The 105,815-nt window shown below is 33.7% G+C and overlaps 12 protein-coding genes, 5 non-coding genes and 1 pseudogene across 19 annotated transcripts; 5 read left to right on the plus strand and 13 right to left on the minus strand.

Annotated features, from left to right (window-relative positions):
- Positions 1-4,277: 4,277 nt before the first annotated feature.
- Positions 4,278-9,772, plus strand: LOC128194744 (LRR receptor-like serine/threonine-protein kinase IOS1). Its single transcript, XM_052870757.1, has 9 exons — positions 4,278-4,345; positions 7,303-7,374; positions 7,456-7,524; positions 7,675-7,841; positions 7,935-8,182; positions 8,269-8,395; positions 8,557-8,625; positions 8,698-8,887; positions 8,995-9,772. Exons 1-9 carry the CDS (start codon positions 4,278-4,280, stop codon positions 9,401-9,403), a joined length of 1,419 nt encoding a protein of 472 aa, XP_052726717.1. The 3' UTR covers positions 9,404-9,772.
- A 13,892-nt stretch (positions 9,773-23,664) lies between these two features.
- Positions 23,665-28,154, plus strand: LOC108332944 (LRR receptor-like serine/threonine-protein kinase IOS1; annotated as a pseudogene).
- A 798-nt stretch (positions 28,155-28,952) lies between these two features.
- On the minus strand, positions 28,953-29,066 carry LOC128194850 (U5 spliceosomal RNA). The gene has a single exon (XR_008246299.1). It is a non-coding gene; the product is annotated as a U5 spliceosomal RNA (small nuclear RNA).
- A 7,039-nt stretch (positions 29,067-36,105) lies between these two features.
- On the plus strand, positions 36,106-40,679 carry LOC108333566 (LRR receptor-like serine/threonine-protein kinase IOS1). Its single transcript, XM_017569031.2, has 13 exons — positions 36,106-36,187; positions 36,296-36,833; positions 36,903-37,399; positions 37,504-37,642; positions 38,211-38,282; positions 38,440-38,511; positions 38,593-38,661; positions 38,812-38,972; positions 39,053-39,309; positions 39,396-39,522; positions 39,684-39,752; positions 39,825-40,014; positions 40,122-40,679. The coding sequence occupies exons 1-13, from the start codon at positions 36,106-36,108 to the stop codon at positions 40,528-40,530; spliced, it is 2,682 nt and encodes an 893-aa protein (XP_017424520.1). The 3' UTR covers positions 40,531-40,679.
- Positions 40,680-41,536: 857 nt separating this feature from the next.
- LOC128194849 (U5 spliceosomal RNA) lies at positions 41,537-41,651 on the minus strand. Its single transcript, XR_008246298.1, has one exon. It is a non-coding gene; the product is annotated as a U5 spliceosomal RNA (small nuclear RNA).
- A 695-nt stretch (positions 41,652-42,346) lies between these two features.
- LOC128194857 (U4 spliceosomal RNA) lies at positions 42,347-42,496 on the minus strand. Its single transcript, XR_008246306.1, has one exon. It is a non-coding gene; the product is annotated as a U4 spliceosomal RNA (small nuclear RNA).
- A 2,300-nt stretch (positions 42,497-44,796) lies between these two features.
- On the plus strand, positions 44,797-49,576 carry LOC108333531 (LRR receptor-like serine/threonine-protein kinase IOS1). The gene is made up of 13 exons (XM_052871119.1): positions 44,797-45,054; positions 45,140-45,671; positions 45,751-46,226; positions 46,349-46,487; positions 46,577-46,648; positions 46,980-47,051; positions 47,141-47,221; positions 47,545-47,711; positions 47,804-48,051; positions 48,138-48,264; positions 48,411-48,479; positions 48,571-48,760; positions 48,850-49,576. Exons 1-13 carry the CDS (start codon positions 44,973-44,975, stop codon positions 49,253-49,255), a joined length of 2,661 nt encoding a protein of 886 aa, XP_052727079.1. The 5' UTR covers positions 44,797-44,972; the 3' UTR covers positions 49,256-49,576.
- Positions 49,577-50,346: 770 nt separating this feature from the next.
- LOC108332946 (probable LRR receptor-like serine/threonine-protein kinase At1g05700) lies at positions 50,347-55,073 on the plus strand. The gene is made up of 13 exons (XM_052871120.1): positions 50,347-50,688; positions 50,769-51,303; positions 51,416-51,894; positions 51,979-52,117; positions 52,220-52,291; positions 52,401-52,472; positions 52,549-52,629; positions 52,803-52,957; positions 53,299-53,522; positions 53,626-53,752; positions 54,133-54,195; positions 54,288-54,477; positions 54,576-55,073. The coding sequence occupies exons 1-13, from the start codon at positions 50,610-50,612 to the stop codon at positions 54,988-54,990; spliced, it is 2,631 nt and encodes an 876-aa protein (XP_052727080.1). The 5' UTR covers positions 50,347-50,609; the 3' UTR covers positions 54,991-55,073.
- A 2,843-nt stretch (positions 55,074-57,916) lies between these two features.
- On the minus strand, positions 57,917-58,465 carry LOC108332947 (pentatricopeptide repeat-containing protein At1g32415, mitochondrial-like). Its single transcript, XM_017568248.2, has one exon. The coding sequence runs from the start codon at positions 58,463-58,465 to the stop codon at positions 57,917-57,919; it is 549 nt and encodes a 182-aa protein (XP_017423737.2).
- A 2,389-nt stretch (positions 58,466-60,854) lies between these two features.
- Positions 60,855-62,599, minus strand: LOC108332948 (transcription factor bHLH87). Its single transcript, XM_017568249.2, has 2 exons — positions 62,480-62,599; positions 60,855-62,298 (listed from the first exon to the last, which is right to left on the minus strand). Exon 2 carries the CDS (start codon positions 62,203-62,205, stop codon positions 60,886-60,888), a length of 1,320 nt encoding a protein of 439 aa, XP_017423738.1. The 5' UTR covers positions 62,206-62,298; positions 62,480-62,599; the 3' UTR covers positions 60,855-60,885.
- A 9,036-nt stretch (positions 62,600-71,635) lies between these two features.
- Positions 71,636-78,156, minus strand: LOC108334362 (uncharacterized). Of its 2 annotated transcripts, XM_017570157.2 has the most exons (11): positions 77,643-78,156; positions 77,337-77,579; positions 77,062-77,238; positions 76,402-76,511; positions 75,885-75,993; positions 74,267-74,422; positions 74,036-74,151; positions 73,783-73,949; positions 73,249-73,379; positions 73,039-73,176; positions 71,636-72,462 (listed from the first exon to the last, which is right to left on the minus strand). In XM_017570157.2, the coding sequence occupies exons 1-10, from the start codon at positions 77,958-77,960 to the stop codon at positions 73,069-73,071; spliced, it is 1,635 nt and encodes a 544-aa protein (XP_017425646.1). In that variant the 5' UTR covers positions 77,961-78,156; the 3' UTR covers positions 71,636-72,462; positions 73,039-73,068. The 2 variants fall into 2 exon arrangements, with proteins under 2 accessions (XP_017425646.1, XP_017425645.1); XM_017570156.2 differs by lacking the exon at positions 71,636-72,462 and having other exon boundaries at positions 72,799-73,176; positions 77,643-78,153.
- Positions 78,157-79,036: 880 nt separating this feature from the next.
- On the minus strand, positions 79,037-82,527 carry LOC108334465 (IAA-amino acid hydrolase ILR1-like 4). Its single transcript, XM_052870739.1, has 5 exons — positions 82,051-82,527; positions 81,659-81,784; positions 80,553-80,867; positions 79,877-80,005; positions 79,037-79,668 (listed from the first exon to the last, which is right to left on the minus strand). Exons 1-5 carry the CDS (start codon positions 82,405-82,407, stop codon positions 79,261-79,263), a joined length of 1,335 nt encoding a protein of 444 aa, XP_052726699.1. The 5' UTR covers positions 82,408-82,527; the 3' UTR covers positions 79,037-79,260.
- A 3,965-nt stretch (positions 82,528-86,492) lies between these two features.
- LOC108332311 (ESCRT-related protein CHMP1B) lies at positions 86,493-87,448 on the minus strand. The gene has a single exon (XM_017567495.2). The coding sequence runs from the start codon at positions 87,335-87,337 to the stop codon at positions 86,726-86,728; it is 612 nt and encodes a 203-aa protein (XP_017422984.1). The 5' UTR covers positions 87,338-87,448; the 3' UTR covers positions 86,493-86,725.
- A 1,895-nt stretch (positions 87,449-89,343) lies between these two features.
- On the minus strand, positions 89,344-91,628 carry LOC108332446 (60S ribosomal protein L28-2). The gene is made up of 3 exons (XM_017567711.2): positions 91,352-91,628; positions 91,028-91,191; positions 89,344-89,709 (listed from the first exon to the last, which is right to left on the minus strand). Exons 1-3 carry the CDS (start codon positions 91,497-91,499, stop codon positions 89,569-89,571), a joined length of 453 nt encoding a protein of 150 aa, XP_017423200.1. The 5' UTR covers positions 91,500-91,628; the 3' UTR covers positions 89,344-89,568.
- On the minus strand, positions 89,852-89,942 carry LOC128194865 (small nucleolar RNA R24). Its single transcript, XR_008246314.1, has one exon. It is a non-coding gene; the product is annotated as a small nucleolar RNA R24 (small nucleolar RNA).
- LOC128194866 (small nucleolar RNA R24) lies at positions 90,319-90,409 on the minus strand. Its single transcript, XR_008246315.1, has one exon. It is a non-coding gene; the product is annotated as a small nucleolar RNA R24 (small nucleolar RNA).
- Positions 91,629-94,765: 3,137 nt separating the features above from the next.
- LOC108333136 (dof zinc finger protein DOF1.7) lies at positions 94,766-96,743 on the minus strand. The gene has a single exon (XM_017568481.2). It carries the CDS (start codon positions 95,710-95,712, stop codon positions 95,095-95,097), a length of 618 nt encoding a protein of 205 aa, XP_017423970.1. The 5' UTR covers positions 95,713-96,743; the 3' UTR covers positions 94,766-95,094.
- A 7,209-nt stretch (positions 96,744-103,952) lies between these two features.
- LOC108334043 (uncharacterized) lies at positions 103,953-105,567 on the minus strand. Of its 2 annotated transcripts, none has more exons than XM_017569648.2 (3): positions 105,462-105,567; positions 104,730-104,918; positions 103,953-104,396 (listed from the first exon to the last, which is right to left on the minus strand). In XM_017569648.2, exons 2-3 carry the CDS (start codon positions 104,909-104,911, stop codon positions 104,210-104,212), a joined length of 369 nt encoding a protein of 122 aa, XP_017425137.1. In that variant the 5' UTR covers positions 104,912-104,918; positions 105,462-105,567; the 3' UTR covers positions 103,953-104,209. The 2 variants fall into 2 exon arrangements, with proteins under 2 accessions (XP_017425137.1, XP_052726547.1); XM_052870587.1 differs by lacking the exon at positions 105,462-105,567 and adding an exon at positions 105,233-105,391.
- Positions 105,568-105,815: the final 248 nt, after the last annotated feature.

A 105,815-nucleotide genomic window follows, 5' to 3' on the forward strand; every position in this document is an offset into this window, starting at 1 on the left:
AGATTGACCCTTCAATCTCAAACCTCACCATGTTGGAGAACTGTGAGTTTTCTTTTTCTTTTCTTTTGTTTTATTTCACTCAACTGAAAAATCTCGTTTTAAATCTTTTTACTGTTTCCGTTATGTACTTATTATTTGTGAAGAATCGACATATATCTTTTCCTACTTGAGTCGAGATTCAAACATAGAAAAGGCTAAATTATTTGTTTTTCAGGGATTTATCTAACAATAGCTTAAATGGTGATGTTCCTGATTTTCTGTCTCAATTACAACACTTGAAGACCTTGTAAGTTTCTTCATTTACTCAATCACTATATACGTGATGTGATCCTCTCTATCAGATAATAGAAAACCATATTTTTTAGAAACTTGGAGAAGAATAATCTCTCCGGTTCAATTCCCTCTACACTTGTTGAAAAATCTCTCCGGTTCATAATATGGTTATTTATGTTGATGATTGTTAATTACTTATATTCAAGACAGTGTTTGAGATTCATATATACATGACTCACCCAATTTTTAAGCACAACCAAAATAAGTTGAAGAATATATTTAAATTATGGATTACTTCGAAACATAATCTTTCTGTGATTTCCATGCTATGTGGGTGATAATGCTAAATTTTACCATATGTTAAGCATCATTTTAGTAGCAAAATCAACTCCTTTCTAACTTATAACTTGCTTAATCCTCTTGTTTTGTCTTGTTTTCTTTATGTTTGTGTTTTTGGCTACTGTGATGTACTTTCATCAATAATCCCTTATTTTGTAGCTAAAAATGAGCTTGGAAGATTCTCCAACCATGTATAGAACTGGACCAAGAAGTTAGCACGGAGAAACGCTCGCCACACATGCAGGACACTCGCACAATCAGGACGTTCGTCCAAGATTCAGAACGTTCGTCCAAAAGAGAAGAGAGGGCGCTCGTCCAAGAGAGCGGACGTTCGTCCAGGAGGACGCTCGTCCGAGGACGCTCGTCCCAGAAGCGGGCGCTCGTCCAAGAAGCAGGCGTTCGTCCAGGGAAGAGGACGCTCGTCCAGAGGAGAGGACGTTCGTCCCAGGCAGAGGGCGCTCGTCCAGCCAGGCAGAAGTGGACGCTCGTCCAGCCAGGCAGAGGACGCTCGTCCAGAACGCTCGTCCAAGAAGAAGACGCTCGTCCAGCCAGGCAGAAGTGGACGCTCGTCCAGCCAGGCAGAGGACGTTCGTCCAGGACGCTCGTCCAGAAGAAACGAGAGGACGCTCGTCCATGCAAGAGGACGCTCGTCCATGCAGGAGGACGTTCGTCCAGCAGAAGTGGACGTTCGTCCACTTTCAGTGTCCAGAGAGTTTCACGCCCGGGCGTGAGAAATGGGGCGCCCGGGCGCGACTTTTCGCCAAATTTGAATATTTCCAGAGAGTCTCGCGCCCGGGCGCGACTAACAGAGGGCGCCCGGGTGCGACTTTTACTGATGTGGCAGACAGCTTATTTAACCCAGAAACGCGAAGGGTTTCGGGTCTTTGGTCATTTGGAGGTGCGATTTTACGTCTGGAGCTCATGGAGGGCGTGAGGAGCTTGTGGGAACATCTCCTCCTCTTCTTTTGGGTCTCCTTCTTCTTCCATCTTCCATGTTGTAAGCTTTAGGGTTCTCCATGGAAATGGAGAACCAAACCCATCTTGTTGGGATTATTTGTAGCCTTTGAATTCTTGTGTAATTGTTGAATGATTTGATTATATATATGCCTTTTCTATCAATTGCTAGTATTCTTGTTTCCAATCTTAAAGCTTGCATGTAATGGGAACGTTCATGGCTTGATTTTGGGGTTTCATGGATTATGGGAACGTAAGATGAAATCTTGAACTGAAATAGGAGTCCTTGTGGGTCATTGATTCTAGGAATGGAAGATGATTCGCATGTTGTCTTAGATCCCAGCTCTTTAATGCGGGTTTTGCTTGTTAGATTGCCAAGGAATTGGGATTTGATAAGGAAAACCTAGGCTCTTTCACCTAAGGAATTAGGGCTAGAGTGTTTTAGTGGATTGACTTTAGTAAATTGATAGAGAGGAGACGAAATTGGTTATACACAAGAGTGCATTGGTGAAAACTAACCTTAACAATGTCATTTCATACCATTTCTAGTCTTTTCCATTTCCAAGTGTCTTCAATACCAAAGTCCAACCTTGTAATTATGTATGAATTTACTTTCCTGCACTTGTTCTGTATATTGATGTTATGTTATTGAGTCTATGTGAGTTGTTAATCGCACAATTCTCTAGTATTACGAGTCTCTTGGGAAAACGATACCCGGTCTTACCGGTTTATTACTTGAACGATTCGGTGCACTTGCCGAAATCGAGCCCAACAAGTATTTTTTGAGCTAACAAGTTTGTAGTGCCGTTGCCAGGGATTTGGGGGCTGAACCCGAGTCCCAGCAACGGCTATCAAAGTTAGTTTGGGCTTCATCAGTGGGTCAAAATCTATCTCTACGTGAATCTGGTCAAAGCGAGAAGGAAAAGAAAAACACTGTCACACCCATAGTAGCATCAATATGTTGGGTTCTGATTCTTCTAATAGCCGTTACTATATTGTGGATCCTTAAAAGGAAAAAATCAAAAGGTAATGCTGAACTAATTAAGAAGTACTTTTTATTAACAATTTACAAAAAGATTACCTTTTTAACCTATTATCTTTCGAAGTTGAAAGATTTCCATATTCGGTGGCAGTAAATCATCAGAATGAATTTCACAGCAATCCACAGAAAAGGATAATTGATAACGGTAATTTTTACCATTATCTTTGAACCAATTCTTGTACCAAATCTACCCTTTTTAAGCTTGAAACATGTTTAATCCTCCCTTTTTATCTAAGTTTGCGAATAAGTCTAGCTTAAGCGTTACATACAAGTTTTCATCATTAATTCCTCAAATTTGTAGGCGAATTGCAAGCTGTTAGAGAAGTACTGTATTTACCAAGAATGGGAGCAAGAAAAGGATTCAAAAGCAGGATCTGATGGAGCAGGAAAGGAAGTTCACGCCTAAGAGCCCAAGAAGAAGGAAGCAGGATACATTTTCTGCGCAAGCCTCGCGCCCGAGCGCGACCAAAAGGGCGCCTGAGCGCGACCATATGCGCGAGCTCCGCGCCTGGGCGCGACCAAGAGGGCGCCCGGGCGCGACCATCTGCGCGAGCTCCGCGCCTGAGCGCGAGAAAAGAGGGCGCCCGGGCGCGACCTTCTGCGAGAGCTTCGCGCCTGGGCGCGACTGAGGAGGGGCGCCCGGGCGCGAACTCTGCTGACCTGGAACCCTAGATCTATTTAAAGCATTCTGTAACTGAGGGTGGCATCATCTTGGCGGCTGAAGCTTGGAACACCATTTTCGAACCTAAGGGAGCTGGTTTTGGGCAGTGGAAACTCTCCATCCTTCCTCCTTGGATCCCCATTCTTCCATTTTTCTCCATTGTAAGCTCAAGTTCTCCATGACTATGGAGAACTAATTTCAATTTGTTGGGGAATGATGTAGTTACGAAACTTTCATGTAAATGCACTTGGGTTTAATGAATTTAAGCTTCTTTCATTTGATTGTGAGTGTTTAATTTCCTTCTCTTAAAGCTTGTTGTGACTTGATCAACCATAGCATGATTCTTAGATTTGCTAGATATTGGAAAGTATTGTGTGGATCTTGAACTGGAATTAACGCCTAAAGGAGATTGTATCTAGGAATGGAGCTTGATCCTTTAGTTGTCATAAACCTCTAAGTGTAATGCAGATGAACTTTCTAGGTTGCCAAGGAATTGGGACTGCAAAAGTGAGTCTAGGCTTTTTCTACCAAGGAATTGGGTCTAAGTATAGTAGGAAGGTTGACAAACGCAATCAATTGATGAAGTAGTAATGTGCATTTGCATGATAGCGTAGTAATTACAATCATTCTCCAACATCTCATCCATATTGTTTCATTATCCATCAACCATTTTCAATCTTTTAGCCTCTAAGACGTTCATTTTATCGCATATTTATGAATGTAAATTTTATTACACTTGAATCATACCAAAATGATGTATTTTAGTCTAAGTTAGTTAACTTATTATACGGTTTTAAAGTATTACACGAGTCTTTTGGGAAACGATATCCGGTCTTACCGATTTTATTACTTTGAACGATTTGGTACATTGCCAAAGAGTTAACAATAATTCGTTCCAACAACGCAAAAGTCAAATGTACTCATACTATGATGTCCTTCAAATCACTAACAATTTCAATATAATTATTGGTAAAGGAGGATTTGGAACCGTTTACCTGGGCTTTATCGATGACACTCCAGTTTAGCAGTGAAAATGCTTTTCCATCCGCAGTGGTTATGAACAATTTCAAGCGGAGGTATTAGTATTTAATCAATTTACTCTAAGTTTCTGATTTTGGTATCAAACCTATATGACTTTTATTTCCAGGTTAAACTTTAATCAGAGTTCATCACAAAAATTTGACATCCCTTATTGGTTACTGTAACGAAGGAACCAATAAAGGCCTTATATATGAATACATGGCTAAGGGGAACTTAAGAGAACATTTCTCAGGTATTGGAATATAAATTGATTTTGTATGTTGGGCCTAAAAGATAAAAAAACTCAGTATTAGCAAAGGCTAAATAGTATTCAAAAATCCTATATAGAAGGATTCTAGAATGTTCTATAAAAATATATAGAGATGCTTATCTATAAAAATGTTTCTAGATAAGTTTAGAATAAATTATAAATTTATAAGTTTTAAAGTTCTAGAGAATTTTAGGAAGTGGTCTTATTAAGAACTTGGTCCAGAGGTTCTTTCCTTTTTCTTCTATAACTGCTTCACCTGTTGCCATTTCTATGGATGATGATTTCTGCTTCTACCCTAAAATGTAATTGCATCCTTTTTCTTATTCTTTAATGTCTATTCAACTTGGGGATATAAATGAATTTTAGTTGAGATTTTTAATGTAAAATTTATTTTCTGTTTTTTTTTTATTTTCTACTCTCATTGCTTACAATTTCTTAAACTTAACCACTTTTTTTTAACAATTTTTTTTTACAGAAAAAATCACCGATAAAAGTTTGTATGCAACTTATTGAAATGACATTTATATTAGAATATAAGTATGAGTTTAAGTCTCATATTAAATATTACGAGAAAATAAAACATCATATAAAATAAAAAATTATTAATTTATTTTTTAAAAATTTTTTAATTAAAAAAGCTAATGTTAATATCTTATCTTATTAAACTCATGTTTCATTTTGGTTAATATTTTTTCAGTGAATCCCTCCCTTAAACTTCACTTATAAGTCTATATATTGTGTTATAAAAGGACTTTCTAGGAGTAATATACAAAACATAACTGTAAATCTACTCAAAATAAATATATAATTCATTTTCACTTAAATGAACAATCTAAAACTAATTTTTCCCGAAAAATATAGTTTATTAGTAAATTCAATCTAACAAGAGAGGATAAACATAAATAAGATTTTAAAGTATCTAAAAAAATCTTAATTTTGGACAGAATAAAAGCTAATTATTATAATCCCATGATCTTTTCCACTTCCCCGTGGTCTTTAAGACTAGGAAATTAATTTTTTCCACTTGTTAATTTTGTGTATTTATAGACATCATCCATTATTATTACTATTATGAGATTGTTGTATACTTATTCCAACCAAGAGTACCTTGATAAGATATCTAGTTTATCAGTCAGAGATTTCAAAATTCGATATCTTGATTTTCGGAGGTCTTAGAATGATTCAACTATTCACAGTTAGCACATTATCTAACTGGATCCTATACTTTAGTTAAGAAGTGTGTCTAATTTATTATATTTAATGTAAATACTATACATTTGAAAATTTTGACATTATATAAAAAAATTGAAATGCTACTTGTATAACAACTTATTCAACAAAAATTCTGGCGTTTATTTCTTTCATACTCATAATTACATTACACGTTATGAATGAAAAGATTACCAAATTATTGTATGAAATGTATTTTTATTTCTATGTAGACAGCATTCTTAAAAATTCATTAGCAATCAGTTTTTCTGTATTCATATCAGTGCACGTACATTTTTTAGATTATAGAAGACGAGTTTCATTTTTCTTATAATTTGAATTTAGGCTGAATTTAGATCAAAGAAAAGTAAGAATTTCTAAAATGCTATTGATCTGCATAAAATTTCTAAAGTCTTCCATCTTCAATATGCCATAAAAGTTCAGAACACATACAAAGGGAAATATTTCTTGATGATTTAATACACCCTCTTTTAATATAAGTAATATTTCAATTTAATATTTGTTATTTTTAATTCATAAAATGTTTCTGTTATGCTCTTTGTTTCTCTCAAAGAAGGTCTACAGTGAAGATAACTTTATGAAGTATTTTGGTTAGTATGTGAGATCATTGAAAGGATATTTATTCTAAATAGGTAGAGACTATTTTCCAATTACAATTTATATTGTTTGACCAGTGAATGCTGTATTATTTTTATGATGAGTGACAAGTGATGAATATGACTGGAAACTCTAAGTAAGAAACAAGTGGATGTTCCTACCATAAGGAAGAAGAAAGAATAATTTGACTATAATTGAATGGACAACATAAATTAAGAAATGCAAAACTCTTCGGACTTATTACATGTAGGATTAGTTTTCATAACTTCCAACCATGGGGATAGTTTGCTCTCCTTCAACTTAAAATGGCATGATAAATCTTTATTTTTACATTGTTTGTGTGGGTTCACAAAAAAATATTCTTTGTACAGATATGACTTCAACTAATATAAAAATTTTTTCTTCTAACTCAAAACTTTAAGACAAATATATAAAAAATTTACTTATAGGTTTTTTTCATATATATAGCGTTAGTCTCTCCACCTCACCGGTCAATTCATTTTTAGAAAGAAAAGGAATGAGTTTACCGATAAGTTGAAAAACATTGAAAAACACTACACGTTAACTCATCTTATTAGTGGCAAAAATCAAAAGACACGGTGATTAGATAAAATTTTAAAAATATACATATTTTAAGCATTCAATGAAAAAAAAATGTATGATAAACTTAATTAAAACTTAGTTAAGTGATGAAATGCTACTGTTCATATGGAAAACAGGAATTTATCTTCCAGTGGATTGTCGGAAAGATTGACCCTTCAATTTCAAATCTCACCTGCTCAAATGAATCATGACCCAGAAAAAACAAAATCATATTTTCTATCTTTTTATTCTTTCATACATATACTTTATGCTCAGAAGTCTTACCGTACATGTATAAAGACATATTAAAAGAGGAAGTTATTTGGCTTCCAGGGATTTATCAAACAATAGCTTAAACGGTGAAATTCCTGATTTTCTGTCACAACTACAACACTTGAAGATCTTGTAAGTTCCTTCATCGGTTATTCCTGTGATCCCCTTTATCATAATATACAAAGTTTACTATGTTTCCGATTTCTTTTTCAGAAACTTAGAGAAGAATAACCTCTCCGGTTTAATTCCCTCAGCACTTCATAGGGATTCCCTCACACTAAGGTATACATCTGACACCCATGACCTATGTCTTCTCATAGTCAGTTGTTGATTCTACTGAATATCTCGGCGCAAGTTACACGAATTGAAGTATCTATTGAAAATTCTTATGACTGGGAGTTAAAATATAAACCTACTGTGAATTTATCGCAGTGTGGACCAAAATCCATATCTATGTGAACCTGATCAATGCAACAAGAAGAAAAACAAGAAAAACAATAGCATTGTTACACCCTTGGTAGCATCTGTTGGCGGGGTTTTGATTCTTCTGGTAGCAGTGGCAGCTATATTTTGGACCGCTAAAAGGAGAAAAGTGAAAGGTGATGCTACAATCGTTTAGATTCGTAATTTTTTTTTTATAATTTTCCAGATAAATTTAGTTTTTTAAAGAACTGTTGTATGACATTCAACAGCTCTGACGGTAGAAAAGGATCAGAGTGAGAAATCACCGCAATACACTGACCAAGATGATTCATCACTGCAATCCCAAAAACAGATATATGCATACTCTGACATCGTTAAAATCACCAACAATTTCAATACAGTTGTTGGTAAAGGAGGGTTTGGAACAGTTTATCTGGGCTATATCGAAGATACTCCAGTTGCAGTGAAAATGCTTTCCCCATCTTCTGTTCGTGGTTACCAACAATTTCAAACAGAGGTAAGCTTTTTAACACATTATACTAAGTTCCTGAACGCAGCAATTAATATACTAAATTAAAACATTGTTGACATTTTGATTTACAGGTTAAACTTCTTATGAGAGTTCATCACAAAAATTTGACCTCCCTTGTTGGTTACTGTAATGAAGGAACCAATAAGGGTTTCATATACGAGTACATGGCTAACGGAAACTTACAAGAACATCTCTCTGGTTTGCACCCAAACAAATATTTTGTTGTTTAAAATATGAGCAATAAATTTCCAAACTTCGTGGATATGGATATTTCTTCATTGGACAATTTTACTAGTCATATGACTAACATTTAGTGAACCAAAAGTATGTACAAAAAGTGATAGAACTTGATTACGCAGGTAAACGAAGCAAAAGAAATTTCTTCAGCTGGGAAAAGAGACTTCGTATAGCAGTGGATGCAGCCTCTGGTAAGAAAGTACACCAATAATATTCTTTTCTTAATTCTTCATTCCTCTCTAAATATATAGTTTTGGCCTCAGGATTGGAGTATCTGCAAAATGGTTGTAAGCCACCAATATTCCACAGAGACATAAAATCTACAAACATCTTGTTGAATGAAAACCTCCAAGCAAAATTATCTGATTTTGGTCTATCCAAAATTATCCTAACAGATGGGGAAACTCATGTGTCAACTGTTATTGCTGGTACTCCTGGTTATCTAGACCCTGAGTGAGTCCATCAATTATACTTTCTTGGAAAATTTAGTAATTCTATCTGAATGTTTATGTTCACAAACTTCTAGCAGAAAATAAATTGAGTTGCATTCTGTCCTACAGATACTACCTAACCAATAGATTAACAGAGAAGAGCGACGTTTACAGCTTTGGTGTTGTGCTTTTAGAGATAATCACAAGTCAACCAGTGATGGCGAAGAATCAAGAAAAAACCCACATAAGTGAATGGGTTAGGTCCTTGATTGCAAAAGGTGATATCGATGCCGTTGTTGACTCAAGGTTGGAAGGAGATTTTGACAGTAACTCAGTTTGGAAAACTGTAGAAATAGCAACGGCATGTGTATCTCCAAATCCCAACAGAAGGCCAATCATAAGTGTGGTGGTGACTGATCTGAAAGAGTCTTTAACAATGGAATTAGCTCGAACTGAAGATAGAAGCACTAATACAAGTTATTCAGTTAAACAGGTCATCAGGAATCTGAATACAGAATCTCTTCCCCAGGCCAGATAAACGGTTGCCCAATGTAAGATGATTATAGTCATACTGTAACGTAACACATGAGATTGTTTGAAGATGAAAATTGCTAGGATTTGCTGGTGAATGAAATGGAGTTGCAAATAGAAGAAAAAAATAAATAATCAGGAATGAAATTTCTGCTGCTATATTGGAAGGTTCCCCTTTCAGATTTTGGTTGGTTTTATATATAGATATATATATACAAAAATTAATAACTATGATGGAAATAAAGGAAACAAAAAGCCTTGGAGTTTCAGATATTCAGGTAAAGCTGGTTACCATGTTAAGATGAGTATTGGATTGGTGAGTATTGCAATGTAAGAATGAGATCAAGCAAAAATCATCTCAAACCTCTCTTTTTCTTTTCTATTGTAATTTTTGAATTATTATATATCAATTTTTCAATTTTAAATTTTGCATAATTTTTTATTTATAAAAATAGATAGACTAGAAATAGAAACGATATCTCTTATCTCAATAACACCAAAGATAGGAATATGAAAGTGATTACTTACATTATTATAAATGTAAATGAGTTAAAAATTTTATATTAAATAGAAATGAGAATAGTAAATTTTTATGATTTTAAATCATTAGTGATATTAGGTTTTCTACATCAACAATTCATAAGTCTCATAAGGATAAATCTATTCTAATTATTCTGTATCTCTCCTAATAATATGTTAACACACCTTTAGAATGGTGAATCTCCTTAATCTAGATAGTACATAGATGCTTTAATTTACATGCAACTTTTTTTAATGTACTGGTTCATTAGAAACTAGTAAGAGAATATATATATATATATCAATCACTATTATAAATTGAAACAAGGATAGAAGTCAAATGTAATCATATCTCAATTACAATATTATAAATTATAATATTTAATTCTACATTTTACCATTCAATTATTTATTATTATTATTATTGACAATCACATATAAAATCTTTTAAATAAAAAACGACATAAAATTATGTGATTTACAAAATATCCTTCGTTTTAAAGCTCTTTCATTTGAATCCTTTTGTTATTTTTAAGAACCCATAAATTTCAACAAGCATACTGACAACAATTTTATATCATCTGTTATTTTACAATGAACAAACTTCTAAATTGGTCATTCAAAATATTGATTTTCCAAATTTGTGTCTCCTAAAATTGTTCCACAGATAACAAAAGATTATTAATGTAATAACTATCCAGATTTTTTTTTCAATCGTTTTCTTCGAATATATAAAGTATTTCCATGATTATCTTGAATTATAGAGCAACTAAAATATGACATAAAAGACGTAAAATGTTGTTATGGGTAATACTTTGGTAATGAATTAATTTTTTTAACGGCTTAATTTGTTGACTAAAATCTTGAAAGATTAATACGATGAAGCATATGATTTTAGAGACCGGGGTTTGCTTTTCTTATTTTTAACATATTTTTAAAAGTAACATCCTTAAGACTTAGTAAACACGAGGAAGACAAGTATATATTCCCATGTATATATATATTACACCAACATGGTCGTTATTGGATTATTTCTCCCTTATATGTGACAATTTATTTCATATTAAAGATAGTTGTCATATTAATTCCCACGACTTTTTCTGCACTGTGTTGTACGAGCAAGGAAAGTAGAATTATCTTTTTCATTGTACGTAATGGCCAAATGTAAATCTTATGAAAGTGAGAGACGTATACATTTTATGAGGATCATAAAACTCTGTTGTGGCATTATTCTAAGTAGTGTTCTCTCAGCAAATAGGATTATTATAACTCACTCAAACCAGGTTTCAAATGCCTTCCATCATTATAATAAATGTAAATCTTTATACCATGATGAGGCCCAATTTAACTTGTTAGCCGTTGCTAGGACTCGGGTTCAATCCCCAAATCCTTGGCAACGACACTAAAAACTTGTTAGCTCAAAAAATACTTGTTGGGCTCGATTTCGGCAAGTGCACCGAATCGTTCAAGTAATAAACCGGTAAGACCGGGTATCGTTTTCCCAAGAGACTCGTAATACTAGAGAATTGTGCGATTAACAACTCATATAGACTCAATAACATAACATCAATATACAGAACAAGTGCAGAAATGTAAATTCATACATAATTACAAGGTTGGACTTTGGTATTGAAGACACTTGGAAATGGAAAAGACTAGAAATGGTATGAAATGACATTGCTAAGGTTAGTTTTCACCAATGCACTCTTGTGTATAACCAATTTTATCTCCTCTCTATCAATTTACTAAAGTCAATCCACTAAAGCACTCTAGCCCTAATTCCTTAGGTGAAAGAGCCTAGGTTTTTCCTAATCAAATCCCAATTCCTTGGCAATCTAACAAGCAAAACCCGCATTAAAGAGCTGGGATCTAAGACAACATGTGAATCATCTTCCATTCCTAGAATCAATGACCCACAAGGACTCCTATTTCAGTTCCGGGTTTCATCTTACGTTCCCATAATCCATAAAACCCCAAAATCAAGCCATGAACGTTCCCATTACATGCAAGCTTTAAGATAGGAAACAAGAATACTAGCAATTGATAGAAAAGGCATATATATATTCAAATCATTCAACAATTACACAAGAATTCAAAGGCTACAACTAATCCCAACAAGATGGGTTTGGTTCTCCATTTCCATGGAGAACCCTAAAGCTTACAAGATGACCATGGAAGAAGATGAAGAACCCAAGAGGAAGAAGGGAGTGTTCCCACGAACCCTAGCAGTCCTCCAAGCTCTCCTCTGAGTGAAATCGCGCCTCCAAATGACCAAAGACCCCAAACCCTTCGCGTTTCTGGGTTAAATAAGTTGTCTGCCACATCAGTAAAAGTCGCGCCCGGGCGCGACTGACAGAGGGCGAGCGTCCACTTCTGCCTGGCTGGACGAGCGTCCACTTCTGCCTGGCTGGACGAGCGTCCACTTCTGCCTGGCTGGACGAGCGTCCACTGCCTGGGACGAACGTCCTCTGCCTGGGACGAACGTCCTCTCCTCTGGACGAGCGTCCTCTTCCTGGGACGAACGTCCTCTCTGTTAGCTTGGACGAGCGCCCACTTATCTCAGGACGAGCGTCCACTTGTTTCTTTGCTGGACGAACGTCCACTTCTCTGGCGAGCGTTCTCTCTTCTCTTTTGGACGAGCGTCCTTTCTTGTCTTTTTCTGGACGATCGTCCCCTCTAAACGTCCTGGACGAGCGTACTCTTGCTGGCGACGAGCGTTTCTGCATGTGCATGCTTTGGTTTGCTCTATAATTTGATGGAGACTCTTCCAACCTCATTTTTAGCTACAAAATAAGGGATTATTGATGAAAGTACATCAAAGTAGCCAAAAACACAAATATATAGAAAACAAGACAAAATAAGAGGATTAAGCAAGTTATAAGTTAGAAAGGAGTTGATTTTGCCATTAAAATGATGCTTAAAATATGGTATAATTTAGCATTATCAAAATACCCCCAAACTTACAACTTTGCTTGTCCTCAAGCAAAAGTACTTCTCCTAGCAAACAATTCAATCACAATGGTCTAGCAACTCAAGCATAGTTTCAATCAAATAAACAAAATCAATCATGCTTGCTCAACTTATAAATCACATTCAAGAGACAATATAGTCTTAGCAAGCTAAACTTCAATCATGGTGCTCACAAATTAAAAATCACAAGATAGATGCAAATGATAGATCAACAAACATGGCAAGTTGTTTTCAATGAGTGCATGGAACCAATCCTCACCAAGGAAAGTGTTTCACTCAAGCACAATGGTGTATAAGGATGTGTGTCTAACTCTCAACTATCACAATGTTACACAAATCAACTTTGCCTTTTGTTTCAACAATTTCAAACACATTTACAAGCAAGTTACATCACAAGGACTTTGATTGGCTTGTATTATGGCTGGGCTAAGAAGAAAAATTGGTTTTTCTGGACAACAAAGCACCTTGAGATAAGAGAACAAACAATTTGATTCATGATATAGCTTAGTATCTCTTTTTCTCCAAAATTGAATAACCCACTTCTCAACCTATTTCCCAACTCTTTTTCATTGAATTCATGTTTTTGTCTTTCTTCTTCTTTCTTCTTTTTCTTTCTTTTTACTTATCTTATTGTTTTTCTCAATGCTCCCCTTTTGACAAGAACTCCCCCAAACTTAGACCATTCTCCTCATCCTACCATATATGTTCATCTCAACTCAAGGTAAGGAGGTTAAGGATTTTTCAATAGGCTTAAGGTTTTAGGAGTGAGAAAGTTTCTTTAAGGTTCAAAGGTTATACATTGGCTTTTAGGCTCAAAATGTAGAAGAGGTGGAAGAACAAGATGGCCTTGATCATTTGTAACATGCAAGTAACAGTTCAAATAAAGAAACTTAGGCAAAATCAACTGTGGTTCCAAAGTAATAACATTCATCAATAAACTCTGAGGCACAACATCTCACAGGTTTACTCAGGGTTCCAAAATTTGATAAACATCATGCCAAGAATATTGATCACAATTAAAACCAAGCATCTATCTAAACAGATACAAGCAACCACAATCTCTGTTCAACAAGCTCAACCACATAATCTCAATCAGATTTTCAAAACAATTCTCATGGATAAAGAGCAAGCACAACAGATTTGTATTCAATTCAAGCATAACTAATGATTCACTCAAATCACCAGACCAATTGCACAAGAACTATCCACAAGGCAAGTCAAAAAAAGAAATCAAAAACACAAATACTGAAAGTAAATAAAACTTGAAATTAAAACTGAAAAACCGAATTAAAATGGACTCTTTGCAGCTCCAGCAGTGTAGGAGACTAGCTTCACTTTCATCTGCAACATCTTCCTCCAACAGTAGCTTATACTCCGCAACTGCTCCACCTCCCCCATCAGTAGGGGCCTGGACCCCAGGCCATGCTACACGAGCAGCAAAATCTTCATTTCATATGGTGCTCAACTCACGCATGCCTCAAAGGTTGGCCACTGGTGGTTTTAAACTCTTTAATTCCTAAGGAAGATCTTATCCTGTAACAAGAAAGCTCAAAGCAAAATTAGTATCCCATAGTCAACAACTCAAGAGAAGAATCCAACAACACACTAAAAGAAATGTGCAAAGGAAAACAAAGAAACAAAACAATGAAAGCCAAAACAAACAAAGACAAAAGTACTAGAACAAAGAGGGAAGTCTTAAAATTAAGCTTCCCAAAGGTACAACAACACAAAAAGGTATAAAAACACATCAAAAGGAGTGTGTTAAAGAGTGCAAAAGAATGGGAAACTCATCATAAATCAAGAAAAACAAAAGTGCAGAACCAGAATTTTTGGTGTTGGACGCCCCTGGTGCAGCTCGCGCTCGGGCGCCCCTCAGCAGGGGGCGCTTGGGCGCCACTCGGTCAAGTTGGTGCAGGATGGCCCTCGTGCAGCTCGCGCTCGGGCGCCCCTCAGCAGGGGGCGCTTGGGCGCCATATCAGTTTTCTGCATAATGCAGATTTCTGCGAAATTGGCCACTCACCATGTGATTTTTGGTTCTAGACCTTCATTCAATGCACTCACACACCAAACCAGCTAAAACTAACCTAATACACTTATACAAACCATCAAAACAACATCAAAACTCAAAAATCACAACAATGCAAAACTACACAAACATACAAAACATAAGCTACTAAAGCAAATAACACAAAAATCACACAAACACTAGTAAAAAGGGGTAAGAAAATTGGGTTGCCTCCCAAAAGCGCTTGTTTAACGTCATTAGCTTGACGGATTACTCAATGAAGTGCAAATGTTGATGTTGGTGTGCTCCTTCCACCAACTCTTCTTGAACCACTTTCTAGCCACCAAATCAACTCTCATAGCTTGAATTCTTCTTTTTAGCCCTTCCACTACCTTGACATCTTTAAATACTCAATCCTCTTGATCAACTTTGGCTTGCTAGGCTTGAGTTCCTTGTCTCTCATCAAAGGGTGGTGGTGACTGGTCTTTCTCTTTTCCTTCTCCCTTTCTTCATCTTACTTAGCACTTGGAGCATCTTCAATGAAGGGAGAATTTTGGGCAGCTTGTAGTGCTCAAGCTAGTTGTCTCCTTGTGTCCTAAAATTCCTTCAATCTCAGGGTCTTCATGATGCTTTTGAGGCTGCAGTCCTCCTTGTATGAACATCCCCTGCATACACTTAGACACAACTAGGCTAAAGCCACAAATTAGCCCAAGTAAAATTGAAAAATCTATTTACAACAAAAGAGTTAGTTCTATATACAAAATCAAGTCTACATAAGTTAGAAACCTCACAAAAGTCTAGTATTGACACGAGTCCCCGGCAGCGTGATGACCCAAAACTTTGATAGCCGTTGCTGGGACTCGGGTTCAGCCCCCAAATCCCCGGCAACGGCGCCAAAAACTTGATGAGGCCCAATTTAACTTGTTAGCCGTTGCTAGGACTCGGGTTCAGCCCCCAAATCCCCGGCAACGGCGCCAAAAAAACTTGTTAGCTCAAAAAATACTTGTTGGGCTCGATTTCGGCAAGTGCACCGAATCGTTCAAGTAATAAACCGGTAAGACCGGGTATCGTTTTCCCAAGAGACTCGTAATACTAGAGAATTGTGCGATTAACAACTCATATAGACTCAATAACATAACAAATATACAGAACAAGTGCAGGAATGTAGATTCATACATAATTACAAGGTTGGACTTTGGTATTGAAGACACTTGGAAATGGAAAAGACTAGAAATGGAATGAAGTGACATTGCTAAGGCTAGTTTTCACCAATGCACTCTTGTGTATAACCAATTTTATCTCCTCTCTATCAATTTACTAAAGTCAATCCACTAAAACACTCTAGCCCTAATTCCTTAGGTGAAAGAGCCTAGGTTTTCCTTATCAAACCCCAATTCCTTGGCAATCTAACAAGCAAAACCCGCATTAAAGAGCTGGGATCTAAGACAACATGCGAATCATCTTCCATTCCTAGAATCAATGACCCACAAGGACTCCTATTTCAGTTCAAGATTTCATCTTACGTTCCCATAATCCATGAAACCCCAAAATCAAGCCATGAACGTTCCCATTACATGCAAGCTTTAAGATTGGAAACAAGAATACTAGCAATTGATAGAAAAGGCATATATATAATCAAAGCATTCAACAATTACACAAGAATTCAAAGGCTACAAATAATCCCAACAAGATGGGTTTGGTTCTCCATTTCCATGGAGAACCCTAAAGCTTACAACATGGAAGATGGAAGAAGAAGGAGAACCCAAGAGGAAGAAGGGAGTGTTCCCACGAACCCTAGCAGCCCTCCAAGCTCTCCTCTCAGTGAAATCGTGCCTCCAAATGACCAAAGACCATTTCCCATTCGCGTTTTAGGGTTAAATAGACACATCAGCAAAAGTCGCGCCCGGGCGCCCTCTGTCAGTCGCGCCCGAGCGCGAGACTCTCTGGAAATATTCAAAACTGGCGAAAAGTCGCGCCCGGGCGCCCCATTTCTCACGCCCGGGCGTGAAACTCTCTGGACACTGAAAGTGGACGAACGTCCACTTCTGCTGGACGAACGTCCTCCTGCATGGACGAGCGTCCTCTTGCATGGACGAGCGTCCTCTCGTTTCTTCTGGACGAGCGTCCTGGACGAACGTCCTCTGCCTGGCTGGACGAGCGTCCACTTCTGCCTGGCTGGACGAGCGTCTTCTTCTTGGACGAGCGTTCTGGACGAGCGTCCTCTGCCTGGCTGGACGAGCGTCCACTTCTGCCTGGCTGGACGAGCGCCCTCTGCCTGGGACGAACGTCCTCTCCTCTGGACGAGCGTCCCCCTCTCTTGGACGAGCGCCCGCTTCTGGGACGAGCGTCCTCGGACGAGCGTCCTCCTGGACGAACGTCCGCTCTCTTGGACGAGCGCCCTCTCTTCTCTTTTGGACGAACGTTCTGAATCTTGGACGAACGTCCTGATTGTGCGAGTGTCCTGCATGTGTGGCCAGCGTTTCTCCGTGCTAACTTCTTGGTCCAGTTCTATACATGGTTGGAGAATCTTCCAAGCTCATTTTTAGCTACAAAATAAGGGATTATTGATGAAAGTACATCACAGTAGCCAAAAACACAAACATAAAGAAAACAAGACAAAACAAGAGGATTAAGCAAGTTATAAGTTAGAAAGGAGTTGATTTTGCTACTAAAATGATGCTTAACATATGGTAAAATTTAGCATTATCACAGCGGCGCCAAAAACTTGATGAGGCCCAATTTAACTTGTTAGCCGTTGCTAGGACTCGGGTTCAATCCCCAAATTCTTGGCAACGACACTAAAAACTTGTTAGCTCAAAAAATACTTGTTGGGCTCGATTTCGGCAAGTGCACCGAATCGTTCAAGTAATAAACCGGTAAGACCGGGTATCGTTTTCCCAAGAGACTCGTAATACTAGAGAATTGTGCGATTAACAACTCATATAGACTCAATAACATAACATCAATATACAGAACAAGTGCAGAAATGTAAATTCATACATAATTACAAGGTTGGACTTTGGTATTGAAGACACTTGGAAATGGAAAAGACTAGAAATGGTATGAAATGACATTGCTAAGGTTAGTTTTCACCAATGCACTCTTGTGTATAACCAATTTTATCTCCTCTCTATCAATTTACTAAAGTCAATCCACTAAAGCACTCTAGCCCTAATTCCTTAGGTGAAAGAGCCTAGGTTTTTCCTAATCAAATCCCAATTCCTTGGCAATCTAACAAGCAAAACCCGCATTAAAGAGCTGGGATCTAAGACAACATGTGAATCATCTTCCATTCCTAGAATCAATGACCCACAAGGACTCCTATTTCAGTTCCGGGTTTCATCTTACGTTCCCATAATTCATAAAACCCCAAAATCAAGCCATGAACGTTCCCATTACATGCAAGCTTTAAGATAGGAAACAAGAATACTAGCAATTGATAGAAAAGGCATATATATATTCAAATCATTCAACAATTACACAAGAATTCAAAGGCTACAACTAATCCCAACAAGATGGGTTTGGTTCTCCATTTCCATGGAGAACCCTAAAGCTTACAAGATGACCATGGAAGAAGATGAAGAACCCAAGAGGAAGAAGGGAGTGTTCCCACGAACCCTAGCAGTCCTCCAAGCTCTCCTCTGAGTGAAATCGCGCCTCCAAATGACCAAAGACCCCAAACCCTTCGCGTTTCTGGGTTAAATAAGTTGTCTGCCACATCAGTAAAAGTCGCGCCCGGGCGCGACTGACAGAGGGCGAGCGTCCACTTCTGCCTGGCTGGACGAGCGTCCACTTCTGCCTGGCTGGACGAGCGTCCACTGCCTGGGACGAACGTCCTCTGCCTGGGACGAACGTCCTCTCCTCTGGACGAGCGTCCTCTTCCTGGGACGAACGTCCTCTCTGTTAGCTTGGACGAGCGCCCACTTATCTCAGGACGAGCGTCCACTTGTTTCTTTGCTGGACGAACGTCCACTTCTCTGGCGAGCGTTCTCTCTTCTCTTTTGGACGAGCGTCCTTTCTTGTCTTTTTCTGGACGATCGTCCCCTCTAAACGTCCTGGACGAGCGTACTCTTGCTGGCGACGAGCGTTTCTGCATGTGCATGCTTTGGTTTGCTCTATAATTTGATGGAGACTCTTCCAACCTCATTTTTAGCTACAAAATAAGGGATTATTGATGAAAGTACATCAAAGTAGCCAAAAACACAAATATATAGAAAACAAGACAAAATAAGAGGATTAAGCAAGTTATAAGTTAGAAAGGAGTTGATTTTGCCATTAAAATGATGCTTAAAATATGGTATAATTTAGCATTAACATACCACAAGCATATACATCCTCTAGTTAATTTAATACTCGTTAAGATCCATGGTGTACATATCTGGTCCAACAAAGACTTATTTCTAAATCTTAAGTAGTTTTATTATATCTTTTAATAGTCATTAATATCATATTTAATAGAAGATTTTATCTATTTAAACCGCATATAGGGCCTAGAGACCCTAGAAATACATATGGTATTTTATATATACTCTGAAACTCATATTTATTATTATATACATAAAATATTTAAATTCTTTTACTGAATTGAGTATTAGAGAGTTTTTGGCAAATAAATTTTCTCCCACTTTTCAAGAATATTTGGTGGAATCCAAGTAAAATTATATCCTTTCACCATGTATGAACTATGTCACCTTTTCCTCTCTTATACATAACCATGTTAGGTGTTGATTCGAAAAAACAAGTGAGACTCACACTAGTGCATAAAAGGCTTTTAACGTCTATTATTTAGGGTTTTTAACACTTGATCCCACATCGACGTCTTATTGGGAAACGTCAATGTAGATGTCGAATAGTACATGTCAGACGTTTGACTATGGGCGGCCGACGTTTAATGTCCTGGACAAATCTTGGCTTTGTAATCCATTTGCATGTGCACTGTTTAAAAATGCAGTGAAGGGAAATGGAGGAGTGCACCATTCGAAAACGCAAGAATCGACGGTCAAAAGCGCTCAAAATCATCGGCCAAGGACACGCGCAAAACTACACCAAAACGCAATGAAAATGCATTATAATCCATTCAAATGAAAGATAATTCATCAAAAAGTAATGTAATCGGAGTAAAACTAGTTTTAAACGGTGCAAAAGAGAGAAAACGAACCTCAAAAGCTTTGGTCGTGGAAGAAAACGCGAGGAAGATAATGAACACTAAGTGTGTGTAATTGTTGCCTCGCGTTCAAGATTTTGGTAATAGCATACGTTTAGACGTCGGGCCTCCTCCTAGCCGACGTCTAAATGACTATAGACGTCTGCCCCCCCCCCCCCCCCTCTCCCGAGTCGATGTTTAAAGGGTTTAAAATATAATTTTAGTAAACACATTTGGCGTCCATGTTAGGAGGGGTCGATGTCTAAGATCGATTTAGATGTTAGTGTTGATTGACGGACGTCTAAAGACAATGGAATAGTCACTTTTTCAGGCAATTTGGAATCTGGAGGATGGGGGACCGACATCAAAATAAGACTTTAAACGTCATTGTGGCGAGATCGGACGTCTAAATGGTAATTTTTGAAATTTTGACTACCTCATTGGCTTCCAATGGTTGGCCCCGAACGTTTAAATAGGTCTTAAACGTTGGGCACCCTGAACTCCGACATCTAAAGCCCATTAAAATATTAATATTTTTTATTCATTTGTCTATTTTTCGCATCCAATTGTAGGGGCCGACGTGTATTATTCTTTAGACATCAGGGATCCTCCTAGCCTACGTCTAAATAGTTATTTTAATTACAATACCATCGGTCATTTTTCACGTTGGATATTCGGTGGTCAGACGTCTAAAGAGTGACGTTAAAGGCTTTTTCTGCATTAGTGTCATAAGCATGGAACTCACCAACACGAGAAACATTTTGATGGTCCTAAACACCATCCTTCATCTCTATGTTATAGCATCATCATTAGGAATGTCGATGCGAACATCCCATCTTTGTCGTTTGCATATATTAGGAGAATGATTACAGTGGCAAGAGAAGTTGCGCACATCATTAGATGCCCAAGGCTTTGTCAATTGTTGAGGCGTCTTGTCTCTGGAAACGTAAAGGGATACATGATATGGTTGTACCCATTCCCCAAGACACGACAAAGGTCTGATGACTGATGTGTTTGTTGACCATGTAGGTGTCGAGGACTAAGACCCAGAAATTCTTGATGTATTTTCCAATACATCAGGAACCACAAATAAAGCATGGAATCAATCCACATCAAGCATTAAACATGAAAATTAAATACTAACATATATATTATTAACAGCATAAAAGGGGGGAAACCATCATGGATGAAGGAGGAAACCCAAGGAGGAGAGGGAGAGCTTCCCAGCGCTTCAAATAGTCTTCAAGAGTCTCTCCAAGCACCCTATGTGATTATATTCGTGTAAAATGGAAGAATACCCGAAAATTCTCACGAAAACATAATTAAATACTCACTTTCGCATATCAGGACTCACAGACTTGCCCAAAAACTTCATTCTCATCCAGCAAGGCCTAAATATCGACGCTCCTTGACTTGTAACTCGCTAAGCGAGCCATAATTTCACCTAACGACTCGAATACTACAAGTTTGGGCTATCATTTTCACCTAGTGAGTAGTCAACTCGCCCAACGAGTCAACCTGCCACCCAATGGTGATTTTTTGTTGTCCAAGGGTGATCCTTTGTCGTATAACCATACAAGTAAGTCTTTTATTCATGTTTGCAACGCTAGGTGCAATTCTAGTGCCCATGGAGTGAGTATTTCTCTAAAAATCATTATTTCTTGTCAAATCATGGTTCCTTGAGTTCTAACTTATTTTCTTTCAACAGAATTGTTTCTTATTGGCTTATTTTACACACTCAAAATAGATATTAAAGGTAAACAAGCAAACACTAACTAAAACACAATAAAACATGAAGACATACTGAAGTTGGGAACAAAACAAGGTAAAAATTATGAAAGAGTTGGTTTATTCATATAAATATATACACATAAAAACAAGTAAAATCAATAGTTATCAAAAGTGTAAGACTATGTTTCAACATCTCAAGAGGGAAGTTGACGCACTGCCCATTCTCAACCAAAGAGAAGTTGGTCTTGATGTTGGTCTCCTTAGCTCGGCAACCAAAGGAAGAGATTGGTCAACCGGAGAGAAGCTTGGCCAACACAGGATTGTTTGCCCAAGAGAAGCTAGGCCTAGAGAAATTTTAAAAGGGTAAATGATTTATTGCCCTGACAACATACAATATAACAAAGGAACAAATTCAATGACCTCGGTCACCAGGAAGAAATTCGACCTAGAAAAAGATTTTCAGAGGAAGTTGAATCATGTAAAAAAGCTATTCCCACTAGTTGTTTTTATAGCATTCCTAAGTAGATAAAATTCTTAAAGAACTCATTAAAGATCAACTTTTCTGTATTCATATAAGTGCACGTATACTTTTAGATTATAAAAGACGAGTTTCATTTTTGTTATAATTTTTTAGTTTAGGCTAAATTTAGCTTCACCAAATCAAAGTAAGAATTTCTAAAAGCTATTGATCAGCATAAAATTTCTAAAGGCTTCCATCTTCTTACCATATATAAAGGTTCAGAACACGTACAAATGGAAATATTTTTTGTTGATTTAATACACACCCTCTTTTAATATAAATAAGGATTTAATATTTAAGTGTAATATTTATTATTTTTAATTCTTAAAATGTTTCTGTTATGCTCTTTGTTTCTCTCAAAGTAGGTTTATAATGAAGATAATTTTTTAAGTATTTTGGGTTAGTGTGTGAGATAATTAGGACGACAATTGTTCTGATAGGTAGATATTATTTATTAAGATGCATACATTGGTTTTAATTGCAATTTACATTGTTTGACCAGTGAATGTAGTATTATTTGTATGATGAGTGACAACTGATGAATATGACAGGAAACTCTAAGTAAGAAGCAAGTGGATGTTCCTACCATGGAGGAAGAAAGAATAATTAGACTAAAATTGAACCATGGAGGGTTCAATTAAGAAATGCGAAACTCTTTAGACTTATAACATTTAGGGTTAGTTTTTACTTCATAACTTCCAACCATGGAGATAGTTTGCTCTCCTTCAACTTAGAATGACATAATATTAAAATCTTTATTATTTGTGTGGGTCTTTTGAAAGGGATTCACAGAAAAATACTAATAAAATATGAGTTCAAGTAATATAAAAGATTCATATTATCTTCTACCAATAAATTTATAGGTTTTTTTTCCCTAGCGTTAAACTTTCTGGCTTTTCAATTTAACGTGGGACTTAGAATCAAATCTCAATTTCTAATATTGTGTTTTATTAGCAATTTGCTAGTACCCTGAAACAATGGCGGGATTTCAAAAGCCTTCCGGCTTTCCATCATTCTAACATACACATCATATTACATACATAAGCATTTTATTGCTAGTTTTATATTTTTTAAGAAGCTTAGTTGTAATGTTTTTAATTCATTTTGTTTTCATTTATTTGATGCAAGTGGATGAGTGATAAGTGATGAATACGACAGAAAATACTGAGTAAGCAAGTGGATGTTCCTCCTGCAGTAGCTGAAAAGGGAGAATAAATAGTTAGACTGAAATGGAAAGGAACAAACAATTAAAGAAGTACAAAAACTGGTTAGACTTACCTCCAAGTTGACATTGACCACGTCGCCCGAACACAAACATAGTTCCTTTTGTAGTGCAACTCACAACAGCAACAAGGCAAGCTCATATATATGTGCCATAGTCTACTTCAAACCCAGAAAGCACAAGGTCGTGAAAAATGGGAATGTCATCGAGTTTCCTAGTTACTTTTGTAGGAATTATAGTTCTTGTCATTCTCATTCAAGCTAAGGGCCAACCAGGTTTGTTAACAAATTAAAACATGCATTTTCATTATATCATTATTATTTTATAAAAGTTCAGCTGAAGAGTGCCATGCATATTTTTGTATGTTTATGTTTTAGGATTCATCAGCATAGATTGCGGAGCTCAAGCAGGTGTGAACTATACTGAGCCGTCACTAGACATAAATTACGTTTCGGATGCAGATTTCATAAATACTGGTGTAAGTGGGACAATATCATCTGAAGAGATGAGCAGATACAGTAATCAACGACAACTGTGGAGGCTGAGAAGCTTCCCGGAAGGAAAAAGGAACTGCTACAAAATAAGCGTCACTAGAGGCTCTAAGTATCTCATACGCACTATTTTTCTGTACGGAAATTATGATGGCCGAAATATGTTACCCCAGTTTGATCTTCTTCTGGGACCTAACCACTGGGATACAGTCACTATATTCAATGCATCAAGGTCCCAATCCAATGAGATCATTCATATACCTTCACTGGATTTCGTACAAATCTGTCTAGTGAACACAGGCAATGGCACACCATTTATAACTGCCATAGAATTGAGGACTTTGAGAAATGATACATACGTCACTCAATTCGGATCACTCGAACTTTACAATCACCTGCGTTGCGATTTGGGTTCAGACAGAGGCTACAGGTGAAATCGTATTTATGGATTAAATATTTTTCAGCCTTAAAAGATTGATTGATTTTATTGTACTTTTCTAATTCTGCCACAGGTACTGGTCTGATGCTTATGATCGTTACTGGTTTACCTGTGACTTCAACGAAGATTGGACACGGATAAATGCTTCGATTTACGCTGATTCTCGGATCTATATTTACAAACCGCCAGCTATTGTGATGAGCACCGCAGTCACACCAGCAAATGATAGTGCTCCGTTGGTAATAAGGTAGGAACCACAACATGAAACTGACCAATTCTATGTGCACATGTACTTCACGGAAATTCAAGTGTTGACCACGAATCAGACAAGACAATTCAACATCATGATAAACGCTCAATCATGGTTTCCAAATTGTTCTCCAGTGTACCATGATTGGCTTACTATATCTTCGACGTCAGCCATCAGTGGAAAAGAACTTAAATTTTCACTGGAGAGGACTGAAAATTCAACCCTACCTCCCATCATCAGTGGCATTGAAATTTACAGAGTAATAGACCTACAGAAACCAGAAACATTCCAAGGAGATGGTAGGCGACGAAATTATCATATTTTAAATCCATTTCTTTTGCTTACGTTATTGTGCATGATCTTATCTACCGTTTACAATTTTTTTGTTATCATTTCAAACAAAGTTGATGCTATTACTACCATCAAGTCAGTTTATGCGCTAACAAGAGATTGGCAAGGCGATCCATGCGCCCCTTTAGCCTATTTGTGGGATGCTCTCAATTGTTCTTATCAAGGAAATGATTCTCCAAGAATCACAACTTTGTAAGTCCTCATTATCAAATGTGACATGATTATTATTTAATTGTAATTGTTCAATAAATAATCTTAATAATATAAAATTATAATCTAATAGTTTGATGAATAAATTTGTTAAGTATTTTGTAATTTTTTGGATTTTTAAATTGAATCTCTAATATTAATTTCTTTGTTTATTGAATGATAAATTTTATTTTTAATATTTTCTATTTAGTTTGTCTTTCTATTTTTACCCGTCAACATAATAATATAATTGTCACTTGTATCTTTTCCACTCAAACTCAATCAAATCACATATTCTTTGTCCAATCTCCTCCACCTCACCGATCAATTCATTTTTAGAGAGAAAAGGAACGAGTTTACCGATAAGTTGAAAAACACTACATGTTAACTCATCTTATTAATGAAAAAAAATCAAAAAGACACAGTGATTAGATAAAATTTAAAAAATATATATATTTTAAGCATTCAATCAAAGAAAAAAAATGTATGATAAACTTAATTAAAACTTAGTTAAGTGATGATTAAATGCTACTGTTCATATGGAAAACAGGAATTTATCTTCCAGTGGATTGTCTGGAAAGATTGACCCTTCAATTTCAAATCTCACCATGCTGGAGAAATTGTGAGTTTATCTGTTTCACCTGCTCAAATGAATCATGACCCAGAAAAAACAAAATCATATTTTCTATCTTTTTATTCTTTCATAAATATACTTTAGCTCAGAAGTCTTACCGTACATGTATAAAGACATATTAAAAGAGGAAGTTATTTGGCTTCCAGGGATTTATCAAACAATAGCTTAAACGGTGAAATTCCTGATTTTCTGTCACAACTACAACACTTGAAGATCTTGTAAGTTCCTTCATCGGTTATTCCTGTGATCCCCTTTATCATAATATACAAAGTTTACTATGTTTCCGATTTCTTTTTCAGAAACTTAGAGAAGAATAACCTCTCCGGTTTAATTCCCTCAGCACTTCATAGAGATTCCCTCACACTAAGGTATACATCTTACACCCATGACCTATGTCTTCTCATAGTCAGCTGTTGATTCTACTGAATATCTCGGCACAAGTTACACGAATTGAAGTATCTATAGAAAATTCTTATGACTTGTACGACTTACTGGGAGTTAAAATATAAACCTACTGTGAATTTATCGCAGTGTGGACCAAAATCCATATCTATGTGAACCTGATCAATGCAACCAGGAGGAAGACACGAAAAGCAATAGCATTGTTACACCCTTGGTAGCATCTGTTGGCGGGGTTTTGATTCTTCTGGTAGCAGTGGCAGCTATATTGTGGACTGCTAAAAGAAGAAAAGTGAAAGGTGATGCTACAATTGTTTAGATTCATAATTATTTTTTTTATAATTTTCCAGATAAATTTAGTTTTTTAAAGAACTGGTGTATGACATTCAACAGCTCTGACGGTAGAAAAGGATCAGAGTGAGAAATCACGGCAATACACTGAACAAGATGATTCATCACTGCAATCCCAAAAGCAGATATATGCATACTCTGACATCGTTAAAATCACCGACAATTTCACTACAGTTGTTGGTAAAGGAGGATTTGGAACAGTTTATCTGGGCTATATCGAAGACACTCCAGTTGCAGTGAAAATGCTTTCCCCATCTTCTGTTCGTGGTTATCAACAATTTCAAACAGAGGTAAGCTTTTTAATCACATTATACTAAGTTCCTGAGCGCAGCAATTAATATACTAAGTTAAAACATTGTTGACATTTTGATTTACAGGTTAAACTTCTTATGAGAGTTCATCACAAAAATTTGACCTCCCTTGTTGGTTACTGTAATGAAGGAACCAATAAGGGTCTCATATACGAGTACATGGCTAACGGAAACTTACAAGAACATCTCTCTGGTTTGCACCCAAAAAAAATATTTTGTTGTTTAAAATATGAGCAATAAATTTCCAAACTTCGTGGATATGGATATTTCTTCATTGGACAATTTTTTACTAGTCATATGACTAACATTTAGTGAACCAAAAGTATGTACAAAAAGTGATAGAACTTGATTACGCAGGTAAACGAAGCAAAAGAAATTTCTTCAGCTGGGAAAAGAGACTTCGTATAGCAGTGGATGCAGCCTCAGGTAAGAAAGTACACCAATAATATTCTTTTCTTAATTCTTCATTCCTCTCTAAATATATACTTTGGGCCTCAGGATTGGAGTATCTGCAAAATGGTTGTAAGCCACTAATATTCCACAGAGACATAAAATCTACAAACATCTTGTTGAATGAACACCTCCAAGCAAAATTATCTGATTTTGGTCTATCCAAAATTATCCTAACAGATGGGGAAACTCATGTGTCAACTGTTATTGCTGGTACTCCTGGTTATCTAGACCCTGAGTGAGTCCATTAATTATACTTTCTTGGAAAATTTAGTAATTCTATCTGAATGTTTATGTTCACAAACTTCTAGCAGAAAATAAATTGAGTTGCATTCTGTCCTACAGATACTACCTAACCAATAGATTAACAGAGAAGAGCGACGTTTACAGCTTTGGTGTTGTGCTTTTAGAGATAATCACAAGTCAACCAGTGATAGCAAAGAATCAAGAAAAAACCCACATAAGTGAATGGGTTAGGTCCTTGATTGCAAAAGGTGATATCAATGCCATTGTTGATTCAAGGTTGGAAGGAGACTTTGACAGTAACTCAGTTTGGAAAGCTGTAGAAATAGCAACGGCATGTGTATCTCCAAATCCCAACAGAAGGCCAATCATAAGTGTGGTGGTGAATGAACTGAAGGAGTCTTTAGCAATGGAATTAGCTCGAACTGAAGATAGAAACACTAATACAAGTTATTCAGTTAAACAGGTCATCAGGAATCTGAATACAGAATCTCTTCCCCAGGCCAGGTAAACGGTTGCCCAATGTAAGATGATTATAGTCATACTCTTGAGATTGTTTGAAGATGAACATTGCTAGGATTGGTTTGTGAGTGAAATGGAGTTGCAAATACAAGAAGAAAATAAATAACCAGGAATGAATTTCAATGTATACCTATTTGCCATTGGTGTTATTTTTGCTTGTATTCTTTTTCCGATGAATGTAGTTTTATATGTTAGTTTTTTTAAGATTAAACACATCCTTTAATCCAAAAAATTTTAAGTAAATATATATAGGTAGATAGATTTTTTATCTTACTGATTTATCATTAATGAGACTTCTAACTCACCCGTAATATTTAACCTCATGTTTCAAAATTATATATCTTTCCTACCTTAGGTTTTATAATTTTTAAAAAAAAAACATAATTAGAAGTTTGGTATAAACATTTAGAAAAAAAGAAATCCTCTTATCATTACTGTCATGATAGGATTGGAAGTTGATAATACAAACTTTAGAGAAAAACATGAACTTCAAATGAATTAGTCTATTCATGTTACAATTAAATAACAGAAATTTGACACCTTGAGTCACTAAAGTAAAATTCAAACATAAAACAAAACACTCACAAAGATAGTCATTATAAGGTTTTCAAATGATTTTCTAATTTAATCAAATACGCAAAGATTCGCATAACTTTTCAAACATTTTAATTCAATGTGCAAACTTACCTGAATATTGTTCTATAATTAAATTGTTAAAATCCCTCCTCCAAGGGTTCATCATATCCAAGTACAACCAACTTTGAACTCCAAGGGCTTATCATATCCAAATAAAACCAAATTTGAACTAAAATTGCAGAACCCTCCAAAAGGGACTCTTTCAAAAACAGGCGTATGCCACCTAGTGGAAAAAACACACGGTATTCTTTACTAAAAGGCAAAATAATAGTTTGTTGTGTTTACCTCATGGCTCCATAGGTCAGCATTGAAAAACATTTCAATATTATATTATGATACTAGATTTGTTCATATATTACCACTGTAAACTTTATTGTAACATCCTAAAAGTATAATATTAAACTATAAAGGAATTATCCCATAATTAATATAATAAATAAGTTAATAGACAAAAATATATTGTTAATTTACAGTCATTTATCATAACCATAAAAGAAACTTTTTGCACAAAAAAAAGTGTCCAACGCGACACCAAATTAAATGGGTTGCCTTATAAGATTGATTGATTTGTATCCGTATTGGGTTTATCAAGGAGGAGGTTCACCGGAAAGACAGAAACACCAATGACTCACACTTCCCAACAATCTCCCTCTCAAGGGTGAGTCCCTTCCACATAGGTACACTTCCTTTCCAACGGAAGCATTCCCAACCAATCACAATTACGAGTAACCATTTCCAACCGTCGTTCATCTTAACGAGTCTGAGCTGGTCACCAAGATAAACCATCGGCTCTGATACCACTATTAAGAAAATCTCATTTTACACAATATTTGCTTAAAATTGAACCTGCTATTCATTGATAATTGAAGAACTTTAAATAACCATGACATTTACAATATTACGGGAATAAAAATAAAAACTGAAAACAAAATATCAATATAGAAAATCATAATCACCTATCCCTATTTTATCTGTATCAAAATCAAACTAAATATTACTAAACCCAAAATTAATAAAATAAGATTTAAAAAAAGTTATTAATAAAACCCTAAAATTTAAGTTTATCTTAATAAACTCCCCCTAAACTTATATTCTTCTTTCCTACATTTGGAAAAACCTTAAGACAATAGGTGTTTTAACCTTTATATAATGTTCTATTTTCTCAGTTCTATTCAACGTGCGACTTAGACTCAGATGTGGATTTCCAACAATCCGCTTAATGTTTATGATGGTTTCTGGTACGCCTGTAACTTGGGCAACAATTGGAAACCACTAAGAGCTTCCATTTCTCATGATTCTTTATATCAGACGGATTTCAAGCCGGGAGCTACTATCATGAGCACTGCAGTTGAACCAGAAAATGATAGTGCTCCGTTGGTAATAAGGTGGGAGACACGACATGAAACTGACCGATTCTATGTGTACATGCACTCACGGAAATTCAAGTGTTAGCCAAGAATCAGAGAAGACAATTCAACATCATGATGAACGGTAATCATGGTATAAAAATTGTTCTCCACTGTACCATGGAATGAATACTATATATTCGAATTCGATGTCACCCTTTAATGGTAAATAATATAAATTTTCCTTCGAGAGGACTGAAAATTCAACTCTCCCACCCATCATCAGTGCCATTGAAATTTACAGAGTAATAGACTTACAGAAACCAGAAACGTTTCAAGGAGATGGTATTTTTCATTTTTTAAATCCATTTATTTGGTTTACACTATTCTACATGAATTTAATTATCGTCAAGTGGATCATCAGGAAAGATTGACCCTTCAATCTCAAACCTCACCATGTTGGAGAACTGTGAGTTTTCTTTTTCTTTTCTTTTGTTTTATTTCACTCAACTGAAAAATCTCGTTTTAAATCTTTTTACTGTTTCCGTTATGTACTTATTATTTGTGAAGAATCGACATATATCTTTTCCTACTTGAGTCGAGATTCAAACATAGAAAAGGCTAAATTATTTGTTTTTCAGGGATTTATCTAACAATAGCTTAAATGGTGATGTTCCTGATTTTCTGTCTCAATTACAACACTTGAAGACCTTGTAAGTTTCTTCATTTACTCAATCACTATATACGTGATGTGATCCTCTCTATCAGATAATAGAAAACCATATTTTTTAGAAACTTGGAGAAGAATAATCTCTCCGGTTCAATTCCCTCTACACTTGTTGAAAAATCACGTCAAGGTTCTCTCTCACTAAGGTATGAATCTGATTATAAAGTTTCAAATTCATAATATGGTTATTTATGTTGATGATTGTTAATTACTTATATTCAAGACAGTGTTTGAGATTCATATATACATGACTCACCCAATTTTTAAGCACAACCAAAATAAGTTGAAGAATATATTTAAATTATGGATTACTTCGAAACATAATCTTTCTGTGATTTCCATGCTATGTGGGTCAAAATCTATCTCTACGTGAATCTGGTCAAAGCGAGAAGGAAAAGAAAAACACTGTCACACCCATAGTAGCATCAATATGTTGGGTTCTGATTCTTCTAATAGCCGTTACTATATTGTGGATCCTTAAAAGGAAAAAATCAAAAGGTAATGCTGAACTAATTAAGAAGTACTTTTTATTAACAATTTACAAAAAGATTACCTTTTTAACCTATTATCTTTCGAAGTTGAAAGATTTCCAGATTCGGTGGCAGTAAATCATCAGAATGAATTTCACAGCAATCCACAGAAAAGGATAATTGATAACGGTAATTTTTACCATTATCTTTGAACCAATTCTTGTACCAAATCTACCCTTTTTAAGCTTGAAACATGTTTAATCCTCCCTTTTTTATCTAAGTTTGCGAATAAGTCTAGCTTAAGCGTTACATACAAGTTTTCATCATTAATTCCTCAAATTTGTAGGCGAATTGCAAGCTGTTAGAGAAGTACTGTATTTACCAAGAATGGGAGCAAGAAAAGGATTCAAAAGCAGGATCTGATGGAGCAGGAAAGGAAGTTCACGCCTAAGAGCCCAAGAAGAAGGAAGCAGGATACATTTTCTGCGCAAGCCTCGCGCCCGGGCGCGACCAAAAGGGCGCCTGAGCGCGACCATATGCGCGAGCTCCGCGCCTGGGCGCGACCAAGAGGGCGCCCGGGCGCGACCATCTGCGCGAGCTCCGCGCCTGAGCGCGAGAAAGAGGGCGCCCGGGCGCGACCTTCTGCGAGAGCTTCGCGCCTGGGCGCGACTGAGGAGGGGCGCCCGGGCGCGAACTCTGCTGACCTGGAACCCTAGATCTATTTAAAGCATTCTGTAACTGAGGGTGGCATCATCTTGGCGGCTGAAGCTTGGAACACCATTTTCGAACCTAAGGGAGCTGGTTTTGGGCAGTGGAAACTCTCCATCCTTCCTCCTTGGATCCCCATTCTTCCATTTTTCTCCATTGTAAGCTCAAGTTCTCCATGACTATGGAGAACTAATTTCAATTTGTTGGGGAATGATGTAGTTACGAAACTTTCATGTAAATGCACTTGGGTTTAATGAATTTAAGCTTCTTTCATTTGATTGTGAGTGTTTAATTTCCTTCTCTTAAAGCTTGTTGTGACTTGATCAACCATAGCATGATTCTTAGATTTGCTAGATATTGGAAAGTATTGTGTGGATCTTGAACTGGAATTAACGCCTAAAGGAGATTGTATCTAGGAATGGAGCTTGATCCTTTAGTTGTCATAAACCTCTAAGTGTAATGCAGATGAACTTTCTAGGTTGCCAAGGAATTGGGACTGCAAAAGTGAGTCTAGGCTTTTTCTACCAAGGAATTGGGTCTAAGTATAGTAGGAAGGTTGACAAACGCAATCAATTGATGAAGTAGTAATGTGCATTTGCATGATAGCGTAGTAATTACAATCATTCTCCAACATCTCATCCATATTGTTTCATTATCCATCAACCATTTTCAATCTTTTAGCCTCTAAGACGTTCATTTTATCGCATATTTATGAATGTAAATTTTATTACACTTGAATCATACCAAAATGATGTATTCTTAGTCTAAGTTAGTTAACTTATTATACGGTTTTAAAGTATTACACGAGTCTCTTGGGAAACGATATCCGGTCTTACCGATTTTATTACTTTGAACGATTTGGTACACTTGCCAAAGAGTTAACAATAATTCGTTCCAACAACGCAAAAGTCAAATGTACTCATACTATGATGTCCTTCAAATCACTAACAATTTCAATATAATTATTGGTAAAGGAGGATTTGGAACCGTTTACCTGGGCTTTATCGATGACACTCCAGTTGCAGTGAAAATGCTTTCTCCATCCGCAGTGGTTATGAACAATTTCAAGCGGAGGTATTAGTATTTAATCAATTTACTCTAAGTTTCTGATTTTGGTATCAAACCTATATGGTTTAACATGATTGTGACTTTTATTTCCAGGTTAAACTTCTAATCAGAGTTCATCACAAAAATTTGACATCCCTTATTGGTTACTGTAACGACGGAACCAATAAAGGCCTTATATATGAATACATGGCTAAGGGGAACTTAAGAGAACATTTGTCAGGTGTTGGAATATAAATTGATTTTTTATGTTGGACCTAAAAGATAAAAAAACTCAATATTAACAAAGGTTCAAATAATATTCTAAAAAATCCTATATAGAAGGATTATAGAATGTTCTATAAAAAATATATAGAGATGTTTATTTATAAAATGTTTCTAGATAAGTTTAGAATAAATTATAAATTATAAATTTCTAGAGAATTTTAGGAAGTGGTCTTATTAAGAACTTGGTCCAGAGGTTCTTTCCTTTTCTCTTCTATAACTGCTTCACCTGTTGCCATTTCTATGGATGATGATTTCTGCTTCTACCCTAAAATGTAATTGCATCCTTTTTCTTATTCTTTAATGTCTATTCAACTTGGGGATATAAATGAATTTTAGTTGAGATTTTTAATGTAAAATTTATTTTCTGTTTTTTTTTTATTTTTCTACTCTCATTGCTTACAATTTCTTAAACTTAACCACTTTTTTTTAACAATTTCTTTTTACAGAAAAAATCACCGATAAAAGTTTGTATGCAACTTATTGAAATGACATTTATATTAGAATATAAGTATGAGTTTAAGTCTCATATTAAATATTTACGAGAAAATAAAACATCATATAAAAATAAAAAATTATTAATTTATTTTTTAAAATTTTTTTAATTAAAAATAATGTTAATATCTTATCTGATTAAACTCATGTTTCATTTTGGTTAATATTTTTTCAGTGAATCCCTCCCTTAAACTTCACTTATAAGTCTATATATTGTGTTATAAAAGGACTTTCTAGGAGTAATATACAAAACATAACTGTAAATCTACTCAAAATAAATATATAATTCATTTTCACTTAAATGAACAATCTAAAACTAATTTTTCCCGAAAAATATAGTTTATTAGTAAATTCAATCTAACAAGAGAGGATAAACATAAAATAAGATTTTAAAGTATCTAAAAAAATCTTAATTTTGGACAGAATAAAAGCTAATTATTATAATCCCATGATCTTTTCCACTTCCCCGTGGTCTTTAAGACTAGGAAATTAATTTTTTCCACTTGTTAATTTTGTGTATTTATAGACATCATCCATTATTATTACTATTATGAGATTGTTGTATACTTATTTCAACCAAGAGTACCTTCGATACGATATCTAGTTTATCAGTCAGAGATTTCAAAATTCGATATCTTGATTTTCGGATGTCTTAGAATGATTCAACTATTCACAGTTAGCACATTATCTAACTGGATCCTATACTTTAGTTAAGAAGTGTGTCTAATTTATTATATTTAATGTAAATACTATACATTTGAAAATTTTGACATTATATAAAAAAATTGAAATGCTACTTGTATAACAACTTATTCAACAAAAATTCTGGCGTTTATTTCTTTCATACTCATAATTTATTACACGTTATGAATGAAAAGATTACAAAATTATTGTATGAAATGTATTTTTATTTCTATGTAGACAGCATTCTTAAAAACTCATTAGCAATCAGTTTTTCTGTATTCATATCAGTGCACGTACATTTTTTAGATTATAGAAGACGAGTTTCATTTTTCTTATAATTTGAATTTAGGCTGAATTTAGACCAAAGAAAAGTAAGAATTTCTAAAATGCTATTGATCTGCATAAAATTTCTAAAGTCTTCCATCTTCCATATATAAAAGTTCAGAACACATACAAAGGGAAATATTTCTTGATGATTTAATACACCCTCTTTTAATATAAGTAATATTTCAATTTAATATTTGTTATTTTTAATTCATAAAATGTTTCTGTTATGCTCTTTGTTTCTCTCAAAGAAGGTCTACAATGAAGATAACTTTATGAAGTATTTTTGGTTAGTATGTGAGATCATTGAAAGGATATTTATTCTAAATAGGTAGAGACTATTTTAATTACAATTTATATTGTTTGACCAGTGAATGCTGTATTATTTTTATGATGAGTGACAAGTGATGAATATGACTGGAAACTCTAAGTAAGAAGCAAGTGGATGTTCCTACCATGGAAGAAGAAGAAAGAATAATTAGACTATAATTGAATGGACAACATAAATTAAGAAATGGAAAAGTCTTTGGACTTATTACATGTAGGATTAGTTTTCATAACTTCCAACCATGGTGATAGTTTGCTCTCCTTCAACTTAGAATGACATGACAAATCTTTATTTTTACATTGTTTGTGTGGGTTCACCAAAAAATATTAAAATACAGATATAACTTCAACTATTATAAAAGATTTTTCTTCTAACTCAAAACTTTAAGACAAAATATATAAAAAAAATTACTTATAGGTTTTTTTCATATATAGCGTTAAACTTTTTCGCTACAACGTGTGACTTAGAATTAAATCTCGATTTCAAAAGCTTTCTAGCTTCATATTACATACATAAGCATTTTATTGCTAGTTTAATATTTTTTAAGAAGCATAGTGTAATGTTTTAGTTAATCTTTATTTTCATTTATATATATTGATTGACCAATGATTGCAGTATTATTTTTGTGATGCAAGTGGATGAGTGATAAGTGATGAATACGACAGAAAATACTAAGTAAGCAAGTGGATGTTCCTACTGCTGTAGCTGAAAAGGAAGAATGAATAGTTAGAATGAAATGGAAAGGAACAAGCAATTAAAGAAGTACAAAAACGGGTTAGACTTACCTCCACGTTGACATTGACCACGTCGCCCGAACACAAACATAGTTCCTTTTGTAGTGCAACTCACAACAGCAACAAACCAAGCTCATATATATGTGCCATAGTCTACTTCAAACCCAGAAAACACAAGGTAGTGAAAGATGGGAATGTCATTGAGTTTCCTAGATACTTTTGTAGGAGTTCTGGTTCTTCTCATTCTCATTCAAGCTAAGGGCCAACCAGGTTTGTTAACAAATTAAAACATACATTTTCATTAGATCATTATTATTTTATAAAAGTTTAGCTGAAGTCTCAAGTGCCAATGCATATTTTTGCATGTTTATGTTTTAGGATTCATCAGCATAGATTGCGGAGCTCAAGCAGGTGTGAACTATACTCAGCCGTCACTAGACATACATTACGTTTCGGATGCAGATCTCATAAAAACTGGTGTGAGTGGGACAATATCATCTGAAGAGACCAGCAGACGAAGTAGTCAACGACAACTGTGGAGGCTGAGAAGCTTCCCGGAAGGAAAAAGGAACTGCTACAAAATAAGCGTCACAAAAGCCTCTAAGTATCTCATACGCACTTCTTTTCTGTACGGAAATTATGATGGCCGAAATATGTTACCACAGTTTGATCTTCTTCTCGGACCTAACCACTGGGTTACAGTCACTATATTCAATGCATCCACTGACCAATTCAATGAGATCATTCATGTACCTTCAATGGATTATGTGCAAATCTGTCTGGTTGACACAGGCAATGGCACACCATTTATATCAGTCATTGAATTGAGGACCTTGAAAAATGATACATACGTCACTCAATTCGGATCATTGGAATTTTACCTGCGCTGCGATTTGGGTTCAAACACAAGCTACAGGTGAAATTATATTTAGGATTAAATATCTTGCCTTATAAGATTGATTGATTTATTCTGATTTTCTCACAGGTACCCGGATGATGTTTATGATCGTTACTGGTATGATCGTTCTTCCGGGAATGCCTGTAACTTGGGCGAAAATTGGAAACCACTAAGTGCCTCCATTCCCGATGATTCTTTAAATGAGAATGATTACAAGCCGGGAGCAACTATCATGAGCACCGCAGTTGAACCACAAAATGATAGTGCTCCGTTGGTAATAAGCTGGGAGCCACAACATGAAACTGACCAATTCTATGTGTATATGCACTTCACGGAAATTCAAGTGTTAACCACGAATCAGACAAGACTATTCAACATCATGCTGAACGCTGAATCATGGTTTTCAAATTTCTCTCCCCGCTACCATGATGTAGGTACTATATATTCAAAGTCAGCCAGCAGTGGGAAAGAACTTAAATTTTCCCTCGAGAGGACTGAAAATTCAACCCTCCCTCCCATTATCAGTGCCATTGAAATTTACAGAGTAATTGACTTACAGAAACCAGAAACATTCCAAGGAGATGGCAAGTCACTAAACCATCGTATTTTAAATCCATTTCTTTTGTTTACGTTATTGTGCATGATCTTAACTACCTTTTACAATTTGTTTGTTACCATTTCAACAAAGGAAATGCGATTACTACCATCAAGTCAGTTTATGCGCTAACAAGAGATTGGCAAGGCGATCCATGCGTTCCTTTAGCCTATTTGTGGGATGGTCTCAATTGTTCTTATCATGGAAATGATTCTCCAAGAATCACAACTTTGTAAGTCCTCATTATCAAATGTGACATGATTATTATTTAATTGTAATTTTTCAATAAATAATCTTAATAATATAAAATTATAATCTAACTATTTGATGGATAAGTTTTTTACTAGATTTAATTAAGTTTTAAGTATATTGTAAATTTGGATTTTCTTAATTGAATCTCTAATAGTAATTTCTTTGTTTTATTGAATGCTCAAATTTTATATTTAATATTTTCTATTTAGTTTGTCTTTCTATTTTTACCCGTCAACATAATGATATAATTGTTACTTCTATCTTTTCCACTCAAACTCAATCAAATCACATCTTCTTTGTCCAATCTCCTCCATCTCACCGGTAATTCATTTTTAGAGAGAAAAGGAATGAGTTTAACTTTAAAAACATTGAAAAACACTGCATGTTAACTCATCTTATTAAAGGCAAAAATCAAAAGACACAGTGATTAGATAAAAATTTTAAAAAATATATATTTTAAGCATTCAATGAAACAAAAAAACAATGTATGATAAACTTAATTGAAACTTAGTTAAGTGATGAAATCTTACTGTTCATACCCAAAACAGGAATTTATCTTCCAGTGGATTGCATGGAAAGATTGACCCTTCAATTTCAAATCTCACCATGCTGGAGAAATTGTGAGTTTATCTGTTTCACCTGCTCAAATGAATCATGAGACCAGAAAAAAATCATATTTTATATCTTTTTATTCTTTCATACATATACTTGTATGCTCAGAAGTCTTACAGTACATGTATAAAGACATATTAAAAGAGAAAGTTATTTGGCTTCCAGGGATTTATCAAACAATAGCTTAAACGGTGAAATTCCTGATTTTCTGTCACAACTACAACACTTGAAGATCTTGTAAGTTCCTTCATCGGTTATTCCTGTGGTCCCCTTTATCATAATATACAAAGTTTACTATGTTTCCGATTTCTTTTTCAGAAACTTAGAGAAGAATAACCTCTCCGGTTTAATTCCCTCAGCACTTCATAGAGATTCTCTCACACTAAGGTATACATCTTACACCCATGACCTATGTCTTCTCATAGTCAGTTGTTGATTCTACTGAATATCTCGGCACAAGTTACACGAATTGAAGTATCTATTGAAAATTCTTATGACTGGGAGTTAAAATATAAACCTACTATGAATTTATCGCAGTGTGGACCAAAATCCATATCTATGTGATCAACCTGATCAATGCCGGGAGAAAAACAATAGCATTGTTATACCATTGGTAGCATCTGTTGGCGGGGTTTTTATTCTTCTGGTAGCAGTGGCAGCTATATTGTGGACTGCTAAAAGAAGAAAAGTGAAAGGTGATGCTACAGTCGTTTAGATTCGTATTTTTTTTTTATAATTTTCCAGATAAATTTAGTTTTTTAAAGAACTGGTGTATGACATTCAACAGCTCTGACGGTAGAAAAGGATCAGACAGAGAAATCACCGCAATACACTGAACAAGATGATTCATCACTGCAGTCCCAAACACAGATATATGCATACTCTGACATCGTTAAAATCACCAACAATTTTACTACAGTTGTTGGTAAAGGAGGATTTGGAACAGTTTATCTGGGCTATATCGAAGACAGTCCAGTTGCAGTGAAAATGCTTTCCCCATCTTCTGTTCGTGGTTATCAACAATTTCAAACAGAGGTAAGCTTTTTAACACATTATACTAAGTTCCTGAATGCAGCAATTAATATACTAAATTAAAACATTGTTGACATTTTGATTTACAGGTTAAACTTCTTATGAGAGTTCATCACAAAAATTTGACCTCCCTTGTTGGTTACTGTAATGAAGGAACCAATAAGGGTCTCATTTACGAGTACATGGCTAACGGAAACTTACAAGAACATCTCTCTGGTTTGCACCCAAAAAAATATTTTGTTGTTTAAAATATGAGCAATAAATTTCCAAACTTCGTGGATATGGATATATCTTCATTGGACAATTTTACTAGTCATATGACTAACATTTAGTGAACCAAAAGTATGTACAAAAAGTGATAGAACTTGATTACGCAGGTAAACGAAGCAAAAGAAATTTCTTCAGCTGGGAAAAGAGACTTCGTATAGCAGTGGATGCAGCCTCAGGTAAGAAAGTACACCAATAGTATTCTTTTCTTAATTCTTCATTCCTCTCTAAATATATACTTTTGGCCTCAGGATTGGAGTATCTGCAAAATGGTTGTAAGCCACCAATATTCCACAGAGACATAAAAGCTACAAACATCTTGTTGAATGAACAACTCCAAGCAAAATTATCTGATTTTGGTCTATCCAAAATTATCCTAACTGATGGGGAAACTCATGTTTCAACTGTTATTGCTGGTACTCCTGGTTATCTAGACCCTGAGTGAGTCCATCAATTATACTTTCTTGGAAAATTTAGTAATTCTATCTGAATGTTTATGTTCACAAACTTCTAGCAGAAAATAAATTGAGTTGCATTCTGTCCTACAGATACTACCTAACCAATAGATTAACAGAGAAGAGCGACGTTTATAGCTTTGGTGTTGTGCTTTTAGAGATAATCACAAGTCAACCAGTGATAGCGAAGAATCAAGAAAAAACCCACATAAGTGAATGGGTTAGGTCCTTGATTGCAAAAGGTGATATCGATGCCGTTGTTGACTCAAGGTTGGAAGGAGATTTTGACAGTAACTCAGTTTGGAAAGCTGTAGAAATAGCAACGGCATGTGTATCTCCAAATCCCAACAGAAGGCCAATCATAAGTGTGGTGGTGAATGAACTGAAGGAGTCTTTAGCAATGGAATTAGCTCGAACTGAAGATAGAAGCACCAATACAAGTTATTCAGTTAAACAGGTCATCAGGAATCTGAATACAGAATCTCTTCCCCAGGCCAGATAAACGGTTGCCCAATGTAAGATGATTATAGTCATACTGTAATGTACCACTTGAGATTGTTTGAAGATGAACATTGGTAGGATTGATTGGTGAGTGAAATGGAGTTGCAAATAGAAGAAAATAAATAAATAATCAGTAATGAATTTCAATTTGCCATTGGTGTTATTTTTGCTTGCGTTCTTATTCCGATGAATGTAGTTTCATGTTAGTTTTTTCAAACTTACACACATCCCTCAATCCTGAATTGAATTGAACCGAATCGAACTGAGTCGAGCCGAATCAATCAAACTGAATCGAGTTGAACCGAACCGAGTCAAGTCAAACTGAATCGAGCCGAGCCGAATCAAACCAAAATGAACCGAATAGAGTCGAACCAAACTGAACCGAATTGAACCGAGTCGAACCAAACTGAACCGAGCAAAATCAAAACAAACCAAACTGAACCGAGCCGAACCGAACAAACAAAAACAAACCGAGTCGAACCGAACCGAATTAAACCGAACCAAACCAAGCTGAACTGAGTCGAGTCAAACCAAATCGAACCGAACTGAACTTAGTCAAATCAAACCGAATCGGACCGAATCGAATCAAATCAAACCAAATTAAACCGAACTGAAACAAACCGAACCAATGAACTGAACTTTTTCAAAAATATATATCTTTTCTACCTTAGGTTATTTCGAATTCCAATTTTGTGATAATACTTTTCTAGTGCTATATATATATAACACTTTTTGATAGTTGAATCAAGGATTAATCAATAAGGTATAGTCATCTTAGGTTTTCAAATATTTTTCTAGTTTAATAAATATAAGCAAGATTCCACATAACTTTTCAATCTTTAATTCATAGTTACCACCTCAAATTATCACCTTTTGTTTAATTCATGACTACCATCTTTCATTCATTATGTAAACTTACCTGACCATTGTTCTATAATTAAATTTTTAAAATACAAAACCCCTCCTCCAAATGTCTAATTAAAACCAACTTTGAACTAAAATTGCAGAGCCCTCCAAGAGGAGCTCTTCCAAAAATAGGTGTATGCCACTTAGTGAGAGAAACACACGGTATTCTTTAGTAAAAGGCGAAAGAATAGTTCGCTGTGAGTTTAACTCATGGCTCCATGTATCATCATTGAAGAGCATTTCAATATTATATTATGATCCTAGATTTGTTCATCCATTACACAATCGATGTGGACTTCTGTCAGATATGTTAACTTGGTCATGATATAATTTAATTTTATTTGATTTGTTATTTAATATCATTTTTTTGTTTTAATCTGCATTTAATACAAAATTTTAATTACATCTCTGTTATTGAGTTTGGATTTATTTTTCAGTTTCTAATATTTTACAATAATTAAACATCCTTTTAAAAGAATTATAAAACATTTTTTTATAAAAATACTATTAAGTATTTTATAAAGAAAATTTATCAAACAGAGAAGCATGTCATAATTTGTTTTTTGCATAATTTTTATATTAGTTATTTTAAATTTTCTCAAAAATAATTGTTATCTATTTTTCAGTTTTTATTGTTATAGAATAATTAAACACCGTTTTTGAAGAGTAATGAAACAATAGATATAAAATTAAACAGTTATCAAGCAGACAAATGTCATATTATTTTACATAATTCCTATATTTTGTAATTCTAACTTTTTATTATTATAAGTTAAACATCATTTTATGTTAGAACTACTTCATTGACATTTAGTATGGTTGGTCTATAAACTAAACTCCACAGGGAATCTCCTACAAAATTCTAAAGCCAAAATTTCTAAAGATATAAAACCTTATACTAACAACTATAGGACTTTACCCTAGGGAAGCCCTTCCAGAAATTCTCAAAGGCCAAGGATGAACCCAGGCCAAAGAGGGGGTTTGGAAATAGTTTTCAACCAGCAATAGACGCGCCTCGGTTAGAACCTCACTAGCTGCGTCATTGCCCCAAGCGCAAAGATAATCTACACAGCTGTCTGACAAGTGATTTATTAGAATTTGTCAGTCTCAACAAATATTTATTTCCTATGTGGGACTTGGTCAATGTACCAGTGGGTGGCTACACCATTTTCAACTGAAATAACAAAGCAAATCCTCTTATCATTTATTGCTTCTCATAATAGGACTGGAAGTTGATAATACAAATTTACAGAAAAACATGAAATTCAAATGAAGAAATCTATTCATGTTACCGATAAATAACAGAAATTTGACACCTGAGTCACTAAAGTTAAATTCAAGCATCACAAGTGATCTTAGTTTTGAAATGCAGATTACTTCTTTTTGTATAAATTCCAGTTTGTTAAAATACTTTTTACTGTTCCATTCTTGTGGACTCTGAGCTTTCTGCTGCTATATTGAAAGGTTCCCCTTTCAGTTTTTGGTTGGTTATATATATATATATATATATATATATATATATATATATATATATATGTAAAGTTTGTTCGGAAAAGGTTTCACAATAAGAATTCTGAAACACCTTTTGGATTTCCAACCAAAACATGTTTCTCCATTACAAATTTTTGAAAACATGATCTGAATTAATGCAGGATAAAATAAACCATAATGGAAAGAAAGATCATTTAAAAAACTATAGGGACACAAATTAATAACTATTATGGAAATAAAGGAAGCAAAAAGCCTTGGAGTTAACCGATATTGAGGTAAAGCTGGTTACCATGTTAAGATGAGTATTGGATTGATGAATATTGTAATGTAAGAATGAGATCAAGCAATGTAAAGTGATTACTCACATTATTATAAATGTAAATATGAGTTTAAAATTTTATATTAAATAGAAATGAGAACGGTAAATTTTTAAGATTTTAAAATATTAGCAATATTAGGTTTTTTACATCAACCATTTTCATACGTCTCATAAGGGATAAATCTATTCTAATCTATTCTGTATATCTCCTAATAAAATCTTAACACATGGTGAACCTCCTTAATCTAAATAGTACATAGATGCTTAATTTACATGCATTTTTTTAATGGTACTGGTTCATTAGAAACTCCTAAAGAGAATATATCAATCAATATTATAAATTAAAACAAGGATAGACGTCAACTGTAATCATATCTCAATTACAATATTATAAATTATAATTTTACCATTCAATTTTTATTTTTATTATTATTATTATGGACAATCACATATCACATCTTTTAAATAAAAAATACATAAAAAAAAGGTGATTTACAACATATCCTGCTATTAAAGCTCTTTCCTTTGAATCTTCTTGTTATTTTTAGAAACCATAAATTTCAAGAAGTATACTGACAACAATTTTGAATCATCTGTTATTTTACAACGAATAAACTTTTAAATTGGTCATTCAAAACCATTGGTTTTCCAAATTTGTGTCAACTAAAATTGTTCCACAGATGACTAAAATCATTAACATAATAACTATCGAGATTTTTTTTCAATGGTTTTCTTGGAATATATAAAGTATTGCCTTGATTATCTTGAATTATAGAGCAACTAAAATATGAGATAAAAGACGTAAAATGTTGTTACATAGTTTAGTAATACTTTGGAAATGAATTAATTTTTTTAAAGGCCTAATTTGTTGACTTAAATCTTAAAAAATTAATACAATGAGGCATATGATTTTAGACAGCAGGGCTTACTTTTCTTATTTTTGACATATTTTTAAGAATAACATCCTTAAGACTTAGTAAGCACGAGGAAGACAAGTGTGTGTATATATATATATATATATATATATATTACACCAATATGATCGTTATTAGACTATTTCTACCGTATTGTGACAATCTATTTCATATTAAAAATAGTTGTAATATTCCCACGACTTTTTATGCACTGTGTTGTACGAGCAAGGAAAGTAGAAGTATCTTTTTCATTGTACTTAATGGCCAAATGTAAATCTTATGAAAGTGAGAGACGTATACATTTCATGAAGATCATAAAACCCTCTTCTGGCATTATTCTAAGTAGTGTTCTCTCATCAAATAGGATTATTATAACTCACTCAGACCAGGTTTCAAATGCCTTCCATTTATAATAAATGTAAATCTTTATACCACAAACATAGATATCTTCTAGTTAATTTAATACTCGTTAAGATCCATGGATTGGTTATAATAAGTTAAGTAGTTTATTCCCATTGGCTAAATATATTGATTTATTGAACTGTGAATGTTGTAGAATTTTGTTAATGCACACGCAAGTGTGAGAGACAAGTGATGATGAACATGACAGGAATTTCAAAATAATCAAGGGGATGATCCTACTGCACTAGCTGCAATGACGGGTGGAAAGGGACAAAAGTTTTAAGAAATTCTAAACCAGCAAGACTACCTTAGTGTTGACATTGACCACGTCGCCAAAATACAAATCCTTTTGTGGTATAATTCGGAAAAGGGTAATCCCTATTCTACTTCACAGGCAGAGGGTGATGAGACATGGAAACGTTGAGGAGTTTCCTTCTTGGTTTTGTTGGAGGTCTAGTTCTTGCCTTTCTGGTTCAAGCTCAGGACCAATCAGGTTTGATAACAAATTAAAACTTCAACTTCAGTGCACCATTCTTTGATAAAAAGACAATTAGCTTAAGCCTAAATGTCCCATGCAGGATTCATCAGCTTAGATTGTGGAGCTCCTGAAGATGTGACCTATACTGAGTCCACAACAGGCATAAATTATACTTCAGACGCAAATTTGATTAATACTGGTGTGAGTAAGTCGATAGAAACTAATCTCAAACAACGGTATCAGCGACAAATGTGGACTGTGAGAAGCTTCCCTGAAGGAAAAAGGAACTGCTACAAAATAAACATCACAAGAGGCTCTAAGTATCTGATCAGGGTTAGTTTTTTGTACGGAAATTATGACGATCTGGATAAGACTCCAGAGTTTGATATTCATCTTGGGGCTAACCTGTGGGGTACGGTGAGCATAAACAATGGATCAATTGAAGTGGACAAGGAGATCATACATGTACCCTCACTGGATTATTTACAGCTCTGTCTTGTTGACACAGGCCATGGAACACCGTTTATATCAGTCATAGAATTGAGAACTTTGCCAAATAATATTTACGTCACTGAATCTGGATCATTGGAATTTTTCGAGCGGTGGGATATAGGTTCAAACAAAGGCTACAGGTGAATCCTACTTCTTTTATTAAACTTTTTCGTTACAAGACTGATTGATTTCATTGGACTAATTTTGATTTTCTCTCAGATACAACTACGATGTTTATGATCGCTTTTGGAGATATGGCAACATAAATGATTGGACAGAATTAAATGTTTCGATTTCTGCTGATGCTTTAGACCAGGACGTGTACAGACCGCCAGCTATTGTGATGAGCACTGCAGCTACACCAGCAAATGTCAGTGCTCCATTGGTAATAAGATGGAAGCCAGATGATCCAACTGAACAATTCTATGTTTACTTGCACTTCATGGAGATTCAAGAGTTGGCGACGAATGAGACAAGAGAATTCAACATCTTGGAAAATGGTAAACTGAGGTTTTCAAAGTTTTCACCAAGGAATCTTCTTGTCAACACTTTATATAGCTCGTCCCCCTCCAGTGGGAAAGAAATTATATATTCTCTTGAAAAAACCGAAAACTCAACTCTGCCTCCCATCATCAATGCCCTTGAAATTTACAGCGTAATAGATTTCCCGCAATCAGATACGTTCAAAGGAGACGGTATGCCACAAAAATATGATCTTCATATTGTTCTTAACTACCCTTTACCATTTATTTGGACTACCCTGTTCTGTACATGATCTTAACTACCCTTTGCTCTTTTATGCTCAAAAATAACAAAGATGATGCCATTACAACCATCAAATCAGTTTATGGGGTGACAAGAAATTGGCAAGGTGATCCATGTGCCCCTGTAGATTACTTGTGGGATGGTTTGAATTGTAGTTATAGCAAAAACGAGTCTCCAAGAATCACAATTTTGTAAGTTATGCTTCTCAAATTAATACTATATATAGTGGTTTTATGGATTTGAGATGGTATCGTATATAACCGTTGGATCTGCATATCAGGAATCTATCTTCAAGTGGGTTGTCAGGAAAGATAGACCCTTCAATTTCAAGCCTCAGCATGTTGGAGAAGTTGTGAGTGTTATTTTTCCACCTGATCCAATAAATGATGAGACTAGAAAAAACCTCTGTATTTTACAAGTAAATACTATATACTCGATAAGAGTAAAAAAAAAGGCTAAATTGTAGGTTAAGTTAAATTGATTAATTTTTACAGTGACTATTTTAAAAGCTATATCTCAGTAGTGATTTTTGACTGGTTTATGGTATAATTTATTTTAACAGATATAAATTAAACTCTTTAAATCTTTTCTCTGTGTCTGCTGTGTACGTACATGTCAAGATGTCTTTTGTTACGTGTGTCAAAATTTGGACTTTTTAAAAGCAGACATGTTTTTGTTTTCAGGGATTTATCAAACAATAGCTTAAATGGTGAAATCCCTGAAGTTCTGTCTCAATTACAACACTTAAAGATATTGTAAGTTGCTTCATCGGTTAGTGGAACAACTTTTGATTCCTCTATATCAGAAAATAGAAAAGGATATTATAGTTTCCCTGTTTTGGCAGAAACTTGAAGAACAATAACCTCTCTGGTTCAATTCCCTCGGCACTTGTTGAGAAATCTAAGGGAGGTTCTTTGTCATTAAGGTAAGGATGTTATTGAAAATTCTCAAATTCATAATATCATTATTTATGGTGATCATTATCAATTGGTTTTATTTTACTTTTGTACATAAATCTTCTTTACCCATGTCCAATATTTTGTTTTTATCTTATAGTCAAACTTATTATGAATTGAAAATCCAAGTATGAGTTTCATATTAAAAGTAAAAATAAGAAAATAAAGCATTATATAAGTAAGAAAACTCACAAATTTATTACGGGGATTTCGGTTGAAGGTGGTGTCACTTATGCTTTTCCTTAGTTTTACTGAGAGTTAAAACATAAACCTTCTGTGTTTTCCATGCTAGTGTGGACCAAAATCTCTGTGAATCTGGTCAATGCAACGAGCAGGGCAAAGAGGGTGGAAAGAAAAAGAGAAATGTTACACCCTTAGTAGCATCAGTTAGTGGGGTTGTGATCCTTCTCATTGTCGCAGCAGCTATATTATGGACGCTTAAAAGGAGAAAAATGAAAGGTGATGCTACAAAGATACTTTTATTGATAATTTGTCAAACAGATTCAATCCTAACCTGTTAGTTTTCGAAACTGTTGCATGATATTTAACAGCTTTGATAGTAGAAAAGGATCAAAGTCAGATCTCACCACAAAACACAGAACAAGATGATTTATTACTACCATTCAGAAAACAAATTTATTCGTACTCCGACATCCTTAAAATCACCAACAATTTCAATAAAACTCTCGGTAGAGGAGGATTTGGAACTGTTTATCTTGGTCATATCGATGACACTCCAGTTGCAGTGAAAATCCTTTCCTCATTGTCTGCCCGGGGTTTTCAACAATTTCAGGCAGAGGCAAGTTTCTCTATCACTTTACACTTGTACTTTTATCTCAGAAATAAAAAGATATGCTTAAACATGTTTGAGATTTTGATGTACAGGTTAAACTTCTAATGAGAGTTCATCACAAAAATTTAACCTCCCTTGTTGGTTATTGTAATGAAGAAAGCACTAAGGGTCTCATATATGAGTACATGGCTAATGGAAACTTACAAGAACATCTCTCTGGTTAGTTCCCATATAAAATTCTGCAAATAAATTGTTTTATATTCTGAAACCATGAATATGAATATTTCCTTAGGAGACAAGTGCATATTGAGTCATAAATTAACAGAAAACAACACAGAAAAAGCTAAGTAAACTTGTTTTTTCAGGTAGTCACAGCAAAGCAAAATTCTTCACCTGGGAAGAAAGACTTCGTCTAGCAGTGGATGCAGCATTAGGTCAGAAAGAAAACTTCAAATTATGTGTTTTGACAGTTTTGTAAACTCCCCTTTTCCCCTCACAATCTGGTTGCCTTAAATCCAATCTCAGGTTTGGATTATCTGCAAAATGGTTGCAAGCCACCTATAATCCACAGAGACATAAAATCTACAAACATCTTATTGAATGAACACTTCCAAGCAAAGCTAGCCGATTTTGGTCTGTCCAAAATTATTCCAACCGAAGGGGGAACTCACGTGTCAACTGTTGTTGCTGGTACTCCTGGTTATCTGGACCCTGAGTGAGTACTTCAATTACATTGTCCTGTTCCTGTTCATCATTTTCTGGGAAAATAAATAAATAGAGTAACATTTTATTTTTGTAATGCAGGTACTTCATAACAAACAGATTGACAGATAAGAGTGATGTTTATAGTTTTGGTGTTGTTCTTTTGGAGATAATCACAAATCAACCAGTGATAATGAGGGATGGTGAAGAAAGTATTCACATAAGTGACTGGGTTAGATCCTTGGTTGCGAAAGGGGATATCGAGGCCATTGTTGACTCAAGGCTAGAAGGAGATTATGATACCAATTCAGTTTGGAAAGCAGTAGAAGTAGCAACAGCATGTGTGTCTCCAAATATGAACAAAAGGCCTATCACAAGCGTGATAGTGATTGAACTGAAAGAGTCTTTATCAATGGAAGTAGCTCGAACAAAATATAGAAGTATGTATTCAACAGATTCAGGGGTGACCTTGAATCTGAATACAGAATTTATTCCTCATGCCAGGTGAACTCTTCAGCAGAATATGATGGCTACAATCATATAGCAAGGTCTATATGACTATGGTAAGTGGTTTTCCTCTTTCAATGTCAAACCTACTATTGAAACTCTCCTCACACAAGCTCTGTATATTTGCTTGATTTTAATGTATAATAATCTACAAAATATTGCAAACTCAAAGTATTGTTGCACAATTTCTGAATACTCCTTTAATTTGAGTGATGTACTTAAATGTATTACTTGTCTTCCTTGTGACTGTATAAAGTATTGGTGATTGAAATTGATTGTGCAAATAGAATAAGATAAATAGTAAGAGACACATGCTTCTTTATCTATAACATTTCGTATAATTTCTTTTTTATCAATAATTAGTGGAAACGCCCGTGCGTAATGTGTAAAAAAAATAATTATTTAAAATGTAAAATTGAAAAATAAGTTTTTTATTATAAGTAATTATTTAAATTTAAAAAATAATTGTTTAAATAATTAGTAATTCAAAAAAAATTAAAAAAATTGTGTACACAAAATAGATGAATTTTCATCATTAATGATATAAATATAGATTTTCTACACCAGTGGATCGTCCATTTCTGTTTTGAAAAAATTGGTCTTTTGACCAAGTTAAAAAAGCATAGAAGTAACAAGCGTATCAACTCCTTTACATCAACCAATTAAAGGAAAATCAATCAAACGGATATTTTAAAAAAATAACACTCAATAGATAAAATATTTAATATCAATTTAATTAAAAATACGTAAAGTTATCATAATTTAAAATATTTAAATTCATCAAGTGCTTAAAATTTAATAAATTATAAAATGAAAATGGTTTATTAAAACATACATATTTTAATTTATATTTTAAAAAATTATATTTAATTAATTATTTGTTAAAACAGTTCATGGTCAATCATTAAAAAATGATGACTCATTTTTAACGGGAGCTGCGTTAGGACACGTATATATATTTTCTAAGCTGTGAAAACTACTTGGCAAAGCTAAATAGCTAAACTTTTTGAGGTGATTCATCTGGTCAAGCTTCACAACTTTGCCACATCTACCAAAAAACTTATTCTTCAATTTTTTAAAATAATACCATGATTCAACTGGGAATAAAATATAAGCAAAACATGTTCATCTTAAGGATGCCTAGAATGAAAGTCAAACGCCTATTCTCATTCTTGTTGTAACAATCTACTTGGACTATTCAACTCGGTGGCTTTTAATATTCAATTGGCAGAGATACTTGACTTCAACATTCAAATGAAAATCATCATTGAATGATCAAGCTTAATCACTGTTAATGACTTCTCTCACAACATTCTTCAATCTCGGGAGGTGTTTTCAGTTTACTTAGTTTAGAAATGAAAGGATACTTTCTACTTGTGATTTTTCAACTCTCTTTAATTCTTTCTATCATTGTTCGTGCCCAGAATCCATCAGGTTCGATAGTTTCATCTCATTATCCTGAATCCTACACTTACTCAGGGTTCTTGGAACTTAAAAACTTCCATCTTTTACAGGATTCGTCAGCATTGACTGCGGACTTGTGGATGAACCAAGCTATACAGATGAAACTACCGACATCTCTTACTCTTCGGATGTCAATTTCACAGACGGTGGTGTAAGCTACAGCGTATCATCTACATATAAGCCTTCCCTTGCAAGACAGTTCTGGAATGTTAGAAGCTTTCCCGATGGAACCAGGCACTGCTATACCCTGGTTTCTCAAGGAAGTGGCAATAAATATTTGGTGAGGGCAAGGTTTGCATATGGAAGTTACGACGGAAAAGAATCTCTTCCCGAATTTGACATTTATATCGGAGAAAAATGGTGGGGATCAGTGGTGTTTGAGGATGCATCCAGTGTAGTCACCAAGGAAATCATTTATGCTGCTTCCTCAGATTACGTTCATGTTTGTTTATTCAACACTGGCAAGGGTACACCTTTTATTTCAGTTTTAGAGGTTAGAGTTCTTAACAGTGATGCCTACCTAGTCAACTATGGGGAGCTCTTGGCAAGGTTTGATGCAGGCTTACAAGATGGTGAAATAGTCAGGTGAGAAATGTTATAATGTAACCAACCAAGTTATATCATGAACATGACATGACTTCTTTTCTTTTAATGTAGTAATGTTCTGATGTTTTTCCCTCTTTTTCTGTTCCCAAAGATTTCCAGATGATGTCTATGATAGAATATGGACACCTTATAACTCAACTGACTGGAATCAGATAGATACCCTCCTTACCATAGACCAAGGTGCTACTTCATTTAACTTTTTACCATTGCCACCCTCCATTGTCATGGGAACTGCAGCAATTCCAGCAAATGTCACCGACAATATAGAGCTCCGCTTCGTTCCCATGTATAATTCTTCCACACTTTATGTGTACATGTTCTTTGCTGAAATCCAGAAGCTTGAGGCAAACCAAACTAGAGAGTTCAACATTTTTGTAAATGGGAACATTTTAAATATTGATCCAATCAATCCTCCGTACCTGCAGAGTGAGTATTATATGGCTATAAGCGTAAATTCGTTGGAACTTTCGATTAATAAAACTAGTAGATCAACTCTTCCACCTCTTCTCAACGCCATTGAGATATATACGTCAAGAAACTTCTCACAATCAGAAACAAATCAGAAAGACGGTATGTTCTTAGACACACTGATTTTTCTTTCTTGTATCACCTTATTATATTACTCACCTGACCTACTTATATTCATGATAATAGCTGATGGTATCAGAAATGTCAAGTCAATGTATGGAATCAAGAGAAACTGGCAAGGAGATCCTTGTACTCCACTGGTCTACTTGTGGGACGGTCTTAACTGCAGCTATGCTGAATCTGCTTCAGCAAAGATTGTATACTTGTAAGCTTGGCGTGAATTATACTAGACTGATGAAGTACTTTTAGCTCAAATTTACGCTTATATCTTCAATATTATTAACAAAATCTTACAACATGATTTTAGGAACTTATCTTCCAGTGGTTTAATTGGTAATATAGCTTCTGGCATATCCAATCTGCAGTACATAGAATATTTGTGAGTCACTGAATCTGCCTCTTACAAATAGCAAGTTACGTAGTTGATGACAGAAAGTGTATGCTTCCTCCTAATGTAGAGTATAAGAAATTTGTTTCTATTATTTTAGGGATTTGTCAAACAACAACTTGACCGGGGCCGTGCCTGATTTCCTACATCAACTACGCTTCTTAAGAGTTCTGTAAGTTAACTATATTGATCAAGCTATCCTTGCTGAATTTGATTTTTTAATTAACTTTGTTGCTTTAATTGTTTAGAAACCTAGAAAACAATCAGCTATCAGGAACAATTCCAACGCAACTCATTCAACTTTCCCAGAACGGTTCACTTGAATCCAAGTATGTTCTGTTTCAAAATTCAGTTTTGGATAATGCCCGGCCTCTCTGTTTTGACTTGGTTCCCCATGAGTTACTCATTTTCTTACAACAATATGAGGAATGGCTTATTACGTTGGTTTACCATTGGTGAGACAATTCCCCTAACATGTTTATTTTTTAAATGGTAAGTGCAGTTTTGGTGGAAATCCAGATCTTTGCACACAAGGTTCATGCAACAATAGTAATGGCAACAGGGTTATAGTTCCACTGGTGGCATCGCTGGGAGGAGCTTTTCTGATACTAATAATAGCAGTGATTTCTTTCTGCATACACAAAAGGAGACAACTAGGTACCATGTTGTATTTATATTCTATTCGCCAAGAGGGAAGGAAAAATAGGGGATACGAAAATAAAATGAGAAGATAATTTATTCTAATTGGAGTGTGGGTACCAAAGAATCCAATAGTTTGGACCGTTCTTCAAAGTAAAAGTGGGAAGGTTTTTCACATTGTCATTCTTAGGTTGATTTTTAATTGTTTAATAGTATAAAAAGAACTCAATGAATGAAAATTAAAGTTGATTCCTACATTGCAAATTTTCAATTGCATTTTTATTTTGTAGACTAGTGTACAACAATTAGCAGTTATTTGCATGGACTTTGACGGTGTTTCTTTCTTCCCACGGTTTCAGCTCTCCGGAGAAAACAGATGGCCTATTCCAGAATAAAGGAGGAACTAGAGTCTAATAAACAAGAATTCACCTATGCTGAAGTCCTGACAATGACCAAAAATTTAGAAAGAGTTGTAGGGAAAGGAGGATTTGCAACAGTCTACTATGGCCGGATAGATGATACTGAGGTAGCTGTCAAAATGCTCTCTCCTTCAGCCCAAGGGTATCTGCAATTTAAGGCAGAGGTACTATGGCTGACTTCAAATATGATCATAATTATATATATACACACACTCATTAATGATATTTTGTTTATGGTAATTGAAGGGTTATTGCTTTTTTTTACAGGCCAAATTTGTTGCTGTAGTTCATCATAAATTTTTAACTTCTCTAATAGGATATTGTGATGATGGCGAGAAAATGGCTCTCATCTATGAGTATATGGCTAATGGAGACTTCTCAAAACATTTATCAGGTATTTTTTAAGGTCTATTTACTCCATTTAATTTTGTACCTCCCTGTATGACAATTTAGGGGCAGCTACATAATGTGTTCAAGTTTGTATCCACATTGCTAGATCAAAAAGGTACTGGTAGAAAGTACAGGCTTCTGATTCTGTAGGTGTCTCAATTATCTGCATAAAAACTCTAAACAGTGAATGAATGCCAATAAAATATAACAAACCAATCAAGTCAAAGCAGATATATTTAAACGAAGCATAAAAGTGCGTCAAAGATCAGGTGTATGTACTGGAAAAAAATCTTTTATATCATTCTGTGCCAAAACCTGATGCCTTTTCTTTTATTTCCCTGATTTGAAACTCGTGCTTTCCTTTGCGGATTCAAAAAAATGCAGGCAAAAGCAAAATTATATTGAGTTGGAACCAACGACTTCAAATTGCAGTGGATGCTGCAGAAGGTCAGTATGGAATGAATCCTTTTGCCCCTCCCCTCTTTCTTTACAGTGAGAGTTTTATGCAACAAAAATGTAAGTTGAAACTTTAACTGTAGGATTGGAGTATTTGCACCATGGCTGCAATGCGCCAATTGTTCACAGAGATGTTAAGACTCAAAACATCTTGGTGAATGAAAATTTGAGGGGTAAACTAGCTGATTTTGGGTTGTCAAAGATCTATCCTAATGAAAGTGACACCCATATGGTCACAGTGGTAGCTGGCACCCTTGGATATCTTGATCCAGAGTAAGTTATTATTTTGACTCAAACCCTGGTGGCAAAAGTCAAGAGTCTTAAGACAACAACATTTCATTTAAATTGAGTTTTAAATTTCTATTCGTCAGGTACCATAGATCAAACAGGTTGAAGGCAAAAAGTGATGTTTTCAGTTTTGGAGTAGTACTGCTTGAGATAATCACAGGTCAACCTGCTATAACCAAATCTGAAGAGAAAATTCACATAATTCAATGGGTTGATTCTGAGCTTCTTGAAAAGGAGATCAAAGATATTGTAGATTCAAGATTGCAGGGAGAATTTGACATTGATTCTGTAAAGAAGGTTTTAGACATTGCAATGGCTTGTGTAGCACCCATTTCCATTAACAGGCCAACCATGAGTCATGTAGTTCACGAACTGAAACAGTGTTTGTCAAACGAGATTATTCCTCCCTTTAACTCTGACAATCTCAAGAGTTCATCGAACAGCTCAATCACTGTTTCCTTTGATGGAATTAGTGGACTGAGCTCTCTAGTGAGATAGTGAATTTGGAAAAGTTTTGGTGTAAATGTACAAGTTTATTATTATCAGTGTGAAAAAAATTACACTAAACCAATTAGAAATAATCATTATTGTTATTCTTAACTTGATTATTCTAAAAGTAAACATATTTAAATGACTGATTTTGAACATCCAACATCCTCTCAGACCTAGGTAATCAATTTTTGGTACTTGAAATCATTTATAATTCATTTTTTTAAGGTATCTATGGATAAAAATTTCTCAATGATTATGTCCAACTTTTCAAATGTTTCTTTTGCATCTTTTTCAAGTACAAATGAAATTAATTAAGGAAAGAGACAACAGTAAGGAATTTTTTTTTTTCTACTTAAGTTTATCTACAAAATTTTTATTTCGATTATTTGACAAGTTATTTTCTCGGAATTCTGTAACATGTTAAATTTGTATTATTTTGCTAATAACTTTCTTACTTTGCAGAAATTCTAACTTAAGTAATTTTAACATTTTTTTTATCACGTTATGGAGCAAATAAACTATTTTTAAAAAAGGGAGAACAACTTAGAAATCTTCTGCTTTATTTTATCTTTAAATTCGTTATTTGAAATCATTTATAATTTATCTACTCACTATTTTGTATCTCGCGTAATCTTTATAGTTTTTTGTTAATAATTTTATTATTTCCTTTGGAAAGTTCCAATTTTTACAAATAAAAAAATAACATGTTAACTACCAATTATAATTGTTTAAATGGATACAAGAAATAAAAATCTAACCTTGTGCAAATACGAGATTGATGTTTGGAACCAGTTTTTGAAAAAAGTCATTGCAGTATGTGCAAAATGAAGAACAGGAGCGAGGGGAGTCAGAGATGCAATGAGAATTAAAAAAAAAAAGGAAGATGGGAAAACTCAACTTTACTGAAAGTAAATACAAAATAACATATACTGCTGCATCTTTCCAAATGCTACAAAAAAAAATCTAACTAAATATATTAATCATGATAACCTACGCCTTTATTTTAAATTCTTTATCACTTTCTTTATTTCTTATTTTGTTTATATTCTGTAAATCATTTATATGATACAATATTGTAAAATGTATTTAAAAACCATGTTCTTATGTAACACACGTCACAAGTACAACATATTTTAAAATAATTCTGAAATAAACGTACTTTATATTAAAGTATTACATCATCACAAGATACTCAAATATCAATAATTTATCATATTATAAATTATTATATCTAAATTAACATTACTTTCTATTAATAATTTTTCTGGGTCTTCATTGTATATATGCATTCTCTCATTTTGAATATGAATCCTAATTTTTGTAGTATCTATTCATAATTAGATGCCATGAATAATTAAAAAAGTCATCAAAAAAAGAAAAAAAATTAACATTATATTTTTTTCAATATCAAATATTTAAAAGAAAAATATAATTATATAAATTTTAAATTAGAATACCAAATAATAATGGAGAAAAAGTGAAAAAAATTATATAAAATATTACACACTACATATAAATAAAATTTCACCACAATCAAAATGTTTATTAATTTTAAAAATATTCAAGTTTAAAAATATTTCAAATGTATTTTTACTTTCTTTCTGTAAATTCTAAGAAAATTTCTTTCGTATACACTAATAAAATATATATAATACACAACTTAAACAAAATGGCATAGAAAAAAAAGTATTTGGAGTTTAGAACTAGATCTTTTATCTTTTTTAACTTTAACAATAAATAATATTCATCATTGTTAAATTATTATATTATAATAAAGAAAAAAGTCATTTGGTAAAAATAATAAGATAGAAAATGAAAATAATTATATAAAAAAATCTTAAAGAAAAGAGAATTCTACATTATAAAAATAAACAATAATAAAATATAAAAAAAAATGTCAAATGACCAAATTAGTCTACGCATTAACAAATAATAAAAATTATTTTAGTAAAACAAAAATTCTTTAAATAAAGGTTTAAACCCTCTCTTGGTCCTCAAGTTTATATGAAAATCTCAGTTGGGTCCTCAAGTTTTTTTCTGTCTCAATTGGGTCATATTTTTTGTAAAAGTGAGCACATTTTGCCATAACCGTTAAGTGTTGTGAGACGGCGTTAAAATGGTGTGAGCTGGATTTTTCCATTTACGAACGTGGCATTGTGCATTAAAATTGAAAGGCCACGTGGTGATATTTTGACTAGAACCAGATCTTCTCCTCCCTCCCCCTCTGCTTCCTTCCATCGGCGCCGCCTTATATCTTCTGGATTGTAAATTAGCAGGTTTTGCACTGTGGGAACTGTTATTCTGTGCAAGAAACTCTCATTTTCAAGTTATCAGTGTTTTGCTTCAAGTGGGTAGGGTAAAGTAGTGATTTTTGTGGCCTCAGGTTTGATTTGTCGAATTGAGGGTTTATCTGATAGTTAGATTCTGTATCTTCTTGGTGTTTTATGGATGGGTTATGTGTTTTGTTTTCTGATTTGTGACCAAATCTGGGTTGCAACCTTGTTCCTAGTGGGTACCATGTCAAACAACTCTTGAGCTCTAGCCAACTGACCGGCCCGAACATAACCATTTATCATGGAATTGAAACACTGATCATCAGAGTCTTTCAAATTACTTTCAAACACGTTGCGAGCAGAATCCATAATACCAAGCCCAGAGTACATCCTAACAAGACCTCTATGCAACCTACCGTCATAATCATCAATCCCCCAACTGTTAACAATAAGCTGAGCATGTACCTGTTTGCCAAGGCAAGAAAAACCCAAACCACCACAAGCATAAACAAGAGAAACAAAGGTCTCTCCGTTGGGTTGGGCATCAGAAACTCTCATCATCTCAATAAAAAGCTGCAATGCCTTTTCATACAAGCCATTCCAAGCAAACCCACCAATCATAGCAGTCCAAGAAACAATATTTTTGTCCGGCATAGCAGTCAACTCCTAAGCAACGCCACCACCATCGCGTTCCACGAAACAACATTCCTCTCAGGCATTACATTGAACACCTTCCTCGCATCTTCGATCCTCCCTGCATCTGAAAACCCACATAGCATAGCAGTCCAAGAAACAACGTTCTTCTCCAACATGGTCTCAAAGAACCGGGAAGCCTCGTCGAGCATGCCTGAGCGGACGTACGCTGTCAACATGACATTGCTAGTGAAGAGGTTTCTGTGAGGCATTATGTCGTACAGTGTGCGAGCTTCGGCCACGTAACCGTGGCGGGAGAAGTTGGAGAGTAGCTTGGTCCAACGAACCACACGTGCTTGAAGGTCACCTCCAGAAGAATTTTGAAGGAGGTTTCGCGCTTCATGGTGGCAGCCATTGGATAAGTAGTGTAGGAGCAAAGGCTCGTCGCATTCGCATTGGGAATGGTTGGTGCCATAGACATAACGCACACTGCGAACTGAACATGTCAAAATCCGATGGAAGGTGATAGTATTGAAAGAAAGAGGGAGAAAATGGAATATGCTGTTGCTCCACATCCGGGGATTGGTAGTGTTCCCAAAGCCATGGAAGGTGAACAGGTTGCAGCTGGGTGGCGCCGATGGAAGGAAGCAGAGGGGTATGGAGGAGAAGATCTGGGTCTAGTCAAAACATCACCACGTGGCCGTCTCACAACACTTAACGGTTATGGCAAAATGTGCTCACTTTTACAAAAAATATGATCCAATTGAGACAGAAAAAAACTTGAGGACCCAACTGAGATTTTCATATAAACTTGAGGACCAAGGGAGGGTTTAAACCTTAAATAAAATAAAAATTAAGGATAAAAGAGAAAGAGAATAACAAGACAAGTCTTTTATAACTATTTAAATGAAGTGTTTATGCAACACTTCAAATTGATAGCCAAACATGTTATTTTGAAAAATAAATAATAAATAAAAATGTTAAAATAAATAAAAATAATTAAATATTCGACTTAAAAACTATTTAATTTATTAAAATTAATCATATAACTTTAGCATAACATACAAATAAATTATATAATTAAGATTATGATAAAAGAAAAAATATCTTAGAAGTATACTATTATAATAGTACAAAGATAAAGATGAGTATTAAGACGGGTACGAGGAAAAAAAAATCTAGATATTAATCTCATCCTCATACTTAATTAAATGATAAAATAGAGATAGGTTTACATAATGTTTACGAAATTTATTTATCATTTTTAACTAGAATAATGAGTTAAGCAATAGATTTTAAAATATTGAAACACATCATTAACAAAAAAAAATTAAACAAAAATAAAATAATTCAACAAAATCTTTTAATAAAGAAACAATTGAAAATAGTCTATAAAATATTCAAAACTTAATTCACGTTTTCAATTTAATATGATATAAATCATAAAATAATATATAGAAAATATTTAAATATTCATTATTTTTTTCCTCAACCGGATACAAAGCAATGCTCAACTAAGAAATAATTTATTTATATAATTTAACAGTACAATTTGTAATATTTTATTGATAATTTTTGCTACTTTAAAAAAAATAGAAAAAAAAACTATCTTACTTTGTTTAGCATATTGCTTTGTATCATATCAGGAAGTAAATGGACTAAATAGAAAATAGTGAGGAAAAAAAAAAACAGGACTCATGACATCAAGCCATGTTTATATTATTTCATGTAGCTATTTCTTTTATGTTTCGAAACTTACACAAACAAGATGAATTGTGTAAAGTTTCTGGACTAATATATAGGTTTGTGTTTTATACGTACCTTTGGTCTTAAATATAGATTTTGAAGTTACTAACTTTAGTGTTATAGTGTTTTGAGTAGCAGTGATCTCTGAAGGAGAGGTAGGAGTTTGCTAGAAATATATAACATCAATCTGTGTCATACAAAGCTAGAGACATTAGATTTTAGAGAATAGAAAAAGAAGATGCTGGTTTTATATGTTAAACTTGAGAGTGAAAGAAGTAGTGGGAGATCATGTAGAGTTTTATACTTGGTGATGATGAATGGTAAACAAAAAGTGGGAATAATTCTAAAGCATGACAGACGAAAGGCCGAAAGGGTTTCATTGCCACATGCAGATACAGTAGCATTGCAAAGAGGCATGTGCTTAGCTAAGATATTCGAGCCAAAGTAAAATAATCCATCTTCAACCCCTTTTTCGCCAAACCCACATCATGTTTCGTTGTAGCCGTCGTTATCATATTCATCATCATTAACAATATCATTAGTTACACTAATATTTAAGACCTACTTGGAACTTTTTAATAAGACACACGGGTTTCCTTTATCTATTGCTCATGACAAACACCCCTGCCAAAAAAGAAGAATATACACGTGCTCGGCAATGAGTTTAGAGTGATTTTCGAGAGCACGCTTTGGGTTGAATCAAGGAGACAGGACCACTGACTCAGTTCACTACTCTTGAGAGAATGTCTCTATCATTTGTTTATTCATCTACCTTGAAGATCTCCAAGAAAAGAAAAGCACTTTTAAGTACATGGATTGCATTAAACTAGTTTAAAACCAACTTAAAATGGCAATCACTTTCTAGCCCTTCATCTTAATCATGGGTGTTATAATTGCTAGACCTTTCTGTAAGCTAAAAGGTTGTGTAATTTGCTTCCTTTACTTTCACTACTTTTACAATAACCATCTTTCCTTCTTGAAAATAAAATTCAATGCCGTGGAAGCATTAAAAGCTTTAGTTTAGACAAAAGTACCTTAATTCACTCACTCTTTGCATGCCCTTAATTTATGATAGCAACTAGAATTGTCGTGATTGATGAAGAAAAATTATAGCACATATAGCAAAATTGAAGTTTTGGCTAGGACATATGAACATATGCTAATCAAACTCACGAATGGAATATAATTAGAGGTTATGGGTTCTCAGACCCTTTTTTTTACATTTTTTTCTTCTCTTTCACGATAATAATCATTTCCTACCCTTGGACTGTTGGTTGTGGGTGTTCCCGCTAGGGTTTTGGACTGGGAAATGTGTTTGTACGGGAAAAGAAGGGTTGAAAGAGAAGGCTATGTTAGGAGGACAATTCATTGTGTCAAGCTTGTTACCTAAATTTTCTAGTGTTTTGACTTGTGCTCTGAGAAACTTGAGGTAGTTTGCAGCTTCATCAAGCATTGATGCAGTGTCCATCTTGCTTCCACCAGGCACAATCTTCTGCAAAACCCTAATCCTCTCACTTATTCTCTCCCTTCTTTCCCTGGCAGCCACAGTCTGTGGATCAGTTGATATCCTAACATTCTTCCTTTTAGGCTTTTCCACCACTTCCAATCCCAAGTTCACTGGCCGAAAAGCTGCAGCCCTATATATCATTTCCTTCATTTGTGCTATGGCCTCTGGATCAGGTTCTTCAAAGGAAGGTGACACGGATGAATTTGGCTGCTGGAAGTTGATATTTGATGAACCAGGATGCCTGTTCCATCTGGGTCTCTTGGACTTTGGTGAAGTCTCTGAGATGAGCCTGAAACCACCTTCGGTGGCAAAAGAATTCTGAGCAACGCTGAAGCATGAATTGCTCCCTTTTGTGCAAATAACTTCAGAATCTATAACTCTTCCTTGACTGATATATTGATCAGAGAAGCTTTGAGACGCTGCTTCATCCAGCTCATTCACTGATGCATACCTCATGTCACTGTTTCTGGCATTGGAAGCATTGCTCTCAGATTCACCAGAGGAGACTGCACTGCCATAACTGAAGTTACATAAGTTTCTGCAGTCAGATAAAATCATCATGGAAATCCCATCATCTTCGAGAGACGTGTCTGTGTTGCCATTCTTAGTAGCTGAAAGCAAGCAATCAAGTGACTCGAGAGAGCAGGTAGCCTTGACGTTTTGCGTGCCGCTGATAAGGTGTTGTTGCTGGTGGGCCATGTTGAAATCTGCTACATAATTGCTAGTTTGGTTCATATTCGCCGAAAGGGACGGGCATGATTGAGATGTTAAAGCTTCTCCCCAACTGGTTCCAACTGCTCCTGATTTCACAGGCATGGTTGCTGTTCTTTGTGACAGATTCATATTTGGCAAGATACTCATTATCTCAGAAGTGGATGGATGAACCATCTCCCTCGCTTTTTCAGAACTTGGATACGGATAACATGTTTGATTGTGAACACTCGAACAAAGGTGTGGCATGGAATGATGATACTCTCCTTCAAGGTCCTGAGGCTGACTGCTCCACAAGATCGGTATGTTACCAACAAGTTGTGATGAAGAATCCCAACTTAGGCCGTCCATAGATGATTGATTACTTGACAACAATCACTGATGAAGTGAAACTAAAAGAGATCCAAATGACAGTTGAAAGACAAAGTGATCCTTCTTAATCACCTATACATCATGTTGAAGACATATATCAGAAGCCAAAATTAACGTATACATTTCCAAATGTATTATTATGTGTAGCAGATACATAGCATGTCTCAAACAGGACTGTCTACTGTCTACATGTGTGAAAAACTAAAAAGTATATGTTAAGGTACAGATATGATTATAGTGTTAAAGGGCTTACCAATGCCAGATCTAGCTGTTTCCAGAACAAGAAAACTAAACCAAGAGCCAAAAGGATGAGTAGAATCCTTGCTTGGGTCAGGAACTGAACAGGGTGTAGCATTAGCTGCCTTCTTCAACTGAGTAGGATGAAGATTGTGATAAAGGGAAAGAAAACAACCAAAGCTTATGTCAGATTGGGCAACTGAATTTTATGTACTGTTTCATTATGAATAGTAACACAATGACTTTAAGTTTAGTTCAGTTCTGTGCTTCAAAACATTGACCAGACACGTTTAAAAACTTACGAGAGAAAAAAGCGAGAGAATAAACATTGTACCTTCAGATGCCATGGAATACAAGTACTGAGGATGCAGTGTGTATGTTGAATGGAAGCTTATATAGATTGGAAGAACAAAAGGTACAAGCTTTTAGAATAAAAATATCGGAACTTGAGCAACTATGTCAGGAAATGCTACAATAAATAGGCATCGATCATGTATTATGAGAAAAAGGAGAGGGTATATAATATGCTTTGACAGTTTTTGAGCAGTACAATGGTTTTTGGAAAAGATAAGGCTAATGGGTGTGTAAGACTATATTTTTGCAGACGGGAACATGAAAATTTTGAATCTCAGCTAATTGAATACTTTATCATCTTTTTGTATGCTTTTTAAGTGGGGAAAGCTCTGACCTCTTTTTGGTTGCTTATGGATATTCCATGCGCACTGTAAAGTTGCAGTGAAAGTGAGAGCACCTATTCCAGCATCACTCTCTTTCCAAAGATTTTTGTTAATCATAGTTTTAATCATAGCCTTGTGATGTTTTTCACTTTCTACTATCGTAATTGTTTAAGTCGAAGTGGTAAATTCTTTGAGGAATCTACTGATTATATCAGAACCACAGTACTGACGTGTAAGATTCAACTTTCTGCAGTTTGAAATGCTCCATCTTGAAATGCAACACTTCAAATTTTTTTAGTAAGAAGTACATAATACAGAGGCTTTTACATCTTTGTATCTCATTTAAAATACTGTAACTTTCTTTGTATATAACAGCTTATGAAAAGTGGGGATGAGAAAATGGTTTGGGAATAGTATTATTCTTAAGGGAATAATGGAACAGGAAAAGTGGTGGCAGAGTAGCAGAAATTAGGAGAAAGAGAAAGGTGTTTGGTATGGCAAAATGTGTCTGGTCAGGTTTGTGGTTATGTCTGAACTTTATAAGAGTTGAGTTGGTTTGATTTCATTGCATTGCTCTCATGGAGACAACGAAGGAGGGGTCTCACTTCTCATGAGCTCCTCACATGCACCCCATCATTACACTTCATTCAATGGCTTCTCATACCATTCAACTCTAGTCTTTCTCTCTTATTTCACACCATTCATGTTTCATTGGACGAGATCTGACACGTTAATTCATTGATTTAAGGTTTTTTTATAGAAAATAGTGTCAAATTAAAATATTATTAGAGTCATATCTGATTGATATTGTGTATTCTCAATAAATCTATTCGTTCATGACGTGTTCCGTTAAGATTAACTGGCCATGAAGTTTAAGCTTTAAATACTCATTTTTTTTACTACATTATTGGTTTCAAGTATCAATATTTGTGAAGGTTAATATATGTCAGAATCCTGATTCATGTGTTTAATGAAATTGTACTTCTTTGTTATTTTGTTTCCATTCATGAACCTAAAAATTAAAACTTTTTTATGGAATTTATACTCTGTTACTTATGACCTATAAAGGTTTTTACTTTTACATCAATAACTCATTATAAGAAATAAAGAAGTTTAAGGGCCAAAGAAGAATTATAGTGCAATTTTTTTCTAAATTTAGTAAATAAGTAAGTTATGTTTAGAACAACATCTTCATAAAAAAACGTTATTTTAAAACATGCCTTTTTTTTAATGTTAAAATCTTATCTTGGCCGTACGTACCAGTTTGAATGTATTTTATTTAGAAGTCATTGTTTAAAAATCTAACTTTAGATTATTATATTTTAAATGTTGGATGAAGGCGTGTTTATAAATAGAACTTTAGTGATTTTTTTAGTGTATATTGAATCGTGTTTATAAATACAATTTTAAGCTTCTTTTGAAATTAAGATTCGTATTTGTAAGTATGATTTTAATACAAATTAAAAAATATTAAGTCTGACTTCAACATGTTGTGCTAAATGCTTTTGAACGATGTGAATTGTTTAAATTATTAATAGTGAATATCTTGTTTGTTTATTTATTAATATATTGTTTAATCTCATAATTCAGCTTATCTTGTAAATAGTTTTATTTAAGAATAATTTAGTTTTTAAAAATTAAGTTAACATAAGTTGATTCAGTTTTTTTAATAATTCAATCTTTTACACAATTCAGTATGATTTAGTTTAATTCAAATATATTTCTTTTAATGTCTTTAAAAAATATAAAAATTATTGACAATATTGAATAGTAAATTAAATAGCAGTTATAACTTAAGTAGAGGAATTGTAGGTGGATACAAAGTGTTGAAGGTATCTACCATTCATCCCACTTCACACTTTCAATTCTATCCAAAACCCTTCACTCAAATGTCATTTTCACCTTCTTATATTTTTCATCTACTCTTGTTTTTTTTCTCCCATTTATAATAAAGTTTCACTTCAATATTTTGGCTTTATATTCCATTTAAACTACTTCTTTTATTTTTATATATGGCATTTTTAAATATCAACATCATAACGTACATCTTATTATGAGAAAAAAAATTACTAATTCACATAAGAGATCCTTAAAATAAGGTCTTGAAATAAAAAATAACATTCCAGGTAAAACACTAGATAATAATAAGAATACAAATTGTTTTTCTGACTTTAAATCTCTTGTATCATGACTAATTAAACGTCATACTAATTGTGTGTGCATAAAACTTATATAAAGATTACAGTCTTTTTAATTGGAAATTTGAGATTAAAAAGCTGCATATTATCATATAAATATGCAGAAAAAAATATTCTTAAAATAGATCGTGACACCTAATAGCTTATTATATACATAATTGAAAATTATATTTTTTTCAAACCATGTTTATACATTGATGGTAATTTCTTCCACAAGTAAAAACGGAAAACAGAGTTTGAACTATGACTGGAGAAAGATCCGTTTTCATTTTGGTGGGCCCCACTATGGGCCTTCACTGAGCATATGCGTGCCCGGCCCAAGAATATAGGACGGCTCTCATCTCGGCTCAATAACCAGCTGCTTACGGTCTTCAATTTAGAATTTTATGTTATAATGTAGGGCCCACGATTTGTTGACATGGCCACTTTTCATTGGTTCAAAGGCTCATCCAAACAAATCATTAAATATTTCTTTATTACGATTTATTCACCTTCTGCATCAATATTTATACATTTAAATTTATAGTTTACCACACAATCTTACAACACAATTATATATATATATATATATATATATATATATATATATATATATATAGGATAAGTGTCTTATTATCACTTACAATATTAATTTGTAAATTAAAAGGATAATTTTTTTTATTAGAAATAGTATCAAAATTTATTAGAGAAATTAAACTTAGTTATATATTTTAGAATTCAACTATTATTATTTTATATACTATCTTATTTAAGTTTATTTTTCATATTTTATAAAAAAAAATTCATTCATCTTTACTAAATTACTAAATTTATAATGAGACGATGACGTTTTAAAAAAGAAAAAAATATTAGTTTGTTATTTATTTTAAGAAAGCTATTTTGATCTTATGTTATTTTAATATTTTTCATCACACGTGATTTTTTATCTGAAGTTTAAAACTTCCATAAGATATATAAAAACAATAAAGTTGGTGATAAAACATGAGAAAAGTTAAAAAATAAAATTTACAAAATAAAAATTACTAATTAAAAAATTTCGATTACATATTCCAATAAAATTAGTCACTTTAGTTTTTAATCAATATTTTTAAAACAATAATTGTCATTTGTCAAAGTATAATATTTTTAAATCACTTAGTAATCTCTAGTGAAAAAAAAACAGAAAGGAGTGGTATTATGACATGATGTGGGTACCAAGCCATTTGATCCAACCACCATCCATCCTTAGCATTATTATTATATCTTATACAATTTCAATATGCATATTTTTTATTATTATTACTATTATTATTATTATTATTATTATTATTATTTCAATGTTTTCATTAACAAATGAAAATAGAAGGCTTAACAGTGCGGTTAACGAAACACACTTATTTAATTTTTTTCAATTTGTGTATTTAATAAATTATAAAATTTTAGTTTTAAGTTACACAACAAGTATTTATTTATATTTTATCTTTATTATTATATTACTTTGTTAATTGATGTTTGACGTATTCTTACATTTTTTTATTAATTTCTCAACTTGTTTTTTTTATCATAATTACTAGTATATCTTTTATTATATATCGAAAAGAAAATAAAGATATATCACTCTTCATTAATTTACATTGTATAACTGGCGTTTCAATTTAACAAAAAAACAGTAAATATTTTATTATATGTCAATACGTACAGATAACAAAAAGAGAATAGAGACATATCATTCTTCAACAATTATATTATATAACAGGTATTTCTATTTAATAAAAAAAATCAGTAAACAGTAAAATCGAGGAAGATGACATTACATATTTAGACCAAAATAAATATTTATTAAACATTAAATTGAAAAAAAAAGAGATATTAGATCCTCCAAACAAAAATTAATCTTAATAATAAGAAAACTTGCATTTATTTATGTGAATCATATCTATAAAGTTTAACCTACTTATTGTTTATTCACCAGTTATTTAATATATATATATATATGTATATAACAAAAAATTATATAATGCCCAAATTAATATTAGGGTAAGAAAGGTAGAATTTATCCATATGTGACCATTCTCTCTCGGTCACAACAGTTAAAAATACAAAGAAAATAAATAAATAAAAATGAAAGTGAACATCGTGCACTAAAATTGCTCTATGATAGGTATCATATTCAGCCTAAAAAACCTTTTGTTAAGTTATAATTATCAAATTAAGCAGTTTGCAGCCATATGAATTCGCTGCTATTATGTTGTCGGATTATAATGTCGGAAATTTCAGATTAACAATGTCGGAAATTTCATTTGAAGTAAAATAAACTATTTGAAGATTGTAAAGTCTTAATTTTAATTAAGTATATGTCTAATGGAGTAGTTTTTATGTTTAGATTATTTTTACTTAATCATAACATTTATTTTATCTTCCATCTTTTTCCATTTATTATTTTTTTTATCTTTTTCTTCATATAATTAGGAACATTAATTTGTCATTCTCTCCTTTTTCAATTGTTTCAAAAAAGTTATTGCATAAGGATGGAAAGTTTAGAGAAAAAGTGAGATAAGCATGGAGCAATGATTTGAAGGAAAGAGTTTTATGCAAAGTGCAGGTTCTATATGGTTGAGCCAAATTCAAATTGATTAAAGCACTGAATAAAGATGGGATGATGAACCCCACACCTATTACTATTACAATTTCTAGCCTTCACTACAAACCTTGAATGATACAATGCACACTTTTATTATATTATATCATAATAAACTTTTCAAACGCAGAAGAATGGTCATTTAATAGAAATGTCTCCTCAATTAGTTTATTTTCATTTGATAAAATATTATAATTTTAATACTTGTGTTGTAGGCTGACTTGACACCCTTATTATATAAAGAAAATGTTTCTTTTATATAACTTCTCTTTTTAATAAAGAGACTTAGATCTAATTTAATTTTCATTTATTTGACATAAATTAAAAAAATTAAAATTATTACAAAAAAATGATTTTTTGTACTTTAGAAGAAAAAAATAAAAAAAAAATTATATATAAAGACATAAAAAATAAAATTTACTGAGGATATAAAAATAAAATTATACATAAAAAATAAAAATAAAATTTTTTTATATATAAAAGTATATTTTTGTAATAATTAACTTTTACAAACAAAGATGGGAGGAAATAAGAAAAAGAAAGAATATATAAAGACAAAGAAGAGACAGATGCAGCAAATTTCAGTGAGGTCTGAATAATGTGAACTGAGGTGTCCCATTGCCAGCATCCTAGATATCCTTCCTTCTCTGCAACATCATTCACCATGTCTTCTATGAAAAACAATACTTTTTCAGTACTTTTTAACCACCATTTCTTTCTACATATATTTATCACTCATTCATCTTTACATAACTCCTATATTTCATCATGTTAAAGTTAGTAAAAATCATCATAATATTCTAGTACTTAACTGGATTTTGTCAGGAATTTTTTAATTTTCAATTGAATGAAAATACATACAAGATCTTGAATTTTTATGATACTCACTATTCTCACATACATAGTAAAAGAGAACTTATCTAAATCCATTGTATCTGTCAAATGTTCTCCCTTCTCTTATTCCTCTTTAATGTTTTCTTGATGATATAGAAATTGTCAAGGATGTTTTTCTCTGTCAAAGTCACAGTTTCATTTTCTTTCCTCAGACAGTTATTGTTTCGGTGTACATTTTCCTATGTGTTTCTGTTGCTCCTGGATGTCTGGAATGCTTGCATTTCTTCAATTGTTGTCCTTCATACTCGCCAAAGGAGGGGGAGGTACCTGCAAAGATACTCCGACGCTCAAGTCAGATATGAGTTATGGAGCTGAAGCTCAGAAGAGAGTAATTGGATACTGCTCTGAAGTATTATTCAGGATCTCTAGAGCATAAAGAGAACATACCTGGACTTGGGTCCTGTCACTGTATTTATAAGCAAAATAAAAATAACCACCTTACCTAAAAGTGTGGTTAGTGGCTTTGACTGATATTTTAACTGTCTAAAATATCTAAGATATTTATGTTATTACATAAATATCCTTACTACATAACAATTATTTTTCTCTTTTTCATGATATTTAACCAACTTTAATAAAATACCAAAATGTCCTTTATAGAAGTGAGAAGAGAGAGATTAAGTTTAATAACTCTAAAATAATATGTATGACTTTAATACCTTATATTCTAATAATCATCACATTAGAATCTGTATATCAAAGTTATAAATTACATGAACCAATTTTTAAATTAATATAATTTAACATTCTCCCACTTGATTCATGTGATGACTTGAAAATCTAAAACTAAACTTTAAGTGCGCACCATTCATTAGAATTATCAAGTCATCATCCTTATATGAATTGAAATGATGGGATCATGGCGAACAAAAGCCATGAACGACAAGATTTTTTTCATATATCACATAATCAAACCAACTCAACATAACTCTTGTATTGTGCAGGATTCTTTTAAATTACATGAACGAATTCTTAAATTAATATAATTTAACAAGATTTAGGGAGAAGATTGAACATTAATTATACAAGAGTTAAAGACATTATCTTAAGGTAGAGAAATGAAAGAAAGATGTCGGCCAAAGAAGAGATTATAACAGGAATGGTGACTTGTCGTGGTCGTAAAAAAGGTTCTATTGCTCTCTTTTATGGCAGTGAGTGAGTGTTTTTGAATCCATGCATGCACATAGAAGGACTTTGTCACATTCAATGGCCTTAGCTCAACAACCAAATACAATGAAAGACCCTACAATGAAGGAAGATGATGATGTTGACTCCCACGTGCACACCACACCAGGCCCACACAATCATCCCTGTCGTTTTCCCTTCCTTCCTCCTTCAACTTCAATGACTCTTCATTACACTTACCATCCACCTAACTTTTACTGCATACACTACACAACTACATTCCAACAGTGCTACAATCATTTTAGCAAACTCCCAAATTTATAAAACTTTAGTCCCTCATTCATTGTACCATAGAAAATGTGTCTGTTCTCTTAGTTTCAACAATAACTTTTCACTTCAATATTAACATTAATTACAATCTAAATCTGTAAAAGTTAATCAAAGTTCTAATAATACAACTTTTTAACAAGGGAATACAATTTTCTTAATTATATTGAAAAGATTAATCCTATAATGTTCCCTCCACTCAAAAATATTCTATCCACGGTTTTAGTAAGTAACATTTTTTCTTTCCATTCATGGACCTATTCCCACGTTGAAAGTGATAACATTTGTTGACAAAATTTTAATACACGTGTAATTTTTTTATTGAATTTAGAATATATCATTACAATAACAAATAAATAATTAATCAGAGAGTGTCAAAATGTTAAAAAAAATTGTATAAAAATATTTTTTTCATAAAAAAATCTAATCTGTGTTAATTAAAAATTACAACTCTGATTTATTGGTTGAAGTACATATCCACTATTTTATTTATTTTTATAATAAAGACAACTTTAAAACTGATTTAGAGGAGTCCAACCACAGTTAGAATTCTGTCAATAAGTACGTTTAGTTTATAAGGATGTAATTCTTCTGAAATAAGCTTATTAGATAAAGGGAACATAATACCGTGATAACTTTCATGTATATATTATTACATTTTAAAATTTATTTATATTATCAAAACATAACATTTTTTTTTATTATTATTAAAAGAAGTTGTAGAGTGGTTGTTAAAAAAAATGTCAAATGATAATTTTGTTAAATTCATATCAGATTTCAATTAACTAGATAAATTATTTGGATTCATGGTGGATAATGTTTAGGGTGCAGAAGCTTTGATGGGGTGCAGGAAGAAACAGCCAATTTTTGTTAGATTCCTCGGATTTGGTCGGTTGAAGTTTTTTTGTTAACTCCTAACCCCATTAATGCCAATATCTGCAGTGAGATAGTATATGGAACTTTTAAACCAAGCTGCCCAATTGTCCGTACTTTAAAATTATTGACATGAGTGTGTCACGGGAGAAAACAATATCGTGTCTCACACCATTTAAAGCCCTAGCCTTGTTTATGAACGTAACAGAGTAGACTTTGAATAAATTACCATAGTCTGTCTTTCTGGTTTTGTGTCCATGTCTATTAAGAAACGAAAATGTTATTAAAACTAAACCTTATGAAAAAAAATTGTTCATTTTTTTTTATTGTTACTTGTTCATTGTCAACTAGACACTTTCAACTTATATACTTAGATCATAGTTTTTTATTTCTAAATCATAAACTCTACCATTAAAACACAATTAATATCTATTATTGTCTAATAACTACTGCGTATAAAATTTTTAAACAAATAAACAATTCATTTAATTTTATTGTATTTAAATTTATCCTAACAAAACTCTCTCCTAAACATGAAGGTTTCTTCTAGCTTTCATTCTTCTCCCATATCCCGACTTTTCAAGTGCATTATCTCAACCGAACTTGCTCCTTACACTAACAATAGGGTTCTTCCTTCGTGATAGACTTGTTTTTCACCTTAGCAGACTTTTTTCTAACCTTGGCCAACTTATTAATCATGACCGACTTCTTCTTGACCATGATGAAGATCAACTTCTCAGTAACTGAGTTCCTTTCTACATCTACATCTTCATGTTTCTCATTCGTCAAGATACCTTTAGCCTTGGCATAACCCTAACCCTAATCAATGCTCTAACCATCGCTCTAACCCTAACCCTCACCATCACACTCGCCCTAACCCCAACCCTACATCCAACTAGACATCTAATATTTCAAGATGGACTTGCACTTTCCACTTCAGGTATGCAAGGATCTGACAAGTGTAGCATATGATCAATCTCATGATGGACTTGCCGGATCATGTGAAGTGGGATCAACACTCAACGGTAATCCACATTTCGATGCTGCTAAGCATGAATCCAATCTTTTGGAACCTCTGTTAAATACTAATGTATGAGAAACTTTTGTAGGGTTGCAACAGTGTAATCCATGCTTGTTTTCCAATGCTATAACCATTCAAAATGAATTTTTGGTCGGCAAAGCATTAATGTAATAGTGTCACACCTTGCAGCATAAATGTACGAGTTTTCCTATTTATCGCCTTGAAGATCAAACCTTTATTTTTATCTTGTATTAAGCTTGTAATTCCCTGAAAGTCATGCAAGAAACAGATAAATAAAGGAGGAAACAAGTAAACAAACAACAGTACAACTGTAAAGAAAAAGAATTTGAATTAGTACGGATTGTCTATAACTCAAAACTTCAAGCCTTACTATCTGTGGCCAAAAATGTATTGCGAAAATTCATTATCAGGCAATGTTACAGAGATAACCTATAACTTGACTGCATTGATAGTTAGCTGCAGCCATTTAATAGAAGAAGAGAATATGAGATTGATAATTTTTATAGCAGTTTCTTATAGCCATGAGCTCATGGATGTAACTCAGTTAATCCAGCAGAGCAGCATAGATCCAGAGTCCAGTCATCCATTGAATTCTAAATTTTACAGTAATTTTCTTTAAAAAATAGTAATTACAAATGGCATCTATAGTAATTACAAATGGAATCTATAGGCTTATTAGTTAGCCTTTTGCAAAATCTAGACCATAAGAATTAATGATTTAGATATTTCAAAAAAAAAAAATCACTAAAAGTTCTTCAGCCTCCAAGATGTAAACTCCCAAATAGTCCAAAATGTAGCAGAGAAAATAAAATAGTGCCCAACCTTGAAATGGAAGTTTTAATTGATCATAGATTACTGAAGCTCCAGAAGGCAAACACACTCAATATGAGGTGTGTGTGGGAACATGTCAACTGGCTGTAGGCTTATTAGTTTGTAACATCCGTTTATATTCTGTTCGGCCTACACAAAACCTTCAACAGCTCAAATAATTGAATCTCAAAGCACACGAACATAAAATAAAATGACACATACCACGCCGTGACAAAGAAAATCAAGATCACGTGCACATGTGGCAGGATTACATGACACATACACTATGCGAGGTGCCTTAAGATTAAGCAGGAATTTAATCAACTTCATGTGCATTCCTGGACGATTGGGATCTGCATTTTCTTTACACATGTGAGAAGTGCAATGCATTGGTATAAACAAAAACACAGTGAATCTTGTCAATTATAATTTCCAGTCTGTCAGAAGAAAATTTCCTGCCTGTATATTGAAGTCTTGATCAGGCATTTAAAAATACCAGTATAAATTAGCACATCTCCCTCCATACAAAATGTCAATGGAAGCAAGTTCCCCTCAATTGTACACAAATCAGTACAATGATTTAATGAAATGAAATTAAAGTAATGAGAAAAACACGGTGAATAACTGGCAAATCAAATAAGTAGAAGGATATCTCCTTATGTACTTCTGGTTAAGACTATATTCAAGTAAATAGCTCTCAGCAGAACAAGCAAAAGAAAGAGTAGGAATAAAGAAACTTAGAAAGAGCATTGAAACCTGAAATGACGATATCAGGTTTAGGAAAATTCTTCCCAAAATTTTCATCAATTTTATTTAGATCTCCCTGGATAAATGTTGCATTCTGTATGCCATTTATCTTGGCATTAAGACAAGCATCTGCGATGGCTTGAGGAACTACTTCATAGCCATAAACATGACTTACCCTGATATAGATTGGAAGACAAAATTAATCTGATTGTTTCACATTTTATCCTAAAATACTAAACACCAGATCAAGACAAAAGGTTACCTTCTTGCAAGCGTCAGACCTATGGTGCCTGTTCCACAAAACAGGTCAAGGACAATTTCAGAGCCATCACCCTTGACACCAGCACAATCTTCTATAAGCTTATATAAAACCTCTGCCTAGAAAGGAAAACAATAAAGATTATTTTCTTGCCAGATAACCATGGCTAAATTTAAGAAATAAAATATGGAACCAGATAAAGAGAATGCCAATTATTTTGGGATTACTGCAAACCTGATAAGTGTTTGTTTGAAAGAAAGAGTTTGCTGATATTTGGAATGTAAGCCCTCTTAATGTCTCTCTGATGCTAGATTTCCCATACAAAGTGTATTCTTCCTCTCCAACCGATGTGTTACCAACAGAAGTATTTACATTATTAACGACACTTACCTAGAATTCATGTAAAGAAGTTTTAATGGTATTAAAAGCAATAAATACATACAATTTGGAATCAAGTTAACAAGGTCATCTCCATGTGACAATTTCCCAAAAAGTTCTATATGACTGTTGGCTTTAAAATATTGACTAAAAATTGCATTGCAAACTGCTAGAGATGTAATTTAAAAACCATCCATATGCCTTCACCAAAACAGCTTAACCTTTTGGGATATTTGGTTCATGACACTGTAACAAAACCTCTACAACCGACGACCAAGTGGTCTAGAGTTCAATCCTCTATCATCACTGTTCTTCTAATAAAAAATGAATTTCTGGACAATGTTGGTGAGTGCATCAGGTCTGTGTAATATCCATACTTCAAGTTCAACAGACTCTTGAATGAAAGAGAAGTTAGAAAATTAAGCTTGTCAAAAAAAAAATCCAGAAGTTTGCCCATACAACTTAAATGTTAATGAATATATTTCATACTTCCGGAGAAAACATTGAGAGACTTGAGATTAAAACAGAGAAAAATACTTTTAGAGGACGTCAAGAACCCCTCTCAGTTCTATATTTATATATTAGAAGATTGATATAATAGAATGACTGACTAAACATCAAAAGCACTGTCCTAGCCACTTGGACAGAGAACTAGGTGGAGAGGTTATCTAACACTCAACCTCCTACCTTAGACTTAATGATTACATGGATTTTCTAATTATTTCAATAGAGTGAGGTACCCCATTGATGCAATACATATGTGTTTGAGGAAAGGTACAAATCAGTAAAAAGGAGTACAGCCTATGAGCCTTCTAGATACAGCAAAAACAGCTTTATAGTTGTAAACAACTATTTTAACAATTAAGTTAAAGAGATTTCTTCCGCATCCCCCTTTTGTTGCTTCTTTCAAAGCAAGTTTAAGTGTCACCCTCTCCCCAATATAGTAGTATAATTGCAGATCCTACTTCCTAAATATGCCACTAAAAATTAATCTAGCAAGTAGGGATATATCAAATTAACAATAATTGGTAAGGACCACTAACTTCCCTAAAAGCTTAAGTTGTTAGGTTGAACCACTAGATAGCTTTATGTAATTTACACAACCCCTCATGTTATGCATGCTAGAAGCGTGGAGAATGCACAAATCCCACTTTACCTTGTTTATAAACTCCATTATAAAAAAATGCAAGCAGTAGCACAGATCAAACTCTAGACCTTTTGATCAAAGAGGCTTACCATGTCAACACCAACTATTGCAAAAGGCTTAAGTTGATAGGTGGAAGTACTATCTTCAACAGAAACAAAAATCATTTCGATTACATATTTCAAGAGTTTGGACAGTTAAGGAAGAACCACATTCATAAGAAAAGAAAAGAAAAAATAATAATAATATATATATATATATATATATATATATATATATATATATATATATATATATATATATATATATATATATATATAGACTACGAACCACTTCAGGAAATGCAGAAACTTTATCAACAAGGAACTTCAACAGGTCTGGTTTGTAGGAAGAGCTCACAAAGTTGACCATAACTTCAGGCTGACCAGTTGTGACATCCCTGGAACAAAAATCATATAATAATAATGATAAAAAAAGGTATCCTTCAAATTCAAAGATATAAGAATGTATTGAAGGTACAAGGACAAGTGTAATTTATGTGAAAAAATAACTATGAACACTCTTTAACTCTTAAGTATACGCCTGACTATGCAGAACATCAAATTTTGCTACCAAGTTGTTCAGTTTGCTGCAAAAAGAAATAAATTGCTATTCCATCCCTTCAAATTGCTATTTCCAACAAATCCATTCATACATTCCCATGGACTAGTTTTTAGAAAAATTGTTATAGTTTGTAACCAGGTCTAATGCAGTGTTTGACCTGTCACACTACAGTATAGTCACAACTACAGTATCCATGTGTACCTAAAACAATTAAGTGAGGGATCACAAGATGAAACTTATATACCTTCCCGATCTCAGCATCAAATGCTTAAGAAATCCCTTGTGTGAATGAACATCATATGGAGAAAAACCAAGTTGTGGATCTCTCCAACATTCTTGGATGGCTGCAAGTACCTGTTCAGACAACAATTATATCTAGTAAAACCACTGCACTGGATAAAGCAGCAAAAGTAAAGACAAGAAAGGAAGCACAGGGCAGTGAAACAAGACAATGGAAGTCATTGTAATGTCAGTGCTCCTCGGTATCAATTTTCAAGGAAGTTCCTTTCAGTTAGGTGCACATCTCGTCAAAGAGCTCAGGATAGTCAAAAGCTTCAAATAGCTGAAAACTAAAAGGCACACCCTCCAACACACAGATACACATCTAACTTTCTCAGGGGGTATAATCACCATAATGATAAAGAATAGTTTTGTCTTAGTGGCTCTGGGTTTTGTAAGCAAACCAAATTTCTATTTCTGCTATAAATGGGATTCCCTGAACTCTGATTTTTTTTACCTCGTTTGCTTATGAGATTTTAACGTTTAAAGACGGCAAATCTAGATAAAAGAACAGCATTAGATTGGCTCCTTAGGCAACCTATCCTGTTCGAAATATATTAAAAAAACATAACTGCATACACACTATACAAGCATGCAATTGTAAACAAAGCATAACACTGCATACCTTATTAGCAGGATGAGATTGCAATAAGCACTTGTCAACATTTAGAATTTTATCAAAAAAACCCGGAGCATGCAATCCCAGCGCAAAATTCTCATTTTCATTATCAGCATCAACAGCTCGTCGCTCATGCAGTGATTCTCTAGGCAACCATCTTTGGGGACCAAAGGAGAATTCCATCTGCACACGCAAGCATGTAAAACACACTACACAAATCATTTACTCGCCAGGGGTCGATATCTGGTTAAAAAAGAACTAGCACAAATAGCAGCACCAACCTTATTCCTATAATGAAACTGGATATCACAAGGTACAATTGGCTTCATAACGCCGTACAACTGAACCAGTTCGCCCGAAAACCTTCCCACGTGAATCAACAAGTCACGGACCTGCTCTTCCTTGGCTCTGACCTGAGCCTCGTAGGACAAGTTCTGCGTCTTGCAGCCTCCACAATACGGAGCGTAAACACAAGGAGCATCCACAATGTCGCGTGGAGGAGTTATGGTCTTCACCTTAGTTACCTGTGTTTTGTTAATTAAATCGGAAAAGGAATAGAAATCAAAGAGAAGAGAAGAGGTAGCTACCTCGGCGTAATTTCCCTTTTTGCGAGTGACGCGGCCAATGAAGTGTTCTCCGGGAAGTGCGCGGTCGCATAGGACAACGAAGCCTGTTTCTGTGACCTTGCAGAGGCCCTTGCCTTTGAAGGCGAGGGACTCGCACATGAGTTCAAGGGTTTGGCCACGCTTCGGGAAGTACGAATTAGGTTTGGGAATGGGTGGTTTGGGGTCGACCTCCTCGGCGAGAGAACAAGACAGAGTACACAGAGAAGAAGAGTAGCCACAAGGTCGAAACCTTCGAATATGCAGTGGCAGAGCGTTGGTTAAGTTTGAAATGCTCGCCATTTCGCCGCTGGTTCCACCCTTAACGCTGCACCGACCAAACACTGCGCGACGGAATGTTGAGTTTCGCGGCGGACACGTTATAACTATATCATCAACGAGGTTGGAGTTGGAGGGATAGACCAGCACCTGTTTCTCAACAATGTCCTTTTCACCCCCATAAAAAAAATCACCTTTTTGTAAAAAAAAAGTAAACTCCTTAATTTTTTTATATATTTGTTTTAATTTTAAAATAATCAAAAGCCAAAAAATAACAATAATAAAGTTTCCAACTGGTTCTGGTAAAATTTGATGTTTTTTTTTTGTAATTTTAAACCAACATAAACTAGTTTCTTCTTCAATTAAAATCTCTAAAAACCAACTATAACTTTTATATTAGAATCATTTTAAGCTGCACTTTGATCTTCATATCATGGCCATTCATCTCATCAAGGGGTAATCTACTCATATTTTTTTACCAATTTTATCTCTTGTCCTTTAACACTTACAAGTTACAAATATTAACTAAAATGTTAATTCAACTGAAGTAAAAATTTAATCTTAAAATTGATATTATTATTTTATATGTGTTGAAAGTATTAATCCACAAATACTTCTCATCTTTTGGCAAATAGAAACTATATACAAAGAAAGCCTTAGCTAGCCTATTTCAAATTTGAGTGTAATTTATGTTTATGTTCATTTATATTCATTTTACACGTAATATAAAAGTAAATTGATCATAAAAAATTAATTTTTATATTTTTTTTCAAGAAAAAAATAGTAAAAAGTAAAAAATGAATAATGTCAAATGAAAGTAAAAAATTTATATCTATCAAAATATCATTTTTCATATCAATTAGTCTAAAAGAAAAGTTAAAGTGATATTGGAGTTTATATTTCATTTTGATAAATCATCTTTCCATGCATAAAAGAAAGGGAGTGGTAGAAAGTCTCACATTTTCTATCTCAATTCTTAGGAATTTTATATGTAATTCAAAGCTCTATACTGTAGGAATTGATAACTCACCTTTTTCAAAAACCAGTTGTCTCCATATCCAGGACATTGAATATAAACCACATTTCATACCAGTAGCAGATGCTTGAATGAATTTGAAATTGCAGAAAATATTAAAAGTTGCCTGTTCTATCCAATTTGATTTACCCCCAAGATCAGCAGGGTTAATGATTACAATGTGGAAGCTCTATGGAATTATTTTAATTTGAATAGCATACATTTACAGCAAAGGATGTGTAAAACCAGTTCCACAGTACCTCGTGATTGCACCAATAAATAACCCAACATGACTTGCAATGAACTGTGCTATAATTCATCGTGATGCTTTCCCTCCACTACTGGTACTTGTTGATGTAATTTAAGAAGGTAGCTAGTAGCTAATGATGCATGAAGTGCAGCTCCATAAGGAAGTGCATCTTCATTGACTTTGTAATATGGAGAATGTGGTAACTCAAGACGCTCAACAGAAGCATCCTCCATTCCAAGGAGGAAGAAGTACCCTGGAAAAACCTCTTGATAGAATGCAAAGTCCTCAGATCCCATCAATGGTTGCAAGTCCTTAACTTTATTGCTACCAATTAAACTCCCAGCAACACTTTGAAAGAACTCATGCAAGTCACCATTGTTCACTGTAGGGGGGAAGAAAGGTTTCTCTTCATCAAGAAAGTCGACCGTTGCATTGCATCTCTGCACTGCAGCTTGCCCAGTGATAACCTAAATAAATAACTCAGCCTTAGCCCCTGATAGAATTGCAGTGAAAACTACAATGGTAAAATCATTTCTTGGTTGCAACAAAAGCCAAATAAGTTTGACAACAAAGGAGAAAAGGCCTGAATTGGGATCTTCTCATGCAACTTTTTCACCAAACAAGTACACATAAAGAGAGACAAATGTACAGATGAATTTATTCTTCACAGCAAACCTGCTCAATCCGATGTCTCAGTTGCATGAAACTTTCTTTTGAAAAAGCTCGAAAGGTGCCACCAATTGTGACAGAGTCTGGAATAACATTGAAAGCACCACCTCCTTGAAATTTCCCTACAGTCAGAACCTGTGGAGATATTCTTTATGTTAGGAAGACAAAGAAGATTGGTCCATAAACAATGAATTATTTCTGGAAACCAGGCCTTCATTATATTCAATAAACAGTCAGACAAATAACACTGTAGTAAGTTTCTCAATATGTGTGTGTGTTGCCACAAGAGTGGGTAAAGCAGGGAGCCTCCAAGTCACTATTGTATAAGTTGGCCAGAATTGCTGTTTCCTGATAGCATATCTTAGCCAAAGACCCTTAAAACACAAAAGCTTTCAATGCTTCATATAATGACGAAAGGCATAAGGTCTCAATTCTCAAATTAAGAGACAAAAAGGTGGGACAGATTCTTCCAAATTATGTGTAGATAACAAAAGAGAGTGAATGAAAGAAAACAAGGGAAACTAAATTGCTAATGATATTGGTTTCAAGCTAAGGCTCAGCTTATACAAGACAGAATGGCCAGTCTAGTAGCCATGTTTTAAAAAAATGGTACAAACTGAAAACTCTTGAACAACAGTAAAGGGTGGGTGGGTAGGGCCAGATTGCAATGAAATAAGGTTACCTGGGAGTCCAGAGGATTGGCCTCGCGAGATACAATATGCTGTAAGCTAACAATGACATTGGAAGCTGCCAATATTGGGTCTATAGAGTGCTGAGGGATAGCTGCATGACCTCCCCTGCCATTTATTGTTGCTTCAAAGAAGCCACTTCCTGCAAAGATAGGACCTGCCCTGGCAGCCACTTCACCAATAGGAAAGGTAGGTGCAATATGCAATCCAAATATGGCAGACATATTTTCCAAGACTCCAGCATCTAAAATTTTCTTAGCCCCTGCACCTCCTTCTTCGGCTGGTTGAAAAACAAGAACAACAGTTCCCTGTAGTGACAAAGTAATAAATGCTATCAATTATTCAATAAAGAACTAAAACAATAAAACAACAAAACTGAGAAAAGAAAGTGGTGAGTTCCATTGGTAAGTTCAAGTATCTGTCTTGGAATAGTAGATGGTACAGAGACCAGCCTTTTCCTTTTCCAGCGTTCTTCTTGGCATGTTATGTCTTTTTAATACTAAAGTTGCATACCAGGAGATAAGAGTACTGAGTACTGAAAGTTCGTTACATAGAATGTTTGCATAATGAGAAATCATAATTGCCAAGGTTAGAAACAGATGTCATGTTTGACTTTGACACGATTACAGTAAATAAAAAAGACAGAAAATATTCAAACAGCAAAAGCACATAACAATCAGAAGAGTCGCAATCTTTAATGAAAAGGTAAGGAATCTCAAACAACTGTTGGTATTTCAAATAGGTAGTTACTTGGAATACGTGCATAACAAAGCATAATTATTCAATCAAAAAGAGATGGGAGTCAGTACTGCATTTTTTTGGTACTATCCAACCAATCCTATAATTATTTACTTATTAATTTATTCTATCAATTTTTCATTAAACCTTGAAATGTTTGCTTTTCTCTTTAAGAATAACTAATCATTTAGAGGAGTCATATCTCATATTCTTGACAAGATGGTAAAACTGGAAGCAGTATCAGTCTCCCCACTCAAAAACTATTTGAATAGCAATACTTCTACAAAGCATTTAACTACCAGTAGATCAGCGCCTTGTCTGTGTATAAACTATAAGTATAAAAAAAAGTCAAAAACCATACTCGAATCTCATTTTCATGCTCCTTGAGAATCTTTGCCGCACCGAGAAGCATGGCGACATGAGCATCATGACCACAAGCATGCATCTTTCCAGGTACTTTACTCTTGTGCTCCCATTCCACCAGTTCCTAAGTTTGAAGACAGAAAAAAAAACAAAATCAACGAAATATACACCGAACAGTGCAGCAAATGGGAATATAACCTATAAATTGGAAATGGGTAAGAGTATTAACAATGAAAAAATTGATTAATAAATCAAACTCAAATGGATGAATTCCATAAAAAGTATAGTAATAATTGAAAAGCTAGAAACTTGATACAATTAGAAGAAGAACGTAAGAATAAATGAAAAAGAAGGAAAAAAAATATATATATATATAGAAATCATGTAGACCTGCATAGGAAGAGCATCCATATCAGCTCTTAATGCTACAAAAGGAGGGAGCCCAGTCCCTATGAAGCCAATAACACCAGTGACTGCAACTGGGTATTTATACGAGATGCCCAATTTATCCAACTCCACTCTTATCAGTTCACTGGTCTGAAATTCCTCATAACCCAGCTCTGGGTTCTCGTGAATCTTCCTCCTGATACCCACCATCCAATCAAAAAGCTGAGGATCCTTCGCTAAATCTAGGAACTTGGTGGTGGAGATTGCATGTGAGCTGGAGGAGGATTCTGAGAAGATGGGTGTTGCAACAAGGAGATGAAAAAAGATGAACAAGTTGACCCTACTGAAGAAAAAAGCCATGGCTGCTTTGAACTTAGAGGTGGGTCTGGGAAAAAACAGTGAACAAGATCAACCAACAAAAAAACACTCCATTCACCAAACTATGCAGTTGTTGTTCTTATTGTGTTACGCATGACTGACAACATTTATTTTTGCCATTTTTATAGAATTTTGTTTCGGACATTTTTTTAAATTACTTTATTTATTTGCACTGTTGAATATTTTTATACCTCTACACAGATGCTCAATTATAATTATAATAATAATTATAATTATATAACAATTATTATTTTTTAAAACGATTAGTCAATGAAATCTTTCTTCCGTGATCAGAAATCACATAGTTGTGGCGTTGACATGGAAAACTTACCTAATAATTAGATTAAATACTCTAAGCAACAAGATTTTTTTATCGTCCGACAACATATTTCGATATTTTAAAGCAAAACAATCTTGATTTGGACTGATTTCTTGAATATTTCATTGGATTTGAAACGTGAGTTAAAATAAATATTTTTTATAGCGAAATAAAATAAATATTTTTATAGGGGATTAAAAAAATGTAACAGGAAATTAAATTAATTTGTTTTCTGGATATTTTTTCATTCTCAATCATTTTTTTAAGAAAAATCGTAATTTGTAATTTTATTATTTTAAATCTCACTTGTCTATTTGTGATAAATGTCCTATGACATTTTTGGATAAAGTAATTAATAAAATTTATAAACTTGTTGTAATAGAAAATGGTGTTCTCTAAAATTAAAAGGATAACGTTTGAGATAAATCTATTAGGTCTCTAAAATCATTGTCAATTAAAAAAATATGAATTATAAAACCATTAAATTTAAAATTTCATGTCTAACTCCAATATTATTAATTTTTTTACAATTATTTAAAGAAAAATATTTAGAAAATAGTATATTGTTTTACCTGAAAATATATTAAAATGTATGGTATGGACGGTGATAAGGAATATATAGAAAATAAAAAACGTGTGGATTTGAGCATGCGGCCCTGTAACGTCCAATCAAAGCTGGTGCGTAGGTCACATCACAGCACGTGACAATTTCATTTATTCAATCACTCTCACATCACATTTTAACTATTTTTATTATATATATTAATTTTATATACTCCAAATACAAACAAATATTAATTTATTTGGAAGCAAGTCAGAATATGAAAATAAGTAATATCACAATATTTTAGATTAATATCATTATCAATTAGGTTAAGCACTTTATTTTGGTGAACTAAATATTCTTATAGTTAAGAAAAGAGAGAGTAATATGATTACTTTATGTTTAATTTCTATAAACTATTTTGCTAGTTTTATATCTTTTAAATGTTTTTTAGAAAGCTTTATATTTATTAGTTTGTGTCAACGTAATTAATAAAGAAATTAATTAAAATAATAAAAACAATTTAAATAAAAAAATACTCGAGTAACTAACCAAATCATGAAAAGATAATTTGAAATATTTTTGCTTCCATCCTTTATTAGGAATTTCCTGCGCTTTTCTATTTTTAGCATACTTAAAATTAGTAAAAATATTATCTTGAATTATACATTTCATATTTTTTATGAATAACCTGTCCAGAATTATTTAAATAATTTATTTTAATTTATAATATTTTTTACTGGTATTTCGAAATAATCATTACATGTAACCATATTTAAAAATATATTACAAAATATGTGTAAATTGATAGTTTATAACTTTTTTAAAATAAAATTCTTTTAAATGTATGAAAGATTTTGAAAGGTGTATTTTGTTCATCGAACATATTTACGGAATGAAGAATAAAAGTTAGGGGCGTAGGAAGAAAATCTCTATTCTTCATTCCTGTTTGGACAGCTTCGGCCCATTTTCTTTGTATGGGCCCCATGAAAAAACCCAATATATAAGCAGACAGAACTTCATGTTTGTTCGTCGGTGTTTTGTCCTTTGTTCATTTCCATTACGTTCTCACTTTTTCTTTCTGGATGTGGCTCTTCCAATTCGTAAACCCAGCAACAAATTTGCTTAATTTCTGTTATCATCACTGTATCGTATGACCGTATGAATGCTCCTAATCTTGAAAAGTTCAATCCTGAAGTTATTTATTGAAAAGCTTTATTTTGCATCTAATAAGGTGTTTTTCTTTTAACGTTATAGTTATGTTTGGTTGTCTTCTTTGATGAATACGACGTTGGAGTTTCAAGGGACTAATCTTAGATTGTATTGGAATTCTCGTCAACATGCTAAGGAGCCATGAAGACTGGTTTAGAAATGAACAGAAAATTGTACTGTGGAATTCATTCAAATTGTCACTCTGTCTTCTTTTATTGATGAATCAAAATGGAATAGCGGATGACTGGGAAAACAACATATCGTTTGGCTCTTCTGAGCACTTCTATTGTTGCCTGACATTCTGAATTCCATTCGACACCGAATATTAACTAAGTGGTTATTATTTGAAACGATCGATTACACATGTGTGGTTGTATAGTGTAATTCGTTGATGGACTATGCTTTATTGAATAGCGAAAATGATATCTTTTGAAATTGTTGGAATCAGATGCCGCATAAATGTCACTAATTTGTTGCTTACTAGTATCATTTTGCATTGTAATTAGCAATTGCGCTATCAATGTAAAAAATATCTTGTATACATTTGAAAGATTTGCTTTTGGCATTTGGCATTTGGCAATTTTCCATAGGAAGTTAGTTGCCCTTGAGGTAAAGCAACAGAGGATCCTTACTGTTTTTCCTTTTATAATAATAGCAAGTCTAATTCATGAAAATATGAAGTACTAGCGCGTAGTGCTGTTATATGGATACGTCGTTACAAAACTCTCATTGTTTTGTAATTGACAGAAGACGCTGTAGAAGCTTCCATCTGCAACAAATTCTTATAAAGTATTTTTCCTGTTTGGCTTAGATTCTAGACAGTGTAGAGGAACATCCAGCAGTGTTTCAGTAAGTTCAGCAGAAGTTGGAAAATAATGTTGATGTTTCATAGAAAAAACGCTACTCCAATACATTTAATTCTATCTACGCCCGTCAAAATAAAGAAATTAAACGTGTGCTTAGATAGCTTCAGGAACGCATGATACTCCACGAAATCATGTTTAATATAGGTAAAAGATGAACAACCCACAACCTAATAGTTGAGTTGAGATAGAATGGAGAGTCTTAAACGAATTTGGATTCTTGCTGAGTTTTGGGTACTGTTCTTGTACCAGCAGAGAATCTGGACTGGTCTTAAATGCAGTACCAGACATAAACTTAGTCAGCTTCTGGTGACAATAAGGATGAACATGCTCATGTGCAGTATAGCTCCCTTTTGTGGCCTTGTTGGTTCTGGCTCATTTCTCTAGCCTATGTGTATAACCTATGTTTATTCGTTCTGCTTCGCTGTTAATGTAAAACAGTCTAGTCTACATACGACACCATATCTCTGGGATTTACAAATAAACTATTTCAATGTTTGCCTCTCATTTGAAAAACATGAAATGCTATCTAATACCATAATTTTTGGATTCCAAACCAAAATTTTAGGAGATTTGGCTACATTTTACATCAACAAGCATATTATCACTAGATGTTAGTTCGATTCTTTGAATGTTTAAATCTTATGCATGTTTGCCCAATTGTATTTCTCTCGACCATCCTTAATTCTACTGCTTTTGTTCTGTCTAAGTTGCTTTCAAATTTGGATAGAAAGCCATGCAAGCCTTTGTTTTTTCATGAGCAAGGGAGATTCGGTCTACAAAGTTATTTTGAGGAAATAAACAAAAGGTTGGAGAGTCCATAGCCGGAAGAACAGCAAGAAAACTACTTAAGTCACAACATGTCAAGGTCTGATCCGTAAAAAAAATCAAAAATAAAACCCTTTGTATTCATCAACAGAAATTGTCTAATGCCAATAAGCCCGCACGACATCTCCAGTCTACCGACGAAAAGCCTAACCTCATGCAGAGATTAAGAATGAGCAAATGTATTTCTCTCATGCAGAGAACGGGCGGGTTAGGTTTAACACATTTTCAGCAGAGGCATACACAACCACATCCATCACACGCCGGATTCAGACCAAACCCAAGTCGTTATTCCAAAAGGCAGTGAAAAGACAAATACAAGCATTGTATAAACGTATTAAGTATTCACACGATGAGACTAACATAAAGAGAAGTCATAATACCCCTCAAAAGTAAAGACCAAATAACAACCGAATTCGGATTAATATACAGAAAACATATAGCATTGCATATTCGGCGATGGAACAGGATAGTGATAGAGATGATGATGCTGACGGTGACGATGATGCGACAGTATTAATTGATTAATTAATTACGTTAACCTCTAGCCTTGAGTTCGGCGAGGCGGCGAGACAAGTCGTCCTCGTCGACCTTGTCGGCTTCCTTGGTCGGAACGGCGTGAGCGGCGGGCTGAGGGAGGCCGACGGAGACCTCAAGACCGTAGTCGTCGGCGACCTGCTGCATGAGGCTGTTGACCTCTCCTTCGGGAGTGGAGAGAGAGGTTGATCCGGCCATGGCGCTCTCCATGAACTCCGCCTGGACCTCCATGTTCACGAACTGCTTCTCGAACTGGTCCATCGTCTCCGACATCTTCTGCAGGTTCCCCGTAGCCAGCGATGACTCCAGCGATTTCACGATGTTTCCCATCGACTTGCTGATAGTCGCCATCTTCGCCTGCGTGTCAAGCCGCGCCACCACGGCGTCGAGGCGTGAGGCCAGGCGGAGGTAATTCATCTGCTCCGTGCGCTTCCGGATGGCGTTTTCCGCGTAGATCCGGGCGCCGTCCATGTTGCCTTTCTCGATCGCCTTCTTCACCTTGAGCTTCTCCGCCTTCTCCTCCTTCTCGCACTTGCGCGATTGACGCTGTAGCGACTTTGACGTGAATTTCAACTCCATGATCTGGTTCATCAGCTTCTCCGTGTTCCCCATCGTCACCGATTTGCTTAGCTTAGGGTTTTTCGATTCCCAAAATTCAGAAAGAGAAATAGAAGAGGAATGGAATTTCGAATTTTGAGTTAATTTGAAAGAGAGACCTTTCTTACGTTCCTCTTTATGGCTTCTTTTTCTATGTGTGGAATAATTGACTGGGCCGGGCTCCTTCCACGAAAATACTCTCTCACACTCTCCGCGTTAACCTTCTCACACGGCCCAAACTCTGTTTCTATTATTAATATTCAAAACTTTTAAGCAACAAAACTATTTATGTAAACCATTTGTATGTATTATTGATCAATCCAAAAAATTAAATCAAAAAAATTATATTATTAATAATTATAATTAATGTTATTTATAATTTTTATTATTTTGGGAGGAGTTTCTGATGTTGCTTAAAGTCAGTTTTAATTAATATTATTCTATATAAAGTCAGTTTTCTATATATGATACTAATTGTTATGTCTAGAAACATGTTATTATAGGAAAGTTGAAGACAGTGCTAATGGCAACAAAGCTCGTGAAGCAACTTCTAATTACCTCCATGTTCAAATATTATTTAACAAATTATTTTTACATTAATATAATATTAATTGACAATAACTAACCATGTCGCTTTTCAATAAACTTTATAAAATTTCCGTGGGACCGTTAACAATGAATGTTCCTATTTTTTAAAATATTTATATTATATTCTAGGTTAATAATATATATATATATATATATATATATATATATATATATATATATATATATATATATATATATATATATATATAACTACATTAAGTTAATAGATAAAAATAGATAATAAAAATATTAGCAAATATCTGAATATTAACGGTAAAAACTACAAATATGATAAGAAAATTAAAACCGAAAAAAGAGAAATTGCAACAGTTTTATATAAAATATTTCAAAATAACAATTATTTTTAAAAAAATCAGTTAATAACTATATATGATAAGAAAATTATATATATATATATATATATATATATAAATATATATATATATATATAACTAGATTAAGTTAATAGATAATAAAAATATTAGCAAATATCTGAATATTAACGGTAAAAACTACAAATATGATAAGAAAGTTAAAACCGAAAAAAGAGAAATTGCAACAGTTTTATATAAAATATTTCAAAATAACAATTATTTTTAAAAAAATCAGTTAATAACTATATTTCTTAAAAAATCAATTAATAATTATATTATAAAAGACAAAACGGAAATAAAAATTATGTAACGAAAAAGTATAAGTATAAATAATAATGAATATTCTGTGTAATTTATAAAATAGGTACCCAAATGGTTAATATCATTATCATAGCAGTACATCTGAATTTTCTCCTCGTTTAAATTATGAAACCAAATTTCAACTTAATTAAACAAATAAACTTCACCAAATTTTTAAGTTGAAATGAATAGCCGAAAAAGAAAACAAATGATTAGAAAACTTTGAAAAAAATGTGCCAACATAACTTATTTGGTTGTAGATAAATATTCTAAAAAAATTATCTAATGATTCAATGATTAAAATACTTGATAAATTAATAAAGTATTTTCATTCATGGAAAAAATAATACAACTCAAACTATTTTCTTTAACATTTTCTAGCTTGGTATTTACATTGGAACATAACAATAACTTTTGAATAATAACCTCAACATTTATAGTTAATAAATTATTATTATTATCGCAGCATAGGCAGCAATGGATGAACAGTTCCCTTAATCAATTGCCTCTCACTTCAATGTTGTCTCGAATGACCCTTTAATCAAACATTATTTAGATAATAGCAACTTACAAAATATTATAATTACCTTTTATTTAATTGTTTTCCTAACTTCAACCTTTTATATCAAGCACAGACGTAGCCGTTATTCAACTATTATTGCACAATTATGGAACCAATAACTTGTTTAACCAAGTTTTCTATGTTCTGATACTCATAATTGTTCAAGAATAATTTAAAAAGTGTCAGAACCCGATATCTAGTTTGACAGTTTTATGTTTAAGGAACAATGTCTTCTTGCAGTTATACATAGCCTTCCTGTAGAAATTATGTGACATGAACATCAATCCTTCATTCTTAAACAACTTCAAGAAAAAAATCAACCCATATATCTCCAGACAACATAAAAATCTAGAACTGAGTTCTAAAACACAAACTACAAAAGGATGGTAGTAATGTAAAAAGCAAAGTTAACACTTCTCAATTCACTTCCTGCCAGCAACCTTCACAGCCTGTCTGTTTCTCTTCTTAACTCCAGACTTTGCAACTTTCAGACTCCTATCGACAGCGCTCAACCTTGCCAGAGCTGCCTTTTTCAGATCAGGTCTGTAGTAGTTATCCGCTACCTAAAACGCAAACCATAAAGTAAACAAAATTAGCTGCGTAGTTCCAGTGAAATAACAGGAAGTAACGAGAAATTATTAACAAAAGAAAGAGACCATTATCGATGGCATTACTACTTCCATGAAAGAAGTTCTAAATGATAAAAAAGCTCAGAAGCCAAGCGTAACAAGTAAATTTCATCGAAGGAACCCAACTACGGATTTCTTCTTACATGTTAGAGGCTCATCACCGCTGGGTAAAAACCACTCATGGCAGAGTTTAAAAAGACTCCGCTGTAAAACTTGACGCACCAAAACCATTTTTTCAACAGACATATTTCTCAAACCAACAAATTAATTTCAAATAAAGATAAAGGAGGGCTGCCGAACATGATGTCACTCGAGTTCAACATGTATTGCATCGAAATGCCTTCAAAATGTAAAGCTACTACCACAACCCCTAAACATGATAGAAAATATACCTTTAACAACTGACAAAAAACACATGCAACATTACAACTATTGGGGAATCAAATAATTAAAGTGTAAAACAAAAATATAATTAGATTTCCGGAATTATTCACTGTTTATCCACACCATAAAATGCAACGGGGAAGTAACTTCTCAAAGATAAAAGCTCAGAAGCCAAGCGTAACAACTTAATTTCATTGAAGAACACCAATTAGGAATTTCTTCTTACATATTAGAGGCTCATCACTGCTGAAAAAGAACTAGTTCACGTTTGAGGTTCAAATGGCTTTGACTTAAAACATGATCGAACAAAACCACATCGCATTCAGTCACGTTTCTCATCGAACAATTTCATTCATTTAAAATATACAAATATGATGAAATGTACAAAAACACAACACAAAAATCCCATTTACGTGTTTCAAAATGCCTTTAAGTCTAACAAGTAATCTACAACAACCATCAATAATCTAGGTAAACAATATATATCTAACTTACATTAACTCAAAAATAGCAATGTCCTAAACAATATACTATTTCTCAATTCAACTGAAGCAACGTAATTATTTTCACATAAATAAAGAGAACCCAACAACAAAGCCCACCAGGTGGCAGTTCATAGGTAGAGAAAAACAGCTAACCCAGCACACATTGTTGTCAAACGTACATAAAGGCAATACAAACCATCAACATTTTCTCTCAATCGATACCAAATATAAATGAAGCTACCACATAAAACAAAAACAAAAATCAAATAGAAATATAATCAGCTGTCCAGAACCATACGCCATTTACTCCATGTCATAGAAACGAAACAGGGAAAACACCCCAAAAAACATAGATTGACCGATTTAATTCTCTACCAAATTACCTGATTTTGCACTGCCTTCGCCATTCTTCGGAACTCCTTTTTCATGACAGACTTGTGAAGCAAAGAAGCAGGCTTATTTTGTTTCCTTGTTTTAGTTGTGGCCAGTATTACAGATTGGTCTTTACCAGCAGGCTGAATAGTGACGGTTTTCTTGTTCGCCAAACCTATCATGAATTCACAAACAAAAATTGATTATCCACAATAACCTGGCCTCAAAATAAAGAGTGTGAGCACGTAATCAAAGCTTAAAAACTCTACAACAACTAAACCCTATAAATCAACAAAACGTTTAAAATAAATTCCACTTCACTAACGGATAATTACCAGAGTACTTGAAAGTGTTGAGGTTGTAGAGATTGTTGGGCTCTCTGCTGAACTGCACGCTCTGAGTGCCCCTTCCGAACTCTTTTACCAAGAAAGAGTTGTTCTTCTTCACGATCTCCCAAATCAATTGTCCTGGCACTGTTGTCATTCTTCTTCTTCTACTACTACTACTTTCTCACCTGATACGACCACACAAGATCTAAATTGAAATCACAAGATCCTTCGCTCGTTTTGCAGGTGAGAGTGAAGAAGAAAGCAAAGGAATTCTTTCTGTCACAATTTATAGCGAGTAAAATGGAAAACCCTAATTCAAGGCCTTCAAATGGACCCAGTCTGATTGTTTATTGTTAATGGGCTGCAACCCGTATAGACACCCACCTACATAAGCCCAAATGCGGATGTTACTCCTCCACCACCACACCCTTCTCCCTCCACTTCTCCCAAATTCTTTTATTTTAAAACATTTTTACTCTTACCATTTTTATTTTTCTTACCCTAATTCTTCCATCTCTTATTAACTGCGCAGCCACTACACCTCACCCGCACATCTCTCTCACGGACTCTCTCATCTTTTTTCCATTTCCGTTTTCTCCCTTCTTCTTTCTTTTTTTCACTTTTATCCTACTTGAAGTCCTTACAAACTCTACAAGTAGCCCAATTAGAGGCCAATCACTTACCATTCGTTAATTGTCTATTTTATAATTACAATTTATGAGCCTAAGAAAATAAAATAACTAAATAACAACAGATAAAATAAAGTTAATCCCATCCTCTGACTATACTTTTGCAATATATAGGATTGGTTTTTTGCAAAATATATAGCAACAGAAAAATATGTTAAATAACAACACAAATCGAGTCTCAGAAACCAAACATGTGAACATTTACACATTCTGACCAAAGTACACGTATTAGAACCCTAATATAATAAAAATTAATGTATCATAATCATGATAAAATAAAGACATTGACTTAGTAATCACTACATGTGTGTAAAGACTTAGCATGTCATTGGATGGATGTGAAGATCCGTGAAATCCTGATTTTTAAACGAATGTTAACATTTATTGACGAATATAGACATCCATTTGTTCTTCAACGGATGTTGATATCCGTTAACAGATATTGACATGAATTCAACGTATATTCATTGATGAAAGATAAAAGACGAATGGAGAGATGGAGGAATTGTGGTGGTGGAAGAACTAACTCTCCCCCAAATGCATACACCTAAAATGGCCAAAGCCCAACTGTATGGACGCCCACCTACAAAATATTCAACTGCTGAGAATAAAAAACACACGCATTTTTAAGGGGAAATTAATTGAATTAATTAACAAATCTGATATGAAAAGTATATTATTTTAGTACTTTCTATATTTTAAGTTAAAATCTACTTAGGCATGAATTAATTTGAAAAAACATGACTCGGGATACGCAAAAATAAACTTTAATTTATATACAAGTCAATATTAGGGTTATAACAAAAATTATTTATTTTTTCTTATTTTCCGGTTTTAGATGCACTTAAAAAGAAACTATGCACATAATTTATAAAATTCTGTAATTTATATTTCAATAAAACTATATCGTAACTAAAACACTTTTTCTCTTCTTCGATATTAGAAACCTGAGAATTGCGTGTTTGAAAAAAACATAAGAGATTAATCCAACCCTACCCAAGTAGTGACATGGAGAGAAATCTAAACTAACATAAATTATTATGATAAGTCTGCCTCCAAATTTTCTACTTGGACGTACCCTTTAATCCAAAAATTGAGACCAAAAGCCAACGCTAGGAATATTTAAATAAATATCTCTTGAACAAGTACACATCACCATCTACAAAAGAGTCATATCTTAAATATTTCTATCTATGTCGTTTTCCGCCATATCTCATTTTAAGTTTAACATGAGAGAGGAACATAAAAATATATAAATTTATAGCCATTTTCTTAAGCACTTTCAATCGAATTCTCTTATTAGAATTGGGATTTCAGTTGCATCAAAGTCACCTTAAAATACAATCTACTTTTAAATAAAAAATTAAATATGTTTTTTTTTGGCAATAGGGTCAAGATTCCCACGAAACACTCTCCATATTTTTTTCTTTGCTTAGATAGTTCTGAATACTTTTGGTCAAAATCTTTTTCTATGCATGCTCCAAACTGTCGGAGTGTGCCTGGCAAATAAAATCCGTCACTTAAGTTAGTGGTTAATTCGATCAGGGATCACAGTAAAATCTTAAATTTACAATAAATGCAATTACTTACATCCTTACCTTTGACATTTATTTATAGATTTTAAGATAGGCGTGTGAGTAGTGAAAACTTAATCACGGCCCAATCATGATTCGTTTCTTACTAAGTAACTTTTACTAATAACCTTGATTTGGAGATATGTTTAGGGGTTTTTACTCATGGAAGTCGTCTCCCATCTCCATGTTCGTGCGATCAGTTAATAAGCAATACTTATTTATTTTGGTTGGACGATACATCACATTGTTGACCGCAACCTGTTGGGACCGATCGTCCCTCTTGATGATCTCATCCGGTCGATCCGGTGGCCATACAATACATTTTTTATTCCTTAACTCTAAATTAAATTGTTTTTGAAATCTTTGATTCAATTTAGTTTTTTAACTTTAAAATATGTAAATTGAATCATTTTAACCAAATTTCACTCAATTTATTTTATATTTTAAACATATTTTATAATAACATTTAAATTATTTATCCTGATGTTAATTAATAAACACATTTAAATCTCAAATAAACTTAATAAAATTTATTTAAAATAATTAAATTCTCACCATTTAAAAATTAAAGGAGTAAATTAATCTATAAAGTTTAATTATAACTTCTACTATAAGTAAAGTTAAGAAGGAAGAAAACATATTTACCCATGATTGGACCTGGTCAAATTGAACTAGAGTGGGTCCACAATAGTTCCCTTTGAAGTCAATTTAAGACGACCGCACAACTATTCGAAGGTAGACTGTGATGCGTTGTTTCATGTCATAATACATATCTAGAACCAACATCAATATATCCAACATTTCCGTGGTAGAGATTCATTTACAGAAACTAAGTTTGCGAGGATGTGGATGCAAAGTGGAAAACCAATTGCCAAGTTGAAAACTCATAAATAAATTTTTAAAAAAATGTGCATTAATGGTTATTTCCTTTGAGCCTCGTCAACCCTCCATTGAAAATGTATATAATTATATATAGTGCAGTTCTGTACCTCCAACCAGATTCAATGAAATCAACCTCCATTACCAAAAAATATTAAATGGGCAAGTAGCTAGCCGAGTAGGACACTAGCATACAAACAGCCATAGGTTTTTCAAAAAGCTATTATTGAAAACAGCATACAACAAATTGCGCATGTAAAATACACAGATACGGTAAATAAATTAGAATCTCCAAGTCATGGCATTGGCAGCACTTCTACGTGATGACATTGAAAACAATCTCACGACAACAACATTCATATCTAAGAAAATACATGCTGTCTTTCTTTCTTCCATCATTGGTAAAAGTGAAGAACACCAACATCCACAAACATAAAAATCCAACACAAAAGAAACTCTAAAATCGATCCTATTGCAGTGGCTTACTCGTTTGTGATCTCCATAGCACGATATATATGATATACCGATATCTCAGACTTTAACTTAAGCTACTGATATATATAAATCTTTTCACAACATGTTTAAATATACATATATATCAGAACATTTATAAATTTTCATAGCTAGGCCCAGGAGTGAAAATTGCAAGGTTAGACCACCCATTAGTACCATTCCAACAGCTTGAATCACCATTTTGCATACTCAGAAAACTTGCTGCATTCCCATTCCTTTCAATCTCCAGCACAGGGTTCCGACCAGAACCCGGATCCACCAGGTGACCCGAACTAACATCCTCCCCAAATTCTTCCATTTGCACAGCTTTTAGATTCGCCCCACTTGATTTCAGACCCACCAAGAGGTTCCCCAAATGGGCACCCGATGCCAAAAGGGAACCGAAATTCCCACCACCACCAACAACCGGGCTAGGGCAAACACGAGTCGGGTCGGGTTCTGGAGCAGGTGACGGGGAAGCGCGTTTGGTGTTGGCGGATGAGGATGATCGTTTGGCGTTCTTTCTGCTTCCACCCCCGACGGGGATGTTTCTCAAAGCACCTCCTTTGGTCCAATACCTTCTGCAATTCTTGCAAAAATGGCGCGGCTGCGAGAGGTTGTAGTTGTTGTAGTAACAGAACTTGGTGTTGACGGAATCGCAACGCGGACACTTAAGCTGCTCTTGTTCGGGAAAGTGGGGTTTCAAGGGCTGGAACAACGCTGGATCCTGCATTCTCGTATTCGAAAAAGGACTTCACTTTGGAAGCACCTTTTGTTTAAGATCTCAGAAGAAGTGAGGGGAAAGTAGAAAGAAGACAAAAAGGTGGGATTTTTGTTGAAAGGATGAGAAGGGTTGGTTTGGGCTGAAGTAGAGAACCGACCAAAGTCGTAATAAATGAAGGTGAAGAAACAACCTTTTGTATGCAGAAGCGAACGAAATCCAGGACGAAGTTGTTGTGCGTTTGAAGATAAAGAAAAGAAAAGCTCAAAGGGACAGAAAGCTACAAGGGTGTGATGGATGAGTGGAAAGGCAGAGAGATTGATTGGTGAGGTGATTGAGGAAGTTGGCTTGTGGAGGGAGGAAACTGGCTGAAAAAATAGGCACTGATTTAACTGGGCTAAGCAGATAGCTAACAAGATTCGAGAAATTAGGGAAAGTAAGGATATTTGAAGAGTGAGTTTGAAAATGTTGATGAGATTATAGAGATTATAGAGATATGAGATGACCTAACGTGAATGTGGCGCGTGAATGATAACTACCTCTCACTCCGCAGCCTTCAGATAGAAAGGGAAAGTGCATAGTCTCTTCTCTTCTGCACACTGCTCCAAAGATTTCCATCACTCTTCTGCTATATTCCCGAATCCACTTAACCAAACTTAACTAACAAGTTAAATAACAACTTTTTCTTTTTACACTCATCTTTTCTTCTTCTTCATACATATCATGTATAACACTCATTAAAACGGTGTGCTTTAGGTGCAAGATCCCTATCATCAATGACAAATCATCCTTAGAAAAATACACAGATGACTATTGTGAATAACTACCCTTGTCTCGTTGGTCAATAAGTTCAAAACAAACGGACAACAAACAATAAATTTTAGTTGGTTTGATTCAACATCTGGTACAAGAACTGTACAATTAAATACAAGTACAACAATGATGTAATAAAAAAACTGGTAAAGAGACAAACAAGAATATCGAGGGAGGAATTAACCATAAGAACATATATTCCCTGTGTGGTTATAAACTAATAAACATGTGACTATCGAATCACCTCAACACTCTTTTTTTATTTTTCTTTTGAATGTTTGCGATGTTGGAATGACTCTGTTAACTTAATTATCAGATTAATAGAATATCATCCAAAATGACCTCATCACTGTTTTGTTTTACTTTATTCTCTTAAAAATAAAATAAAAAACATGTATTTTAAGAAAGGGACATGACCGACATAGATCGTAGATCGTAGATCGAAGCTTGATGAGTTGGGTGAGCCAAGCCAGGCGAGTGGGTTAGAGCCGCCGGCAACTGTGGCCCAGTGAGTCCACGACAGGCTTGCGCGTGAACAAAGCAAGAGCCATCCATCATGATGTGGTTTTCATCAATGGATCTGGACCGTTGAATCGTATCGATGGGATTGGGAAGGGTTCTTGCGTTGAGTTATCGCCACCCCAACATAGCCACGGTCAGTGTCACCTCCGACATGTGGCAGATCCCCATAAGTGGCACACGCACTAGCAGTAAGTGGGAGCTGCTGGTGATAAGGCTATAGTGGTAAATTTGGTATTGGGAAATGCTAGATCGACACGCGGGTGAGACGTTAAAGAAGGTGGGTCCCAGGATTTTGTATTCCAATTGGGTTTTTGACTGGGTGGTGACTGTGACGTGGAGGGTGAGGCTAAGGAAGCATGTGGGTCCTACTGTTGTAACGAATTATTTGGACGGCCATGATTTGATATGGTTGATGGATTACAATTGAAGAGAGGCACCGTCCTCGTGCGCACACCGCATAGTTGAATGATTAAGTGGGCCCCATTTACAACTAGATCTATGAATTGATTTAAATCCGATTAGAAGACCTGATTTTATTTTACCAGATATTAGATTAACGGATAAATAAATTTTGAAAAATCAATTCGTTGAGATATATGTAATTCACATAATCATTTATGTGACTCTATGACCAACCTACTGAAATTTACCTTTTATTTCTAATGGAAATAGTCAAGTTTACATTTAAATAAAAGTAGACAGTTATTTTATTTGTTTATTCTTGTTATTAAATATACAGAAAACAAGTCCACTTCTTTTTAGTTTTAATTTTTTTTATAAAATAAAACTATCCAATTAAAAAATATAAAGTCTCTCAAGTTAAGAAAAAATAATGTTGTGGGTGTAAATTAAATTCACAAGTTTTCAACATCGTAATAGATCAACAATAGAAGCACACAAAATCAAAATAACAGAAATAAAAATAATGTATTCTTTAAGTGGAACAAAACTAAGAAAATTAATAATAAATGAATTAATATACTTTTGATTTCATAAAATAAATAAATTTTAAATTCAAATTCTTTAAGACATTTTTTGTCATTGAGTAATAAGTTGTCATTAAATACAAATTAACAGATTAAGTAATTGTATTAAAACTTTTATAGAGATTAAAATCTTTAGTGAATTTTTTAGAAAGCATAGTAACGTATAGCAATATATATATATATATATATATAAACAATTTGAAATTCTAATATCTGAATTTTATATTATAACTCGGTGAAAATTTATATGATAGATTTCTTCAAAAAGAAAAAAAATACATATTATATGGTATTTTTTAATTAGACTTTATTTTATATATATATATATATATATATATATATATATATATATATATATATATGAGTATTTTTAATTGAGTATTTTTTTTCATCAAAGTTTGTGTTAGTTAATTTTTCGTTAATTAAGTAAGGTATTTGTTATTTTGTTAAATTATTTTACTCACATTTTTGTCGTATGTTTTGTGATTAATTTGAAACATCATCACAATTTACAAATAATTTTTATTACCTTAATTAAAAAAATGTTACATAATGTGGGAACTGAGAAATTTAGTGTTATGAGGGGGACACATGTCTCAAAATAAAGAGACCAAGTGTTGCATGAGCATATAAATAGGAAATTTAAACAAAGATGGTCTCATTATTTTCAGACTCTATATTTCTTTAAAACAAAATCATCTACCTTTTCTCTCCCTTCTCTCTAGAAATTCTCATTTCTTCTTCATCTGATCATCAATCAGACCGTGGCTGAGCCTTCCTAGTGTCAAGAGCTTTCCTTTGCACCGATCAAGTTGTTGTTTTGAGCGGGTAAGTTCAATTCCTTTGTCCTTTTGAAAAATTCTGCATTTCCTGTCACATGCAAGCCTTGTGCGGTCTTGCATGTGTTCATCAGCCTTTCATTCTGATTCTGTTTCTGTTTCTGGTTCGGTGGTCGGTTTCCTTTTAGCGATCCAAAATCTGTAGACTGTATTGGTATCACTTGCGGTTTAGCAAAACTGTGGATAAGTTTTAATTTGTCAAGTTTCTTTGAGGTAAGGGAAGTTAATTGATTTAATTGATTGATTTATGATGTATGAAAATTGTTGGTTGATGATATTGCATGAATGTAAAAGTTGAATGTTGTGTGTTCGGAAATGTTTGTGTGGGCTATTGAATGCTATGGTTATGTTGTTTTCAGTTCTACAGAATTCTGGGAGTTTTACCGAGAGAATTGTGAGGCAGTAAAATGATAAAAATTGGGTAATTTGTGTTCGAGGTAGTTTGGTCTGTAGAGAGATACTGGACAAGTTGTTTAGAACTGGTTAGAGCCTTTGAATTACTCAAAACTGCACAAAAAGTAGGAAATCTGATTTTTGGTCCTTGAGTTGATGATTCTGCAGAATTGACTCTCAAATCTGAGATGAAACTCTCTAAATGATGTTAGAAAGGTTTGGGTATTCTTAGTTTAGTGTAGAGATGTGTATGATTCATGTTTGGAGGATTAAAAGTTGGGGAAAATGTTTAGTTTTGGTAAAATTTGATGTGTTCATAATTCTGCAGAAGTTTCTGCAGAATTATGCAGAAAACTGAGGGTTTGCTGTGACCGCTCGGTCATGCGCTTATTTGGCCGATCGGCCTTTTTCTGTGCTCTGTTATTGATAGGGTTCGGTCTCTTTGGAGTCCTCCCAGTTCACGATTGTTCGACCTTAGTAGCGCTCGGTCTTGGTAGTGCTTGTTCTGTACTAGCGCTCGGTCTCGGTAGTGCTTGTCTTGTACTAGCACTCGGTCTTGGTAGTGCTTGGTATTGCACTGGTACTCGGTTTGGTATTGCACTGGTACTCAGTTTGGTATTGGTGTTCGGTCTTAACTACGTTCGGCCTCTAATGGGCCTTACCTGTTAATGAGGTCTCTCTTAGTGGTCGGTCCTAAATAGTGTACGGTCACTCTTTCGGTCTTATCTGTTATGAACCGTTCGGTCCTGTTCTTTGGGAAGTGAGAAACCGTTCTGTCTCCACCAGTCTCAGAGTATTCGGTCTAAGCCGATAGTGTTCGACGTAAGATAAAAACGTTCGGTTTAAACTCTTAGGATTCGGGTCAATGAAGTGGTTAATTTGGTAAATAGCGTTCGGTCATGTTAGTTACTAAGTAGTGTTATTCCATTCGATCTCGTTCATAAACATGATAATACCTCTTTCGGTCTTGTTCATGATTAGTGTTTTGTTTTATCATTATGTTTGATTGAATTAATAGTTAAGTATGATGATATTGAAGAGTGATATGAATTGAGTAATATGGATGTAAAAAACAATTTCAAGGAGGAATATCTCATGAATGGTATTGGAATGGTAAAGTATGAATGTGGACAAAGCTTAGCTGGCGTTTATCCTGATATTCCGTGATTGCTCATTCTCACGTAGAGAAGAGTAACTCATGTGTGAGAATGGCAGGAGGTCCTAGACCATAAGGTGAACTTGGGCGAAATGGACTAACCTTGGGTGGCAGCTGTTGAGGGCATCCCAGCTATTACATCACCCGAGTGCAAAAACGTCGTAGCTACACAGAACTCATACAGTCCGGACAGTCAGAGTAAAGTGGTTGGTCATTGCATGCATTGCTGTATGATTATGGTTGGAAATGTATGATTGGTTGTTGCATGATTGATCTATTGAATATCTCAGAATTGTGTGAATTATATGTTTTACTGAATTAATTAAATTACATAAGCTTACCCTACTTTCCTGTCTTGTCATGTTATCCGTTCGGTCGTCCTTGTCATTGCAATGATCACCCTGTGGGTGTGAGCAGAAGATATTGAGGGTTCTCTGGAGCATGCACTGGCTGGAGTGGATGGTTTCCGCTAAAAGTAAGACCGTTCGGTTTTGTGTTTGTTTTCGCAATTAGTATAGGACCGTTCGATGTAATACACTGTTTGTAGGACCGTTCGGTCGATACACCTTTTGTATGACCGATCGGTCTGCTTTTATAAATTGTATTAGTGTAGGTTTCTTTAAAGTTTTAATTTATGGTTATTTTAGGATAATTGTAAGATAGCTTTATTTCCTGTAACTGTTTTATCTTATTGTAAATGTAAGAACTCTTAAATATAGTTTATCGGTAATTTTTTTGGATTTACATAATCATATAATCATATTCCTTGTTAACTTTTATATTGTTATTTACAATACTAATGATTGTTATTTAATGTTTTTAGAAAAAGTAAAAAGAAGATTATCATTTTACATTAATTATAATATTATTTTATTTAATCTCAAAATGTATGTAAATACAAATAAATACAATAACAATTTAATTAACGAAAAAAAGTAAACAATACAAATTTAATTAAAAATATATAAATACTAAAAAATGAATAAATTTAAATTTATAAATTACTTAAATTTTAATTATTCTTTTTCAAAATTGTCGTTAAAACCAATGTGGAATTTGGTGGTATGAAGACAAACAATATGGAAGGTATTTCAAAATATTTATTCTCACGTTTAAATTGTCAAACACTGATGCTTCTTCAATACTTAGTTTGTTTCTTCAGTGATATATTTTTCATGCCGACTTAAATAACTAACAAGTTTTATTGTTTGTTTTTATTGATTATGATAATAATAGTACAAATGAAATAATGATAATAATAAATATTATTATAATAATAAATAGTAACAATAATATTAGGAGTATTTATTATTTAATGAAATTTTATTTAAAACAATAAAACAATTCGATCGTAATGTATTGTTTTAATTTATTTATCATAGTGATTCACATTTTTATATTTTTCTTTACTTTTTGACTCTATTTTATTTTACTTTTCACTTTTTTTTTCTCCAATCCGATCAAAAGCTAAAAGAGACCGAAAACCTTCATATGATTTTACATATGCAATATTTTTGTATGTAAACGGACAATTTAATTGTGTAATTGAGATTACCTATTGTCAGGAAACATCAAAGTAAACTTTCATTTACAGCTTATATAATTAAGAAATATTTGGTTTATTTTTTTACTTCAAAAGTCATTTTTTTTTCTATGATTATAATTTGAAGAACTTAATTAGCAACTCTCTCTTTTTATCATTTTATAGATTTATATACTAATTTTATGGATTATTATAATTTTTGTTCACTTTGTTCACTTTAGATATAACGTTATTATATTTATTTTTAAATTTACTACATTAGAAGATTAAATCAACTTTTAAAATAATATTTTAATAAAAAAGTACAATATACACCATCCATATTTTGATATATGAAATTTTATGTAGAGTTAATTGGGATTGGAATGCGAATTTATGGAATATTAGGAGTTATATAATTATAGAATATAAAAGATCATATGAATTCTATATTTTCTTAAAAAATGAGTTACCTCATTTTAACTGAGATTTTTTTTTTTGTTGAAGCAAACCAAACCGTAATTCACTGTGAAATATTGTTTCATAATACAGAATTGATGAAAAAATCATTCAAAACTTGATCAAAAAGTTTTTCCATTCCAAATATAAATTTAAACCTTAAATAAGTGAAAACTTAAATGAAAATTTACTATAAAGGACAGCTGAATAAGATTTGGTAATATCAATTCATTCAATTTTATCGTCACATATATAATTTTCTACATTTTTTCGTTAAGAACAAAATCAATGACCAATATTTTTATGAGTAAAAAAATTTATTTTTTAAACATTATTTATTCACGTAGGTAATCCACCCAAATTATATTATAGTTTATTAAAAATAGACTCTAATAATTTTACATGAATAAATATTAAAATCATGTTTAACTTGCATATTATTTTACTTTTCAAAATTATTAATCAATTTTAATGGAACTATTATAAAAATATATAAATAGAAAGATAACGTTCTTACTATAATGTTGAAATTAGACAAACATTCTCTTCTCTTTAATATTTACCTAAAGTTTTCTTATAGATACAAACTTAAATGATTTAGAAAATTTTAAATATGATTAATGTGTGTAGTGATCATTATAAGATTGATTTAAAAGTAAAAATAAAAAGTTGCAGAATTAACTTTCTTCAATCACATTTAAAAAATGTAAAATTGGTTTGGTGAATTTAGAAAAAAAAATTGTAAATTTAATCCACTATTAAAATACTAGAAAACTACATCAGTTTATTAAAAAATATAAATAAAATATTAAAGTATTAGGATAAATTAGAATTGGATTTTAAAAAATTGTCCTTTGCAGATACACATAGGATATGGTCAAGGAGAGTGGGTGTGAGTGTTGGAGTACCATGGTCGTGTCATGTCGGTGTCTCTTTCCCGTGCAACACGCCACCAAAACATCATCGTCCAAACCAAACCAAAAACCCATTTTCCAAACCTATTAACCTACACCTACACCACAACACGCTCATTTCCTATTCCAATTATAAAACTCTACCAACATCACTAGCCCACTCACATTTTCATGTCATGCATGCATCCAAATAAATCACATCATCATGTATCAAGTCAACGCAAGTTGACTGGTCGCCATCTACTCCTGACTCTCGTGACATTTCTTTCCATCATCTACACGTTTCTTCTTAGTAAATTACCTCCCTGCTTCCATCACATAAGGAAGAGATGATTGCAAGATTGAAAGTGACGTGATTCCAAAAACCAGGTTAGATTTTATGTTATGGAAAGCCATGACCACAAGTGAGTATATTATTAAGTACGATGATGTTTTGCCTCAAAATTGTCTTTTCCATTTGAAGTTACTACTTACAAAAACACATCTATTATAAGAAATTAAAACACAACCTTCCATTCAAAATACATTACTCAGAAAATATGAATGTGGTTGTTCCTGAGATTCTCTGGCTATATATTGCAGCAAATCCAACACGTAAAAGCAAAGTATGCTTAATTCCAATTGAGTTTTAAACCGGTATTTGCCTTGAAGCTTCTTCAAATGTTCAATGTGCACACAGATAGCAACAAGTAAAAGAGATTTGTTCATAATTTAATTAGCTTTGAAGAAACATAAATCTCCACCACGGATTTCACAAATTATTATGCTTGCCATGTTGACCGGAATTTGTTAATTTCATACATCAAATTATCAGAATAAAAAACATAACGTGTAAAACTGGACCGAAGCCTTATGCTATGCTGTTTTCAAGAATGAAGCTAATGGCTCTAACAGTGTAGTTCTATTTAAACATGGTAGCCAGTGAATGTAAATCCTCGGCCAACGATCTCACCTCCCCAAAACCATGCAAAACATTCTAGTCCGAACAAAGCAGCAAAACCGACATTCTCCCTGTTTAGGTCCTTCCAGTTATTCACCATGTTCTTTGCATGATCCAATTCCTTCCAGAATGAATTGTAACGAAGAGGAATGCTGCAGAAAATATGTTAAATGTTCAATACCAGAAAGAACCAAAGCACATACCATCTGTGACTGTAGTTTCTGTTTGTCAAAATCACGCTGCCAATGGATTAATACGCTTAATATTTAGTAAGGGAAATGAAACTGTAAAATGGAAGATTATTTCACGGTTTTGAAAATCAAGGACTGTTAAATTTAGAAGAAACATTTTAAGAAAATGAACAAACAGAACATAAAAGTAGTTGCTCACAGTGACCAAACAGCGATGTTCACAACAAAATAAAGCATAATTGTAGTGTGAGTACAGAGCAGTTAACAGAACTGAGAAAGTGAAGAAGCAAGAACCTGGCAAGGCGAGTATAAAACAACTGTTTGGCCAATGATTGGCATTTTTCAACGGTGGGTGGATGTTGGATGTAGTGTTTGTTCTGCTCCATCAATAACTTGTAGTAGGAAGCTCCATTTTTTGCCACTACTTGCGAGACTTCGTTCATCTTTGACTGTAACTGGGGAATCTTTGATGCCATGGATTTCCTGTACAATGTATCAGTAACAATGTTGGTTGCAAAGATGGAACATATATTCAAATCTTATGATTAGATTCTCCTAAAACATACATTTATGAACAACATCAAAGAAATTAATCTCAATACCTTCTTCAAGTAATTAGAACGATATATGAAATTTTGTCGAGATTTTAAATTAGATCTTCATAGTCAAGAGAACAGATTTTTTTGAGTTAAAAAAAAAATCAAAATTAAACAAAATGTCTACAGTTACATGATGTAAACACGTAGTTATTATGTATCCTTCAAACATCATAGGAAAAAACAGCCAATTGCACCTACCTACGTTGTATGGTGAAAAGTGTAGGTTTGTGTTGGAGAAGTTCTAGGTTGTGAAATTGGAAATCATGAAGGACTCATAATTTCAGGGGTTAATGACGGAATGACCTCTGTTTGGTAGAATTAAAAAGACATACATGGATCTTCATCAAAAGAAAGGAATGAAAAATGCGATAGCAGAACATAAAGAGGAGAAGAACATTATCATTGAAACATTGGTTTTGGTCAGTACCAGGAAAGGGTAGTTTGTTGAGGATTGATACGAGGAAAATGGAGAATGCAGCCTCCAGTCAGCGATTACCGTTTCCACCCGCTATGTCGCCTTCTACTCCTCTGTACTTTAACTGCTCTCGCTCCTTATATATATAACAGTTAAAATACATCCTAAGAGAGTGAATTTACATTTATATATATATAAAATTTAACTATTTTCATAATTTATTATTTTTTAACAATTAATTAAAAAATAGAAAAATAATACAATTTAATATATATGATGATTTTGTATAAATAGTATTAAAAAAATCATGTAACCATTATTTTTAAAAGAGAAATTTAGATTTTTTTTGAAATAAAATAATTTATT

Source organism: Vigna angularis, chromosome 11, assembly GCF_016808095.1.
Source record: "Vigna angularis cultivar LongXiaoDou No.4 chromosome 11, ASM1680809v1, whole genome shotgun sequence".
In the NCBI taxonomy this organism is placed as follows: Eukaryota; Viridiplantae; Streptophyta; class Magnoliopsida; order Fabales; family Fabaceae; genus Vigna; species Vigna angularis.

Bases quoted from the DNA above. Each gene is read 5' to 3' on its own strand.
- LOC108334465 (XM_052870739.1), bottom strand. From the start codon at position 82,407: ATGGCTTTTTTCTTCAGTAGGGTCAACTTGTTCATCTTTTTTCATCTC. The intron at 80,868-81,658 runs GTATGGTTTTTG...TTGTCACTACAG, and splicing joins AGCATGAAAATGAGATTCGA to GGAACTGTTGTTCTTGTTTT. The intron at 80,006-80,552 runs GTAACCTTATTT...ATATCTCCACAG, and splicing joins CCAATCCTCTGGACTCCCAG to GTTCTGACTGTAGGGAAATT.
- LOC108332311 (XM_017567495.2), bottom strand. From the start codon at position 87,337: ATGGGGAACACGGAGAAGCTGATGAACCAGATCATGGAGTTGAAATTC.
- LOC108333531 (XM_052871119.1), top strand. From the start codon at position 44,973: ATGGAAACGTTGAGGAGTTTCCTTCTTGGTTTTGTTGGAGGTCTAGTT. The intron at 47,222-47,544 runs GTAAGGATGTTA...TTTCCATGCTAG, and splicing joins GGAGGTTCTTTGTCATTAAG to TGTGGACCAAAATCTCTGTG. The intron at 47,712-47,803 runs GTGATGCTACAA...GATATTTAACAG, and splicing joins TAAAAGGAGAAAAATGAAAG to CTTTGATAGTAGAAAAGGAT.
- LOC128194744 (XM_052870757.1), top strand. From the start codon at position 4,278: ATGACACTCCAGTTTAGCAGTGAAAATGCTTTTCCATCCGCAGTGGTT. The intron at 7,525-7,674 runs GTATACATCTGA...AATTTATCGCAG, and splicing joins AGGGATTCCCTCACACTAAG to TGTGGACCAAAATCCATATC. The intron at 8,396-8,556 runs GTTTGCACCCAA...TTGATTACGCAG, and splicing joins CTTACAAGAACATCTCTCTG to GTAAACGAAGCAAAAGAAAT.
- LOC108334043 (XM_017569648.2), bottom strand. From the start codon at position 104,911: ATGGCATCAAAGATTCCCCAGTTACAGTCAAAGATGAACGAAGTCTCG. The intron at 104,397-104,729 runs GTTCTTGCTTCT...TATTTTCTGCAG, and splicing joins TTTTATACTCGCCTTGCCAG to CATTCCTCTTCGTTACAATT.
- LOC108332946 (XM_052871120.1), top strand. From the start codon at position 50,610: ATGAAAGGATACTTTCTACTTGTGATTTTTCAACTCTCTTTAATTCTT. The intron at 51,304-51,415 runs GTGAGAAATGTT...CTGTTCCCAAAG, and splicing joins CAAGATGGTGAAATAGTCAG to ATTTCCAGATGATGTCTATG. The intron at 53,753-54,132 runs GTATTTTTTAAG...AAAAAAATGCAG, and splicing joins CTTCTCAAAACATTTATCAG to GCAAAAGCAAAATTATATTG.
- LOC108332446 (XM_017567711.2), bottom strand. From the start codon at position 91,499: ATGACAACAGTGCCAGGACAATTGATTTGGGAGATCGTGAAGAAGAAC. The intron at 91,192-91,351 runs GTAATTATCCGT...AATTCATGATAG, and splicing joins CAACACTTTCAAGTACTCTG to GTTTGGCGAACAAGAAAACC. The intron at 89,710-91,027 runs GTAATTTGGTAG...TTTGCGTTTTAG, and splicing joins CGAAGGCAGTGCAAAATCAG to GTAGCGGATAACTACTACAG.
- LOC108332948 (XM_017568249.2), bottom strand. From the start codon at position 62,205: ATGGACGGCCTAAGTTGGGATTCTTCATCACAACTTGTTGGTAACATA.
- LOC108334362 (XM_017570157.2), bottom strand. From the start codon at position 77,960: ATGGCGAGCATTTCAAACTTAACCAACGCTCTGCCACTGCATATTCGA. The intron at 77,580-77,642 runs GTAGCTACCTCT...AACAAAACACAG, and splicing joins AAAAGGGAAATTACGCCGAG to GTAACTAAGGTGAAGACCAT. The intron at 77,239-77,336 runs GTTGGTGCTGCT...TTGCGTGTGCAG, and splicing joins AGTTTCATTATAGGAATAAG to ATGGAATTCTCCTTTGGTCC.
- LOC108333566 (XM_017569031.2), top strand. From the start codon at position 36,106: ATGGGAATGTCATTGAGTTTCCTAGATACTTTTGTAGGAGTTCTGGTT. The intron at 38,662-38,811 runs GTATACATCTTA...AATTTATCGCAG, and splicing joins AGAGATTCTCTCACACTAAG to TGTGGACCAAAATCCATATC. The intron at 39,310-39,395 runs GTAAGCTTTTTA...TTTGATTTACAG, and splicing joins ATCAACAATTTCAAACAGAG to GTTAAACTTCTTATGAGAGT.
- LOC108332947 (XM_017568248.2), bottom strand. From the start codon at position 58,465: ATGTGGAGCAACAGCATATTCCATTTTCTCCCTCTTTCTTTCAATACT.
- LOC108333136 (XM_017568481.2), bottom strand. From the start codon at position 95,712: ATGCAGGATCCAGCGTTGTTCCAGCCCTTGAAACCCCACTTTCCCGAA.